The 144,179-nt window shown below is 43.3% G+C and overlaps 1 protein-coding gene across 5 annotated transcripts; it reads left to right on the forward strand.

Moving 5' to 3' along the window:
- Window positions 1–4,759: 4,759 nt before the first annotated feature.
- ZFYVE27 (zinc finger FYVE-type containing 27) lies at window positions 4,760–121,279 on the forward strand. 5 transcript variants are annotated; one of them, XM_056529759.1, is made up of 13 exons: window positions 4,760–4,902; window positions 21,782–21,994; window positions 28,771–28,841; window positions 34,283–34,469; window positions 36,453–36,548; window positions 37,971–38,083; window positions 58,889–59,028; window positions 66,426–66,497; window positions 68,626–68,742; window positions 71,466–71,607; window positions 112,880–112,926; window positions 118,046–118,127; window positions 119,709–121,279. In XM_056529759.1, the coding sequence occupies exons 2-13, from the start codon at window positions 21,783–21,785 to the stop codon at window positions 119,771–119,773; spliced, it is 1,344 nt and encodes a 447-aa protein (XP_056385734.1). In that variant the 5' UTR covers window positions 4,760–4,902; window position 21,782; the 3' UTR covers window positions 119,774–121,279. The 5 variants fall into 5 exon arrangements, with proteins under 5 accessions (XP_056385734.1, XP_056385733.1, XP_056385736.1 ...); XM_056529758.1 differs by having other exon boundaries at window positions 4,761–4,897; XM_056529761.1 differs by lacking the exon at window positions 4,760–4,902 and adding an exon at window positions 21,093–21,120.
- The last annotated feature ends 22,900 nt before the right edge of the window (window positions 121,280–144,179 follow it).

The following is a 144,179-nucleotide window of genomic DNA, read 5'->3' on the forward strand; positions in this document are numbered from 1 at the left end:
ACACTGATCAATGCTATGCCATGGCATTGCATTGATCAGTGTTATCGGTGCTGGATCTCAGGCATGGAGCAGCAGAGTGACGATCGGACGGCTTGAGACAAGGTAAGAAGACTCCTGCTGTCCTCTCAGCTGTTCGGGACGCCGCGATTTCACCGCGGCGGTCCCGAACAGCCCACTGAGCTAACCGGCAATGCTTTTCTCCCATTTTGGACGCCGCGGTCCACTTTGATCGTGGCATCTAAAGGGTTAATACCGGACATCAGCCCGATGTCCGGTATTAGCCACAGGTCTTGGCTGCTGATAGCAACTGGGACCTGCCGGGTATGAAGCGTGCTCAGCTCCTGAGCGCGCTTCACACAATAGGAGCCGGCCACGAGCGTAAGTATACGCTCGTGGTCGTTAAAATGTACCCCTATGTAAGTATCAAATCTCGGGGGGTCCGACTGCTGGAACCCCGTGATCTCCTACATGGCTCCTTGGCTCTCCTGCACAGAGCTGTGTCAACCATGCCACCTCCATTCACCTCTATGGGAGATCCGGAGATACCCCAGTACAGCGCTTTGGTTCTCCCATAGAGGTGAATGGATGGAGGCTACGTGACCTTGGAGAGCAGGGTGCCGGTAGGAGATCACGTGAGGTGCCAGTAGGAGATCACACGAGGTGCCGGTAGGAGATCACATGAGGTGCCGATAGGAGATTACGTGGGGTTCCAGTTCTGACATTTATCCCCTGGAGCAAATCTCCATAGCAAGCCTCTCCTTCTCTGGACAGTTCCTGACACTGACAGAAGTGGCAGCAGAGAGCACTGTGGACAGACTGGAAAGAACTACACAACTTCCTCTGGAGCATACAGCAGCTGATAAGTACTGGAAGGATTATGATTTTTATATAGAAGTAATTTACAAATCACAAACTTTCTGGCACCAGTTCACTTGATGTCCTAGAATGCCAGGGTTACTATTACCATAAGGGCACATGGGCAAGTGACGGTCCTGTGGGGAGACCTTTGTTGCGTTTCTCTCTGATGTATAGGCAGCGCAGAAACTTCCATTGACTTCTATACCGTGAAATTTTTTTCCACGCTCCCATTAAAGTCAAAGGAACTAGTTTTTTTTTTTCTTAAATCAGTGCGTCTTTTGCCCATGTGAACATACCCAGACCCCTTTTACAATCCAAGATCAGTGGTCTTCAAACCTTGAACCTTCAGCTGTTGCAAAACTACAACTCCTAGCATGCCCGGACAGCCGTTGGCTGTCCAGGCATGCTGGTAGTTGTAGTTTTGCAACAGCTGAAGGTGCACAGTTTGGAGACTACTGTCTTAAAAAGAACATCAAGTGTCATCCTCTATCCTGTGGGGACCAAAACTACAACTCCCAGCATCCTGGGTGTCATAGTTTTGCAACAGCTGGAGCGCCGCAGGCTCTCACAACACTACTCAGTAAGGCTGGGATCACACTACGTTTTGTACTTACAGTTCCCGTATACGGCTGGGAGGAGGGGGGGAGATGCTTAATCGCAGCGCCCGCACTCAGCCGTATAGGGGAACCGTATTTAATGCATGTCTATGAGCCGACCGGAGTGAACCGCAGCCTCCGGTCGGCTGCGTTTGCGGCCATATGCGGTTTCCAGACCGCAGGCAAAAACGTGGTCGACCGCGTTTTTGCCTTCGGTCGGGAAACCGCATACGGCCGAAAACGCAGCCGACCGGAGGCTGCGGTTCACTCCGGTCGGCTCATAGACATGCATTAAATACGGTTCCCCTATACGGCTGAGTGCGGGCGCCGCTATTAAGCGGCCGTATACAGGAACCGTAAGTACAAAACGTAGTGTGAACCCAGCCTACTGTAGTGTTAGGGCATGGTGGCGGCACTCAGCAATAATATGGAGGCAACTAGGAAGAGAAAAACAACACAAATCACATAGGGGGAGATTTATCAAAACCAGTGCAGAGGAAAACTTGCCCAGTTGCCCATAGCAACCAATCAGATTGCTTCTTTCATTTCTCACAGGCCTTCATGAAAATGAAAGAAGCAAACTGATTGGTTGCTATGGGCAACTGGGCAAGTTTTCCTCTGCACTGGTTTTGATAAATCTCCCCCATAGTAAGGATGTGTTCACACCAAGATTTTGCTATGCGGTTTCATAAAAAAAAACGGAAAAAAAACAACGCATGCAACCGTACAGAAAACCGTGCCCATAGACTTCCCATTCAAAACTATATGCACCATAATGTATACGGTTGTCTCTGTTTTTCAAACCATACGGTTTTTTACTTTTTTTCCCAGACAGAAAACCGTGGCCTACCACGGTTTTTGGTCCGGCTGAAAAACTGTATTAAACCGTTTACATTTTTTTTTTTAACATGGGAGTCAATGGGAATCGTACAGAAGCGTATGTGCGTACAGTTACATCTGGTTTTCACCATACGTTTTTTTACTTTGCACAGTTTTTTTTTTTTTTCTTGGAATTTCAATCAAACAAATGAAACTTTATTCTTAATATACTTAATGGAGTGAAAAGTTAAAAATGTACAGTGGTCCCTCAAGTTACAATATTAATTGGTTCCAGGACGACCATTGTATGTTGAAACCATCGTATGTTGAGACCATAACTCTATGGAAACCTGGTAATTGGTTCTGAAGGCACCAAAATGTCATCCAGAAATAGAAAAAAGTGAGGATTAAAGATAAATAAGTATATAACTAATATAGATAAAGCAAATCCTTACATATAAAAGTAAGAAAGATCTGCTGGGAGCTGTAATCGCTGTCTATTTCAGTGTTTCCCAACCAGGGTGCCTCCAGCTGTTGCAAAACTACAACTCCCAGCATGCCCGGACAGCCAAAGGCTGTCCGGGCATGCTGGGAGTTGTAGTTTTGCAACAGCTGGAGGCACTCTCTTTGGGAAACACTGGTCTATGTAGAGGACAGAAGCTTCTTCAGGGTCCTGTACAGTACACAGTGTCCTAAAAAAAAGAAAATGGAGCCGCCCTCACCTGGTGTCCAAAGGAGAAGCTAACCCTGGTACAGGTGAAGAGTACAGAACATGTAATACCTCCCGGTACTGTAGGGGGCGCTACCAGACACCAGTCAGTGCATGCACAGGGGTTTTACCAGTGAAATATACATTCTGATTGGTTGGTTCTTCCAGCCATTGACACGTTTTGCAGATTCCAAAGCATTGTATGTTGAGTCTGGTTTCAAGTTACAATGGTCCAGAAAAGACCATTGTATGTTGAAACTATTGTATGTTGAGGCCATTGTAAGTTGAGGGATCACTGTATACAGTTTTTTTTTTTTTTTTAAACGGATGTAACCGGACATCACTTATCAAACCGTATACAGATAAAAAATTGTACACACGTTTTGATACAGTTTAGGCTGCGTTCACACCACGTTTTTTGCAATACAGTTCCCGTAAACGTTTTCAATGTGAAAACCGTATGGAACTGTATTGAGAACCGTATGCATTGACTCTCCAATGAAAACCGCATGCCAAAAGATGCATCAGGTTGTGTCCGTTTTGCATCCTGTACAGTTTTGTCCGTTTTTTTTCCCCGTACCCAAAACCGGAGCCTACCACGGTTTTCGGTCCGAATGAAAAACTGTATTAAACCGTATATATTTTTTTTATACATGGGAGTCAATGGGAATCGTACAGAACTGTATGTGCGTACAGTTCCATCCGGTTTTCTCCATACGGTTTTTGACTTTGCACAGTTTTTTTTTCTTGGAATTTCAATCAAACAAGTGAAACTTTATTCATAATGGGGTGAAAAGTTAAAAATGTATATATTTTTTTTCTTAAAAAATGGATGCAACCAGACATCATTTTTCAAACCGTATACGGGTTAACATTTGTACACACATTTTGATACAGTTTAGTCAGGTTTTGAGGAATCCGTTTTTTTTTTTTTTTTTTTTTTAATCAAAAACCTGATACAGGAACTGTATTGCAAAAACGTGGTGTTAAAGGGGTACTCCGGTAGAATTATTATTTTTTTTTTAAATCAACTGTTGCCATAAAGTTAAACAGATTTGTAAACTGCTTCTATTAAAAAAATCTTAATCCTTCGAGTACTTATTAGCTGCTGAATACTACAGAGGAGATTCATTTCTTTTTGCAACACAGAGCTCTCTGCTGACATCATGACCACAGTTCTCTCTGCTGACATCTCCGTCCATTTTAGGAACTTTCCAGAGCAGCATATGTTTGCTATGGGGATTTTGTCCTACTCTGAACAGTCCCTAAAATGGACAGAGATGTCAGCAGAGAGCACTGTGGTCATGATATCAGCAGAGAGCTCTGTGTTCCAAAAAGAAAATCATTTCTTCTGTAGTATTCAGCAGCTAATAAGTAGTGGAAGGATTAAGATTTTTTACTAGAAGTAATTTACAAATCTGTTTAACTTTCTGGCACCACTTGATTTAAAAAATAAATGTTTTCCACCGGAGTACCCCTTTAACCCAGCCTAATACATATGACTATGTCTTGATGCGTTTTTTTTTATTGCCATCAAATTGCAACAAAACCACAGAACATGGTAAAACGCATCCAGATCCCAAACAAATAGCACTATACTTGTCATAGCAGAGCTGAATGTGCCACAGGGAGAGCTCTTAGATAATACACAACATGCAGAGGTAAGTGACCGGTCACATGACTAACTCAGCTCTGCTACATCTGTTGTAGTGCAGCCTTAAGTCCACCCCTAGACTGTGTTATGTACACGTGTATTATTAGCCGCCTCTAGGATCAGCCTCCTATGACGTCACAGCCAGTGACACGGGCGAAACCTCCCTCCGTGACGTCACAATGACTCCAAACAGGAAGTGCTGGAGAATCTGAGACAACATAGGAAGTAGAGGAGTGAGAGTAATGTGCCTGTGAGAGGAAGGTAAGGTGTGTGTGCTGCCATACTGTGCAAGCTATACACTGCATACAGTGTGTCATCTCACAGTCATTACACTGTATATACATGTATACACACACAGCTGGTACATTGTGTATTCACAGACATACAGAGCAGTTACATAAAACACACACACACACATCACTGTTACATTGTGTATTCACAGACATACAGGGCTGTTACATAACACACACACACATACATATGTATACACACACAGCTGGTACATTGTGTATTCACAGACATACAGGGCTGTTACATAACACACACACACACACACACACACACACACACACACACAGCTGGTACATTGTGTATTTACATACATACTGTTGTTACACAGGGTTACACTGTATCTCCCGCTTACAGAGCTGTTACATTGTGTCATCACACACTTACAGTTGTTAAATTGTATCATGCATACAGCTATTATAACGTATCACACACATATTCAGAGCTATTTATTACATTGTGACTTCACAGACACACACATGCACACTGTTGTTACATTGTCACATATACATACACACAGGTTCTATTTACACCTGGAGATGTTACATTTTGTATACACACACCTGTTACTTTATAATATCGCACAGTTATATTCATTATGCACCACATGCACACACTGTTACACTGTATCATCACATAGACATTGTTACGCTGTATCAGCTCACACACACACACACACACACACACACACACATTGTTACGCTGTGTCATCAGACACACACATTGTTACGCTGTATCATCACACACACTGTTACGCTGTATCATCTCGCACACACACAGTTACGCTGTATCATCTCGCGCACACACACTGTTACGCTGTATCATCTCGCGCACACACACTGTTACGCTGTATCATCACACACACATTGTTACGCTGTATCAGCTCACACACACACACACACAGTTACGCTGTGTCATCAGACACACACATTGTTACGCTGTATCATCACACACACACATTGTTAAGCTGTATCATCACACACACACACTGTTACGCTGTATCATCTCTCACACACAAACACTGTTACGCTGTATCATCTCACACACATACACATTGTAACGCTGTATCATCTCACACACATACACATTGTTACGCTGTATCACCTCACACACATACACATTGTTACGCTGTATCACCTCACACACATACACATTGTTACGCTGTATCATCTCACACACATACACATTGTTACGCTGTATCATCTCACACACACACACTGTTACGCTGTATCATCTCGCACACACACTGTTACGCTGTATCATATTGCGCACACAAACATTGTTACGCTGTATCATCTCACACACACACTGTTACACTGTATCATCTCACACACACATATTGTTACGCTCTCATCTCGCGCACACACACACTGTTACGCTGTATGATCTCGCACACAACACATTGTTACACTGTATCATATGACACACACACACTGTTACGCTGTATCATCTCACACACACACACACACACACACATTGTTACGCTCTATCATCTCACACACACACTGTTACGCTGTATCATCACACACACACACACTGTTACGCTGTATCATATCACACACACACACACTGTTACGCTATATCATCTCGCGCGCGCACACACACACACTGTTACGCTGTATCATCTCGCACACAACACATTGTTACACTGTATCATCTCTCACACACATTGTTACGCTGTATCATCTCACACACACACACACACATTGTTACGCTCTATCATCTCTCACACACACACACACACACACACATTGTTACGCTGTATCATCTCACACACACACACATTGTTACGCTCTATCATCTCACACACACACACACACACACACACACTGTTACGCTGTATCATCTCACACACACACACTGTTACGCTGTATCATCTCACACATTGTTGCGCTGTATCATCTCACACACACACACACAAATTGTTACGCTCTATCATCTCACACACCCGCTGTTACGCTCTATCATCTCTCACACACACACTGTTACTAGGGATCGACCGATAATTGTATCGGCCGATATTCACGATTTTCTAAGTTATCGGTAATTACCTTGCCGATAATGCGGGCACTTTATATCAATGAACTGCAGCGGCTTTTGCGGGGCCAGAGACCGCCGCCTGCTTCTCTCCCCCTGCCTGTCCTGGGGTCCTGAGTCCAACCACCGCTGCTTCCCTATTGCCTCCCCCTGCCTATCCTCTGGCCAGAGACCGCCTGCGCAGCTGCCCCATTGCCTCCCCCATCCCCAGTTTTATAATGACCTGTTCCCAGGTTCTGCGCTACTTCTGGCTCCTACGAGTGACGTCCTCAACGCGATGTCGCTGTCAGTGGCCCCCGGTTCACAGTGACAGTGCAGGACGCCGCCGGAGCCAGAAGTAGTGCGGACCCTGGGAACAGGTAATTATAAAACCGGGGATGGGGGAGGCAATGGGCCAGAGGCGGTGGTTGGACTCAGGACAGGTAGAGGGAGAGAAGCGGGTGGTGGCGGCGGTCTCTGGCTCCTCAAAAGCCGCTGCAGTTCATTGATTTAAAGCGCCCGCTTTAAATCATTGATCTGCAGCGGCTTCTGCGGGGCCAGAAACAGTTTCAGGCTATACCCGCACACGCACCCTCATTTTACCAAGGATATTTGGGGGGGGGGGGGGAATTAAAATGCATGAAATATCGGTATAAGTTATCGGCCTGAAAGTTCACAGGTTATTGGTATCGGCTCTAAAAAAATCAATATCGGTCGATCCCTAATTGTTACTCTGTATCATCTCACACACAACACATTGTTACGCTGTATCATCTCGCGCAAACAATACATTGTTACGCTGTATCATCTCGCGCAAACAATACATTGTTACGCTGTATCATCTCGCGCACAACACATTGTTACGCTGTATCATCTCGCGCACACAACACATTGTTACGCTGTATCATCTCGCGCACACAACACATTGTTACGCTGTATCATCTCGCACACAACACATTGTTACGCTGTATCATCTCGCACACAACACATTGTTACGCTGTATCATCTCGCACACAACACATTGTTACGCTGTATCATCTCACACACAACACATTGTTACGCTGTATCATCTCGCGCACACAACACATTGTTACGCTGTATCATCTCGCGCACACAACACATTGTTACGCTGTATCATCTCGCACACAACACATTGTTACGCTGTATCATCTCGCACACAACACATTGTTACGCTGTATCATCTCGCACACAACACATTGTTACGCTGTATCATCTCGCACACAACACATTGTTACGCTGTATCATCTCGCACACAACACATTGTTACGCTGTATCATCTCGCACACAACACATTGTTACGCTGTATCATCTCACACACAACACATTGTTACGCTGTATCATCTCACACACAACACATTGTTACGCTGTATCATCTCACACACAACACATTGTTACGCTGTATCATCTCGCACACAACACATTGTTACGCTGTATCATCTCACACACAACACACACATTGTTACGCTGTATCATCTCACACACAACACACACATTGTTGCACTGTATCATCTCGCACACACAACACATTGTTACGCTGTATCATCTCGCACACAACACATTGTTACGCTGTATCATGTCGCACACAACACATTGTTACGCTGTATCATGTCGCACACAACACATTGTTACGCTGTATCATGTCGCACACAACACATTGTTACGCTGTATCATCTCGCACAAACACACACATTGTTACACTGTATCATCTCGCACACAAAACACATTGTTACACTGTATCATCTCGCGCACACAACACATTGTTACGCTGTATCATCTCGCGCACACAACACATTGTTACGCTGTATCATCTCACACACACACACATTGTTACACTGTATCATCTCGCACACAAAACACATTGTTACGCTGTATCATCTCGCACACAACACATTGTTACGCTGTATCATCTTGCACACAAAACACATTGTTACGCTGTATCATCTCGCACACAAAACACATTGTTACGCTGTATCATCTCACACACACAAAACACATTGTTACCGCTGTATCATCTCGCACACACACACATTGTTACACTGTATGATCTCGCGCACACACACATTGTTACACTGTATCTTTGTATCTTCACAATAATATACAAACATACACACAGTGGTTACATTGTATTATCAGACACAGCTGTTATTGTGTCATCACACACACGCAGTAATTATATTGTATAATCACACACAGATGTTACATTGTATCATCAAACACACACACAAGTTGCTATAATTTTTGTTGCCACAGATCTATGCGATTTCTAATTTTTAATACACACTTTTTATGCCCGTGGTGTTCTTTTTAATACGCAGCATGCTCTATAATGTTGTGGTACGGATCACATGTACACATTTGTTTCATGTTTACATCTTTATTTCAGCAACTTTACCAGATCAGAATGCACATAGTTTTTTGTTTTTACAGATGAAAAAAAACTGACAACTTATAACAAAATACAGAATAAATTGCAAAAAAACAAACAAAAAAAAAAAAAATTACAATAATAATAATTGTAGTAATATTAAATATTCATAGTTTATCCATATTTTGTAATACAGAAGTGCGAGTGAGCCGTTATATTGTGTGGTCATTGTCATCACACACCGTTGTTATCATGGTCCTCACTAGAGATGAGCGAACTTACAGTAAATTCGATTCGTCACGAACTTCTCGGCTCGGCAGTTGATGACTTTTCCTGCATAATTTAGTTCAGCCTTCAGGTGCTCCGATGGGCTGGAAAAGGTGGATACAGTCCTAGGAAAGAGTCTCCTAGGACTGTATCCACCTTTCCCAGCCCACCGAAGCACCTGAAAGCTGAACTAATTTATGCAGGAAAAGTTATCAACTGCCGAGCCGAGAAGTTAGTGACGAATCAAATTTACTGTAAGTTCGCTCATCTCTAGTCCTCACACGTACTGTCAGGTTGTGTCATTGCACTGTATTGTCTTTATGCAAACACACATTGTATCATTGTCATCACACGTACTGTTAGATTGTATTGTCTTTAGGCAAACACACTTACATTGTATACACAGCACACGCTCATTGTTTTACCTTCTTGTTCCAATATATCCTTACCTACAGGCAGACATTAGGTCAGTGTTTCACAACCAGGGTGCCTCCAGCTGTTGCAAAACTACAACTCCCAGCATGCCCGGACAGCCAACGGCTGTCCGGGCATGCTGGGAGTTGTAGTTTTGCAATAGCTGGAGGCACTCTAGTTGGGAAACACTGCATTAGGTTATCTACACAGCATATAGGGCATTCAGAAAGTTTTCATACCCTTTAACTTTTTTCACATTTGTAATCTTACGGCCTTGAAAAAAAATCATACATTTTTGCAGTAAGATCCTGAGTAGAGATGAGCGAACTTACAGTAAATTTGATTCGTCACGAACTTCTCGGCTCGGCAGTTGATGACTTTTCCTGCGCAAATTAGTTCAGCTTTCAGGTGGGCTGGAAAAGGTGGATACAGTCCTAGGAAAGAGTCTCCTAGGACTGTATCCACCTTTTCCAGCCCACCGGAGCACCGGAAAGCTGAACTAATTTATGCAGTAAAAGTCATCAACTGCCGAGCCGAGAAGTTTGTGACGAATCGAATTTACTGTAAGTTCGCTCATCTCTAATCCTGAGCAAAGGGTCTGAATACTTATGTCACTGCAAAATTTTAGTTTTTCCTTGTCAATATATTCCTAAAGATTTTTAAAATTCTGTTTTCACTTTATTAGGCTATGTTCATACGGCGGAAATGTTGCTATTCCGCTCAAATTCCGCTTTGCTGCGGTATTTTTGCAGTTATGCGAAATTCAAGCAGAGTTACGGCAGAATTTGACCCTGAAGAGTTCCGCCGAATTTTACTGCCCATAGACTTTAATGGGATTGCACTGTCCCGTTCACACAGCAGAATTGCCTGCGCGACAATTCGGCCACAGGAATTCTGCATTCTGCAAATTTAAAGGGGTGTCAGAAAGTTAAACAGATTTGTAAATTAAAGGGGTTATCCAGGAAAAAACTTTTTTTTTAAATATATATATATATATATATATATATATATATATATATATATATCAACTGGATCCAGAAAGTTAAACAGATTTGTAATTTACTTCTATTAAAAAATCTTAATCCTTTCAGTACTTATGAGCTTCTGAAGTTAAGTTTGTTCTTTTCTGTCTAAATCCTCTCTGATGACACCTGTCTCGGGAAACGCCCAGTTTAGAAGCAAATCCCCATAAACTGGGCGTTTCCTGAGACAGGTGTCATCAGAGAGGATTTAGACAGAAAAGAACAACCTTAACTTCAGAAGCTCATAAGTACTGAAAGGATTAAGATTTTTTAATAGAAATAATTTACAAATCTGTTTAACTTTCTGGCACCAGTTGATTTAAAAAAAATAAATAAATAAATAAACAAATTACACTGGAGTACCCCCTTAAAGACCCGTCTTGAGAACAAATAATTCTGCTGCAATCCTGCTGGAATTCTGCAATTCCATTCCGCAACCTTTGCAGAAATGGAATTTGTGCAAAATTGCGGAAATTCTGCCCTCTGAACATGGCCTTTCAGCGTAATTTCTGTGCACTCAAAACCCAGAATTCTGCCGAAAGCCCCATTGAGTTCCAAAAGATTCCCGCCTAAAATTCTGCAAAATTTTAAGACCGGTTCAACATCTTTGTTGAATTTGAAAAGCTGAATCTCTGCAGAGGAAATTCTGCCGTGTAAATGGAGAGGCGGAATCCCCATTCAAGTCACTTGGGGGATATTCAAAAACGACTGTAATTTCTGTTCCAGAGATATTAAAGGGGTATTCCGGGCAAAAACATCTTATTCCGTATCCAAAGGATAGAGGATAAGATGTCTGATCGTGGGCCCCCCCCCCCCCCGCGATCTCCCTGCAGGAGCTGCATCTCCAGTTTCAGAAACCTCCGGGTTTCCGGGACTGGGGATGTGACGTGACGTGGCATGTCTATGGGAGGGGGCGTGATGGCCCTCACGCCCCCTCCCATAGACATGAATGGAGGGGGCGTGGCGTGACGTCACGTCCTTAGTCCTGGAAACCCGGAGGTTTCCGAAACTGGAGACGCAGCTCCTGCATAGAATGTGGGCGCAGCAGGGAGATCGCGGGGGGTCCAAGCGGCGGGCCCCCCACGATCAGACATCTTATCTCCTATCCTTTGGATAGGGGATAAGATGTCTTTGCCCAGAATACCCCTTTAATGACACTTTTTCTTATTTTTATTTATTTATAAAAAAAAATTTCTTCTCACATTTTCAAAGGTCTCTTGTGCCGTTTGCAAATATGTGAGTTCATTTTTGGGCCACTTTTGCTTTTTTCCCCCCCCCCCACAATTGTAAATTTTAGCACCAAAATTTTACATCACGGAAAATTCTGTTCATAGCATCTCACCTAATATTCCATGATTACTAGTGCCCAGACAAGCGATAACTGTATAAATAAAACATTTTAAAGGGGTACTCCGCTGCTTAGCATTTGGAACAAGCAGTTTCGAACGATGGAGCCGGTGCCGGTAGCTCGTGACTTCATAGCCCTGCCCCCATCATGATGTCATGCCTCGCCCCCTCAATGCAAGTCTATGGGAGGGGGCGTGACAGCTGTCACGCCCCCTCCCATAGACTTGCATTGAGGGGGCGGGGCATGACATCTTGAGGGGGCAGGGCTATGAACAGTTTGTTCCAAATGCTGAGCAGCGGAGGACCCCCAGTGTGCAGTAAATTTTGCGGATTTCCGAACAGAAATTCCGCTGCGTGAATATAACCTTATCAGGTAAAAGTAATTTTTAATTTTTATACAAAATCCACAACGTAACGAAATTGTGAAAGGGTCTGAAGACTGTTTGTGCATATTGAGCCATCTTCCTATCCTAACAGTAGTTTCTATATTGTAACATCCACATCCTAAAGCTGTTTCTCAATCTACAGTCCAGTATTTCACCCCAAACCACCATTTCTGTCTTTTTCTAAGATCCATTCCTGTTGCTGGCACAGAATCTACTGGTGTGAACTGCGCCAATACCTTGGCTGTGTGCCGCCATGTTGGTTCTGATCCCATGAGGGGATGTTTCTGTATTGTTTGCTGTTCCCTGATCATGTGATCACCTCTAAGGCCGGGTTCACACCACGTTTTTGCAATACAGTTCCCATATACGTTTTCAATTTGAAAACCGTACAGAACCGTAGTGAAAACCGTATGCATTGACTCTCCATTGAAAACTGTATGCCAAACGATGCGTCCGGTTGCATCCATTTTGCGTCTTGTACGGTTTAGTGCGTTTTTTTTCCCTCACCCAAAACTGTAGCCTACCACAGTTTTTGGTCTGGGTGAAAAACTGTATTGAAACCGTATGAATTTTTTTTAAACATGGGAGTCAATGGGAATTGTACAGAACTGTCTGTGCGTACGGCTCCATCCGGTTTGCACTAGGGATTGACCGATATTGATTTTTTAGAGCCGATACCCTGTGAACTTTCAGGTCGATAGCCGATAACTTATACCGATATTCCGTGCATTTTAATCCCCCCCCCCCCCCCAAATATCCTTGGTAAAATGATGGTGCGTTTGCGGGTATACCCTGATAAACTGTTTCTGGCCCAGCAGACGCCACTGCAGATCAATGATGTAAAGCAGGCGCTTTAAATCAATGAACTGCTGCGGCTTTTGCGGGGTCAGAGACCGCCGCTGCCACCCTCTTCTCTCCCCCTGCCTGTCCTGAGTCCAACCACCGCCGCTGCCTGATTGCCTCCCCCTGCCTATCCTCTGGCCAGAGACCGCCGCTGCCCCATTGCCTCTACCCCCCCCCAGCCCCCCCACCCCCAATCCCCGGTTTTATAATTCCCTGTTCCGGGGGTCCGCGCCCCATCCCCGATTTTATAATTACCTGTTCCAGGGGTCCGCGCTAATTCTGACTCCGGCGGGTCCTGACCTGTCACTGTGCAACGGGCCACTGACGGTGACGTCACGTAGAGGATGTCACTCGTCATTGTGCAGCGCACAGCAACAGCGCAGGAGCCAGAAGTAGCGCGGACCCCGGTAACAGGTAATTATAAAACCGGGAATGGTGGAGGCAATGGGGCAGCGGCGGTCTCTGGCCAGAGGATAGGCAGAGGGAGGCAATCGGGCAGCGGCGGTCGGACTCAGGACCCCAGGAAAGGCAGAGGGAGAGAAGCGGGTGGCGGCGGCGGCGGCGGTCTCTCGCCCCACAAAAGCCACTGCAGTTCATTGATTTAAAGCGCCCGCAGTATTGGCATTATCAGCAAGGTAATTGCAGATACCGATAACTTAGAAAACCGTAAATATCGGCCGATAATCGGTCGATCCCTAGTTTGCATCATGCGGTTTTTGACTTTGCACAGTTTTTTTTTCTTGGAATTTCAATCAAACAAGTGAAACTTTATTCATAATGGAGTGAAGAGTTAAAAACGTATGTTTTTTTTTCTTAAAAAACAAATGCAACCGGACATCATTTTTCAAACCGTATACGGGTTAAAATTTGTGCAGACGTTTTGATTCAATTTAGTCTGGTTTTGAGGAATCAGTTTTTCATTAAAAACCTGATACGGGAACTGTATTGCAAAAACGTGGTGTGAATGCAGCCTTACAATGGTACCTCGCAGTTGGATTGTTACCTATTGTCTCCCTATACTCAATTGGGAGAGATTTATGAAAACCTGTGCAGAGGAAAAAGTTTCTGAGTTACCCATAGCAACCAATCAGATCGCTTCTTTCATTTTTTGAAAGGCCTATGGAAAATGAAAGTAGCGATCTGATTGGTTGCCATGGGCAACTCAGCAACTTTTCCTCTGGACAGGTTTTGATAAATCTCCCCCTATGAGCTGTGATCTCTATCTGACCTGATATGTAGCAGAGCTGTTACAGTCACACTATAGCAGTGCAGCCCCCCCCCCCCCCCTGCACACAGTAAATATTTGTATAGTCTCATCCCAAACACGAGGGTCCGAAATCTAATGTTTGTCCTGGTTGAGAATGTCAGGAATCCATGTGACACAATGTGACAACCCCGCAGCTGATCGAACCCTTTCACTTCCCTCACAGATGTGTGTCTGCGTGACAATGCAATTTATTAGTGTCTCAAGTGGATTTAAAGGGGTACTCCACTGGAAAACATTTTTTTTTTTTTAAATCGACTGGTGCCAGAAAGTTAAACAGATTTCTAAATTATCTCTATTTAAAAATCTTTACCCTTACAGTACTTATCAGCTGCTGTATGTTCCAGAGGAAGTTCTTTTCTTTTTGAATCTCCTTTCTGTCTGACAACAGTGCTCTCTGCTGACTCCTCTGTCCAATTTTAGGAACTGTCCAGAACAGGAGATAATCCCCATAGAAAACCTATCCTGCTCTGGAAAATTCATAAAATGGAGGTGTCAGCAGAGAGCACTGTGGTCAGACAGAAAATAAATTAAAAAAGAAACAGAACTTCCTCTGGAGCATACAGCAGCTGATAAATCCTGGAAGGATTAAGATTTTTAACCCCTTAAGGACCGAGGGTTTTCCGTTTTTGCATTTTCGTTTTTTCCTCCTTGCCTTTAAAAAAACATAACTCTTTCAATTTTGCACCTAACAATCCATATGATGGCTTATTTTTTGCGCCACCAATTCTACTTTGTAATGACATCAGTCATTTTGCCCAAAAATCTACAGCGAAACGGAAAAAAAAATCATTGTGAGACAAAATTGTAACTTTTGAGGGCTTCCGTTTCTACACAGTACATTTTTCGCTAAACATGACACCTTATCTTTATTCTGTAGGTCCATACGATTAAAATGATCCCCTACTTATATAGGTTGGATTTTGTCGGACTTCTGGAAAAAATCATAACTACATGCAGGAAAAGGTATACGTTTAAAATTGTCATCTTCTGACCCCTATAACTTTTTTATATTTCCATGTATGGGGCAGTATGAGGGCTCATTGTTTGCACCGTGAGCTGAAGTTTTTATTGGTACCATTTTTGCATTGATAGGACTTATCAATCGCTTTTTATAAATTTTTTTCATGATATAAAAATTTACCAAAAATGCACTATTTTGGACTTTGGAATTTTTTTGCGCGCACGCCTTTGACCGTGCGGTTTAATTAACGATATATTTTTATAATTCGGACATTTCGGACACGGCGATACCATATATGTTTATTTTTATTTACACTGTTGTTTTTTTTTTTTTTTTATGGGGAAAGGGGGGTGATTCAAACTTTTATTAGGGAAGGGGCTAAATGATATTTATTCACTTTTTTTTCTACTTTTTTTTGCAGTGTTATAGCTCCCATAGGGACCTATAACACTGTACACACTGATCATTGTTATCCCATAGGGACCTATAACACTGCACACACTGATCATTGTTATCCCATAGAGACCTATAACACTTCACACACTGATCTTTCACATTGATCAATGGTTTCTCATAGGAAACCAGTGATCGATGATTCTGCCGCTTGACTGCTCATGCCTGGATCTCAGGCACTGAGCAGTCATTCGGCGATCGGACAGCGAGGAGGCAGGTAGGGGCCCTCCCGCTGTCCTGTAAGCTGTTCGGGATGCCGCGATTTCGCCGCGGCTATCCCGAACAGCGCCCAGAGCTAACCGGCATGGTTTCACTTTCACTTTAGATGCGCGTTCAACTTTGAACGCCGCGTCTAAAGGGTTAATAGCACGCGGCACCACGATCAATGCCGCGTGCTATTAGCCACGGGTCCCGCCCGTTGTTAGAGGCCGGGCCCGACCCACTATGACGTACCAGTACATCATGGGTCCTTAAGGAGTTAAATAGAAGTAATTTACAAATCTGTTTAAAGGGGTACTCCGGTGGAAAACTTATTTATTTTTTAATCAACTGGTGCCAGAAAGTTAAACAGATTTGTAAAAGACTTCTATTAAAAAATCTTAATCCTTCCAGTACTTATTAGCTAATGAATACTGCAGAGGAAATTATTTTCTTTTTGGAACACAGAGCTCTCTGCTGAATCACAAGCACAGTGCTCTCAGCTGACATCTCTGTCCATTTTAAGAACTGTCCAGAGCAGCATATGTTTGCCATGGGGATTATCTCCTACTCTGGACAGTTCTTAAAATGGACAGAGATGTCAGCAGAGAGCACTGTGCTCGTGATTCAGCAGAGAGCTCTGTGTTCCAAAAGGTAATTAATTTCCTCTGTAGTATTCAGCAGCTAATAAGTACTGGAAGGATTAAGATTTTTTTAATAGAAGTAATTTTCAAATCTGTTTGACTTTCTGGCACCAGTTGATTAAAAAGAAATGTTTTCCAGGTGAGTACCTCTTTAAGGCAGTGTTTTCCAAACAGTGCTCCTGCAGCTGCTGCAAAACTACAACTCCCAGCTTGTTGTAGTTCTGGTCCCTACAGGATAAGGGATGACTTTTGATGTCAGGACAACCCTTTTTAATAGCTCTCTCTTCATCCAGGACAGTGGTCTCCAAACTGTGGACCTCCAGCCGTTGGCTGTCCGGGCATGCTGGGAGTTGTAGTTTTGCAACAGCTGAAGGCACACTGTTTGGAAAACACATCTTTAAAGGGTATTTCAGCTGAATACAGTAAAATCCTATTAAAGGGGTATTCCAGGAAAAAACTTTTTTTATATATATCAGCTGGCTCCAGAAAGGTAAACAGATTTGTAAATTACTTCTATTAAAAAATCTTAATCCTTTCACTACTTATGAGCTTCTGAAATTAAGGTTGTTCTTTTCTGTCCAAGTGCTCTCTGATGACACCTGTCTCGGGAACCGCCCAGTTTAGAAGCAAATCCCCATAGCAAACCTCTTCTAAACTGGGCGGTTCTCGAGACACGTGTCATCAGAGAGCACTTAGACAGAAAAGAACAACCTTAACTTCAGAAGCTCATAAGTACTGAAAGGATTAAGATTTTTTAATAGAAGTAATTTACAAATCTGTTTAACTTTCTGGAGCCAGTTGATATATATAAAAAAAGTTTTATCCTGGATAACCCCTTTAATCCGACATCCGTAAGAATAGGTAGGTGAAGGACTACTAGAAGTTTTGGTCCCCATAGGATAAGGGGTGACTTTTGATGTCAGGACAACCCTTTTTTAATAGCTCTCTCTTTATCTAGGACAGTGGTCTCCAAACTGTGGACCTCCAGCTGTTGCAAAACTACAAATCCCAGCATGCCCGGACAGCCAACGGCTGTCTGGGCATGCTTGGAGTTGTAGTTTTGCAACAGCTGGAGGCACCCTGTTTGGAAAACACTGCTTTATGAGGTATTTCAGCCAAATCCTCATCCGTAAGCATGGGCAGGTGCCAGAATATCAAATTTTATGGAAGATCGTACTACCGCACTAATGTATGTACGTCTTGCAAACATAAATGGGGTAAGACGAATGGAAACCGCACGCGATCGAAAGGCGTTATTAAATTATAAACTATGCCTAGATCAATAGCACTAGCAAACACATGAAACTTTGCAATATATCTTATTAGATGAAAATGCTTCTTTCCCCTGTTCACAAGCTTCTTCCTTCTTTGCTGCAGTTTTTGCCACAATTTTGGAAATGACCCCCAGTGTGTGAATTGGAATGGGGCGAGGCTTTATTCAATGCTGTTCTGGATCCAGTTAGATCAGAAAATTGGTCCAGTAATCTTCTACTTTCTTGATTTTGCGTCGAAAATTTCCATATTTATGGCCACAATAGGAACTAGGCGACCAAAAAATCGCTACATTGCTCTGTGTGGATCGGGCTTCTTCAGGGCTAAAGTAATTGAAGGGAGTCACAGTAACTAGAGATGAGCGAACTTACAGTAAATTTGATTCGTCACGAACTTCACGGCTCGGCGGTTGCTGACTTTTCCTGCATAAATTAGTTAAGCTTTTAGGTGCTCCGGTGGGCTGGAAAAGTTGGATACAGTCCTAGGAAAGAGTCTCCTAGGACTGTATCCCCTTTTTCCAGCCCACGGGAGCACCTGAAAGCTGAACTAAGTTATGCAGGAAAAGTCATCAACTGCCGAGCCGAGAAGTTCGTGACGAATCAAATTTACTGTAAGTTCGCTCATCTCTAACAGTAACCCCCGACCCAACCAAAATCCTCCATAAATACTTTGCTAGTTTAAAGAGGCACTCTGGGAATTATTATTATTATTATTTTTTTTTCTTTCTTTGGTTATTTAGTGCAGCATGGGCTATTATTAAAGAATAATGTAGAGGTTCTTGTGTATGTCATGTGCTTACCTGTTTTCGCTGATGTAGCAGGCATGAGATTGGCTCCATGTTGGTTTACAATTCCATTGCTGAAGAGAATCTCTAATGCAGCCTACATTTCCAATGAATCCTCTGGCTGAGGGTGTAGCGTTTGATCACTGATCCTGGTCCTGGCTGCTGGTGCTGGAGTTTACCCAGTTGACCTCATTAGACCTATAAGTGGGTTGGGGTCAGTTCACATTATGTGCAGCTTCGATGTGTTCTCTTTTTCAAAGTGCATTTTTTTTTTTTTTTTTTTTTAAGAAAGGAGGCAAAAGTGATTTGACCTATAATCACAGTTGAGGTGTTTTTGTGAAGATTTTACATCTTTAGGCTGTGTTCACATGTTGGATTTACACATTTTACTGCATTTTGGTTGTTTCTGCTGCAATTTTTTAAAATTGTGATAATGCCCTAATTTGCAGTGTTGCTGTGAAATACCACCACAATGCTTAGAAAATCACAGCAAAAATACAGTTAAAGATGCAAAAAGTTTCTCTGCCTCAGGAGAGGTGTAAAACTGCCACATATCCTGATCCCATAGAGATGGCAGCAGTATTCATATCTGGGAGGGGAGGTGTATAACTTCTATATATCCTAATCCTATTGAGATAGCAGCAGCAGCAGCAGTATACAGATAGAGCTGGGAGGGGAAGTGTAAAATTACTACATATATTGATCCCATGGAGATAACAGCAGTATACAGACAGAACTGGAGGGGATGTGTATAACTACTATACATCCTGATCCTATTGAGATAGCAGCAGTATACAGACAGAGCTGGGTGGGGAGGTGTGTGCCTACTATATATCCTTATCCCATAGAAATAACAGCAGCAGTAAACAGAGCTGGGGGGGGGGGGGTAGGTGTATAACTACTATATATTCTAATCCCATAGAGATAGCAGCAGCAGCAGCAGTAGTAGTATATAGATAGAGCTGGGAGGGGAGGTATAAAACTACTAAATATCTTGATCTCATAGAAATAGCAGCAGCAGTATACAGATAGAGCTGGGAGAGGAGGTGAAAAACTACTACATATCTTGATCCCATAGAGATAGCAGCAGTATACAGATAACTGGAGGAAAGGTGTATAACTACTATATATCCTGATCCCATGGAGATAGCAGCAGCATACAGATCAGGGAGGGGAGGTTTATAACTACTATATATCCTGATCCCATAGAAATAACAGCAGCAGTAAACAGATAGAGCTTGGGGGGGATAGGTGTATAACTACTATATATTCTAATCCCATAGAGATAGCAGCAGCAGCAGCAGCAGCAGCAGCAGTAGTAGTAGTAGTAGTATATAGATAGAGCTGGGAGGGGAGGTATAAAACTACTAAATATCCTGATCCCATGGAAATGGCATCAGTATACAGATAGAGCTGGGAGGGTAGGTGTATAACTACCATATATTTCGATCCTATAGATATAGCAGCATTATACAGATCTGTGAGGGGAGGGGCATAACTACTATATATCCTGGTCCCATAGCACGAGAGCGAGCGAGCTGGAGAGTAGATGTATAACACTTTCATATACTGATCCTATGGAGATAGCAGCAGCAGTATACAGATCTGAGAGGGCAGGTATATAGCTACTATATACTCTGATCTCATGAAGATAGCAGCAGTATACAGATCTAGGAGGGGAGCGGTCTGAGGGCTAGTAGCAAGAGGTCTGGTAGGTGATGATGTTAACAAAAAGTCAGAACCCAGAACTGACCTCCCGCTCTGACACATCGCCGAAAGGTTGGATAGTGAGACTAGTGATCACATGACCCAGTTACTGTAATAAAACATCCAGCTGGAATAAAACAACTGGCTGATGACGGTGAGTGTATATGATATGGGGGGGAGGAGTGTAGACTATTTCACCACTGACAGCAGAGATGTTGACATTTTAAAGGTATATGAAAGCTCATGACGTCAGCAAGATCAGATAAGTATGTGACCCCCCCCCCCCCCACTTACCCTGACATATCAGACGCCATCCCTATAGAGCATTGTTTCCCAACCAGGGTGCCTCCAGCTGTTGCAAAACTACAACTCCCAGCATGCCCGGACAGCCTTTGGCTGTCCGGGCATGCTGGGAGTTGTAGTTTTGCAACAGCTGGAGGCACCCTGGTTGGGAAACAATGCCATAGAGGACAGGTTGCGGGAGGTGACAGCTGGGACGTTGCAGTAGTCAGGCTGCCGTGACACAGAAGTAATTACCCTCCGGCCCGTCCCACACGCACGCTGCTGCGGGATCACAGGGAACCTGTTTATCTGGTGCCTCATATCACATTCTCTTCAGTTGTTTTTTTTTTTTTTCTATGACCTTTGACCAATTTTCCTGATATTAGAAGTTGACTTCCTGGTGTTCGATGCCAGTTCCTTCAGGTCGCCCTGGCATCGAGCTCCGCCATGCACTGGAGGCTCCCGAGACGCCTGGCAGGGAAGAAGAGGTCTGAGCTCCTCATACAATTCAAGCAATTTCCTCCGCTCTGCCTTTGCCAGGAAGTTTTTTTTTTTTTTCTTGTTCTCCCTTTTGCTGCTGAGTAATACGGTAACTTTTCTTGTTGCAGCATGCAGGCGACCGAGAGAGATGCCGCCTCTGCCGGGGACACGGGCTGGTCGGAGGGCATGCCAACCATGACGGAGTCTCGGCCGGGATCTCCTCAAGTCGCCAGCAAGTCGCAAGCCTTTGATCTCTTCAACCTGGTCGTCTCCTACAAGAGGATCGAGGTCTACCTGGAGCCGGTCAGAGACGCCTGGGATACGGTCAAGTACCTGCTGAGGTAACGTTCTGTCCATGTAGCAGAGTTGGATTTGTCATTTAACCAGGATAGCATCTTTTTTTTAATACATACAATGACTGATTAAGGCAGTGTTTACCAACCAGTGTGCCTCCAGCTGTTGCAAAACTACAACCCCAAGCGTGCCCGGACAGCCGAAGGCTGTGCGGGCACGCTGGGAGTTGTAGTTTTGCAACAGCTGGAGGCACACTGAAGATGTCAGAGCTGAAGATGCGTGGCAATAGGGAAGTGTTTCCCAACCATTGTGCCTCCAGCTGTTGCAAAACTACAACCCCCATAATGGCCAGACAGCCTTTGGCTTGTAGGAGTTGTAGATTTGCAACAGCTGGAGGCACACTGAAGATGTATGAAGATGTCAGAGCTGAAGATGCATGGCAATAGGGAAGTGTTTCCCAACCAGTGTGCCTCCGGCTGTTGCAAAACTAAAACCCCCATAATGCCCGGACAGCCTTTTGGCTTGTAGGAGTTGTAGTTTTGCAACAGCTGGAGGCACACTGGTTGGGAAACAATAGTCTCAGGCAGTGTCTCATCTATTGCAAATCTTCGCCATGCCCAGACAGCAGGAGGAGTTGTCATTTTGCAACAGCAGGAGGCACACTGGTTGGGAAACACTGGTAAAGTAACATTACTGTCTATTAAAGCATTTCTTATTAATGTAGCAGAGTTTAATTTTTCACTTTTTGAGGTTGTACCTTTTTTTTTTTTTTTTTTTTTTAAATCCTCGTGACAACTTTCTAAGGTAGTATTTCCCAGCCAAGGTGCCTCCAACTGTTGAAAAGCTCATGGCTGTCCGGGAATGCTGGGAGTTGTAGTTTTGCAACAGCTGGAGACTCCCTGCTTGAGAAACACTACCTTAGACAGTAACATTACTGTATGTTTAACACGTCTCTACTTGATGTAGCAGAGTTTATTTTTGTCATTTAATTCTTTAGGGATAGATATATATATATATTTTTTTTTTTTTTTATAATAATAATAATTATTTTTTATATCCATGTGACAACGGTCTACGGTAGTGTTTCCAAACCAGCGTGCCTCCAGCTGATGCCATACTACAACTCTTAGCATGCTGGCTGTTTGAGCATGCTGGGAGTTGTAGTTTTGCAACATCTGAAGGCACAATGGTTGGAAGCACTGTTCTAAGTCAGTATTCTCCAACCTGAGCCTCTTCATCTATTGCAAAACTACAACTCTCATTATGCCCGCAGAGCAGGAGTTGTAATTTTGCAACAGCTGGAGGCACACTGCTTGGGAAACATTGGTAAGGTATGTATGTTAAGCGCGTCTCTTCTTGACAGAGTTGAATTTGTCATTTAACTCTTTGGGGTGGAGAAATATATAATTTTTTATTTTCTCATCCATGCGACAACTGTCTAAGGTAGTGTTTCCTAACCAGGGTGCCTTTTGTAGGACTACAACTCCCAGCATTCTCAAACATCCTGAGGAGTTGTAGGTTTGCTCCTGGTTAGGGAACTCCTGTAAAAGGTGTTAATTGTTGTGTAATAAAGTTCTGCAACTTTATCCTGTAATTGACATTTAACCTTCTCACTCTTCTCAGGATCTCTGCTTGCAGTCAATGAATAGTAACCTTCTACCGCTTTAGAGAAGGACCCTTATATTTCTCATAGCACAGAGATTTCTACAGTATAGTCATTTGGACCCCTGTACTGATACAATGTAACAAAAAGAACAGTCGCGCTGCTGATGTATATAGCCCAGATTGTCTAGGCTGGACCATTGTAGCAACCATGCACCTTTTGGACTGGGCTAATTCTGAACAGGGTGTTGCCTCTTGATAAATGTTTCGCAAACAGGGTGCCTCCAGTTGTTGCAAAACTACAACCCCCAGCATGCCTGGACAGCCTTTGCTGGAAGAGTAAGTTTTGCAACAGCTGGAGGCACATTGGCTGGGAAACCCTGCTGTAGATGTTAACAATATTTTAGTTCACTGACGGCAAGAACAGATTTTAAAAATGGTGAGAACTTTAAAGAGGTTATTCAGGATTTTTTTTTTTTATATATATATCAACTCGCTCCAGAAAGTTAAACAGACTTGTAATTTACTTCTATTAAAAAATCTTAATCATTTCAGTACTTATGAGCTGCTGAAGTTGAGATGTTCTTTTTCTGTCTAAGTGCTCTCTGATGACACCTGTCTTGGGAACTGTCCAGAGTAGAAGCAAATCCCCAAAGCAAACCTCTTCTACTCTGTGCAGTTCCCGAGACAAGCAGAGATGTCAGCAGAGAGCACTGTTCCCAGACAGAAAACAACAACTCAACTTCAGCAGCTGATAATTATTGGAAGGATTAAGATTTTTTATTAGAAGTAATTTACAAATCTGCTTAACTTTCTGGAGCCAGTTGATTTAAAAAAAATAAGTTTTTCCTGGAATACCCCTTTAAGGCTACATTCACACTATGGAATTCCGGTCCCATTCCTGTCAATGGAATTTGGTTGCATATTCCACACGAAATAATTTTCTAATATTGCCAGAAAAAAATGATCTGTCATTCTTTAGATGGAATCTGCGCGGGAGACATTACTGTCCATGGGGATGGCAATGTCTGCACGGTCCTAGCGCCGGCTGATTCGGTCGCCAACAGGCGCGTTTAGAATCTCCAGAGGGAATTTGGCAAACCCACCTCTTTAAAAGTCAACGGGTATGTCTGACATCATTGTTTTGAACAGTCGGGATCTCAGGGCTGAGACCCCCACCTATCGGGGTGTTTGGGAGTCTATGGGGTCATCCAGGGAATGTATATTTATGGTGTATTCCTAATTTTAGCAATTTTCATTTTTCTTCTGGAATTAGTGGTGAGGGGGGGGGGGGTCTGACTGCCGCAGTCCCATCCGATGGCCTGAGTGGGAAACCCAAATATTTGGTTCCGTCCAGGCCGCAAGGTCGCGATCAGAAGAAGGATGGATGGATTGGTGATCAAGCATCTACCAAAGATTATGATACTGATGGATGTAGCAAAGCCCAGTCCCATAATCTGGTGTTTTCCAAACAGCGTGCCTCCAGCTGTTGCAAAACTACAACTCCCAGCAGGCCCGGACAGCCGAAGGCTGTCCGGGCCTGCTGGGAGTTGTAGTTTTGCAAAAGCTGGGGACACACTGTTTGGAAAACACTGCCATAGACTTTGAATGGAGCTCCAGGACCCATTCTAGACTCCATTTACAAGCCTCCTAGTCGTGGACTTGTAGCCAGGGAGAAATGGTTGATCGGGGTCCCCTATTTTTGGCCGTCCCCGCAGTCAGACCCACAACAATCCACACACAACATATCGGAGGAGATTTATCCAAACTGGCGCCTTAGGAGAAGTAGTTGTTGCCCATAGCAACCAAGCAAAGTGTGGTCTGACTGGTTGCTATGGGCAACCACCCTACTTTGCACCAGTTTAAAGGGGTACTCCACTGGAAAACATTTTCTTTTAAATCAACTGGTGCCAGAAAGTTAAACAGATTTGTAAATTACTTCTAATAAAGAAAATCTTAATCCTTCCAGTACTTCTCAGCTGCTGTATACTACACAGGAAGTTATTTTCTTTTTGAATTTCCTTTCTGCCTGACCACAGTGCTCTCTGCTGACACCTCTGTCCATGTCAGGAACTGTCCAGAGCAGGAGCAAATCCCCATAGCAAACCTCTTTTTTGCTCAGACAGTTCCTGACATGGACAGAGGTGTCAGCAGAGAGCACTGTGGTCAGAAAATAACTCCCTGTGTATTATACAGCAGCTGATAAGTGCTGGAAGGATTTGGATTTTTTTAATAGAAGTAATTTACAAATCTGTTTAACTTTCTGGCACCAGTTGATTTAAAGGGTACCTCTCATCAAATAAACTTTTGATATATTTTAGATTAATGAATGTTGAATAACTTTCCAATAGCATGTTAATGAAAAATATGCTTCTTTCTATTGTATTTTTCCCGATCAGTCCTGTCAGCAAGCATTTCTGACTCATGCTGGAGTCCTAAACACTCAGAGCTGCCAGCCTGCTTTGTTCACAGCCAAACAGGCTGTGGACAAAGCAGGCTGGCAGCTCTGAGCGTTCTCCTTTGTGAACAAAGCAGACTGGCAGCTCGTAGTGTTTAGGACTCCAGCATGAGTCTGAAATGCTTGCTGCCAGGACTGGTAGGGAGACCCCTAGTGGTCATTTCTTCAAAGTGGAAAATTAAATAGAAAGAAGCATTTTTTTTAATAGCAAATAGCATGCAATTGTAATGTTATTCTGCATACATTAATCTATAATATATCAAAAGTTTTTTTGATGAGAGGTACCCTTTAAAAGAAAATGTTTTCCAGTGGAGTACCCCTTTAAGTCTCCATTGTTGTACAGTGTCAAAAGCGACATACTATAGCCATAGCCTGATGCTGATCACGTGACGTCTGTCATTGTGGACTCTCTCGTCTGCTTTCTTCGGCTTGTGGCGCCGCATACAGCCGAGTCATGTGATCTTGGCACGGTTTCCTTTCGTGAGTTGCTGCGGGCGTCAGACACTTGCATCGAGGTGTATTGTGTGGGCGTCTAAACATGTCTGTTATCTGTGGGATCTATACGTTGTAAAGATAATTTTCTATAGTGTCTATCTCTTGTAAACTGTAAAGAATACAGACCTACAGCGCCCCCCCATTGGCAGTGTCTGTTGTTGTAGATAACCTAACCCCTAGGCCGAAGCCCGGGGTCAAAAAACCCTTATTGCTCAACCCTTAGGCTAGGTTCACACTGTGGAATTTCTGGGCCTAATTTCTTCCGGAGATCGAGTTGGCAGCACTAGGACCGCGTGGACTACATTGCCGTCCCCATAGATGGCAATGCATTTCTGAGCAGATCTCCCAAAAGATCCACCCAGAAGTGCATTGCAGTCTATGGGGGAAGCAATGCAGTGTGCTCGGTCCTAGCGCCGCCTGCTCATTCTCCGGCAGAAATTCTGCAGTGTGAACCCAGCCTTAAAAAGTAACTTTTATTTGTCTCCTTAAAATATTCCCCTGTGTGAAGCTTAAAATAACTACTGACAAGATAATACAATCAATAACGAGGAATATCTCCCTTTCAGTGCTCGTTGTGGTGCTGCAGACACTCGCACTATACTTGTCAGTAGACAGATTAAAAACTGTACCAATTGCCACCCCTACATGTTTCTCAAGAGGTATATTTGGCAAATGTGGCCCAAAATGGCGGGGGAGGGTATTTATAACCTTTCTACCTCAGTGTCATCATTGGTACGGTTTTTAATCTGTCTACTGACAAGTATAGTGCGAGTGTCTGCAGCACCACACCGAGCACTGAAAGGGAGATATTCCTCGTTATTGATTGTATTATCTTGTCAGTAGTTATTTTAAGCTTCACACAGGGGAATATTTTAAGGAGACAAATAAAAGTAACTTTTTAAGGGTTGAGCAATAAGGGGTTTTTCACCCCGAGCTTCGGCCTAGGGGTTAGGTTATTGTTAGTTTGACCCCCAACCAACCTGGTCATTGTGTTGGTTTTGTTGTTGTAGACCCCCCTCTGTGGGCTATAAACAGACTTATGGGTCTATTCTTGTCCATAGGCGGTATCTGGTATTGCAGCTCAACACCTGCAGGGTATAAAATGATCTACAGCGCCATTCTTGTCCATAGGCAGTGTCTGGTATTGCAGCTCAACACCTGCAGGGTATAAAATGATCTACAGCGCCATTCTTGTCCATAGGCAGTGTCTGGTATTGCAGCTCAACACCTGCAGGGTATAAAATGATCTACAGCGCCATTCTTGTCCATAGGCAGTGTCTGGTATTGCAGCTCAACACCTGCAGGGTATAAAATGATCTACAGCGCTATTTTTGTCCATAGACGGTATCTGGTATTGCAGCTCACCCCCTGTATGATAACAGATATGGAGCGCCATTTTTATCCACAGGCTGTGTCTTGTATTGTAGCTCAGCCCTATGGACTGTAAACAGACCTGCAGCGCCGCTGTTATCCATAGGCCATGTCTGGTATTGCAGCTTAGCTCCTGTAATAAGATCTATGGTGCCATGTTTGTCCACAGGCTGTGTATGGTTTTGAAGCTTAGCCCCCATGGGCTGTATACAGATTTACAGTGCAGTTTTTGTCCAAAGGCTGTCCTGGTAGTGCAGTTCATCTCCTATGGGCTCTATATGGATCTACAGTGCCACTTTTGTTCACAGGACATTTCTAGTATTGCATCTCAGCCCCTATTGGTTGTAAACAGACTTGCAGCGCCACTTTTGTCCATAGGCTGCTTCTAAAATTATAGATATAAACAGATCTACAGCACCTCTCCTGTCCATAGGTTGTGAATGGTATTGCAGCTATGTCCCTATTGGGCTGTAAACAGATTTACAGTGCCCCTATGGGGCTGAGCTGCAATACCAGACCCAACCTATGACCAGAGTGGTGCTGTTTACAGAAGACCCTTGGGGTTCATTGCTTTGTTCTACCTAAGAGTTAAAAATCGGAAGATATAATGCACTCCTTTTCTTGCATAAAGGGGGTTGTAGTCTGTCCCTGATCTGATCGCGGGGACATTTTGCTGTGCTCCCTGCATCTTATAGTTTATCGAGGATACACGTATCGTATGGTGACTGTTACAGTGAAATTCCTTTATTCTGAAATTATAAGGGAGTGATTAAAAAATAAATAAATAAAATCTATCAGTTCCCATTGATTCGGAATTAAAGTATTTTTGCGCTTCGCAGCCATAATCTTTAGTATTGTGTTATTATTTGTCTAATTTTTCTTTTTTTCCTCCCCTAGATGGCAAACGCCAATTGTTTCCCTTCTCACCTGTTTTCTGGTGAATATTTTGCTGCTCACGTTAAATGAAGGTAAGTGATCATAATTCTGCTCATGTGCCCGTCATGTCTGAGTGAGCAATGAGCTATTATTACTTTGTTGGCACCGTATTGTATTATATATATGGCACAGATCCTGGCCGATAATTGTACTAGATGTTTCTATACAGACTCCCACAAGTCACTTTCAGGAAATGTTCTTTAATAGGGCGTCCTGTCCTTTAAAAGGGGTTGTCCAGAAAAAAACTTTTTTTTTTATATATCAACTGGCTCCAGAAAGTTAAACAGATTTGTAAATAGCTTCTATTAAAAAATCTTAATCCTTTCAGTACTTATGAGCTGCTGAAGTTGAGTTGTTCTTTTCTGTCTAAGTGCTCTCTGATGACACCTGTCTTGGGAACTGTCCAGAGTAGAAGCAAATCCCAATAGCAAACCTATTATCCTCTGTGCAGTTCCCGAGACAAGCAGAGATGTCAGCAGAGAGCACTGTTGCCAGACAGAAAAGAACAACTCAACTTCACAGCTAATAATTATTGGAAGGATTAAGAGTTTTTAATAGAAGTTATTTACAAATCCGTTTAACTTTCTGGAGCCAGTTGATATATAAAAAAAAAAGTTTTTTTCCTGGAATACCCCGTTTAATGTCAAATTTCTAAAATTGTAATGGGATCCGTTCAGGAAAAAGTTTAGGACCAGGATTAGGGAACTCTGGGCGTGTGCGACCATCTGAAGTTAGAGAGCCCATTGCTATAAGGAAAAACATGCTGTGCACCTAGATGGATGAGACAAGCATGGCTGCCTTTACTGGCTCTGCAGGGGAGTTCTATTCAATTCCTGAATGGACCTACCTATTATGTAGTGATAAATGCCTTGCTCCTGGTATTAGTGTGGTAGCTATAGTGGTTGCTGTTACCTCTGGGTCTAGAAGATAAGGGCCCAAGGCAAACCTGGCACCATGTCTGTCAGCAGAGTTATTGTAGTAAATGTTGGACCTGTGAAGGACCTGACCTGGAAGTAATGAGTAGCAATAAATCTTGAGGTCTCATAATGGGGTCTGAATTAGTTTGGGCATCTGGTCTGGGGTCTGAATTAGTTTGGGCATCTGGTCTGGGGTCTGAATTAGTTTGGGCATCTGGTCTGGGGTCTGAATTAGTTTGGGCATCTGGTCTGGGGTCTGAATTAGTTTGGGCATCTGGTCTGGGGTCTGAATTAGTTTGGGCATCTGGTCTGGGGTCTGAATTAGTTTGGGCATCTGGTCTGGTGATCTGAATTTGTTTTGCTATTTTGTCTGGGGTCTGAATTCATTTTGGCCTCTGGTCTGGGGTTTGAATTTGTTTTGGCCTCTGGTCCCGGGTCTGGATTAGTTTTGGCATCTCCGTTGGGGTCTGAATTAGCTTTGGGGTCTGAATTAGCTTTGGCATCTGCTCTGGGATCCAAATTAGTTTTGGCTACTACTCTGGGGTCTGAAAGAGTTTTGGCATCTTGTCTTGGGCCTGAATGAATTTTGCATCTGTCTTTGGGTCTGAATCAGTTTTGGCATCTGGCCTGGGGTCTGAATTTATTTTGGCCTTTGGTCTGGGGTCTGACATAATGTAGTTTTGGCATTTGCCCTGGGGTTTGAAATAGTTTTTGCCCCTAGTTTAGGGTCTGAATTAGTTTTGGGTTTCAATATATAGGTCTGGGGTCTGAATTAGTTTTGGGGTCTGGAGTTATTTTTGAGTCTGGTGTGTAAAAAACTTGGGTTCTGGAATTTTTACGAAAACAGGGTTCATTTGTATGGCATGTTGGCAGAGCTGTGCCAGCCTTCTAATCTCCTAAAATATTATCTGTGATATGGCTTGCTATGGGGCTGCCACATTGTATACTTTTAGCATTTGTATATCTTTGTATGCCTCCGTATGAAAGCTGAATCATAATGGAACACTTTTATAGTTGTACAGAGTCTTAATATGTCTGTGTACCCATATATTTTGTATAGTGACATGTTAGTTTTGTCATATGCAGTGCGGACGGGGGGGGGGGGGGGGCAAAATCAAGTAGAGATGAGCGAACTTACAGTAAATTCGATTCGGCACGAACTTCTCGGCTCGGCAGTTGATGTCTTATCCTGCATAAATTAGTTCAGCTTTCCGGTGCTCCGGTGGGCTGGAAAAGGTGGATACAGTCTTAGGAAAGAGTCTCCTAGGACTGTATCCACCTTTTCCAGCCCACAGGAGCACCTGAAAGCTGAACTCATTTATGCAGGTTAAGTCATCAACTGCCGAGCCGAGAAGTTAGTGACGAATCGAATTTACTGTAAGTTTGCTCTTCTCTAAAATCAAGCTTAACTTTTCACCAAGGCCCATAAACCTTTAGCTACACTTCTGCCTTTATAACTGGGAAGACTTCCCGGAATGGCCGACCATCTGCCATTTATAGTACATTTTTGATTTCCCCGCTATTATTTACTTTTTAGGTGTCACTCTTTTTAGTATGAAATAATATTCTTGGATACACACGCCGAGCCTTACATACAAGCCCTCTTTGTTACAGCCAGTACAGTATGACGTGGGGCGCGGTGTGTTTACTTAGGTTGATCTGCACAGATAATAGTACAAAGGACGGGTCATAATCTCCCGGGCTTGTTAGAAAAAAAAGAGTTGTGTCGCAGGTGACAGGTTGGGATGAGATGTTTTGTTCCGATGTGACAGACAGGTGCGCCGTTACGGTAACCACAGGCGCTAACCTGTGCCGCTCCGTGTAATACACGTGAAGTCGATTAAGACTTGATGATACACTCAGGTGGAAACGTCGGCTCCAGGTCTTCTGTTCAATGTGATGTCGGCTTTTTTTTTTTTAAGTGCTGACAACTTGTGGACAACTAATGTCTATAGGCAGGCTGCCTGTGTTTTCAGGGACGTTCCGCAAATATCCTGCCTAAATCTAGCACACAATAAAACAAATATATATAAGTTTACTATAGGCTCTGAAGGTGTCGACATTACTTTTAAAGAAGTACTCTGGTGGGAAAACAGTTTTTTTCATATCACCTGGCTCCAGAAAGTTAAACAGATTTTGTAAATTAGCACAATAGACGAATGTAACCAGCACATAAAATCCCGAGTTTATTGACATCTCATTAAAAGTTCCATAGAAAGGCAGGTAGGGGAGTACACATTAGGCACTATCACGTACGGTTACCAGCTTGGAGATGTGTCCCTTCACGCCAACGCGTTTCGCGTTTGCATGAAAGAAAGGCAGGTAGGGGAGTACATATCGGGCAATATCATGTACAGTTACCAGCTTGGAGATGGGTCCCTTCACGCCAACGCGTTTCGCGTTGGCATGAAAGAAAGGCAGGTAGGGGAGTACATATGGGGCAATATCACGTACAGTTACCAGCTTGGAGATGGGTCCCTTCATGCCAACGCGTTTCGCGTTGGCGTGAAAGAAAGGCAGGTAGGGGAGTACATATCAGGCAATATCACGTACAGTTACCAGCTTGGAGATGGGTCCCTTCACGCCAACGCGTTTCGCGTTGGCATGAAAGAAAGGCAGGTAGGGGAGTACATATCGGGCAATATCATGTACAGTTACCAGCTTGGAGATGGGTCCCTTCACGCCAGCGCGTTTCGCGTTGGCATGAAAGAAAGGCAGGTAGGGGAGTACATATCGGGCATTATCACGTACAGTTACCAGCTTGGAGATGGGTCCCTTCACGCCAACGCGTTTCGCATTGGCGTGAAACAAAGGCAGGTAGGGGAGTACTTATCTGGCAATATCACGTACAGTTACCAGCTTGGAGATGGGTCCCTTCTCGCCAACGCGTTTCGCGTTGGCGTGAAAGAAAGGCAGGTAGGGGAGTACATATCAGGCAATATCACGTACAGTTACCAGCTTGGAGATGGGTCCCTTCACGGCAACGCGTTTCGCGTTGGCGTGAAAGAAAGGCAGGTAGGGGAGTACATATCAGGCAATATCACGTACAGTTACCAGCTTGGAGATGGGTCCCTTCACGCCAACGCGTTTTGCGTTGGCGTGAAACAAAGGCAGGTAGGGGAGTACTTATCTCGCAATATCACGTACAGTTACCAGCTTGGAGATGGGTCCCTTCTCGCCAACGCGTTTCGCGTTGGCGTGAAAGAAAGGCAGGTAGGGGAGTACATATCAGGCAATATCACGTACAGTTACCAGCTTGGAGATGGGTCCCTTCACGCCAACGCGTTTCGCGTTGGCGTGAAGGGACCCATCTCCAAGCTGGTAACTGTACGTGATATTGCCTGATGTGTACTCCCCTACCTGCCTTTCTATGGAACTTTTAATGAGATATCAATAAACTCCGGATTTTATGTGCTGGCTACATTCGTCTATTGTGCTGCTTGTCTTGAGGATTGCCGTGCACTGGGGGGGGGTCTCAGGTGAGCTTATCAACTCCTTTTCTACTAGATTTGTAAATTACTTCTATTTTAAAAATCTTAATCCCTCCTGTACTTATCAGCTGCTGTATGCTCTACAGGAAGTTGTGTAGTTCTTTACTGTCTGACCACAGTGCTCTCTGCTGACGCCTCTGTCCATTTCAGGAACTGTCCAGAGCAGGAGTAAATCCCCCATAGCAAACCTTTCCTGCTTCGGACAGTTCCTGACACAGACAAAGGTGGCAGCAGAGAGTACTGTGGTTAGACTGGAAAAGAACTACACAAACTTCTCTGGAGCATACAGCAGCCCATAAGTACAGGACGTATTAAGATTTCTTTTAATAGAAGAAATTTACAAATCTGTTTATCTTTCTGGCACCAGTTGATAAGAAAAAAATGTTTTCCCTCCGGAGTACCCCTTTTTAAACCGGGTGGGCCCTCAGAATAATTAGGAATTGTGGACCGTCGCTGGGCTCTTTCAACAGGGTTCATACCATTAAAGGGGCACTCCGGCCCCAAGACATCTTATCCCCTATCTAAAGGATAGGGGATAAGATGTCTGATTGCGGGGGGTCCCGCTGCTGGGGACCCCCGCCATATAGCACGCAGCACTCACCTGTACCTGCTTCTGGAAGCGTTGGAGGCTCTCAGCCTAATGCCTCCCGACCACGAGAACGGAAGATCGTGACCTCACGACTCCGCCCCCGTGTGACGTCACGCCCCCTCCCATAGACTTGCATTGAGGGGGCGTGGCGTGACATCACATAGGGGGCGTCACGATCTTCCGTCCCCGTTGGTCGGGAGGCATTAGTCTGAGAGCCTCCAGGTACAGGTGGGTGCTGCGTTCTATAATGCGGGGGTCCCCAGCGGCGGGACTCCCGCGATCAGACATCTTATCCCCTATCCTTTGGATAGGGGATAAGATGTCTTGGGGCCGGAGTACCCCTTTAAGACACTCTGATCAGCTGATTACATGTATACGATTGGCCAGGTATCATGTCTTATACACAGTGTATGCAGAGATCCTTTGTTCTTACATTATACACTGATAATGTTTTTTATGTTTCATTACTATCCCAGTCGCCTGGTTCTCGGTGGGCGCTCTAGTGGTCTCCATCCCGGCCCTTATTGGTTACCTGCAGGAGTTGTCGCACACCAGTATCCCCGAGCCAGAGCTGGCCAGAAGGAAATACTACAGTGTGCGTCGCGAGGAACTGAAGAAAGTGAAGCTCACCCGCCAAGAAGCAGTGGCAGAGTTCAAGAGCTTGTGAGTACTTCCTCATTCCTGGAATTCTTACGCCTGTCCATGAATACATTTCACATCCTCCAAACACTGACAATGGTACAATGAAAGCAGAAATGGGACAAAAGTCTATTTTCACTTATTTTCTTTTAAACAACAAGAAGTCTCAAAAAGCAGGAGGTGCTCAACCCAAAATGCGTTGGGAGGAGCAGATCCTGCGGTTGTGGTCCGTTGCTAAGGGCGATCACCAGCATAAAATGCATATAATGGAGGATGCCAGCAGCGGACTACAAGTGCCACAATGGCATCCTACACCATATGAAAGGTGTGGATGTGTAACATGTAGAGTAATACATAAATGTAGGTGCACTACTGTGGTAGATGTAGACAGTGACCTATGACTAACCTTCGAAATGAGGATGAAAAAATGTAGACATTAGTCAGTATATCCTTATATGAAGGACATACCTGAGCCCACACACCAACGCCAGTTTGAAGGAGACCTGACGAAGCAAGGGGATGCATGCGAAACGCGTTGTCTCTGGCATTTTACCAGTGTTTGTATTTTAAACCAATAAACCTGCTTGGTTTTACTCCCGGTGCCTCTGTGCAAGCGCCGCTGTGCGATCCTCAACAGGGAAAGGTGTATACCTCTCCACTACATGAAGGTTAGCCATATGTCACTGTTTACATCTACCACAGTAGTGCACCTAAATTTATGTACAGTGGTCCCTCAAGTTACAATATTAATTGGTTCCAGGACGACCATTGTATGTTGAAACCATTGTATGTTGAGACCAGAACTCTATGGAAACCTGGTAATTGGTTCTGAAGCCCCCAAAATGTCATCCAAAAATAGGAAAAAGTGAGAATTAAAGAAAAATAAGTAGATAACTAATATAGATATAGCAAATCCTTACATATAAAAGTAATAAAGATCTGCTGGGAGCTGTAAATCACTGTCTATGTCAGTGTTTCCCAAGCAGGGAGCCTCCAGCTGTTGCAAAACTACAACTCCCAGCATGCCCGGACAGCCAAAGGCTGTCCGGGCATGCTGGGAGTTGTAGTTTTGCAACAGCTGGGGGCACCCTGCTTGGGAAACACTGGTCTAGGTAGAGGACAGGAGCTTCTTCGGGGTCCTGTACAGTACACACAATGTCCTAAAAAAGTAACATGGAGTCGCCCTCACCTGGCGTCCAAAGTAGCAGCTAACCCTGGTACAGGTAAAGAGTAGTACAGAACATGTAATACCTCCCTGTACTGTAGGGGGCTCTACCAGACACCAGTCAGTGCATACACTTCAGTAATACAGGGGTTTTACCAGTGAATGCCCATTCTGATTGGTCGGTTCTTCCAGCCATTGACACATTTCACAGATCTGGACTGTCCGTAGCATTGTATGTTGAGTCTGGTTTCAAGTTACGATGGTCCAGAAAAGACCATTGTATGTTGAAACTATTGTATGTTGAGGCCATTGTAAGTTGAGGGATCACTGTATTACGTTTTATTTTTTTGTCCTGAAGTCTTATTTAAGGCTATCGGATTATTAAAAAAAAAAATAATAATAATTGGAGTGTACCTCCAATGATATAAAGAAATGATTATAGTGCTGAAAGGTGCACACTAATTATTTTTTAAACGTTTTTAAAATAATAAATAAAAATAATTAAAAAAAAAAATAATTAATTAAAAAACTAAAAAATAGTGTGGGTCAAGGTCTGTTCTGTGGATAGTTTATATCTATGCACTGGAAAGCACTTAGACCAGTGTGCCTCCAGCTGTTGCAAAACTACAACTCCTAGCATGCCCGGACAGCCAAAGGCTTGTCCGGGCATGCTGAGAGTTGTAATTTTGCAGCAGCTAAAGGAAACGCTGACGGATCAGTACACTAGTGCTGCCCCCTAGTGCGTAGATATGAGCAGCCTGCACGATCTGTGTTGCCATATACAGAATCGGATATGTAAAAAAAAAAATTATTTTGACTAAATGGCGTCTTGTATATTCCAGCCTTATTCATCTGGAGGCTATCCTCAATCTGATCTGTGGCACTTGTGAGAAAGTCTATCAGGTCGTGTACTGGCAGAATCCTTCCGCCTCAATTCAGTAAGTAGTTCAGCTGAGATTTGCTTTATCGGTTCTTTAGTCTCTGACTTCCTAGCTGTTGCAAAACGATCACTCCCAGCATGGCCTGACAGGCTGGGAGTTGTAGTTTTTGCTACAGCTGGTAATACCATAGCTGCCGAGACCATTTTCTAGTAGTATTTACTGCAAATGAATGTTAGATTTTTTTTTTTAAAGCGGTACTCCATCGCTAGACATGTTATTCCCTATCCAAAGCATAGGGGATAACCTGTCTGATCGCAGGGGTCTGGCAGCGATCTCTGCCGCAGCCCCCCAGCTGTCATCTCTACTCCGTGCTGGATGACTGGCGATCACAGCCTCCACGCCCCCTCCCATAGACTTGAATGGAGGGGGCATGGAGTGATGTCACGATCACGGAAGCCCCAGGGTTCCATGACCATAATGCCGCAGCGCGGGCCCGGAGATCGCGGAGGTCCCAGTAGCCCGACCCACCGTGATCAGACTGTTATCCCCTATACTTTTGGAGTACCCCTTTAATACCTAGAACTGCCTGCTGCTGACCATGGCCTGTGTCTAGTATTCTCCTGATTGAGCCGCAATACCAGGCACAGCCTACAGGAATGCCACTATTTCTGGGGAGGGGGGGGGGGGGGGGAGAATCAACCCTTTTTTATTTTTTTTTTCAAATCTTGCGCTACCTCTTTAATATAATTTTTACACAGTAAGGCTATGTTCATACAGCAGAATTTCCGCATTGAAATCCGCATGGAAAGTCTGCATGTTGTTTAAAGCTTATTCACTTCAATAGGATTCCAAATTCCCATTCACACAGCAGAATTCCCGCAGCTAAAATTTTGCATTCCGCGTTCCCCAAAAATATAAGTCATGTCTTATATTTTTGCGGAATTCTGCTGCGGATGCGGTTTTTGTGTGAATTTCGTGCAATTTTGTGCAAATTCCACGCAAAATTTTACTTTAGCAATGAATGAAGGCACTTTTTTAACATGCTTTGTGGGTTCATGCGGAAAATTCTGCAGAAATTGCGCACATGAATGAAAGATGCGGAATTCCGGGCAAATGAATGCGGCTGTGGAATTCAAGAATCTATGTGGAATTTCTGCCATGTAAACATAGCCTGAGACTTCTTTCTGCCATAAAAAGCACCACACCTGTCCTCAGGTTAAATGTGGTATTGCAGCTCCGTTCCATTGATGTGAATGCCACACACAACCTGAGGACAGGGGTGGTGCTATTTTTTAAAGAAATTAGCTCTGTTTTAATAATCCTGGATAATCCCTTTTAGTGAAGCAGATCTGCAGTGCCTCAAATGACATGTGGGCAGGCGTGGCGCTGCTTAGAACGGAAAGCTTTTCTAGCCCTATGATTGGAGGATATTCTTGGCCTTTTGGTGTAGAAATGACATTGTTTCCTGTATTTTATTAGGTTTTATGGATTATTACTGGGCTCGGTTTGCATTCTTTATCTCCTGCCCTTGTGTTGGGTTTTGGTGATTGTAAACAGTGCTGTGTTCTTGAGGAACTCCGACTTCTACAGAGGTAAGTCTATATGGCTTTTCACCTCTTTAAAGGTTAATCCTCTCTTTGCAACCATTTTGACTAATTTGAAAGGAATAATTAAGCAACTTCACCATAAGTCTTCATTAAAAAGCTGCTGACGCGTCCCCATGGTTACAGACTACAAACAAACCCTGTAATCTCATCCTGCCGGCCTATATCCTGCTATCTGTCTTCCATCCTCTGGAAAAACACAACTTATTATTTTTTTTCCCAGGTGTTTGTCTGGAAATAGAAATTATACATATATATATATATATATATATATATATATATATATATATATATATATGATTGTTTTTCCTTGGTTGTGGTGCATGTATATGGTCTGCGGTGCTGCATTTTATGGTGGCCATATAAATCTGTTTTTTGCTGGCTCCACCTAGTGGCAGACATTATCGGTAATGATCAATGAAGCTGAGGCATGAAATGCTGTTTCTCACTGTTTTACTGGTGTCAAGATGGGGGGCACTGGTAGTCACTGGTGGTTTTTATTTATTTATTTTTATTTCCTTCATAATATCCTATTGTTATTCTGAACATTACTGGTGACCACATACATAGAGGTCTCCACCAAACATCTTCCACACCTGCCATCTCTCCTGGACTGCCCAGTCTTGGACTCCGAGAAGAGCGGGCAAATGTCCTGGGAGCGTCATCATCTTTAGCATATACCCACCTTTCCTGATCCTGCACAAGTCTTCGATCCTGGGCACCATTACGGAGAGTATCATGCTGCCGGTGTAGTAAAGAGAATGCCGCAGGGCACTGTTTTCTTCACTACACGACATTGTCTGCATCGGTGTCCAGGAGAAAAAGGTCTTCCATCTGGTCTAAGCTCTATATAAATTGTAGGGTATTTTGGGGTCTGTATGAATGGGGGTATAGCCTTTTGTCTGTATAAAGGGGGTAGTCTTGTCTAAGGTCCATATAAGTGGCAAGGAGGGATTCTGGGGTCAGTATAAATGATGGTCTAGTCTGAGGTCTGTATACATAGGATGATTTGGCGGTCTGTATAAATGGGGATCTGGTCTTCTGTCTGTATGAATGGGGGTCTGATCTTAGTTCTGTTTGAATGGGGGTCTGGTCCTTGGTCTGTATACATGAGGGTCTGATCTTAGTTCTGTATGAATGGGGGTTTGATCTTAGTTCTGTATGAATGGGGGTCTGATCTTGTTCTGTATGAGGACCTGATCATAGGTCTATATATATATGAGGGTCTGGTCCTAGATCTATATACGTGAGGGTCTGATCTTAGGTCTATATACACGAGGATCTGGCCCTAGGTCTATATACATGAGGGTCTGATCTTAGTTCTATATACATGAGGATCTGGTCCTAGGTCTATAGACATGAGGGTCTGATCTTAGGTCTATATACATGAGGGTCTGATCTTAGGTCTATATACATGAGGGTCTGATCTTAGGTCTATATACATGAGGGTCTGGTCTTAGGTCTATATACATGAGGGTATGGTCTTAGGTCTATATACATGAGGGTCTGATCTTAGGTCTATATACATGACGGTCTGGTCTTAGGTCTATATACATGAGGGTCTGGTCTTAGGTCTATATACATGAGGGTCTTATCTTAGGTCTATATACATGGGGGTCTGATCATTGGTCTATATACATGAGTGTCTGATCATAGGTCTATATACATGAGGGTCTGATCATTGGTCTATATACATGGGGGTCTGGTCTTAGCTCTATATACATGGGGGTCTGGTCTTTGCTCTATATACATGAGGATCTGATCATTGGTCTATATACATGAGGGTCTGGTCTTAGGTCTATATACATGGGGATCTGATCATTGGTCTATATACATGGGGGTCTGATCATTGGTCTATATACATGGGGGTCTGATCATTGGTCTATATACATGAGGGTCTGATCATTGGTCTATATACATGAGGGTCTGATCATTGGTCTATATACATGGGGGTCTGGTCTTAGCTCTATATACATGGGGGTCTGGTCTTAGCTCTATATACATGGGGGTCTGGTCTTAGCTCTATATACATGAGGATCTGATCATTGGTCTATATACATGAGGGTCTGGTCTTAGGTCTATATACATGAGGGTCTGGTCTTAGGTCTATATACATGGGGATCTGATCATAGGTCTATATACATTGGGGTCTGGTCTTAGCTCTATATACATGAGGATCTGATCATTGGTCTATATACATGAGGGTCTGGTCTTAGGTCTATATACATGAGGGTCTGGTCTTAGCTCTATATACATGAGGGTCTGGTCTTAGGTCTATATACATGAGGGTCTGGTCTTAGCTCTATATACATGAGGGTCTGATCATAGGTCTTTATACATGAGGGTCTGGTCTTAGGTCTATATACATGGGGATCTGATCATAGGTCTATATACATTGGGGTCTGGTCTTAGCTCTATATACATGAGGATCTGATCATTGGTCTATATACATGAGGGTCTGGTCTTAGCTCTATATACATGAGGGTCTGGTCTTAGCTCTATATACATGAGGGTCTGATCATAGGTCTATATACATGAGGGTCTGGTCTTAGGTCTATATACATAAAGATCTGATCATAGGTCTATATACATTGGGGTCTGGTCTTAGCTCTATATACATGAGGATCTGATCATTGGTCTATATACATGAGGGTCTGGTCTTAGGTCTATATACATGAGGGTCTGGTCTTAGCGCTGTATACATGAGGGTCTGATCATAGGTCTTTATACATGAGGGTCTGGTCTTAGGTCTATATACATGAGGATCTGGTCCTAGGTCTATATACATGAGGATCTGATCATAGGTCTATATACATGAGGGTCTGGTCTTAGCTCTATATACATGAGGATCTGATCATTGGTCTATATACATGAGGCTCTGGTCCTAGGTCTATATACATGAGGATCTGATCATAGGTCTATATACATGAGGGTCTGGTCTTAGGTCTATATACATGAGGATCTGATCATAGGTCTATATACATGAGGATCTGATCATAGGTCTATATACATGAGGATCTGATCATAGGTCTATATACATGAGGATCTGATCATAGGTCTATATACATGAGGATCTGATCATAGGTCTATATACATGAGGATCTGATCATAGGTCTATATACATGAGGATCTGATCATAGGTCTATATACATGAGGATCTGATCATAGGTCTATATACATGAGGATCTGATCATAGGTCTATATACATGAGGGTCTGGTCTTAGGTCTATATAAATGGGGGTCTGATCTTAGGTCTATATACATGGGGGTCTGATCTTAGGTCTGTATACATGAGGGTCTGATCATAGGTCTGTATACATGAGGGTCTGGTCCTAGGTCTATATACATGAGGATCTGATCATAGGTCTATAGACATGAGGGTCTGGTCCTAGGTCTATATACAGGAGGGTCTGGTCTTAGGTCTATATACATGAGGGTCTGGTCCTAGGTCTATATACATGGGGGTCTGATCATAGGTCTATATACATGAGGGTCTGGTCCTAGGTCTATATACATGAGGATCTGATCATAGGTCTATATACATGGGGTCCTTATTATGTAATTTATGTATTATTCTATATGTCACACATCCACACCTTTCATCTGGTGTAGGATGCCATTGTGGCACTTGTAGTCTGCTGGTCTTTGCAGGTCGGAACTTTTGTCTGTATAAATGGGATGGTCTGGGGCCTGTTAAGTGTGTGTGTGGGGGGGGGGGGGGGTTCGCATGTCTCAGATCTGTTTAAATTGTAAGGTTCACTGCTGGCAGTCTGTATTAATAGGAGGAGTCTTGTCTCAGATATGTAAAAATTGGAAGGTGGGGATGGTCGTCCTGGTCGGCGGCCTTAATAAATAGGAAAAGTCTAGTCTGGGAGTTGTAGTTTAGCAACAGATGGAGGCACATGGGTTGGGAAACAGTGATTTGGGGGGGGGGGGGCTATATTATTTATTTAATTAATTAAATTAATTAATTTTTTGATTTGATGCCACTACAAAGTTCTGCAAATTTTTACTTTTATTTATGTTTCAAAATGTTATGTTTTCTACCCGGCCCTTCAGGACATCGCCTGCTTAAATCAGAAGCAGCAATGTGTATTACTTTCATTGGACACTAGAGGCCAGTATACATCATAGGTTCCACAGCCTGCTTTATAGATCCCTGCACAGACATATAAACGTTTCATATTGTATTATATATTTTGAAGGCAATAAGTAAGATGGATGGGAGTATTTCTCCCCAGTATCTGGATGTAGAACTCCTCAATCAATATTAAGTAATCGGCGCTGTTATATTTCATTTCGTCCTCACTATGTTCATTACGTTTCTTTTTACTTATATCATTAGCGGTCGCATGTTTCAACTAACTTTTAATTATCTTGTATCCATCGGTTTACAGCAAAATGAATTACAGTGTCACAATAGATACGCTAGGCGAGCAGCCAAAGTGATTCTTTTTAACCCTTAGATTGTACAGTTTCTGTTTTCTGAAGTCTTGATCTACCCAGGTGAACTTTAGGTGCGCTGTCACTTTAAGAATAGTCTACTTCCTGGCTCACCTTTTTAGTTTGTGTTTAACCCACGATATAATATCTAATATAGAACCATAAGCAGTGTACTGAAATCGTCATGTGGTACAATGGAAGGAAATATTAGGCCAATATCCATAAGTATACTGCCTCCTATGCTCCTCCCCTGCGGAGCTACTGTCACCTTCTTGCTCCCTGTATCCAATGGGGATGAGGGGGGCATTTTATTTTGCAAATGCACCCCAAAAACCTGGCTTACATGACGTTGCATTCCATTTATTATATTTTAGAAACTTTTTGGAAACTTTTTTTTTTAATATTGGAAAAGGGTGGTTTGAGATGTGATCTTGAGTGCCCATAAATGCAATGAGGTTTTGGTGCTAATTTTTTTTACACAATTTCAGCCAAACCATTGGTGATTTCATTGGTGATTTAAAGTTAGACAAGTGTCTACATAAGACTGTTCAGGATAGTGGTCTCCAAACTGTGGAACTACAGCTGTTGCAAAAGTACAACTCCCAGCATGTTGTGTTGTGTAATCCATAGTCGTGCCACATCCTCCAACCTCCATTGACAGCGCAGTTACTCTGGACACTCTCCGATGCAGGTACACAGTCTCTTTCTCTCCTGAACAGAGCACATGCTAAGCCCCACCTACCACTTCCTGTGCTGCTTTACTTCGGCTATTTCTAGAGACATATTTTGCCTAAAAGGCAGTAGACAGAAGGGATGGGAGACACTTAGTGGGCACAACTTTAGAGCAGTTTTTCTGGAGTAAGGGATCATTTTTGGTAAATGAAAGGTTCAAAAATGTTACTGATCACATGGAGGGAAGTTGTATAAAACAACACTGACTATATTTCAAGCCCACCCCTCATATCACAGAAAAAAAAAAGTCTATATATGTTACTCTCTTGGTCATGCAGATTCTTTACATGTCTTTTTTTTTTTTTTTATGTGTTTAGCACAAATCCCTCTGTTCTGCTGGCTTACTCATTCTGACATCCACTGCTTAGGAAGACACTTGTACGCGGCAAGCACTGAGCCCGCCCTCACTTACCATGCATTCACTTCCTCCCTAAGTCTGCTGTGCTGTGCTGGATCTCTACATCCAATCAGTGTAAGGCTTCTCTGTAACCCCCTCTGCAGTCTGATAGGACAGGAGTGAGCACAGAAGAGTGCTAGTCCCTGCCCTTTCTTCCTGGACTTTGTCTCCCATCCTGTGCTTCAGCTGTGACAAAGATGCTGCTGCAGCCAGACAGGATTAGTGGTCTTTTTTAAAAATTTTTATTATAAACCATGATTTCTATAGAAAGGAGATTACATTTTCTTATAAGGTATACTAGAAAGGTTAATGTTTTTCCAAGATGAACAACCTATAAAAAGTTTTTGAATTCGACAGTGCCCATTTATCTATTTCCGATCACCAATGAAACCAATGAGAACTGTGGTGAAATTATAGCCTAGTATAAGCTTTAGAGAAGACAGCATAATTCAGGGATGTGGAATTCCTATCGCCCGACGCCCGGGACATTCAGTTTCGGGCGCCGGGCAGGTGAATTTTTCCGGCCCTTTGCCTGGCTTCGGGCAAGCAGGGCCGGACCTGACAAGCGCTGTGGAGCTCTGCAGTCTGTATGGGGCGGGCTCCCGACTCATGCCCGCTCCATACTCTGCAGCTTCCCACTGTGGAAACTTGCGTCCTCCGAAGCAGAGCAGGGGAGAGGAGAAGCTGTCTCTCCCCTGCTCTGCCTTAGACGTGCGAGGGGGAGATGAGGCGGCGTGGCTTCTTTCTCCCCGTGCAGACCTGCGTCCTCTGCCTTCACTCCCCCCCAGCTCTAGCTTCGCAGAGCTGAGGGGAGGAGCAGTCGCACGTCTGCACGGGGCTCAAGTTTCACACTGACGATAATAACTAGCATGCAGCGCTCAGCAGTCTGTATGGAGCAGCCTCCGGACTCCTGCCCGCTCCATACTCTGCTGCCCCCGGCTGTTCTCAGTAGCCGGGGGCCGCCGCTAATAGCCAGCATGCGGCGATCGCCGTGGCTGGCTATTAACCCTTTAGATCACCGCTGTCAAAGCTGACAGCGGCGTCTAAAGGGACATGTGTATGCTCCCTGGTGGGCTAGTGGGGTGGATCGCCCCCCCCCCCCCCCCATCCACTATGGAGGTAGTTGCAGAACTTACCTCTGTTCCCTGCTATCCCTTGGCTCTGTCATTGATAGATCCTGGCTGGACCAGGCTCTATCAATGGATCACAGAGCACACTGATCAATTGAGTTCAATAGAACTCTATTCATCTGTATGAGGAATCTAATGATTCCTCCTATAAGTCTAGTAAAGTATATATAAAAAAAGTTTTAATAAAAATAAAAAAAACACACACATTAATCCCTTCCATGTTAAAAGTTCAAATCACCCTTTTTCCTATATAAAAACGTGCAAACATAATAAAAATAAACATTTGTTATTGCTTCATGCGTAATTGTACGAACTGTTAAAATATAACATTATGTATCCTGTACGGTAAATGTAAAAAAAATATACCAAACCACAGAATTGCTATTTTTATAATATATCAGAAAAAAAGTTAAAAAGTGATTAAAAAGTCAGATCAATACCAAAATGGTACCGATACAAAAAACAGATTATGGCACAAAAAATGAGTCCTCATACAGACTGGTATGCGGGGGGGGGGGGGGGGAATAAAGCTACAGGGGTCAGAAAATGGCAATTAAAAAAAATTCAAAAAAGTTCGGAATTTTTTTAAAATTTATAAAACATAACGTAAACTATACAAATCTAGTATCGCTGTAATCAGGCGACCTAAAGTATCAAAACAACATGTTATCTCAACCACAAGGTAAATGGCGTAGAAAAGAAAACCACCAAATCTGCTAAATTATCTTTTACTATTTCAATTTCACCACCTATTTTTTGGTTCAGAGAATATGTTATTGACAAATTAAAAGGTATCATTATAGTAGGTAGTTATGGCTATTATAGGGTGAGGAGGAAAAAAAGAGCGTAAAAGCAAAAATTGTCCCGGACAAGTAGATTTTGCTCCATTTTAGTCCAGTGGACAAGTAGTTTTTTATTAAATTTCCACACCCCTGTGTTAAGCTAAGTATAATGCACTTTCACAGGCGGCACACCCTCCAAGACTGGCACTAGCATGGTAGAGTAAAAGGAAGCTTGTAATACAAAAAAGTCACCACTAGATGGCAGGGTTTTCACTCTAAACATAGATTTTTCTTTTTTTCTTGTTATAATGTTTTATTTTTTGTGAATGTTCCAGTTAACTGTGATCAAGACCGCCTCAGCATAATTGAGTGCCGGCATCCAGCCTGGGTTGCGTGTGAGCAGCGAACTTGTACAGGGAGCGGCCCTTTGTATCCCCCGTGTCAGAGCAGCAAGTCACTGATTGCTCTTGAAATGTAAAAGATGAGAAAAGGTCGTAGAGCAGAGCCATAGAATTCTCCAGAGTGTGCATGCTCCAGCCTTTAAGGGAACACGCTCCACCATTCTGTTATACTGGACCATAATAGTATTCTAAGGACCATCTGCCTGGTGCTCTGTAATGCATGTAAATGACGTGTGCAAATTCATATGGGTGCAGCACTATGCTAAAGGGTCATGTGTTCTGGTCCCTAAACACGCCCCCACCAGCTTGATTGACATCCCATATGTCATTGTAAGTCAGATGTAGCACAGCTTGTGGGATGTCATTGGTGTCTAGGGACCGCTCCTTCATTGTACTATATACCCAGGTGACTGTGTACCATTCATTTATATACTGCTCATGCTACATTACACGCTGACATGTTCAGAATGCTATTACGGTCCAATATACTGGCATATTGGTGGTTTAGAAAATAGTGGCAGGTTTACTTAAAAAAAAAAAAAAAAATTTAAATAAAAAACAAAGAACAACTAATACATTTTTTAGCTGTTTTTTAAATTTTTTTTTTTTTTTTTTAATAAATCCATATCACATTTGTTAATGGTAATTCCTGCAATTTATTAAGACATTTTATGCTTTTGCTGAAAAAAAAAAAAATACAACACAAGTGACATTGATCTCATGGGTTACGCTTTTACAGCACAACGTAAAGTGAGATGCTCTCCTGCAGTGTAGCCTGTTTCCTAATCATTTAATGGCCAATATAAACACTGCATTATTATTTTATAAGGCACCCATAGTTACGCTTTATTAGCTCATTTTACTCTACAGGAATAAGGCACACAGTAATGTCACAGTACAGGGATAATACACACAGTGATGTCACAGTACAGGGATAATACACACAGTGATGTCACAGTACAGAGACAATATAAACAGTGATGTCATAGTACAGGGATAATACACACAGTGATGTCGTAGTACAGGGATAATACACACAGTGATGTCACAATACAGACATAATAAACACAGTGATGTCACAGTACAGAGATAATAAACACAGTGATGTCACAGTGCAGAGATAATAAACACAGTGATGTCACAGTACAGGGATAATACACACAGTGATGTCGCAGTACAGGAATAATATACACAGTGATGTCACAGTACAGGGATAATACACACAGTGATGTCACAGTACAGGGATAATACACACAGTGATGTCACAGTACAGGGATAATACACACAGTGATGTCACAGTACAGGGATAATATACACAGTGATGTCACAGTACAGGGATAATATACACAGTGATGTCACAGTACAGGGATAATACACACAGTGATGTCACAGTACAGGGATAATATACAGTGATGTCACAGTACAGGGATAATACACACAGTGATTTTGCAGTACAGGGATAATACACACAGTGATTTTGCAGTACAGGGATAATACACACAGTGATGTCGCAGTACAGGGATAATACACACAGTGATGTCACAGTACAGGGATAATACACACAGTGATGTCACAGTACAGGGATAATATACACAGTGATGTCACAGTACAGAGATAACACACACAGTGATGTCACAGTACAGGGATAATATACACAGTGATGTCTCAGTACAGGGATAATATACACAGTGATGTCACAGGACAGGGATAATACACAGTGATGTCACAGGACAGGGATAATATACACAGTGATGTCACAGCACAGGGATAATATACACAGTGATGTCACAGTATAGGGATAATACCCAGTGATGTCACAGGACAGGGATAATACACACAGTGATGTCACAGGACAGTGATAATACACACAGTAATGTCACAGTACAGGGATAATACATAGTGATGTCACAGTACAGGGATAATACACAAAAGTGATGTCACAGTACAGGAATAATACACACAGTGATGTCACAGTACATGTATAATACACACAGTGACGTCACAATACAGGGATAATACACACAGTGACGTCACAATACAGGGATAATACACAGTGACGTCACAATACAGGGATAATACACACAGTGACGTCACAATACAGGGATAATACACACAGTGACGTCACAGTACAGGGATAATACACACAGTGATGTCACAGTACAGGGATAATATACACAGTGATGTCACAGTACAGGGATAATACACACAGTGATGTCACCGTGCAGGGATAATACACACAGTGATGTCACAGTACAGGGATAATACACACAGTGATGTCACAGTGCAGGGATAATATACAGTGATGTCACAGTACAGGGATAATACACAGTGATGTCACAGTACAGGGATAATATACACAGTGATGTCACAGCACAGGGATAATATACACAGTGATGTCACAGCATAGGCATAATACCCAGTGATGTCACAGGACAGGGATAATACACACAGTGATGTCACAGGACAGTGATAATACACACAGTGATGTCACAGTACAGGGATAATACATAGTGATGTCACAGTACAGGGATAATACACAAAAGTGATGTCACAGTACAGGAATAATACACACAGTGACGTCACAATACAGGGATAATACACACAGTGATGTCACAGTACAGGGATCATACACACAGTGATGTCTTAGTACAGGGATAATACACACAGTGATGTCAAAGTACAGGGATAATACACACAGTGATGTCAAAGTACAGGGATAATACACACAGTGATGTTACAGTAAAGGGATAATACACAGTGATGTCACAGTACAGGGATAATATACAGTGATGTCACAGTACAGGGATAATACACAGTGATTTCACAGTACAGGGATAATATACAGTGATTTCACAGTACAGAGATAATACACACACTGATGTCACAGTACAGGGATAATACACACAGTGATGTCACAGTACTGGGATAATACACACAGTGATGTCACAGTACTGGGATAATACACACAGTGATGTCACAGTACAGGGATAATACACACAGTGATGTCACAGTACAGGGATAATACACAAAGTGATGTCACAGTACAGGAATAATATACACAGTGATGTCACAGTACAGGTATAATACACAGTGACGTCACAATACAGGGATAATACACACAGTGATGTCTTAGTACAGGGATAATACACACAGTGATGTCTTAGTACAGGGATAATACACACAGTGATGTCTTAGTACAGGGATAATACACACAGTGATGTCACAGTAAAGGGATAATACACAGTGATGTCACAGTACAGGGATAACATACAGTGATGTCACAGTACAGGGATAATACACAGTGATGTCACAGTACAGGGATAATATACACAGTGATGTCACAGTGCAGGGATAATATACACAGTGATGTCACAGTACAGGGATAATACACACAGTGATGTCACAGTACAGGGATAATACACACAGTGATGTCACAGTACAGGGATAATACACACAGTGATGTCTTAGTACAGGGATAATACACACAGTGATGTCTTAGTACAGGGATAATACACACAGTGATGTCTTAGTACAGGGATAATACACACAGTAATGTCACAGTACAGGGATAATACACACAGTGATGTCACAGTACAGGGATAATACATACAGTGATGTCACAGTACAGGGATAATACACAGTGATTTCACAGTACAGGGATAATATACAGTGATGTCACAGTACAGGGATAATGCACACAGTGATGTCACAGTACAGGGATAATACACACAGTGATGTCACAGTACAGGGATAATACACACAGTGATGTCACAGTACAGGGATAATACACACAGTGATGTCACAGTACAGGGATAATATACACAGTGATGTCACAGTACAGGGATAATACACACAGTGATGTCACAGTACAGGGATAATACACACAGCACAGTCAGAGTAGACTGCTGTCAGTTCGGGTCACCACCTGTGGTTATACCAGAACTTGCACAGATGCAAAAAAAATTATTCCTATTACTTTAGGGTGAACCAGTTCTACTAGAAGGGAGTCCCTTATATATCTTCAGTATACTTTGTGCTATACTTGCTTTTTTATAGGTCTAGTACACCATTCCATACCTTTATTGTTTGTGGTATACTGATACGCCCTGTAGGACACACTATTGACCTCCATCATGTGAATGGGGCCCTATAAATGCCCTTATCCTGTACATCAGAGCCTTTCCAGAGTACATGCTAAGCTTACATAACAAACATGATGGGAACATAGCCGCATACATTCCATAGTTCTTTACTTCCAGGCATGAAGGACAGACAGATGTTTTCATTTGGAATACTGGACTCCTATTATCTCTGACCATTCCCGACACCCTGGTATCCCTGGGCCTGACACGCTCCTCTGGGGGTCTGAATAGGAGGGTGTGCGCCCCCTGCTGAGATGCTGGAGCCGTCCGGTGTTGGATGGAGTTGTGGTTGGGCGGTGATGGCGGTGTTCCTCTGTGCCGGTGATCACAGGCTTTGGGCACAATCCATCTGGCTGGAGCGTCAGGGCTTGATGGGGCCTTGTGTCACTTTAATGTGGGCGAGATGGTGAAGGAGAGACGGGAGCGCGGGCGCTGATGGTTACTGCCAATATTTATGTGTTTTACTAAATGTCCTGATCTAGATCTGGGGGGACAGCAGATGTGCGATGGCTGCGGCTCACATGGCGGGGGAGCAGGATTGTGTGTCTACAGACGGACTCTGTCTCTCCCCATCTGGTCAGTTTGAGACGGCTGCAATTTTTTTAATTTGTAACAAATATTGAATTGGCCCGAAGTGAAGACGCAGCAATATTAACATAATAGTTGGTTTATAAATGGATAATACAACAAGTCACCGAAAATACACAAAAATCAAACATTTTTTTTTTTTTAAATCAACCGGTGCCAGAAAGTTAAACAGATTTGTAAATTACTTCAATTTAAAAATCTTAACCCTTCCAATACTTACCAGCTGCTGTATGCGCCACAGGAAGTTTTTTTTTTCCTTTTTTAATTTCTTTTCTGTTTGACCACACTGCTCTCTGCTGACACCTGTGTCCATGTCAGGAACTGTCCAGAGTAGGAGAAAATCCCTATAGCAAACCTCTCCTGCGCTGGACAGTTCCTGACATGGACAGAGGTGTCAGACAGAAAGGAAATTCAAAAAGAAAAGAACTTCCTGTGGAGTATACAGCAGCTGATAAGTACTGCAAGGATTTTATTTTTTATTTTTTTAAATAAAGAAGTAATTTACAAATCAGTTTAACTTTCTGGCACCAGTTAATTAAAAAAAATATATATATATTTTCCACCTGAGTACCCCTTTAAAGGGGTACTCCACTGCTAGACATCTTATCCCCTATCCAAAGGGTCTGATCGCAGGGTTCCCGCTGATGGGGGGGGGGGGGGCGCCCTCGTGATCTCCTGCAGCACCTGACATTCTAAACAAACGCTGGGTTGCTGCGGCAGTAGTCGTGACTAGGGATGAGCGAACTTACAGTAAATTTGATTCGTCACAAACTTCTCGGCTCGGCAGTTGATGACTTAACCTGCATAAATTAGTTCAGCTTTCCGGTGCTCCGGTGGGCTGGAAAAGGTGGATACAGTCCTAGGAAAGAGTCTCCTAGGACTGTATCCACCTTTTCCAGCCCACCGGAGCACCTGAAAGCTGAACTAATTTATGCAGGAAAAGTCATCAACTGCCGAGCCGAGAAGTTCGTGACGAATCGAATTTACTGTAAGTTCGCTCATCTCTAGTCGTGACGTCACGGCCACGCCAGCTCGTGAGTTCACGCCACACCCCCCTCCATTCATACTTATGGGAGGGGGCATGTCAGCCAAAAATTCTAATGTAAGCGGTAAGAAATGTGTGTGTATATGTGTGTATGTATATATATGTGTCTATATATATATATATATATTATATTATATTATATATTATATTTTATATATTATATTTTATATATTATATTTTATATATTATATTTTATATATTATATTATATTAATTTTATATTTTTTTTTATTATTCGTATTCCAGTTGTGGTTTCCGCTATCCTACCTGATTCTCATAAGCTGTAAGCTAGTGGTCTTCAACCTGCGGACCTCCAAATGTTGCAAAACTACAACTCCCAGCATGCCCGGACAGCCGTTGGCTGTCCGGGCATGCTGGGAATTGTAGTTTTGCAACATCTGGAGGTCCGCAGGTTGAAGACCACTGCTATAGGCCCTCCTCCACTGATCTGTAGGCACACCTACTTTTCACATCTCCACCCATATATTAATTTGTCCTTCAAAATGGAGGGGGATCCGAAGGTGACTTTCCTCCCGAATACATACGGGGAGATTTATCAAAACCTGTGCAGAGGAAAAGTTGCCCAGTTGCCCATAGCAACCAATCAGATCGCTTCTTTCACTTTTCACAGGCCTTCCTAAAAATGAAAGAAGCGATCTGATTGGTTGCTATGGGCAACTCAGCAACTTTTCCTCTGGACAGGTTTTGATAAATCTCCCCCAAACTCTAAGCGGTTTCTTACTTACTGCCATCTTTTTCTCACTCCTTTCCCCCGACTCCTATTTTCATGAAAATTATAAGGAATATGTCAATAATTCCAGTTGGTAAAAGATCCTATATCCCTGTGCTGTTTACCTGTATGGCTGCTGTAGCCCACCCCCCTTATTCTCTTCCATAGGAGACCATGGCACACTTACTTGGCATAAACGGGTGGCATTGGAGACCAGACTGCCCGACTCCTGGTATCGTCCATGCCCAGATGCAATCTGCTTTCAAAATACAATTGTTACCAACTTTGCTGCCTGTTGACTAACATACAGGGGCATGTCTGGCAGCAGTGTCGGGTACTGTAATAATGCCCCTTGGTGGCAGTTTAGGGGGGTAAAACCAGGGGACACGTTCCAGGAAAAAAAAAAGTGTAAGATCTCTTCCACTCAAGGACTGGTCCTGCAGGACTCCTGATAATGGGAACGGTGTTCTTGCTGTGAAAAAAAAAAAAGTGCAGGAACGCTGTTCCCACTCGTTCCTGCAGAACTTGAGCCCTGGGTAAAACGACCCCACCGGTAGCCTTTAAAAGCAAACGTTTACAAGTAAATCTCATGATCTTTTCCATTACTGTAGTATGTCACTACAGGATGACATCATCAGGATGACATCATCACCTACCAGATCCTTCCTACTAGCTCTTAGACCTCTCTCCTCCCAGCTCCTTCTGCTATCTCTATAAGATCTGGATATATAGTAGTTATACCCCTCCCCCCCAGCTCTATCTGTATACTGCTGCTGCTATCTTTATGTGATCAGGATTTATAGTTGTTATACACCTCCCCTCAGGTCTATCTGTATACTGCTGTCACTATTGGATTGGAATCTATAGTAGTAATACACCACCCCTCCCCTCCAGCTCTATCTGTATACTGCTGCTCTTATCTTTATGTGATCAGGATTTATAGTTGTTATACACCTCCCCTCAGCTCTATATGTATACTGCTGCTATCACTATGGGATTGGAATCTATAATAGTAATACACCACCCCTTCCCTCCAGCTCTATCTGTATACTGCTGCTCGTATCTTTATGTGATCAGGCTTTATAGTTATACACCTCCCCTCAAGTCTATCTGCGGTCACTATGGGATTGGAATATATAGTAGTAATACACCTCCCCTCCAGCTCTATCTGTATACTGCTGCTCTTATCTTTATGTGATCAGGATTTATAGTTGTTATACACATCCCCTCAGCTCTATATGTATACTGCTGCTATCACTATGGGATTGTAATATATAGTAGTAATATACCACCCCTCCCCACCCAGCTCTATCTGTATACTGCTTCTGCGATCTCTATGGGATTAGTGTATATCCAAAAATTTTCCACTTAGCTTAACCCACCTCTGATGGCCAGTGTCATATTCTATTGCAGTTGGCCTGTTTCCCTGCAGTGCTGTGATCCTGGGGTCAAATTCTGTCAAGGGCAACATCTGCAAAGAGTTTGTATGTTCTCTCGTGTTTGTGTGGGTTTCCTCTGGGTATTCTGGTTTCTTCCCACACATACTGATAGGGGGGTTTAAATTGTGAGCCTCAATAGGGACAGGGGCTGATTTGAGTGTTTTTATCTGTGTGTGTGTGATTAAAAATAAGGAATTATTATTACTAGGGATTGACCGATTATCGGTATGGCCGATATTATCGGCCGATAATCACGATTTTGGGCATTATCGGTATCTGCAATTACCTTGCCGATAATGCCCTGCCCCCCGCACCGCCCCCACCACACCGCGACCGCCCCCCGTAGTGCTGGGCGGTATACCGGTATGGATTTTTGCCCATACCGCTATACCGGTCGGGCCCCTCCCCCACCCTCGGAGTCAATAAAAAAAATTAAACTTACCTGTAATGGGGGTGGTCCGGGCCATCCATCCTGTAGTGTTCGGCGGCATTCCGGGTGGAGGGTGAACCGGTCCGGGCTGTCCTTCTTCTCCGGGGGTCCTCTTCTCCACTCCGGGCAGGCTCCGGCCTAGTACGCTGCATAGACGCCGCTACGCCGTGACGTCAGGTGCATCGCTGCGCACGGGCGTCGCTGCGCAGCGGCGTCTATGCAGCGTACTAGGCCGGAGCCTGCCCGTAGTGGAGAAGAGGACCCCTGGGGAAGGACAGCCCGGACCGGTTCACCCTCCACCCGGAATGCCGCCGGACACTACAGGAAGGAAGGATGGATGGCCCGGACCACCCTGACAGGTAGGGGGAGAGAAGCGGGTGGCGGCGGCGGCCTATGGCACCGCAAAAGCCACCGCAGTGCATTGATTTAAAGTGCCCGCTTTAAATCAATGCTCTGCAGCGGTGTCGTGGGGGGATAAATAGCCGATAACTTATACCGGAATATCGGTATAAGTTATCGGCTATTGGCCCTAACCTCCACCGATTATCAGTATTGGCCCCTAAAAAAACGATATCGGTCGATCCCTAATTATTGCTACTACAATGATTTTTATTATTTTATTACTACTACCTTTTTTTAATTATATTTGGTTTTTTGTAACACATTTGACAATTATTTATCAGCCAGAATGGGAGGAAAGTCCTCGTGTCTTTTTGTCCCTCACAGCAGCCTTTAGTATAAGATGAGAAGCAAAGTTTCACGGACTTGTTGGGAGGGGGGGGGGTGTGATGTCTTAAAGGGGTACTCCGGTGGAATTGTTTTTTTTTTTTTTAAGTGAACTGGTGCCAGAAAGTTAAACAGATTTGTAAATGACTTCTATTAAAAAAATCTTAATCCTTCCAGTACTTATCAGCTGCTGTATTATCCACAGGAAGTTCTTTTCTTTTTGAATTTCCTTCCTGTCTGACCACAGTGCTCTCTGCTGACACCTCTGTCCATTTTAGGAACTGTCCAGTGTAGGAGCAAATTCCCATCGAAAACCTCTCCTGCTCCGTACAGTTCCTAAAATGGACCAAGGTGTCATAAGAGAGCACAGACAGAAAGGAAATTCAAAAAGAAAAGAACTTCCTGTGGATCATAACAGCAGCCGATAAGTACGGGAAGGATTAAGATTTTTTAATAGAAGTCATTTACAAATCTGTTTAACTTTCTGGCATCAGTTGATTTAAAAAAAATATGTTTCCCAATGGAGTACCCCTTTAATTTTCTTTTATAATAGGCCTCAATCTTTCTTGTTCACCATGAGGGGAAATGAACCGACACAAGGTGGGCCTTCAACTTGGAGTACGACATCCTAATCTAATCAGGTCAAATAGAAAGAATTCTAAATGGGAGTCATCTTTTGGGTTTCTACAAATGTAGAGGAGCGATAAGGATCCTAAAGAATGTTATAGAGAGTATCGCCTGCCAGGATCTTTTTAATGGCTGTTGGCAGAGCTGCGCATTTTGGATATAGATCAGTTGTACAGTACGAAATAATAAAAAGGTGTTTTTTTTTTTTTTTTTAAATGGGGCTTTATCTCAAGCATTTTCGCTAAAATATTTTCATGGCCGTGAAACTCGATAGCAGTGTAGGGAGTGCTTCCCAAGCAGGGTGCAAAACTACAGTGTCCAGCATGGCCACTTTAAAGGGGTTATCCAGGAAAAAACTTTTTTTTTATATATATATATATATCAACTGGCTCCAGAAAGTTAAACAGATTTGTAAATTACTTCTATTAAAAAATCTTAATCCTTTCAGTACTTAGGAGCTTCTGAAGTTTAGGTTGTTCTTTTCTGTCTAAGTGCTCTCTGATGACACGTGTCTCGGGAAACGCCCAGTTTAGAAGAGGTTTGCTATGGGGATTTGCTTCTAAACTGGGCGTTTCCCGAGACAGGTGTCATCAGAGAGGACTTAGACAGAAGAGAACAACCGTAACTTCAGAAGCTCATAAGTACTGAAAGGATTAAGATTTTTTAATAGAAGTAATTTACAAATCTGTTTAACTTTCTGGAACCAGTTGATATATTAAAAAAAAAAAAAAAAAAGTTTTTTCCTGGAATACCCCTTTAAAGTGTACCTTCAATGATATGAAGGAATGATTATAGTGCTGGAAAGTGCCCAATAATTTTAAAAAATGAAAAAAATCTGTATAGCTTCTTATATCTAGGCATTAGGAAGCCCCTAGACCAGTGGTCTTTAACCTGCGGACCTCCAGATGTTGCAAAACTACAACTCCCAGCATGCCCGGACAGCCTGCGGACCTCCAGATGTTGCAAAACTACAACTCCCAGCATGCCCGGACAGCCGTTGGCTGTCCGGGCATGCTGGGAGTTGTAGTTTTGCAACATCTGGAGGTCCACAGGTTGAAGACCACTGCCCTAGACCTTTGTTTCCCAACTAGTATGGCATGCCCAACTGTCTGGACATGCTGGGAGTTGTAGTTGTGCAACACCCTGGTTGGGAAACACTGGACCAGTTCCTAGAACTGAATGTGTGAGTCTAAGGCTAGGTTCACACTGTGGAATTTCTGGGCAGAGTTTCTGCCAGAGATCGAGCCGACGGCTCTAGGACCAAGCAGACTGCATTACTGCCCCCATAGACTTCAATGCATTTCTGGGTGGATCTTTTGGGAGACCTGCTCAGAAAGGCATTGCCATCTATGGGGACGGCAATGTAGTCCGCGCGGTCCTAGTGCTGCCAGCTTTATCTCCGGCAGAAATTCTGCCCAGAAATTCCACAGTGTGAACCTAGCCTAAGGATCATTTGCACCGCCCAGGTCATGCTAGCTAGAAAACTGGACAAAAGCTTTAGCCTTTAAAGGGGAACTCCAGTGGAAAACAAGTATAAAAAAATAAATAAAAAAAACATGTTTTCAAATCAACTGGTGCCAGAAAGTTATACCGATTTTGGAAATTACTTCTATTAAAAAAATCGAAATCCTTCCAGTTACTTATCAGCTGCTGTATGCTCCAGAGGAATTTATGTAGTTCTTTCCACTCTGGCCTGTCGGGTGTCAGGAACTGTCCAGAGCAGGAGAGGTTTGCTATGGGGATTTGCTCCTACTCTGGACAGTTCCTGACATGGACAGAGGTGTCAGCAGAGAGAACTGTGGTCAGACTGGAAATAACTACACAACGTTCTCTGGATCTTACAGCAGCTGAAAATTACTGGAAGGATTAAGATTTTTAGAAGTAATTTACAAATCTGTTTAACTTTTTTTGGCTCCAGTTGATTTAAAAAAAAAATAGTTTTACACCGGAATACGCTTTTAAAGATAAAGCCATCGTTAAGTGACTTACCAGCATGTCTATTTATCTAATCATTACTGTTAGAGATGAGCGAACTTACAGTAAATTAGATTCGTCACGAAATTCTCAGCTCGGCAGTTGATGACTTTTCCTGCGTAAATTAGTTCAGCCTTCAGGTGCTCCGGTGGGCTGGAAAAGGTGGATACATTCCGAGGAAAGAGTCTCCTAGGACTGTATCCACCTTTTCCAGCCCACGGGAGCATCTGTAAGCTGAACTCATTTATGCAGGAAAAGTCATCAACTGCCGAGCCGAGAAGTTCGTGACGAATCGAATTTACTGTAAGTTCGCTCATCTCTAATTACTGTCCAACATTAAAGTTATCTAACTTTTGTAATGTACAGGTGTAGTCTTTGCTGACCACATACCCTGTTTTTCTCAGCTTTTCCTCCAGGCAGGAAGTCCATAGTTCTTATCACACATGATTACTGTCTGGCACCAGTTTGCCGGGCAAAGTAATGACACCTTACTTTTTAAACTTACACTCCCTTCTCCTCAGAGTGTGATTGTCCCTGATTGGCTGAGGCACACACACCTCCCTCATCTATAGTCAGTGCTTTTTCTTACCATGTGACCTGCTCAGCTCTCTCATGGCAGCTCACACAGGAAACAAGCGTAGGGGCTGAGGGTTTGTGTAGGCTTTAGCAGCATTCAGGCTCTATGGGAGCTATGGGGGTCCGATTGTAAAACAAATCAGCTGGGATGCCTTGTGGAGTCATCATAATGAGCGTATTATACATAACTTAAATATTTTTATTTTAACCACTTTTTGCTGGATATCTCCTTTTGAATTAAGTTTATCTAACGTAATGTAATTCCCAAAAAAAACTTGCGTAATGTAACTGGAAAAAAAGTTATTCGTTTATAGGAAAGCTTGTGCAGAAGATGAAAGATGGTATCTGTACATAGTGATTCCGGGTTATCAACAGACGTTGGCTGCCCAGACATGGTGGGAGTTGAACTTTTGCCACAAATGGAGGGCCACAGTTTGAGACCACTGCTCTATGGAGACCCGTTGTCTGGGTTGCATAACATTTCTAGGTTACATTTTAGCATGGTCCCTTCCATGTTGCCTATCCTGGAAGGAACAATAGCTGAGTTGTAGTATGCAATCTGTTTAGTGGGTGTTTTTAGGTCCGGTTTAGTGCCTATATCTGTCTTGTAACGTTTATTTCTTTATATTTAGTTGTTGCAGAATGTAAAGCATCTTTGCAGCAGAAAGGCGTCAGCGAGACTGCTTCATTAGAACCAGCGCAAGCATCACAAGAGGTCGAAAATGTAACGGTTGTGGATCGGACCCCTACCCCGGTACTAACAAATTTGGAGGTGAGTAATGACCAAACAATTAAATGCACATTTAAAGAAAAGAGCTTATTGACTTTCTTGTGAGTCTTATACATTTTGTAGGTGTTCAGGTAGCCCCAGCCCTAAATCTGTAGCACCTGCTGAATTCATTCCCTGTATGCTCCTCTGCTTGTGGCATTGTTCAGCACAAGTCAGGATAGTATAAACACATTTTACTTTTCCCTCAATGTCTCAATAAAGATAGATAGATATACGTGTGTGTGTGTGTGTATAGGGAGATTGGAATGTAGACTGTAGGGGCTGGTCGGAGGTAATGACATCACTCAAGGGGAGGGGCTAGAGCTCTGAGATAAGATCCAGCTACGCCTCCTGAGACAACAGAGCATAATCTGTTGTCCCAGAAGAGAGGTAGGAGCCACACCTATAATGTGTCCATGCCGAGGAACAGCGATCTTTCCAGTCTCCATCAGTAACCCCTTAAGTGCCGTGCAATGACAGTGTTCCTAACCGATTGGTGTCCCCGCAACATGTATGCGGGAGTCCGATCAGTTTACAGCCCCACAAGAGGTCCTCTCACTTGCTCCATGAGGGTCCTGGCTCCGATCTGCTGATAGAGTCTGGCTCAGCAGGGTCTATCAGCAGATCACTGATAACACTGAGTAATGCTATGTAATAGTATAGCATTATTTCGTTTTCTGAATCTGAACAATGAATGTTTTTTAAAAACACACATAAGCCTCTCCCCTAATAAAAATGAAAAACATGCCTATTTGGTATCGCCGCGTGCGGAAATGTCTGAGCTATTAACTCTTAGAGGACGTGCGACGTACACGTACGTCTCTGTGCCCTTGTACTTAAAGGGGTACTCCGCTGCTCAGAATTTGGAACAAAACTGGCGCCGGGAGCTCGTGACATGATAGCCCTGCCCCCTCATGTCACACTCCACCCTCTCAATGCAAGTTTGTGGGAGGGGGCGTGACATCCGTCACGCCTGCTCCAATAGACTTGCATTGAGGGGGAGGGGCTATGATGTTACAAGCTCCCGACTCTAAGCATTCGGAACATTTTGTTCCAAATGCTGAGCAGTGGAGTACTCCTTTAACTGGTGGTCAGAACCAGCCGGCTTCTGTTATCAGCAGCTGGGATCTCATCGATAATGGCGGACATCAGCCATCTAGCTGATGTCCTCCATAACCCTTAATAAGTGGGAACTTATTGGACTGCCCACAGTGCCATTGCAGTGGTCCGATTAGTGAAGAGTAGTTTTGCAACCACTGGAGACTCACTGGTTGGGAAACACTGCACTATACAATAGGGCATTGGGCTTTTGTTCCCTGTTATCAGCCATTGCACATTTACATAGTTCCCGCATACCTTTCCTTGTGATGTGAGCAACTCAGGCAATGTGTCTTTCATTACGGGGGAAGGAAAAAAACAACTTATCAAGACATTAATCTCCCTTTGATCGTTCCCGTTCTCCATAATTCATCTTGTGCTCGGTACAAATGATTTTCCCTCATCTGATGGCCATTAGGATATTCTTCACACAACAGTTACATGATTCCTCACATTCCTTCAGTCCTCCACGGACAACGCAAGAAACACATTTGTCCTGTGAAGAAATCAGTTGACTACCCATCTGGTTTCTTGGCCAGCGATCCCGGGATCCCACAGAGTTGTATTCCTGTTCCGACACTGGATGGAACGTCCTAAATCAGTCCTAGCCTGGCAGAGCCTGTGCGCTCCGTCCCAGCTTGGCCCTGCGCCCGACCTTCCTTCGTGGGCCCAGATTCAGCTTTTGTTTGTTTCTATGATGAATGTGTTTTCAGAAAAAGTATTCCCTTCTGACATAATTTAATTTCTCCAATTTCGGTTGCTATTCTGTATGACTTTTTGCACTGGCCGGGGAGGGGGGCTGACAACTATTTCCTTGTGTGGAAAAGCTGGGTGATGACTATTCACAACACTGCAAGGTGGGCACCCATCTTTTTTCTGTAGTCTGTAAAGCTAGAAGTATAGTACCTATATTAGTTATCACCCATCTTTCCTAGGAAATGTAGACGTTTTAAAGCGAATAAAAAACAAAAAACATAGCTGCTTTTTTCCAGAAATAGCGCCACTTTTGTCCTCAGGTTGTGTGGTATTGCATCTCTGTTCCCTTAAAGGGGTACTCCGGCGCTAAGACATCTTATCCCCTATCCAAAGGTAGGGGATAAGATGCCTGATCGTGGGTGTCCCGCCGCTGGGGACCCCCGTGATCTTCCACACTGCACACTGTTAGAATCGCAATCACTGGGACAGAGCATAGTGACGTCACGGCTCCGCCCCATGTGACGTCATGCTCCGCCCCCTTCAATGCAAACCTGTGGAGGGGGCCTGACAGCGCCGTCCCCGTCACCATTTACCATCCCTGTGATCGCCAGTAATCAGACCCGGAGCGAGCACGCTCCGGGGGGCTGATTCTGACGGGGTGCGGCGTGGAAGATCGCGGGGGTTCCGCCGCTGGGATAGGGGGATAAGATGTCTTAGCGCCAGAGTAACCCTTTAAAATGAATGAAGCCAAATTATAATGCCACACACAGACAGGAGTGGAGCTGTTTTTGGATGAAAGCAGCCAATTTTTTTAGATCCTGGATAACCATTAGAAGGGGAACTGCAGCCAAAATTAGCTTATTCCATATCCACAGGATAGGGGATAAGTAGCTGATCGTGGGTCCGACCACTGGGACCCCCCACGATCTCAGCAACGGGACCCCATCTTAAAATCATAGCAGAAACGCTGACTCGTTTCGGACTATATAGTCCTTAATCATGCCATGATTAAGGACTATATAGTCCGAAACGCGTCTGCGTTTCTGCTATGATTTTATTCCCCCTCTTTTGTTCACTTACCTTTTAATGGCTTGAATAAAAATTTTGGATTTTATTCGTTTTCCTTGGGAGCTGGACCCTGCTCTTTACCTTCATTCAAAGTCTTCACTCCAAGCATGCGGTTGGATGTTGTCCGTGCTTCCTACTTACACTTGAAGTCCTCCTCCTCCTAAGAACTTACATGGTGGTGAGCTGGTTTTCCTCTTTCATAGACTCCGCTGCTCAGCGTTTGGAACAAACTGTTCAGAACGCTAGAGCCGGGAGCTTTACAGATTTGTAAATTACTTCTATTAAAAAATCTTAATCCTTCCAGTACTTATTAGCTGCTGAATACTACAGCGGAAATTCTTTTCTTTTTGAAACACAGAGCTGTCTGCTGACATCATGAGCACAGTGCTCTCTGCTGACATCTCTGTCCATTTTAGGAACTGCGCAGAACGGCATATATTTGCTATGAGGATTTCCTTTTATGCTGGTAGCTCCTAAAATGGACAGAGATGTCAGCAGAGAGCACTGTGCTCATGATGTCAGCAGAGAGCTCCGTGTTTCAAACGGAAAAGAATTTCCACTGTAGTATTCAGCAGCTAATAAGTACAGGAAGGATTAAGATTTTTTATTTTCCTATGCTATATATGTAATATTGTGGGGCTACAATGACCCATCCCGTGACCATTCTTGGTGAAGATATTGTATGTTTGTTCTTCTGTTTCCATATCTCATATAGAGTATAATGGGAATAGAGGACCAGGTCCCTCCATTCCCACACACAAATGTCTGTATTGTAGCCCATAATACGAGTGCACAGATCCCAAATATATCTGGGCCCATGTGAGGGGCCCCATTGTTGGACCCCAAGTTGACACACATAGATTATTGCCTTAGTATGCTGTTTGCTGGCTGCATTGAATATCATCTCTCCTCGTGCTGGAAACTTGATCAATTTAATTTCTTCCTGGAAACTGAAAATCTGCACCGATCTGGCGTCAACAATTTACATGGGCAGGAAGGGAGAAGGGTCACGGTGGGGGGTATAAATGAGTTTTACACTGTTGCACACCATATGTTCTCAGTTTGCAGTATTAAATACATGGTTAGTAACCTGCTGCGACATTCTTGTCTTAATGAGTCTTGGATATGTACTGAAAACATACTGTGCCCCGCTCCCGATACAGCAGGAGAGCCCAATATTGGACCTGTCACTATGCATCGCACATGAGTAGGCCGCATAGCAAAGAGGTTACTAAAAACTGCTAAATTCCTTTTCTCCCGTCTGGAGTGTCACTTCCATCATGCCTCGGGATATAGTACAGTTTTCACATGTATTTGTTGTTTTTTTTTTTACCCCAGGATTTTTCTCCCATGCTTCCTCCTTTTGTGTATCGTTTGGCATGAAGAGTAGGGGAATGGCAAATGACAACTACTCTGAGCATGTTTCTGGCTCATAGAAGTCGTCCCTTTCCATACCCCCATGCAAGGACGTATGTACCATACGTGGCAGACCATGCAGCTGCTATGGGGCCCTTACCAATAGGAAAGAATGGGATCAACCAGAACGGGGCCCCCTCTGGCCCTGTTCTGGTTGATCCCATTCTTTCCTATTGGTAAGAAACTCCTCTCTCCAGGAAACTGCACTGTCAGTAAATTAATGGAGGGCAGCATTGACTAATAGGTTTTGGAAATCAATGGGAAATAAACACCAGACCCTTTTGTCCCGTAGCTTGCAGCTTCTGGGCCCCGATGCAAAATCTAGAACAGGGCCCCATATGCCAGTTATATTACCTGTCTCTAATGGGGCAGGTGTGCTTTGGGGCCCCCTTAAGCACCAGGGCCCCAGTGTGACTGCTACCTCTATAGCTGTGCCCCTGCCTGTAGGGCAAAATAAGAAGCCGTAAAAGGAGGTCCATTTTAATACTTTCTAAGGGGCCCCCTTTCTTCCATGTACATCACTTCACCCAAATAACTAATAATGCAGAGATCACGTCACTATAGTAGCTGATACAGTGCCATCCATGTATATGTGGCTGTTTCTGGTATTGCAGCTCAGCCCTATTCAAGAGAGATATGCATGGACGAGGATACTGCTGCTATGTTTGGTTCCAGTCCTTAATTTGGTAAATTAGCCACATTGTTGGCCTTTCTGTTACTAAGGCAGTGTTTCCCTACCAGGGTGCCTCCAGCTGTTGCAAACTACAACTCCCAGCATGCCCGGACAGCCGAAGGCTGTCCGGGCATGCTGGGGGGTTGTAGCTTTGCAACAGCTGGAGGCACCCTGGTTGGGAAACACTGTACTAAGGAATCAAGTCCCTAATGGGTGATGGGTGTCTAAGTCTCCCTCTAAACCCCCTTAACATTTCCTTCAGTGTCCGGCAATCTTCTCTTACAGAACTAGTTGGATCTTCGCAGCCAAGTTTTTTCATTTTGCTGATGCTGTAAATGTGAACAGATTAGATGAAGATTAGACTTTATAATGATGTCCAAGCTCTGGTATTTTTTCTTCATGAATGATGAGTTTGAGCTTCTTTGTGACTTTATTAAAGTGATCACCTGAAGCACCTAATATCCCTCCCATCACCGGAGCTGTCTTCTTGTCTCAAGTGTTAAGTGTCCACTTCTATGGGAAGACAAAGAGATACAACAGAGATTGTCCGGAATTAGAAATCCCACAAGACCTGCCATTCTGGAGATCTGACCCAGTCACTAGAGATGAGCGAACTTACAGTAAATTCGATTTGTCACGAACTTCTCGGCTCGGCAGTTGATGACTTTTCCTGCATAAATTAGTTCAGCTTTTAGGTGCTCCCGTGGGCTGGAAAAGGTGGATACAGTCCTAGAAGACTCTTTCCTAGGACTGTATCCACCTTTTCCAGCCCACCGGAGCACCGGAAAGCTGAACTAATTTATGCAGGAAAAGTCAGCAACCGCCGAGCCGAGAAGTTCGTGACGAATCGAATTTACTGTAAGTTCGCTCATCTCTACCAGTCACCATCACAATTCGGCCAATGTCTGAATCGTTCAGACCCTTGCACTTTTCCTGCTTTAAGACATAACTGTTTACTTGTTGCCCAGTATATCCCCATCCTGACCTGTGCCATTGGTAAAGCGTACCTCCCATATTACAGAAAAAAATATGGTTATATATATTTTACTAGGTCATGCAGATGCTTTTCATGTCTTTTTTTTTATGGTCTAGCTTCTGTATGTGACTCACAAATCCCTCAGGAAGGGGTGTGTCCGAGGCAAGCACTGAGCCTGCCCTCACTCACCATGCATTCACTTCCCCCCCGAGTCTGTAACCCTCCTCCTATCTATTTTCATGCTGCAGTCTGATGGGACAGGAGTGAGCACAGAGGAGTGCTAGTCCTGTCCTCACTTACTAGAGTTTAAGATTAAAAGAATTACATTTGTTTAGTCTTGAGGAGAAACATTTAAGGGGGGGGGGAGGGATATGGTCAACGTATATAATTATATAAATGGCCCATACAAAAAATATGGGGAAAAACTGTTCTGGGTTAAACCCCCTTGAAGGACAAGGAGGCACTCCCTCTGTCTGGAGAAGAAAAGGTTTAGTCTCAAGGGGTGACACGCCTTCTTTACCATAAGAATTGTGAATTTATGGAACAGTCTACCTCAGGAACTGATCACAGCAGAAACAGATGAAAGCTTTAAAACGGGGTTAGGTACATTCCTAGAACAAAATACCATTAAGGCTTATGCAGAAATATAATCACATCCCTTCCTCTTGATCCCACCATACCCATTCCCTTCAATTCCTTGGTTGAGATTGATGGACGTATGTCTTTTTTTAACTATACTTACTATGTAACTTTTGTCCCAGCCTGTACCTAAGCTGGGACAAAGATAATTCTCTCCGGTTGCAGCATCATGTTCTGGATGGTAGGGGACCCCTAGTGGTCTTTTTTATAAAGATTCCTATAAAAATGAGATATAAAATTTGTATGAAGTATTTTTGAATGGTTAATGTTTTGCCAAGATGTACAACCAGGGCTCAGGTCCCGCAGGAACGCATGGGAACGTAGGTCCTGTACTTTTTCCACAGCAGAAAGACTGTTCCTATTGGCAGGAGTCCTGCAGGACCAGGCCTTGAGGGTAATCTTGGAAAACTTGACCCCTGTGTACATCATATCAAAGGTAGGTGTGTGTGTGTGTGTGTGTATATATATATATATATATATATATATGTGTATATACCCACAGATTGTTGTAGGCAGCACTACCCAAGATAGAGAGATGCAAAGAGGGTGCTGGCGGAACAGACTCTGTCACAGTCTGCCCAGACAATGCATAAACAGAAAATCCGCGGCACTCCAGGGATAGTTCAAAGGTGATTTATTATCCCATGCAACAAAAAATTACACAACGTTTCACCGGTCTCTCACCGACTTGAGAAAACCGGTGAGAGACCGGTGAAACGTTGTATAATTTTTTGTTGCATGGGATAATAAATCACCTTTGAACTATCCCTGGAGTGCCGCGGATCTTTTAAATTAAATTATTAAGGAAATTACAAATTGTTTGTTGTGTCGCAGGATCTCTCTCCAGGGAGTGTCGAAGAAGCTGAAGAAGCAGAACCTGATGAGGAATTTAAAGATGCAATAGAGGTGGGTGGAAGAGTCAATGTGAAGAACTTGAAGTCAAAAATCATAATTTTTTTTTTTTTTTTTTTTAATGCGGGGATGAATATGAATGAAATTATGAATACGTTCAATGCATTTGATGTTTTGTAGAACCTGTAAAATATTTAGATTTGATGACCAGGGCATAGACCAATCCAGTGACCAGACAATTGAGATAAAAGTTGTCCCAACCTGCTAATATCCATGGGATTGATCAAAAGTTTCATTTGCTTTTGGGGTTCAACTAATTGTCTCCAGCGGTAGATGTTAGGGCATGTTGAAATCTTGTGTTGCCACCATTTATTTTCCCTTCTTCGTTGAAACAAATATGCACACTTGACTGAGAACGCAAGTATGTTATGGCATAATAGCTGACCAATGTCTCAAGTGTCCAAAAATTAGAAACAGTAGATGGCACTCACCCGGAATATGTGCAAAATTATCTTCACTTATTAAAGTGCAACAAACGACATCCCAGGCAGCTGGCAGGTAGCTTACACTGGCATATTTACAGGATAATTAGTGACAGCTGTTTCACGCTATACGTTTTGGGAAACCCCCAGAAAATTGTTAAATATAAAAAGAGGTTTTCGGGGTCTAGAACATTGATGACCTATACTTAGGAAATGTCATTAATATCAGATCCTGACGTTCCAGTTCCCGGCAACCTGTCTACCAGCCGATTGAAGGGGCCATGTTCTCTTCAGTGTTTTTCAGGCACAGTTTCATACTTTTTTTTTATAGTGGCTGTCCCTGGTATTATAGCTCATTTCCATTCACTTGACCTCTCAGAAGACCTAGCTCATTGGAGAAACCAGAAACATACTGTTGAGAAATATGAAGTACCAAGTCAATGCCAAGAATTCTGGAAACTCTTTTTGGGGAGGACTTCAGGAGTCCCAACAAACTTGATGGAACCAAATAACATGTTAGAATGTTTAACTACGGCTTCACTGCTTATTTCATCCTGGTGGCCATAGGTTGATCATCAAAGTGCACTTTTCTGCTACAGGGTGTCATATAAAGCAGGTTCACGATTGTTGCTGACGTAAACCGCTGTATCTGTAGACATACGGTTGACGTTTGGCATGCATATCTTTTATATTTTGACACAAAGGGCAAAAAGGTTACCTAAAAATAACGGGATATTCACAGATGCTTGTGCTTCGAAGGTATTATTTTTGCTTGCGGAAATCCAGTCGGTAGGGAGTCTTTAGGACACTGCTCCCTGGGAAAAGATATGCAAATTAGTTCTCACTAAGAAGGAAACGGTTTCTCTAGTGCCACCTATAGGTGACTACCTGGCAAGTCCATTCTCAATCCTTTTAAGAGCCTCGAACGAGGATTATCAGCAAACTCAGGAGAAAACCAAAAGGATCTGTGGATGGCACTGTTTTGGTGTTGATTTGCTCCATGCCGGTATGGAGTTTGGTTCTGGTTGGCTGTGTGAGATGCCATAAACACCGATATCAAAGAAAAACTGTGGCAGACATGAATAGCAAAAAAATGGTAACAAACTTTGTTTAAAAACACATATTAAAATGCATGACTAAAGAAGAGGAATGGCAGCTAGTAGCTGCCATTCCTCTTCTTTAGTCATGCATTTTAATGTGTTTTTAAACAATAAAGTTTACCATTTTTTGCTATTCATGTCTGCCAGTTTTTCTTTGATATCAGTGTTTATAGTTTATTGCTGTCTTAGCAGACGTTACATGGTCCATTCACGTATACCCTGGGAGTACATAGGGGTGATATGATCCCACCGCCTAGAAGTAGGGTTTTGTTATCTGGGTCATTGGTATTTTTTTTTTTTGGAAAGTCGGACAGGGTAGCTACCTATAGGTAACACTAGAGAGAGAGAGTTTCTTCCTTCCAGAGAAGATAAGTTCAGATGTTCCATAGACAACATTACACTAAAAACTTCCTACCAACTGGAGAATAAATACCTTCCGATATGTTGCTGTTAGATGTTGGTGCAAATGTCTTACTCTTTATTTGCACCTGGATAAAGGAATACCCAATAAATGCTAAATCGGGATTTCTCCAGTAAGTTTTCTCTCCAGAAGGTTTGGTTCTTAATTGTCTTCTCTTTTGTCCATGCTGCCTGAGAAAGGAGCAACATCTGATGACCATGGTGAGTGGTGGACGTGTAATGCAGAGAGATCTTACGGACTCCGCTGATCTGTTACATGGCCTCCTCCCCAAAGATTTCTCTCATTCTCTCCCTCAGGTGATTTCTCTATCAGACCTGATGCATGTTGTGCAGGTGCTTTTCTTCTGGGGAGAATGGCAAATATGCCATCATGTTGCTGCTTAATTGGCATGAATTGGGCAAGTCTTATTGTAAACATCTTTGAATATGGATTCTATATTTTTGCTTTGAATCTTTCTGCAAAATCGGATCAAAACCTGAAAGAGTGTCTGTGCCGGGAAATCTAATCGTAGCCAAACAGTCCCCCACCCATTCTTACAGCTTCCTGTAATAAGGGGAGTCAAGTGATAGCCTCCAAATAGGCTCACTAATGTCTATGCATGATATATATATATAATTTTATTTTCTTGTTTTTCTTATATTTTACTACTAAAAATACTTTGCATGTTTGCTTGTTTTGATCTTTAGTTTTTATTGGTCACATTTTGGGGTTAGTAGAGTTTTTGTTCCTTTTTATTCTATTGGTTATTTTTGTGCTTTGTCCCATGCTGGATCTATAATATTTTCTGTTCCAGAAGAGAGGGTGATTTAAATTTTTATTACTTTTTATTTTATTTCCCTTTTTCTCCACACTTTTTCAGTCCCACTAGGGGACTTACACAAGTGATCGTTCAATTGCTTGTGCAGAATGTTACAACACTTGTGTTGCAGTGTAGGTATATTTCTACCTACAACCATGGCAATTGTCGTGAGGAGGCAGAAAGAGACTTGAAGGCCACACAGGACCGCCACCTTCCATCTAGCCGCCTAGATGCCATGGTTACGGACCACAGCATCTAGGGGGTTTAATGGACATGACTGGCTGGTTACGTCATCAGTTGTATGATGCAAGCTGTTGGGGTCCCGTCTCAGCTAGTGATTGACTGAGCAAGCTGACACTCCTGCGCATCTCTGAAGGGGGGGGGGGGGGCTGGAGTTCTCGGAGGTGAAGCTGCTGAATGGTAAGTTTAGCGGCCATAACCGGGCCACATACAGGAAGACTGCAGATAGGGGGTTACGATTATGTTTCCCCCCCCCCTGGATAACCCCTTTAAGTACATGGGCATTGTTCATTGTGTTGGACAATACACTAATAATGCATATTGCCATATTAATTGATTATAAAGCTACCAGACATATAGGCTCACATAGCCTCCAGGCAGATAGTATTACACAGCATTGACATTTAGTGCAGTGAAGAATATAGTCTGTATCCCTGGTGGTCTAGGGCAGTAAAGTGATTATTTCCGACATCCCTGGTGGTCTATGGCTGTAAATGTGATCTAGGGCAGAGAGGTGGTCTATGGTGGTCTATGGCTTTAAAAGCATTAATGTCAATCTTCTTGGTTTATCTCAGTATTCCTAGTGGTCCAAGCCAGTTAGTGGGTTAATGCCAGTATCAAAGGTTGTGTAGGGTAGAAAAGGGGTTAATGTAAGGATCTCTGGTGGTCTGGGGCAGTCAAATGGTTCATTTTAAGATCCCTGGTAAAGGGTTGCGTAATAGTTAATGCTGCATACCTGAAGTCCAGTTGGTTATGGGTTATAATCTATCAATAGGATAAGGGATAACTAGCTGATTAGTGGGGGTCCAACCATTGGGATCCCCAACGATCACTAGAGCGTAGATTAATTGTCCTTGATGGAATTGAGTGACTGCGTACATGCTTGACCGCCGAGTCATTCACTGTCTATTGCTTTTTGAACCTAGTACAGTAAATAAAGTAAGCCCTCTCCATGTTCCAGCGTTGTCCTGGCTGTAACAGGAAGCTGAACACTCATGATTCTGCTTCCTGTTTCCTCTCTGCACTGATCATAGTCAGAGAGGTCGTAGAGAGAACTGTGTAGTTGAAATTGAATGGTCCTACACGTCTCTGTATGATTGGGCAGAGAGATGAAGAGTCTTTCTACCCAATCATAAAGGGTAAAGAGCAGAGAGTCTGTGCAGGATCAGACTTACACTGAGGTGCCCAGCTTAGAGGAATGTTTCCCAAACTGTGTGCCTCCAGTTGGTGCAAAACTACAACTCCCGGCATGCCCAGACATCCTTCGGCTGTCTGGGCATGCCGGGAGTTGTAGTTTTGCATTAGCTGGAGGCATACAGGTTGGGAAACACTGTCTTGGGCTGGGTTCACATCACATTTTTGCCATACTGTTTTCATTCAGTTTTTCTAAAGAAAACTGTATGGCAAAAAAACGTATGGAACCAAGTGGAAAAAAGTTAACTGTATGCATTTTTAAACCGTATACTGTTTTAAAATATTATGTCCGGTTGCATCTGTTTTTTTAAGAAAAAAAAGTATACATTTTTAACTTTTCACTCCATTTATGAATAAAGTTTCACTTGTTTGATTTGAAATTTCACGAAAAAAAACTGTGCAAGGTCAAAAACCGTATGGTGAAAACCGTATTGAACCGTACGCAGATACGGTTCTGTACGGTTCCCATTGAAAAAAAAAATAAACTTATACGTTGCAATACAGTTTTTAACCCATACCAAAAACCTCGGTAGGCTACGGTTTTGGGTACGGGAACAAAACGGACAAAACCGTACAGCGTGCAAAACGGACACAACCGGATGCATCGTTTGGCATACGGTTTTCAATACGGTTCCGTACGGTTTTCACATTGAAAACGTATACGGGAACTGTGTTGCAAAAACGTGGTGTGAACCCGGCCTTAGAGGTAGCAGTGCTGAAGACAGTGTATCACCATAATAATTCCTTATATTGACAATGGATTCCCTGTCCCTTGACTTTTATCAGGAGGATGATGATGTGTCCCAGTGCCCGTCCGAGTATGAACTGAACATGCAGGACAACGGTTTCCTTAGCAGAAATGATGTCAAAAGTAAAGTATCCAAACTGACCGAGAGGCTACGCAAGAGATATCCTGCTAATAATCTGGGTATGTAATTGTCTTCATTCTCCTGTAGATCACTGCTAAACCTTTTTAAAGTTGATCGTCGTTTGCACCTTGATTTTAAGGGACTCAAGTATCAGTCTCCAGTGACCTTACTGCGCCAACTCTGTCCTAACTTTTACCGTTCCTCTAAAACTGGACCAAGAGTTATCTCAAGATAATAATACAGTGGTCCCTCAAGTTACAATGGTCATCCTGGTACCGATTAAAATTGTATGTTGAGACCATAACTTTATAAAAACCTGGTAATTGGTTCTAAAGCTTCAATATGTCATCCAAAAATAGGGGGGAAAAAAAGGAGGATTAAAGAAAAATAAGTAGATAACTAATATAGATAAAGCAAATCCTTACATATAAAAGTAAGAAAGATCTGCTGGGAGCTGTAATCACTGTCTATGTAGAGGACAGGAGCTTCTTCAGGGTCCTGTACAGTACACAGGGTCCTAAAAAAGTAACATGGAGCCGCCCCCACCTGGTGTCCAAAAGAGCAGCTAACCCTGGCACAGGTAAAGAGTACAGAACATGTAATACCTCCCTGTACTGTATGGGGCGCTACCAGACAGCCAGTCAGTACAGTACTTCAGTAATACAGGGGTTTTACCAGTGAATGTCCATTCTGATTGGTCGGTTCTTCCAGCCATTGACAAGTTTCTCAGATTTGGACTGTCTGTAGTATTGTATGTTGAGTCTAGTTTCAAGTTACAATGATCCAGAAAAGACCATTGTATGTTGAAAATATTGAATGTTAAGGCCATTGTAAGTTGAGAGATCACTGTATATGACACCTATCCTTAGGATGGGTAATAAGTATTTGATCTGTTAGAGTCCTGCCCCTGGACCCCGCACTGATCACTAAAACAGAGGTGAGTGGAGCGGCATCCCACATGCTCTTCTGCAACTCATTTCACTCTTTATGGGACTGACATAGCATACAAGATAGCCGTGTATAGTGACCAGTATTCAGGCTTCCAGAGTTACCATATTCAGAAGGACAGCCCCATATTTGGGGTAAATTCTTATTGTCCTATTCCTAAAGGGGGGGGGGGGGAAATGTGCAATGTCTCCCATCCATTCCTAACTGGAAGAACCTCAGGACTCAGAAAACTCTTTTAGGGTGTGATCACATGTACAGGATCTGCTTCATATTTTGTGCAGCTGATTTTGCTACCAATTAACTTCAATGGGTAGCAAAATCAGATGCATAACTTCCCCACATGTGTTTGACGTGGTCACGTGAACAGGGGGCTGTTAAGTTTCAGCTATTCTGTGATGTGAAGACTGTGTCACTGGAGACTGTAGGTGCGGTTTAGGGCAAAGTATGGCACTATTTTCACGACACAAAGTATTGTGTAGACAAAGTATTGCACCCTGGGTTTTGTGTGGTATTGTGGGTCACTTTGTGAGCAAATAATGGCTTCATGTGGCACTGGGTACTGGACATTATTTTAGATGTACTGCTTGGATTTATGTGAAAATTGTCACTATTTTTACTAGGATGTCCTGTTACCAGGTATGAGTAACAATCCTCTTTTTCAAGTACTCCCCGATACCAATTACCAATACTTTTTTTTATAATGTCATGTGACAGCAGAGGTGGTTCTGGACTTTGTGACGCCTTAGGCGAAAGTCAAACATGAGGCCCTCACTGACACTCATAGTTAAAGGGGTACTCCAGTGGCAAACAAACTTTTTAAAATCAACTGGTGCCAGAAAATAAAATCCAGAAAATAAATATCCCCCCCCCCCCCCCCAATTAGGTAGAAGCTCCCCAATAGGCAAGGATTCCCCTATTAGTTAGAAGCCCCTAGCAGGTAGGTAAGGAAGATTATTATCCTTAGGTAAAAGATAAGTAAATAGGGAAATCCTCCATATAGGTTGAAGTTTACAGTAGGTAGGTAATCACTCCTATAAGGTAAAAGCCTCTAGCACAGTGTTTCTCCAGCGCGGTCCTCAAGACCCCTCAACAGGTCATGTTTTTAGGATTTCTTTAGTCTTTCACTGGTGATATAATTGTGGTCAGGGAACCAGGCATCACCACACTTATATCACCTGTGAAAGACTAAGGAAATCCAGAAAACATGGCCTGTTGGGGGGGGGGGGGGGGGGTCTTGAGGACCACGCTTGAGAAACACTGCTCTATCAGATAGGTAGGTAATCCCCCAATTAGGTAAAAGCCCCTAGAAGATTGAAAGGTAAATCCCCCAAATTAGGTAGAAGCCCCCCAGAAGATAGGTAGGTAATCCCTCCCCCTCCCCCCAATTAGGTAGGAGCCTCCAGAAGATAGCTAGGAAGGGAATCTTTCTATTAGGTAGAAGCCCCCAGTAGGTAGGTAGGAAGGGAACTCCCCTGTTTGGTAGAAGCCACCAGTACGTACATGTTACCCGCAACCCCCCCCCCCCCTCCCCATTAGGTAGAAGCCTTCACTAGGTAGGGACATCCCCTATTAGGTAGAAGCCCCCAGTAGTTAGGGAATCCCCCTATTAGGTAGAAGCCTCAACTAGGAAGCTCCCAGAAGATAGGTTAATAGGGGATTCTCCTTATTAAATTTCCTCTCGCCTTCCCTCCAAAGGTAAGGCGAGAGGGATTTTTATTTTATTTTATAATAGAGGAGAACTATTGGAGTAAACTGCGTCTCTCTGCCCATTGATCCTATAGCATCCGTACAATCTTCAGGTATACAGGACATTCGCACGAATACACTCTGCACCGATACCAATACCAGTATCAGTATTGAGACATCCCTAACATTTTACCATTTATTGAACTATCAATGTTTCCCAACCAGTGGGCTTCCGACTGTTGCAAAACTACAACTCCCAGCATGCCCGGACAGCCAACGGCTGTCCGGGCATGCTGGAAGTTGTAGTTTTGCAACAGCTGGAGGCACCCCGGTTGGGAAACATATCTAGTATTTTAGAGTACACGTCTGGGCAGTGTACATGGATTATAGAACCTATTCGAATAGCAATTCCATTGGTTGCTATGGGCAACCGCACCATTGTTCATCCGCACAGGTTTTGATAAATCTTCGGCCATGATGATGCGCGACCCTCTGATTTGTCGGAGGATGGCGAGGAATCTCTGATATTTTTGGGGGGGAAGTTTTTAAAACAATCTCAGCTTTTCGTTAACCGTAATGGAGCGGAACAAATCTCCCTCCGGCTAAGCAAGTAATAAAACACGCTACATGGGACGCACATACTTGCCGTCTCCCGAGATATGTAACGTTACACCGCCAGGCCACGCATGTAAGATAACTCAATAGCAGACAAACATTCTTTTCACCGGGGCTGATGGCGGATTAAGAGTTTAGTTTGAGCTGAGCCCTGCTAGCTGGAAACCTGAGCCGACTGCTGCGCATTGCCATGTTGGATGGGGAAAAGAATGTAAAATAAACATGGAGTAAGCCCAGTACAGAGATAGGGAATAATTGGTAGCAGCATACCTACCGGATTAACCCCTTGTGGCTATCAAATCTGCTAACGGTGCAGTTGTATACAGGCTGAGACACTATTTGTAATTGGTAATAAATATAGGAATCAAAGGATGGGGGGGGGGGGGAAAGAAGAAAAAAAAACTTTAAAGGGAAAGTGTCATCTAGATTTTTTTATTTTAAATTGTATTTATTTGTTGTTATTTTCTGATTGTAATTAATTAAAGGGGTACTCCGGTGGAAAAACTGCTCAGGAAAATTAGCTGCACCCATAATAGTGTAGAAAAAAATGTAGTAATTTTAATTTTTTTTATTAAAGTAGTACTCCGGTGGAAAACAATAATTTTTTTTTTTTTTTTTAAATCAACTGGTGCCAGAAAGTTGAACAGATTTGTAAATTACTCCTATTTAAAAATCTTAATTGTTAGGATTCGGCTGGCAGGAGGTGGATCCTCTGTGTCAGAGAGGGATTGGCGTGGACCGTGTCGGTGGACCGGTTCTAAGTTGCTACTGGTATTCACCAGAGCCCGCCGCAAAGCGGGATGGTCTTGCAGCGGCGGTAGCAACCAGGTCGTATCCACCGGCAATGGCTCAACCTCTCTGACTGCTGAGAGGGATAAGGCAAGAGCAAGGTCGGACGTAGCAGAAGGTCAGGGCAGGCAGCAAGGATCGTAGTCAGGGGCAACGGCAGGAGGTCTGGAACACAAGCTAGGAACACACAAGGGAACGCTTTCACTGGCACAATGGCAACAAGATCCGGCAAGGAAGTGCAGGGGAAGTGAGGTCATATAGCCAGGGAGCAGGTGGAAGCTAATTAGGCTGATTGGGCCAGGCACCAATCATTGGTGCACTGGCCCTTTAAATCTAGAGAGCTGGCGCGCGCCCTAAGGAGCGGAGCCGCGCGCGCCAGGACGTGACAGCCGGGGACCGGGACAGGTGAGTGACTTGGGATGCGGTTCGCGAGCGGGCGCGTCCCGCTATGCGAATCGCATCCCTGCCGGCAGAGTCAGTGCAGCGCTCCCGGTCAGCGGGTCTGACCGAGGCGCTGCAGAAAGAGGAACACCGCGAGCGCTCCGGGGAGGAGCAGGGACCCGGAGCGCTCGGCGTAACATTAATCCTTCCAGTATTTATCAGCTTCTGTATACTAAAGAGGAAGTTAATTTCTTTTTGAATTTCCTTTCTGTCTGACCACAGTGCTCTCTGCTGACACCTCTGTCCATGTCAGGAACTGTGTCCAGAGTAGGAGAAAATCCCCATAGCAAACCTATCCTGCTCTGGACAGTTCCTGACATGGACAGAGGTGTCAGCAGAGAGCACTGTGGTCAGACAGAAAGGAAATTCAAAAAGAAATGAACTTCCTCTGTATTATACAGCAGCTGATAAGTACTGGAAGGAGAAAGATTTTTTAATAGAAGTAATTTACAAATCTGTTTAACTTTCTGGCATCAGTTGATTTAAAATAAATAAATAAATAAATAAAATAATTCCACCGGAGTACCCCTTTAATTAATTTTTATATATTTTTTTTTTGGTACATTATTATGGGTGCAGCTATTTTTTCCTGAGCAGTTTTTAACACCATTGAAAGGGGTATTCCGGGGAACTGAAACTTAGCCCTTAGCCCCCCCGTGATCACACACTTATCGCCGATCTCCTAAAGCAGTTCTTTAAAGGGGTACTTTGGGAAACTGAAACTTATCCCCTATCCACAGGATAGGTGGGGGGCCGGAGACCACTGAGGATGGGTAAGTAGTCGAGCCTGGTACAGGAGATCACTGGGGCCGAGAAGTGTGTGCTAAGCATGTGCTCTCCCAACTCTAAACATGACCGAGAACAGCTGGAGGCACACTATGGATCGGGTCGTCGGCGGATCCGTGGGGTAACATATGCTGCGGATCCGTTACGTGTGACCCTACCCTCATGATTCCCATTGGAAAATGATGTTTTGAATTATCTAAGAAAGAAAAATAATAATGATGACACAACTCCTTCAACTATTTACCTAACAGACATGGATAGGGGATAAGTAAATTTTTGCTGGAGTACTCCTTTAAAAGGGTACTCCACTGGAAAACATTTTGTTTTAAATCAACTGGTGCCAGAAAGTTGAACAGATTTGTAAATTACTTCTATTAAAAATCTGAATCCTTCCAGTACTTATCAGCTGCTGCATGGTCCACAGGAAGTTATTCTTTTGGAATTTCTTTCTGTCTGACCACAGTGCTCTCTGCTGACACCTCTGTCCATGTCAGGAACTGTCCAGAGCAGGAGACGTTTGCTATGGGGATTTGCTCCTACTCTAGGCAATTCCTGACATGGACAGAGGTGTCAGAAGAGAGCACTGTGGTCAGACAGAAAAGAAATTCAAAAAGAAAAGCACTTCCTGTGGATCATACAGCAGCTGATAAGTACTGGAAGGATTAAGATTTTTTTTATTTTTTTATAGAAGTTATTTACAAATCTATTTAACTTTCTGGCAAAAGAACATTTTTCCAGTGGAGTACCCCTTTATGAACAGTGCTTTCCAAACTGTCTACCTCCAGCTGTTGCAAAACTACAACTCCCAGCATGCCCGGACAGCCGTTGGCTGTCCGGGCATGCTGGGAGTTGTAGTTTTGCAACAGCTGGAGGTCAACAGTTTGGAGACCACTGGTTTAGAACATTGTTTATCTCATTTCATACATAATTCCTCACATTACGGGAATGATATTTGACGTTCTGCTCTTTTACGAGCAGCTGATGTAAGGGCTAATAGACGCCATGTTAGCAAATAGACGTCCGGCCCCATGTGGCTGGCTTAGAGGGGTAATGATTTTCACGTTGACACGTATTAGGACCCATCACTCATTTTCCGGTGGGACGGTGGTTTTCCGATGGCGATAATTGTCCATCTCTTCTAATTCGAGCCGAATGAGTTCCCTGACCCGGGGAGGAAATCACCGTCATTTCGGAGCTGAATACACAGTGATACCATCTGGAAAAGCTCCCTCCTAATGGCAGAGGGATAAATTATACGTCCTCCCTCCATGTCGTGTGCTGCTCTATAGCTTTAGCGTTTTTTTTTTATTCTTTTAAGTTCCAGTCGAATGCTTGCCCAGACTATGCAGGAGTCCTCCTTGGGCGCGGGAACGGCAGCCGCCTGTACAAATACCCTGATGCCTCTGAAGCCAGAGATGACGACAGAGAATGAATCATGAAATCGCCCCCCTCCCTGGTATCTCCTGTGCCCACTTGGAACTTGGTTATGTGCCAGGGATGCGCAACCGCGAATCTGCTTCCGTAGAGAAGAATGGCGTTGATTTGGTTGTACGTGTGCTTCATTCTGTAATACGAATAAATGTATTTGGATCACGACGATGTAATGTTTCACCCGTTTCATAGACTTAAAGGGGTACGTCATTGGAACACAATTTATTTTTCTTTTTTTAATCAACTGGTGCCAGGAATAGAGATGAGCGAACTTACAGTAAATTCGATTCGTCACGAACTTCTCGGCTCGGCAGTTGATGGCTTTATCCTGCATAAATTAGTTCAGCTTTCCGGTGCTCCGGTGGGCTGGAAAAGGTGGATTCAGTCCTAGGAGACTCTTTCCTAGGAATGTATCCACCTTTTCCAGCCGACCGGAGCACCGGAAAGCTGAACTAATTTACGCAAGATAAGTCATCAACTGCCGAGCCGAGAAGTTTGTGACGAATTGAATTTACTGTAAGTTCGCTCATCTCTAGCCAGGAAGTTACACAGATTTGTAAATTACTCCTATATAAAAAAAAAATCTTAATCCTTCCAGTACTTATCAGATGCTTTATGCTCCACAGGAAGTTGTGTAGTTCTTTCCAGTCTGACCACAGTGCTCTCTGCTGACACCTCTGTCCATGTCAGGAACTGTCCGGAGCAGGAGAGGTTTGCTATGGGGCTTTGCTTCTACTCTGGACAGTTCCTGACATTGACCAAAGCCCCATAGCAAACCTATCCTGCTCGGGACAGTTCCTGACACGGACAGAGGTGTCAGCAGAGAGTACTGTGGTCAGACTAAAAAGAACTGCACAACTTCCTGTGGAGCATACAGCAGCTGCTAAGTACTGGAAGGATTAAGATTTTTTTAATAGAAGTCATTTACAAATCTGTATAACTTTCTGGCACTAGTTGATTTGAATAAATAGTTTTTCACCCGAGTACCCCTTTAAATGGTTGTGGCAGCTCTATACCACAATGTTATTTAGGCAACTACATGGGAGTGTTATTTGTCCAATGTATGGCACTGTTATTGGGGTAGTCTATTGCATAATTACCAACATTTGGCACATTTACTCCCATACCAAAATAGCCCAGGAATTCCCCCAAAACACCTGGAAAAATACATTTTTTTTTTTTAGGCAAGACTTACATAAACTTTTTTTTTTTCTCTTTGCTATTCTGTTTGCAGCATTGTTCCAGCAACACTGGGACTGTTGGCTGCTGTATAACACCTATACTTGGGTACTGTCTGGTATGGTTATTTGTACACTGTGTGACCATATGATGAGAGGGTTTACCAACAGAACATACAGCACAAGGCACCATTCTACTTAAAGGGGTATTCCAGGGAAAAAAAACTTTTTTTTATTTTTTTTATATCAACTGGCTCCAGAAAGTTAAACAGATTTGTAAATGACTTCTATTAAAAAAAATCTTAATCCTTTCAATAATTATCAGCTGCTGAAGTTGAGTTGTTGTTTTCTGTCTAGCAACAGTGCTCTCTGCTGACATCTCTGCTTGTCTCTGGAATTGCACAGAGTAGAAGAGGTTTGCTATGGGGATTTGCTTCTAAACTGGGCGGTTCCCGAGACACGTGTCATCAGAGAGCACTTAGACAGAAAAGAAAAACGCAACTTCAGAAGCTCATAAGTACTGAAAGGATTAAGCTTTTTTAATAGAAGTAATTTGCAAATCTGAAAATATATATCACCCGCGCTGGAGGAAACAGTGGGCTATATCCTTGCTGCGCAACGCAGAATTGTAAATTACTCCAATGCGAGCAACTCCTGTACGCTTCCCTGTAAGGCGTACAACTAATGAATAATAAAAAATTAGAAAAAATAGGAGTACGCGCTAGGAAAAATAGCAATAGTAAGGTGGAAATGTGGACTGAATGGAACAGTGTCCTGCCTTGCAATAAGTAGTATGGTACTGGACTGGAGCAGTGGTCCTCTGGAATATGAACACAACAGAGATGTTTTGATAAGTGAACGAGTGGTTATGATAAATAATGAAATGTGTAATAGCCGTTCAAGTATCTATAATAGAATATGTTGTATATTACTGGAGAATGTAATTGTATTGCGGCACTTTCTAGGAGTACAAGATAAGTCTTTCCTCAGTGGGCCCGTTTAGAGGGGTGCTCCAGCGCTGCAAAATGTAATAAAAGAGAGGTTCCTAGTTGCCTCCGGCTCAGGTAAAATAAGAGCGTCCTGATAGAAATAGGTACCTGATGTCCGTTGCTGGTCGGGGACGTCGCTTTTTCGGGGTGATGGTCCTCAAATAGGGATAGCGGGAGAACGCTCCGGCCGGTAGCGTCTCAACCTGCTTCCATCCTCGTGGTAAGTAGCTCGATGTTGTGAGTAACTGATAGTGACGTCACTATGGGGGCAGGGAGAGCCCACAAAACTATTGACGCGTTTCGGAAACTTTCGAATTTCCTTTGTCGGGATACGTGATTGTGGATGAAATGGCCTATACTTCTAGGAGGACGTGGATCTGATGTTTAACCCTATGTTTACTCCCCTGGATAGCCAAGTCCTTTGATTTGTATATGGTTCAGCGCTGGAGTTTCATGTTAAAAATGTGGGTACTACGATATTTGTTATTGCAATCTTTTTTTTAGGATAAAAAGCCGAACAGTTCCATTTCTTCATTATGTCCAAATGGGGCCATGGAGTTTAAGTTAAAAATCCATTTGCTTTCTAATTGACATAATTGTGCAGGGGAAACTTTATTGCACAATTATCCAGATCAGAAAGCAAGTGGATTTTTAACTTAAACTCCATGGCCCCATTTGGACTTAATGAAGAAATGGAACTGTTCGGCTTTTTATCCTAAAAAAACATTGCAATAACAAATATCGTAGTTCCCACATTTTTAACATGAAACTCCAGCGCTGAACCATATACAAATCAAAGGACTTGGATATCCAGGGGAGTAAACATAGGGTTAAACATCAGATCCACGTCCTCCTAGAAGTATAGGCCATTTCATTCACATCACGTATCCCTACGAAGGAAATTCGAAAGTTTCCGAAACGCGTCGATAGTTTTGTGGACTCTCCCTGCCCCCATAGTGACGTCACTATCAGTTACTCACAACATCGAGCTACTTACCACGAGGACGGAAGCAGGTTGAGACGCTACCGGCCGGAGCGTTCTCCCGCTATCCCTATTTGAGGACCATCACCCCGAAAAAGCGACGTCCCCGACCAGCAACGGACATCAGGTACCTATTTCTATCAGGACGCTCTTATTTTACCTGAGCTGGAGGCCACTAGGAACCTCTCTTTTATTACATTTTGCAGCGCTGGAGCACCCTCTAAACGGGCCCACTGAGGAAAGACTTATCTTGTACTCCTAGAAAGTGCCGCAATACAATTACATTCTCCAGTAATATACAACATATTCTATTATAGATACTTGAACGGCTATTACACATTTCATTATTTATCATAACCACTCGTTCACTTATTAAAACATCTCTGTTGTGTTCATATTCCAGAGGACCACTGCTCCAGTCCAGTACCATACTACTTATTGCAAGGCAGGACACTGTTCCATTCAGTCCACATTTCCACCTTACTATTGCTATTTTTCCTAGCGCGTACTCCTATTTTTTTTTCTAATTTACAAATCTGTTTAACTTTCTGGAGCCAGTTGATATATAAAAAAAAGTTTTTTCCTGGATAACCACTTTTAAAGGGGTACTCCGCCCCTGGCATCTTATCCCCTATCCAAAGTAGATGTCAGATCGCCGGGCTCCCGCTGCTGGGGACCCCGGGGATCGCCGCTGCGGCACCCCGCCATCATTACTGCACAGAGCGAGTTCGCTCTGTGCGTAATGACGGGCGATACAGGGGCCGGAGCAGCGTGATGTCATGGCTCCGCCCCTCATGACATCACGGCCCGTCCCCTTTAATGCAAGTCTATGGCAGGGGGCGTGACAGCCGCCACACCCCCTCCCACAGACTTGTATTGACGGGGGCGGGCCATGATGTCACGAGGGGCGGAGCCGTGACGTAACGATGCTCCGGCCCCTGTATTGCCCGTCATTACGTGCAGAGCGATCTCGCTCTGCGCAGTAATGATAGCGGGGTGCTGCAGCAGTGATCCCCGGGGTCCCCAGCAGCGGGACCCCGGCGATCTGACATCTTATCCCCTATCCTTTGGATAGGAGATAAGATGTCTACGGGCGGAGTACCCCTTTAAGTGTAGTAACCACAGGGATGCTGAGCGTAATTTTGCAGGTCAGCTGGGAGTAGTAGTACTAAGGCGGTATTATGTCACATGGCAGGGTGGTAGCTAACCTAAGTTGTTCTCGTAGTGCAAAGTACATGAACGAGACCTTAGGACACTATCATTCTGTGAAACAACTTTATTTAAACCCCTTGTGCAAATCAAATATAATGCCGTCTCTTTATCGTTATTTATGTAGGATGTTACAGCCTTTGAGCCGGCTGAATAGATTTTTCACTGTCCAATTAGCTTATTCTCTACAGACCTTCAGACATTCGCTGACTGGAGTAATATGTAGACTTTTACTTACAAAACTCTGGTTTGCGGTACGATACCCGGAGCAATATACACTGGAAAACTTTAAAGGGGTACTCCCGTGGAAAACTTTTTTTTTTAAATCAACTGGTGCCAGAAAGTTAAACAGATTTGTAAATAACGTCAATTAAAATTAAAAAAATCTTAATCCTTCCAGTACTTTTTAGGGGCTGTATACTAAAGAGAAATCCAAAAAAGAAATGCATTTCCTCTGATATCATGACCACAGTGCTCTCTGCTGACCTCTGCTGTCCATTTTAGGAACTGTCCAGAGCAGGAGAAAATTCCCATAGCAAACATATGCTGCTCTGGACAGCAGAGGTCAGCAGAGAGCACTGTGGTCATGACATCAGAGGAAATGCATTTAGTTTTTGGATTTCTCTTTAGTATACAGCACCTCAAAATTACTGGAAAGATTAAGATTTTTTTTTTATATAAGTGATTTACAAATCTGTTTAACTTTCTGGCACCAGTTGATTTAAAAAAAAAAAAAAAGGTTTCCACAGGAGTACCCCTTTAACCACCGAAGAGATTAGTGTATTACAGAGGAACCCCTGTTCAGCCTTGTTATTCTCCTCTGATTAAGGCAAAAACCTCATTCTTGGGGATGAAGTTCTGTGACCCTTTATCCTCACAGCGTGGACAGGAACAAGACAGTAACTTGAATGTAGGATGTCACCTCGAAATGACTCTTTGGCCTAGGTGTGAATATGCCTAGCAAGAACAGGGCTAGGAGATATACGCACTCTACTGGCCTAGGCCAGACTACCCTAACAGGTCTGGGTCCACCCCCTTCTCTGGGGAGAGGAGGCTGGACTAGGGACTTCTACTGCAACCATTGGCTTAGGGGGATCACGTGACCAAGGCACCATTAATCTGATACAGTAATAAACCCTTGCACTTTCACCTCAACGCATGCTACCAATGTAGTGCAATGCACATAAATACCTTGAAGCAAATAAACCTACTGCACCCCATACACATTTATACAGTGTGCCGAAAGTGTCTGTCTCAGCCACACAACAACGTTTCATAGATTGCAGCTGGAACACTACTAAGTCCAGCCCTGGTCTGAATACCCCTTTAAAACTCTATATGTGAAACTCTAGCAGCTATAGCAATCAACTGATACCTGCAAGATGAAGAGAAACATTAGGAATTAAGCGGGGGGGAAAAAAATATAAAAATAAATAAATAAATATATATATATATATATATATATATATATATATATATATATATATATATGAAGATTTTTTGTGTGAGATCTGTTGTGGCGTGTACATTCTTGCACATGTGTAAGTTGCATGGATTCCATTCATTTCATCGTACAGGGTGGTAACACTGTTTATTTCATTGACTTCCAATAGTCTCTGCAACAACATACATTTCTCATGTGTGGGGCTTAAAATGTTTTTGAATTTATAGATTTTCTTAAGAATGACTGTTTTCATTACGTCTTACTGTTAAAACAAAAGAGAAATCTGTCGCCTCCCTGCCTCCATTTTGCACAGACTTTTCCAGGCCGACACACTATGTATTTGCATATGCATAGATTTTGATTATTTTCTATGCTGTACAGACCTACCGCAGAGAGAAAACGTAACACGACATACTAAATGATGGAAATTGTCTTGATATCTGGATTCTCTATTAAAGGGGTTCTCCACCATAAGGTGATTTTAGTAGGTACCTGGCAGACAGTAATGGACATGCTTAGGAAGGATCTGCGCTTGTCTTGGGGATAAATGGCTATGTTGTGAGATTACCATAACACTGTAGCTAGCTTTTAGTGAACTTGTATTTCCTGTTTGACTTTTTTTTTTTTTTTTTTTTACTACAAATCCCACAATGCCATTTTCGTCCCTCCCACACATCAGCCACCCCACCCATTGAAACATAAATGAGCTGTATCCATTCAAAAGACCTGTGGTTTTCAATCAGGGTGCCTACAGCTGTTGCATTAGTTGCAGATTGATCTCTCTCTCACCAAGCGATCCCTCCACCCATTGAAGCAGACAGGCTCCCTGTCATCAGCTGACTAGTGAGTCAGGTCTCGGCCGCATTGCAAGCTGGGAAAAATCTGAGACAACAGTCATTTTGTATGCTGGTAAAAATAAATATTGGAGTGAAAATCACTGAAGAATTGTGAGAAAACCGTCACACACAGCTACAGACACTATATTAGGAACTACACTAACTTTACAGCCCCTGTAGCATCGTCAAATAAAAAAAAATCCTGGAATACCCCTTTAAAGGCAAAAAATTATGGATGGCCAATCCATATGAGAAGCCAGCAATAGTTGATCAACTGGTTGCTAACACCCGGCACCCCCACCAATGCCACCAATCAGCTATTCGGCACAGTAGTAGGGCTGGATTTTACTTGGAAATTTCACCATGTGAATGGGGCCTTAAAGGGGTACTCCGCCGAAAAACATCTTATCCTTGATCCGTGCCGAATGACTGGCGAATACAGCCGCCATGCCCCCTCCATTCATGTCTATTGGAGGAGGTGTGACGGCTACATACTAGCTGTCAAGCCCCTTCCCATAGACCTGAATTAAGGGGGTGTGGCGTGACGTCCTGAACTTGGAAGCTCCAAGCTTCCGTGTTCCGAATGCTGCTGCTGCTGCCGATCCGGAGATCGCAGGGGTCCCCAGCGGCCAGACCCCTGCGATCAGACATGTTATCCCCTATCCTTTGAAATAGGCTTCAACGGAACCCGGCTCAGCGGCGCTGATCGACCACAATAGATGTAAGGATAAAAAGGGATTTATTGACCAGAATGCAACGCGTTTCGCTGCGCATGCGCAGCTTCTTCAGGCATCAATTTTATTGATAAGAAAAACTTTTTTGCATACCCAGTGGGACTATCTGGCGCCAGCGATGCAGAGGGAGCCAAGCCAGGTAACTTCAATGCTATTGGAGGGCATTAGGCATAGGCCATTCCAGTTACTTTATAGGATAGTTTGCATGCCAATTAAATGTAGTGGCACTATGATTGGGTCATCAGTACTACTTAAGGCAGGAGATGGTGCTGGATAGCCACACCCCCTGAGGAAGCATTATAGAAAGCGAAACGATCCTTGGGGTTGGTAGGTATGGTCTGGCATCCTTAATACACTCTGGGCAGTTTTTTGTACTGCATTCTTGTTTATACTTATTTAGTTCTGCTTAGCAGTTTACTGTTCTGTGGTCCCCCTTGTGTATGTTCAGACACTGCTAGTGATAACTATATGTTATCCTTCTTTTGCTATTTTCAGTGTATCCATTGATCCATACCTATCTATAGTATTCCAGTGTCTTATAGTGATGTCTGTGTATCCATTATGTTCTATGTTTGTTTTTTAACTTGATACCTAATAAAGTACAATCATGTTTTATTATCATTTCTTCTTGGTTCTTGTGCACTAATTTATACAAATTTTCTGTGTGGGTCCTGCAAATGCGGAATTTCCCACGGCAACTCACAATGTGGGTCAGTGATGAAAACACAGGGTTAATTCCTCCTCCTGTTGCCTCTGTCAATGGAATGGTTAATTCTTACCTATATAAACTTGCTGCCATGCCTGAAGAAGCTGCGCATGCGCAGCAAAACGTGTTGCATTCTGGTCAATAAATCCCTTTTTATCCTTACACCTGTTGTGGTCGATCAGTGCTTGCTCAGAAATTCCAACATGTGAATAGGGCCTTAAAAGCCCAAATTTTTTGTTGACCTATCCATAGGAGAGGCCACAAATAGTTGATCAACTGGGTGCGGACACCCGACACCCTCCTCCACCACCACCAATCAACAGAATTCTCGACTTTGTACATTGTTTGTAGTGGTGACACCAGTGTTACCGCGCGACTCTTATTCCGAATCAGGTGATCGGCAGGGGTGCCTGGTGTCTATTATGTATACGTGTTGGGTACGTGTTGAGCGCGCTGGATGCGCTGTTATATTTTCATTATGACCGTTCTTTAGGCAGCGGCTCTTCCCTTTACAGGAATACAAACTGACTTCTATTCAGTTCCACAAGGTGTAATTACTTGTTAAATCTCTCCAGCTATCTCCGAGAAGGTGATATAAAGATTGTATTTGTTGATATAACACATCACATTATGTATTCTCACAAGCGGATATTGCAGTGCGCCATTCCTTGTTTATGTAACAGAATGTGTAATAATCTCTCAAGGCGGCTCGGATACATTTAAAACAAACTTCTTACAGTATCTGAATTATGGATAATTTGCCTTGCACAATGCACCTTTGCAATAGACATTGCTTAAAATATTCTGTTTTGTGGCTACAGCTCCTATGCAAATCATTGTGTCTCCTTGGGAACAGACTACAAACACACCGTACGTAGTCTGATGCTGCAGTCATACTTTGTCCTGTCTGTACTTTCCTGTAATGGATAATTATTATTACGGCAATCAGATGAACTCTACCATCCCCAACGTGCTCCTGACCTCCGCCCACTGCCTGAAAGCACTGCCAGAATCACTCTTTACCCACAATCCACTGTCACGCCGACACACACTCTGATGTTAGATGGTCTGTGCTGAGAGTACTGAATAGTTACTGCTCCCCCCACACCTGCCCCTCACTGCTGATGGCTTCTGGGCACCATATTAGGAGGGCATGGGTTACCACCCTCAGCATGGGCACTGCCAGAAATTGCTTTGTGGTTTATAAAGAGTATGTGTCATGATCATGTTAACTGTTATAATCCTCCCAGGTCACTGCCCTCATCATAATAAACCACCCCCTGCCTTTATTTTTTATAATTTTTTAGTTTTCTACCTTGATATTGCTCTGTATTTTCTGCTCAGTTTCAGTCAGATTCACAGACTGGGAAGGGGCGTTCTCCAGCAGGCGTGACATCATCTGAAGCCATAAAGGGGAGAACTTCCTCCCTCACTCAGTGTGAGATGAAGCATTATTGGCTCAGGCTGCACACACTCCCCTCAGCATTCCAGATTGCATTTCCTCATTTTGGACTTCTGCCAGGCCAGCAGGAGTCCAAAGTCTGTGCAAGAGATGGGGGCGGGGGATGCGATCTGGACAGGTAGGGAGACACCTAGTGGCAGCTTTTTTAAACACAAATAAAACATAGAAAACTTAATTTTTTTTTAAACAAAGTACATTAGTACATAGATTTTTTTTAAATTTACCATAAGGAGTGCAATAGCTAAAATTTCCTTCCTCGGCAGCTGCATGTCACGCCAACATGCTGTCATCAGATCTACTCAACTTAGGGGTATTCCAGGAAAAAACTTTTTTTATATATATATTTATTTTTTATATATATATTTTTATCAACTGGCTCCAGAAAGTAGAACAGATTTGTAAATTACTTCTATTAAAAAATCTTAATCCTTTCAATAATTATCAGCTGCTGAAGTTGAGTTGTTGTTTTCTGTCTGGCAACAGTACTCTCTGCTGACACCTCTGCTTGTCTCGGGAACTGCACAGAGTAGAAGAGGTTTGCTATGGGGATTTGCTTCTACTCTGGACAGTTCCCAAGACACGTGTCATCAGAGAGCACTTAGACAGAAAAAAAAACAACTCAACTTCAGCAGCTCATAAGTACTGAAAGGATTAAGCTTTTTTAATAGAAGTAATTTACAAATCTGTTTAACTTTCTGGAGCCAGTTGATATATTAAAAAAAAGTTTTTTCCTGGATAACCCTTTTTAAATTTTGAGTCAGCTTCATTTCTGCCTTAGTATCATGGAACACATAAGGCACGGGTTCAAGAACGGTCTTCGCCGAATTTTGTAGTGTGAACAGCTTTCATAATGGTAGCAGAATTCTGACTTTTTCCGACGTCAGATTGCTGTACGGCATGAATAGAATCCAAGCATGCAAATCAGTGGTTTTCTGTTTAGGAGCCAGCAGAACTGTAAATCACAGGATCACTACTATATAAGGGTGCGTTCACACGGGCGGATTACCTGGGGAAAATCCGCAGCGGATTTTACTACCATTGACTTCAATGGATCCGAAGAAAAATCTGCAAATCTGCCTCTATTGCGGATTTTCTGATGACCCATTGAAGTCAATGGCAGCAGAATCCGCTGCGGATTTTCCACTACAAACACGCTGCGGAAATTCCACAGGTAATCCGCCCGTGTGAATGTATCCTAAGGGTCTGTTCACACAGCGGAATTCCGCCTCAAATCAAAGCCCAATACGCTTCTATGGGATTCCGCACTCCCGTTGGGAGTGCGGAATCCCATAGAAGAGTATTGGGCTTTGATTTGAGGCAGAATTCCGCTGGCGGAAATTCCACCATGTGAATAGACCCTTAGTGTTTCTCAACCAGGGTGTGTCCAGATTGGGGGCAGAAACTTCTGCAATTGTTGCTTGCATATGATTGGGGGCAGAAACTTCTGCAATTGTTGCTTGCATATGATTGGGGGCAGAAACTTAATAAAGCTGCACGTGAATATCCTCTAAAAGTTAGTGGTGAGGGAATACTCGTTTTCCCACTGTCCATATGTATTCATTGTAAGCTGATTCCTATGGTTGTGAGCCAACCTACCCCCGGCGACCACCTCGGATCAGGGCCGAAGGAATTCAGGCCGGGAGCAGCTGTGGGAGAACAATTCCTTGTTTCTTTCTCTGTGTTACTTCATAAATATTATGACACCCGTGTATCCTGTCCATTCATTGTTCTGTTGTCCAGGGAAATCATACACAGATATTGGCCCAATTGTGGTGCGGGGAAAAAAAAGAAATATATATATATATATATATATATACGGTATATGTAATGGATAAAGGCAGCACACCACGATAATGTAATCCAAAAACTGTGAATTTATTCCATGATGTAGAAAACAAAGTTTCGGCGATCTCTCACCGCCATTTTCAACGGTATATATATACGGTGTATATATATATACATAGATATATATATATGTGTGTGTGTGTGTGTGTGTATATATATATATATATATATATATATATATATATATATATATATATATAGTGTGTGTATGTATATATATATATATATATATATATATATATATATAGGTATATACGGTATATACACATATATACTACAGGGAAATGCATTTTACCTTATTAATGTTATCCAATCCACTTATAAAATTTTGTGCCCTGTTTTTTGTGGGGGTTTTTTTCACCCTGTAATTAATAGTTATAAGTGGGTAGTTGAATAAATGAAAACCACTTGATTATTTAAAGGGGTACTCCGGTGGAAAAAAAAACACCTTTTTTTTTTTTTCTTTTCTTCAATCAACTGGTGCCAGAAAGTTAAACAGATTTGTAAATTACTTCTATTAAAAAAAATATTTATCCTTCCAGTACTTATTAGCGGCTGTATGTTACAGATAAAGTTCCTTTCTCCTTGGATGTCTTTATTTATTTATTTTCTGTCCACAGCGCTCTCTGCTGACACCTCTGTCCCGATCAGGAACTGTCCAGAGCATCATATGTTTGCTATGAAGATTTACACCTGCTCTGGACAGTTCCTAATACGGACAGAGCTCTGTGGACAAAGAAAAAAAAAAAAAGAGATCCGAAAAGGAAAGAACTTTGTCTGTAGTATATAGCAGCTAAGAAGTACTGGAAGTATAAAGATGTTTTAATAGAAGTAATTTACAAATCTGTTTAACTTTCTGGAGCCAGTTGATTAAAAAAAAAAATTTTCCCAACCAGAGTACCCCTTTAAGTGCACTTTGGTTTATGCAGCAGAAGTTCCTGACATCTGAAAATCAAGTTTAAGAATATAAGAGAAAATACAAATTAATATGAACATTTAAAACAAAAGAACCCAAAGTGAGTTATGGATAAATAAGGTTTGTTAGGTTTATACCTCCTCTTATAGCTGGGGTAGATAAAAAGGGCATCACCTGGAGACTGGAAGATCAAATAGGGCTCAATTACACTCCGAAATTTCCAGACGTAATTCTGCTCTGATCTTCCAGTACAGAAGTCTACCAGTGTTGTCATCAGGATTCTGCTGCATTGTACACACCGTGCGCCCGCATGATCACAGTGCAGCCGACTTTTTGGTGGCGCCTGATGCTCACAAAATCTCCACCCTGAATGGGCCCTTTAGGATATGTTAACAAAATGTAAATTCCACTTGCAGCCGTATCCTCCAGAATCAACACTCAAAGGGGGGTACTCCTCTGCTAGACATCTTATCCCCTATCCAAAGGTCCCGCTGCTGGGGTCCCCCGTGATCTCCCGCAGCACCCGGCGTTCTAAACTAACTCCGGGTTCCTGCAGCAGGGGGTGTGACTCCACGGCCACACCCCCTCCATTCATGTCTATGGGAGGGGGTGTGTCAGCTGACATGCCTCCTGCCATAGACATAAAGGGAGGGGGCATGGCCGTGACGTCATGATCGGGGCCTCCAGCTCCGAGCATTCTAAACATGTTCAGGATGCTTGTGCACCGGAGTACCCCATTAAAGGGGTTATCCAGGAATAGAAAAACAGAGCTAATATCTTTAAAAAGAAAAATGCTCCCCGCCTGTCTCCAGGTTGGCTGTGGTTCTGCTGCTCAGTTCCATTGAAGTGAATGGAGCCAAGTTGTAATACCACACACAACCTGGGGACAGATGTGGAGCTGTTTTTGAAAGAAACTAGCACTGTTATTCTGTTCCTGGATAACCCCTTTAATGTCCGTGCAGACATGAGCACAGTCCTGTGACTTCTCCAGTGGATTCTGCAGCGGAATCAAATTCCTCGTTGGGATTTCGGCTATAGAACTTCTGACTTCCTATAGTGTGAACGGGGCCTTATTCTTACTGCAGAAAATACGCTGCCAGCTTGGCAGAACAGAATCTGGGCAGAAACTCTGACACGCGAACATAAGTACAACACACAAACATATAAAGGGGGCACAAGCGAGCAAAACAATCTCCATTATAGAGTGAATGACGGTAGTGTGAATAGGTTTATATAGCCTTACTATAGACTCCTATGCACACGTACAACACAAAAGAAATAATGGGGCTACTACACAGTGAGTTTTATAAAATCTAGCAACTTTATTAGAACATTAATGTCACCTAATAAAAACACGTGGTAGCTCCGGTTTTTCTTTTGTGTTTTGCTGAGTAAACATGGCCTTACAGTTGTCCGGTTTGCCTTATTTATTTATGTTTTTTAAATAGAAAGAAATCGATGGACAACGCCTTAAAGGGGTACTCTGGTGGGGAAAAAAAATTTTTAATCAATCGGGGCCAAAAAGTTAAACAGATTTGTAAATTACTTCTATTAATTTTTTTTTTAATCCTTCCATTACTTATCAGCTGCTGTATACTACACACGTTCTTTTCTTTTTGAATATCTTTTCTGTCTGACCTGACACCTCTGTCCATGTCAGAAACTGTCCGGAGCAGAAGCAAATCCCCATACAGGGGGTGTGGAAATTTTTTAAAAAACTGCTTGTCCAAGGGACTAAAACGGAGCAGAATCTACTGGTCCCTCACAACAATTCACTTGTCCTGGTACAAAATAATTGTAACCCAAACAGTATGTAATTAAGGTCTTTTCTTAATAAAACCTTGATAGGCTGACCAGTATGTCACCCCATTAGGTGGAGAGGGTCCCTGATAAGTAAGTCTGCCCATTAATGGAATACTGCAGTGCAAAATAACTGATCCTGACCGCCGGGAAACCCCTCCCCCGATCTCTGGTAAGGGGCCCCGGCAGGAATGGGGGCTTGTCCGCATGACGCAGCGGCCGACAGGCCCCCCCCCCCCCTCATGTATCCCATAGATACATGGAGGGGGCATTTCAGCAGCCGTGTTATGCAGGGAAGGAACATTCCCTTCATACCGTCTGCTGGGGCCTCATACAAGTGATGGGGGGTTGTCCCAGCGGTCAGACCCCCACAATCTATCACTTATGGGGATAAGTTATTTTGCACTACAGTATTCCTATAAGTAGGTAGTCCCCCTTCAGGAAGGTATGTCCCTTTATCAGGTAGGGATCAAGTAGGCCCCCTGCGCCATTATGTTACCCCCCCCCCCCCCCCCGATGCCCCCTGCTCCATTATATTTCACCCCTCTGATGCCCCCTGTGTCATTATAATCCCCCCCCCTCTGATGCCCTGTGTCATTATATTTCCCCCCCCCCCCTGATGCCCCCAGGGTCATTATATTCCCCCCCCCCTCTGATGCCCCCTGTGTAATTATATCCCCCCCCTCTGATGCCCCCTGTGTCATTATATCCCCCCCCTCTGATGCCCCCTGTGTCATTATGTTCCCCTCCCTTCTGATGCCCCCTGTGTCATTGTATCCCCCCCCCCCGATGCCCCCAGGGTCATTATATCCCCCCCCCGATGCCCCCTGTGTCATTATATTCCCCCCCCCTCTGATGCCCCCTGTGTCATTATATCCCCCCTCTGATGCCCCCTGTGTCATTATATTCCCCCCCCTCTGATGCCCCCTGTGTCATTATATCCCCCCCTCTGATGCCCCCTGTGTCATTATATCCCCCCCCTCTGATGCCCCCTGTGTCATTATATCCCCCCCTCTGATGCCCCCTGTGTCATTATATCCCCCCCCCTCTGATGCCCCCTGTGTCTTTAATCCCCCCCCCTCTGATGCCCCCTGTGTCATTATATTCCCCCCCCTCTGATGCCCCCTGTGTCATTATATTCCCCCCCCTCTGTTGCCCCCTGTGTCATTATATCCCCCCTCCCTTCTGATGCCCCCTGTGTCATTATACCCCCCCTCCCTTCTGATGCCCCCTGTGTCATTATATTCCCCCCCTCTGATGCCCCCACTGTCATTATGTTCCCCTCCCTTCTGATGCCCCCTGAGTCATTATACCCCCCCTCCCTTCTGATGCCCCTCGTGTCATTATATTTCAGCCCAACCCCCCTCTCCTCTCCCACTTTATTTACCAAACCTCCCCTCCTGATCCCTTCTACCTGTACTCCTGCCCCATGTGTGCTCCGGCAGGTTCAGGGGCTCGGCGGCCACTTTTGTTACTGGGCCGTTAAGAATATAGTTTTTCCCCTGGTGATCAGGCAGGCCCTCATATTAGGCAAGTTTATCTCACTCACTCAGAATTCACACAGGTCCGCTCACACTGTTCCTGTACTTACATCTCCCTGCAGCAGTCTATAACGAGACTTCCTTGTGGGGATGCGCGCGAAAGGTGACGTCATCACAGGCGCCGCACGCGACGTCAGCGGCTGCGAATGTGATGACGTCACCAGTCGCGCGCATCCCCGCAAGGAAGTCTCGTTATAGACTGCTGCAGGGAGATGTAAGTACAGGAACAGTGTGAGCGGACCTGTGTGACTTCTTCCTGCATTTAACGCTGCTTGCCGGAAGCAGGGCTAAATGCCTGAAGAAATCACCTGCCCGGCGTCTGGAACTGCATGTCCTGGGCGTCGGGCGATAGGAATTCCACATCCCTGCCATAGAAAACCACTCCTGCTCTGGACAGTTCCTGACACGGATAGCACTGTGGACAAGACAAAAAAGAAATTCAAAAAGAAAAGAATTTCCTCTGTAGCATACAGCTGCTAAAAAGTACTGGAAGGATAAATATTTTTTAATAGAAGTAATTTACAAATCTGTTTAACTTTTTGGCACCAGTTGATAAAAAAAAATTAAAAAAATTGTTTTTCACAGAAGTACCCCTTAAAGCTGGAGCCTACAAAATTCGCCGAACCCTCTGTAGCAATTCCTCTACTTTCTTACAATAAGGGACTGAAAGCCGATTCCCCGCACGCATCAGATTGCGTAGAGTGCGGCCTATAAACTATAGTCAATAAAAACGGAAATAAAAAAACAAAGTAAAAAATACTTCCCCATAAACGTGCTTTATCACATATAAGGAAGGTTTATGCTCCTGCTAGATGTTACATTCGCAGGCGGCAGTAAACTTTGCTCCGGCACCCTATAAACCTCCGCCATGCCGTTCGTTGCATTAAAGCCCATCCCTACGATGGGACCAAAAAACATCTTGATTAAGTCCCTTGCCGATGGCGTTACAGAAAGCATCTATCTCTGTTAGCATCGCGCAGAGGCAATCACGGCTTTATTATGCGCGCGATAAACGTATTCTGCCGGTAATGGCCGCCGTTGCTTTACTATCTGTGTTAGCATCTTGTGGAGGAATCAATGCATCGGGGGAAGGCTAGAGCGCCACGTTTGGCGCGGCATCCCCAAGGAGACACGGGATGAGGAATTTACTGTCTGTATGTAAAGCAGCTGTGCATCGAGTGGGGAGTACGTGGACATAAATCCTCCGCTGACGTGCCCCTTGCTTTTCTCATTATACTAACAGACCGCAGATATTTATTTTATTTTATTTTTTATTTTTTTTTTCTCTTTGTACTCTACAGGCAATATTTTAGATGAGACATATCTAATAGAAACAACTTTATTTTTATTTTTTTTTTAAATAGTGTAATCTGTGCCTCTCCTATAAGCGACGTTTAAACTCTCGATAGGCAATTAAAAAGCAATTAAACCGCAAAAAGAAATTTTGCGCAGCTGGGCAGGTTTCGCGCAGCCACTAAGTGAATGACGGTAAAACTGTACAGATTGGCAGAAACATGACCGGTTCTTCTGTCCTCTTACTATATGTAAGTAAGTAGATCAGTATTTTCCAACCAGGGTGCCTCCAGCTGTTGCAAAACTACAACTCCCAGCATGCCCGGACAGCCGTTGGCTGTCCGGGCATGCTGGGAGTTGTAGTTTTGCAACATCTGGAGGCACCCTGGTTGGGAAACACTGCAGTAGTCACTGATGTTCTAACATTCTATTCTTGAGTTGATTAAAGGGGTTATCCAGGAAAAAACTTTTTTTTATATATATATCAACTGGCTCCAGAAAGTTAAACAGATTTGTAAATTACTTCTATTAAAAAATCTTAATCCTTTCAGTACTTATGAGCTTTTGAAGTTAAAGGGGTAGTCCAGTGGTGAAAAACTTATCCCCTATCCTAAGGATAGGGGATAAGTTTGAGATCGCGGGGGGTCCGACCGCTGGGGCCCCCTGCGATCCCTCTGTACGGGGGCCAGGCTCTCCGGCCAGATAGCGGGTGACGACCACCGCACGAAGCGGCGGCCGACACGCCCCCTCAATACATCTCTATGGCAGAGCCGGATATTGCCGAAGGCAGCGCTTCGGCTCTGCCATAGAGTTGTATTGAGGGGGCGTGTCGGCCGCCGCTTCGTGCGGAGGTCGACACGCCCCCTTCCCGCGGGCTGTCGGGGCTCTGTACAGGAGATCGCGGGGGGCCCCAGCAGTCGGACCCCCCCCCGATCTCAAACTTATCCCCTATCCTTAGGATAGGGGATAAGTTGTTCACCACTGGGTTCACCACTGGACTACTCCTTTAAGGTTGTTCTTTTCTGTCTAAGTGCTCTCTGATGACACCTGTCTCGGGAAATGCCCAGTTTAGAAGAGGTTTGCTATGGGGATTTGCCTCTCAACTGGGCGTTTCCCGAGACAGGTGTCATCAGAGAGCACTTAAACAGAAAAGAACAACCTTAACTTCAGAAGCTCATAAGTACTGAAAGGATTAAGATTTTTTTAATAGAAGTAATTTACAAATCTGTTTAACTTTCTGGAGTCAGTTGATATATATAAAAAAAAGTTTTTTCCTGGAATACCCCTTTAACATAGGCTGAGGATTCATTTAGACCAGTCTTGATAAATCCCTCTCCCCCAATATCATTCTACTTCTCATGCCTTTTTTTTTTGTTCTTTTTTCTATCTAAGGCTGCATTCACACAGCCGTCTAGGCCCGTCCCGTTCTTCTCCCGTCAAAATTAAAAACGGACTTGAAAAAATGGACAATAACGGATGCAAATGGATGTTATGTGTTTGTATCCATTTGGATCCGTTTTTGTTCAGTTAATAAACCAAAAAATATATATATATATATTTTTTGTTCTGAGCATGCTGAAAAGTAAAAACGGATCAAAAAACAGACTGAAAAAATGGATGCAAACGGATGACATTAAAGGCTCATCCGTTTTCCATAGACTTCAATGTTAAATTTACTGTATCCGTTTTTTCTCCCGTTTTTTGGACGGAAGAAAAAATACTGCATGTGCCGTTTTTTCTGCCGTCAAAAAAAAAAAAACTGAAATGAGTGCAGACGGGTGCAAATGAACTGTAAAAAAAATCCCATTGACGTGAATGGGAAACCGTTTTGAATCAGTTTACAGCCTGCAAGAACAGAACCGAAACGGGGATAAAAAAAAACGGGGACAGACAGCCGTGTGAACGCACCCTAAGGCCGAGTTCACATTATTGTTGAGCTCCGTGCAAAGGTGCTCTGCCAGCCGAGTCTATTGAAATTACGGTAGTTGAGTGGGGGGGGGGACTTTTTTTTTTGTCCACTTAACTGGTGTGGAACAATGGACCCCATTCAAAGTCAATGGGGTCCATCAGTGTCCGTTCAGGGTAAAAAAAAAAATGGCAGCAGTGTGAACTTACTTTCATTCTTTCCTTTTTCCTTCCTTTTTTTTCTTCTTTCTTTTTCTTGCCTTATTCCTAACTCACTCTCTGTTTTTTCTCTTTCCCTATTTTTCACCCTCTCTTTCTTTCCTTCCTTTTTGTCCCTTTTCATATGCATACATATACATGTATGTGTGTATGTATATATATATATATGTGTATTTAAATATATATGTGGTGACCCACGTGTGTATGGTGGGACCACGGGTGTAGCAGTGTGAGTGGTAGGATCAGAGGGTATTAACCCCGGGGGCAAGATGTTGTTAACCCCTAGTGTTCGTGACGCCAGTGTGATTTTAGGGTTCCGGAACACCACACGCCCGGTTTTGATGAGAGTCCACAACCAGTTATGGTCAAACGGAGGCTTTACTGAGTATAAGACAGATGGAATTATCTTCACAGCTAAGGCCAGAATCCCAGAGAAGTGGCCAGGACCCAGAAGCACCTCGCAGCTTGCTGGACCAATATACTTGTAATTAACTTGACTCGATATTGGACTTGACTATATGCAGGACTTGACTAATTTCAGTGACAGCAGACATAGACTTGAGACTTACTGGAATGACTGTAGCTTTTGGGCTCTTCCAGATGCTGATCACTTGCACTGAGATCTCTCTTGGTTGCTGTCTAAGTCAAGAGTGATGGTACAAGAGAGTGAATTGTAATGGCCGCCCCTTTATATTGTGGGGGGGCTGGACTGAAGCCCATTGGTCAAGCTGCGGGTCATAAATTAAGCTCGTGCTCTCTGGGAGAACATGTGGCAATAAATCATGTGACTGCATAACATATGACAGACTTACACAGGTCCTTTATGCTACCTATACATAAGGATGCTGTCTAGGCATTAAAGTGATACACACAACATTCTGGAAACAACAGGGGGAGACCTTGCAGTGGAGCCCCCAGGTCACTGAGGGTCTCGACCTGACAGTGCCTAAGGGTAGTACAGGACCATGTCCTGTACTGGGACATCACATATATGTGTGTGTGTATGTATATATATATTTTTTTTTTTTTCCATAAAATGTACTGTATATGTGTGTATATATATGCATATATGATGTATATATATTTTTTTGTTTCCCCTCTATCCCAGTTGTCTCCAACTGTGGCCCTTCAGGTCTTGCAAAACTACGAACATGTCTGGGAGATGTAGTTTTGCAACTTATGGAGGGCCACAGTTTGGAGATCATTGTTAGGGGTAGAGTGTCATGGGGTGCGCATCTGCAGCCTATTTTACAATGTGGATGTGCCGATGGAAGTCAGAAGAGCGAGCTCCCTGCTGCGGCTGGGTAGCTCTGTGTGTGACTGACAGCGGGAAATTTGCCGCCACAAGCGGACACATCTGGCTGCAGTAGGAAGCTCACTTTGCTGTCACTCTGGGACTGCTGTTGGCGCATGCGCAACGTGAAATATGCTGTGGATGTGCTCAGTGTGTCACAGTATGCTTTGTGCCACAGACAGAGGATTATCTGCCAAATGTGGTCTATCAAGGGGATGGTCATCTTATCTTTTTCATATATGGATGTTCATCGCCATTGAAGGAAACTGCCAGAATGTTGGATCGTCAATGTTGTGCTGACCGCCATGATTGCCAGATCTAACACTGTGTGACTTCTTTATGTGAGGGCTACATCAAGTACTCTGCTCCCCCGGCCAACTGGTCTGACCGTACTTTGTTGATCACGTCTGGACAGAACTAGGCTACCACCATCTCCTATATCCCCATTAGAAAAAATTTTGACAATTTGTGGTGTATAGAGTTTCTTTTTTCACATTTGTTACATTCTCTTGGGAGTTGTAGTTTTGCAACATCTGGAGGACCCCAGTTTGGAGACCAATGGTCTATCCATTTGTGATTACATGTGCGGGTATAAAAGCCTCCGTCACCACCCAGTGTGCACCTTCCCTTGCTATTTATCTCGGAGCTGGCGCTGTATTTCTAGCCGAGCTGTAAAGGTGACACCGTCTGAGCATTTCAATAAACAGACTTAACAGAATTATGTGATCCAAATGTGTTTGTGTCGTAAAGAGAATACCCCAGGAGGCCGCAGCGCTGAACCTTGCCCTGGGGCTGCGGAGTGATCTCCAATGACCCGCACTCTGCTCTGCAGAACGCGGTGGTGACAGAAATTCACTGCATTTGTATTAATGACCCAGGGAATTGTGACTTCTACACCAGTAGTCGCCCATATTATAAAAGTCTGCGGAGGGAGGGAAGGAAAGGCTTTGAAGCCGCCAGATAAAACTGTGCATATTACCAGCCCTATAACTCCAGCCGAATGCTTTATGTCTGTGGACAAGGGAGATTACAATTCTTTAATAACCCTGTGCATACAACGGAAAATGGATGGAGACAGAAAAGGACATAAAAAATGATGGCTTCACGGTTTATATTCAGAATCTGGGACTTGAGGCCAACGTGCTAGCCATGAAGTCTTTCTGTGTGGTGCTCAACAGGGGGCAGTCATGGTGCACCTTGTCTAGCAGTATAACTTGCCTTGCTTCCCATAGAAAAGTGAGCGCTGCATTGTGATAGGCTGGTAATTCCTGTTTTTTTTTTTTGTATTGTATTGTGTAAAAGCCCCAGCAATCAATTGGCTCATCGCTGGGATTGTGTGGCCCTAAAAATGATTCTTAGTCAGCAATCCATATCCCTGTGTAAACAGGGGATGCGCAACCAATAGTGATGTAAATGGAGGGCCGCCCGAACTGCACTGACAATACTTAAACCATGTAAAAGGCTTCTTCTTACAAGCGTCGATCTGCTAGATTGGCGCTATTATCCGACTGCGGTCTGCCTCCTTAAAGGGGTACTCCGGTGGAATTTTTTTTTTTTAAGTCATCTGGTGCCAGAAAGTTAAACAGATTTGTAAATTACTTCTATAAAAAAAAAAATTAAAATCTTAATCCTTCCAGTACTTATTAGCTGCTGAATACTACAGAGTTTTTTGGAACACAGTGCTCTCTGCTGACTCTCTGCTGACATCATGAGCACAGTGCTCTCTGCTGACATCTCTGTTCATTTTAGGAACTGTACAGAGCAGCATATGTTTTCTATGGGGATTTTCTCCTACTCTGGACAGTTCTTAAAATGGACAGAGATGTCAGCAGAGAGCACTGTGGTCATGATTTCAGCAGAGAGCTCTGTGTTCCAAAAAGAAAAGAATTTCCTCTGTAGTATTCAGCAGCTAATAAGTACTGGAAGGATTAAGACTTTTTAATAGAAGTAATTTACAAATCTGTTTAACTTTCTGGCACCAGTTGATTAAATGGGCACTGTCATGAAAACAAAAAATTGATATGTTGTAGTACTTAAGTACTACAACATATCTCTAATATAGTTTAATTTAAAAAAAAGTGATTTTAAAACAGTTTAAAATCACTTTTAAATTTGGCCACTAGGGGTCGCCCGCGGGGAGTGGTATGTGCTCCGGTGTTCACCTATACAGGGTGCCTCCGGTTGTTTCCCCACTACAACTCCCAGCATGCCCTGACAGCCAATAGATGGGGAAACAGCTGGATTCACCCTGTATAGGTGAACTACGGGCGGAAGTGCCGGCCCCAGCAGGCATCAGTGACGTGGTGCCTGCTGGGGAAGTCTGCCTGATAGTGAGCACGCTACCAGGCAGACAAAAAAGCATTTTTAATATGTAAAAAAAAAAAATTAAAGTCAGGGAGGGGGTTAGGGATAGATGGGTAATAGGCAGGGACAGAAAAAAAAAAAGTGATGGTGGGAGCTACCCTTTAAAAAAATATATATTCTTCCATCGAGTACCCCTTTTAAAGGATACTTGCAAGATAAATCATCTTCAAAAAGAAACTTTCGAGACACTTTCCTTCCTTCTTGGAGTGAAGTTATTTGCATAGATTACTTTCTGTTCTTTGGAGTTTCCGTACCTTAAGATCTGTAGGATATGCCATCACTTTGTAATCAGCGAGATTTGACCTCTGGGACCCCCTCTGACCCTGAGAATGAAGGAAGCACAGAGAGCTCAGTCGCCTTCACCAGCTATCCCTGTGTAGTGGTTCTCTGCTGAAAACTTTGAAAGTGACACGGCACTGAACCAGTTCTGAGCTCCCTTCATACTCTGTGATCGGTGGGGGTCATAGAGGAGCTTCTATAGCAGTGGTCTTCAACCTGTGGACCTCCAGATGTTGCAAAACTACAACTCCCAGCATGCCCGGACAGCCAACGGCTGTCCGGGCATGCTGGGAGTTGTAGTTTTGCAACATCTGGAGGTCCGCAAGTTGAAGACCACTGTTCTATAGCCTTAGCTTTTCTATTTGTGGTGTATTGACAGACACCTGTGGTGTCCCAGTACAGGTACATTGTGTCAAGGTATTTTAGGCCCTGTCAGATTGAGACCTCCAGTGTCCTGGGGGCTCCCCTGCAGGGACTCAACCATTTCTAATGTGTTTTTGCACTGTTATAACTTAATAATCTGTTATTAGGTATCTGTAGCTTTAAGTATGTTACCTAGCAACCTCATGCCTAGTCAGGGTATGTGAGAGTGGAGGACTGAGGGCTAGACTAAACTTTTGTGTAAGGTGTTATATTATGTTATTATTTGTATGTAACTTTATTGTAAATCCTAAAGGGGCTACAGACAACTCTATGATCCACAGCTGCCTGGCCAATGGGCTTTAGTTTAGCCTTCCCTTATAAGGGGTGGCATTTCCTGTGTAGTGCAGTTCAGGAGTTCAGAGGTGGAGTACAGAAGGGTTCAGAGTTCAGGTGTGGAGAGAAGCTGAGTAGAGTGAGGAAACAGCAACTCATTTCAGTTCAGAGTACAGAGTGGAGAAATATCAAGTCTTTACTTCGGCCTTGATCAGAGAATTCCTAAGGGACAATTCAATATCTTCCGGCAAAAAGCCACAAATCTACCGACACTTCAGTAAGTGACTTTAATCTCAAGCCTAATATAGCGCAGACCTAACACTCCTAGTCTGGCCGTAAGAGCCAAGCATATATGCAATATCAAGTCCAGGCACTGCAAGCTGTGTGGTCCTCTAGAGACTGTCTGTTAACCCTTTGGGAGACTTTGGTTGAGCGCTGTGGAGATTGTACCACCTATCTTCACGTTAGTAAAGCCTCCGTTAAACTGCAACCTAGTGTGGAGTCAATTCTTTCCTTGCTAGCCTGTGGGGAGACGGAGTTCCCCGGACCTGTAGTACCCCAAGGGTTACCAAGACTACAGTGGCGTCACGTGACATTAAGGGTTAATACCATCCGACCCTGGTTTCATAACCCCCCCCAAGAACCAAGTAGCTAACCCCAGCGTAGCGGTGGCTGCGGACCTCACCCGTGGCCACCACACACCTATTCACACAGACACAGTCCTCCCAATATACAAAATACATCTCTGCAACTAAGGCTGGGTTCACACTACGTTTTTGCCAGACTGTTTTCAATCCGTTTTTTCTAAAGAAAATCGTATGGCAAAAAGTAAACCATATGCGTTTTTAAACAGTATACTGTTTTTAAAAGTGCATACAGTTCCGTCAGTTTTTATAGAAAAAAAAAACATACGTTTTTGAAAATGTTGTCCATTTTTTATGGTAGGGGTCTTGGGTGGGGACTTTAGGATTCAAATGCGCATGTGCAAAGTAAAAACGTATACGTTTTTCCTGTATGGAACCATATACATGTACGTTTCCCGTTGACGTCCATGTTAAAAAAAACTTATGCGGTTGCAGTACGGTTTTTAAACCGGAGACAAAATCGTTGGCTGTTCCTTGTGGTAGTACATTTGGTAAGGAGTTTGGGGGGGGTTCCTGTGATGGTGTGTGTAACTGAAATAGCCCAGACACACAGGTAACTTGCCAAAGTTTACTGATGTCCCCTGTGCACAATCCAGACAATATATTCTCCTCAGAGCTCAGGGTTGCAAAGTTACAGTACTTTAGGACAGTGGTTCCCTTGACAGCCCATTCCCCAAAAATTGTACCCCCATATTCAAGCCAGTCGCTACAGGACAGGCAAACCAAGCTGGCCCCGAGCAGAGCCAGTGCTTGTTCTGCCGGGCCGTCCTCCTGCCCCTATCCCGGTTCAGCAGCTCGCCTTGTTGGCCAGCAGTGCGAGAGCCTGAAGCGGAATGGGAGGCAGAGACTAAAGCTACCCGGCCTCCAGCCAGTGGCGTATCCAGGGGGTGAGGGGGGCAATTGCCAGATTGTTGCCCCTACTGTCCTATAGCATGGTGGAGCGGGAGCTGTCAGCTGTCCCGCTCCACCATTCCCTCACCTTTCTCACCCGCTGCTCCGTTCATGCAGTGTGAGCCACGGCGGGCCAGTGTGATGATGTCACTCCATCGCACCGGTGCCCGGAGATCACGTCCCCGCGGTTCACACTGCAAGAATGGAGCAGCGTGCGAGAAAGATGACAGCTGGAGAGAGCTGCTCAGGAGCTATGGTGCAGGGGAATTACTAAAACGGGGGGCATGCTCCATTTCTATTTTGCTTGGGGCCCCCAAATTCCTTCAAATGGCCCTGCCCATATTAGAGACATTTTGTAATGATTATAGTATAATTCATATGCTTTACTTTCCTCTATACCAGGCCCCCTGTTCCTCCCCCTATCTCCCCAGTCCCCTGATTTACAGGTGATGTCTTCTCTAACCGGAGTTGTTTACTTTTCTTTTCTTCACTATTTGGCTTAGACCGCCATTAACCCCTTAAGGACCAGGCCATTTTACACCTTCGGACCAGAGCATTTTTTGAACATCTGACCACTGTCACTTTAAACATTAATAACTCTGGAATGCTTTTAGTTATCATTCTGATTCTGAGATTGTTTTTTCGTGACATATTCTACTTTATTTTGGTGGTAAATTTTCGGCGTTACTTGCATCCTTTTTTGATGAAAAATCCCCAAATTTCATGAAAATGTAGCATATTTCTAAATTTGAAGCTCTCTACTTGTAAGGAAAATGGATATTCCCAATAAATTTTATTTTTATTCACAAATTCAATATGTCCACTTTATGTTGGCATCATAAAATGGACATATTTTTGCTTTTTGAACAAATTTGAGGGCTTCAAAGTACGGCAGCAATTTTCAAAAGTTGCTAAATCTGAAGGGACAGATGTTACAGAACTACAACTCCCAGCATGCCTGGGCAGTCTAGGCATGCTGAGAGTTGTAGTTTGGCAACATCTGGAGAGCTACCATTTGGGCACCACTGTAACAGTGGTCTCCAAACTGTGACCCTCCAGATGTTGCAAAACTACAACTCCCAGTATGCCCAGACAGCCTTTGGCTGTCTGGGCATGCTGGGAGTTGCAGTTTGGCCTTCCTAGTGGTTGCCACAGTAAAGATCACTTTACTTTCACTTTCAATTCCCCCCCTCCCCCACAGTAGTTTCCCTACCTGAGCCAGGATACAGCAGTCTCCAGCTACGATCGGGGTCCCCAGGCATCTTCTCCTGCAGGTACCGACCTCCATCTTCTTCCCACGATCCCCTCGACATCCAGGGGTGGGCAAAACGGGAGATTGCCATGGCAACCCACTGTCCTGCTCTGCCATTGGTCAGAATAAATTCTGACCAATGGCAGGGGATAGGAGAAAATCACAGCATTGCGACTTCACTCCTACCCTTCAGGATGATCTGGACTGTCACTGACAGGTCAGATCATCACTATTTTCTGGGTGATCAGGTCACCAGAGACCCGATCAGCCCGGAATAGGAGAAAATCGCATGTCTGAATTGACATGCGATTTTCTGCGATCGCCGACATTGGGGGGGGGGGGGGCGGGACCCACCTCGGCATTTGCACGGCATGCCTGCTGAAGGATTTCAGCAGGAATGCCGTTCCGATCTCTGCCCGGCGCGCGGCAGAGACCGGAGAAACACCAGGACGTTCTGGAAGCCCAGGGTGCGGGGACGTTCTAGAACGTCCTTTGCCCTTAAGAGGTTAGTATTTCTCCCATACAAGACAGAACCAGCCAAACAAACATTTAAGGCTTCTTTCTGCAGTACAATACCCAACTATTTATAAACTCCTCATGTTTAATGTCACACACAGTAATAGTTCCCGCTTTGCGTCGCCATAAAGTTGTTAGGCCCCTTCTGTGCCCCCAAATATAGCTGTAGGTCCCCAAACTGCCCCCATATATAGTTGTAGGCCACCATACTGTTCCGCTTTGGTGTTCCACTGCTCCTCTGGTCTGGGGACCTATTGTTATGGCTCATAGCAGTAGGTGCCTGGTCTGCAGGGGCAGTGGAGCAACAAAGTTGATGGTAGTTACTGCCCATATCAGCCCAGTGCCCGCGCTTCCCCTTTGCTGTCCTCCTGCTCCTCGGTGCAGTGACGTCAGCCGACCATTTCTTTCAAAGTTGTCCAGACCAGTGACCAGTGGCTGTGGCTGCCATTAGTGATATGTTTTCAAGTACCCCCTGGAGAACTGCTAAGTACCACTGGGGGTACTTGTACCCCAGGTTGAGAACCATTGCTTTAGGATGAATGCGTAGAAATTGGGCACGGTTTCCTTTAAGTTGTTTGTTAGCAGTAATAATGACAAAGAAAGTCTCTAGATATGCTTCATGCACTTTAGTATTGCTAATGGTGATGTATGTTGTCCAAAACAGAAGATAATTCTTTACTTAGAAGGGCCTACACAGATTGGCTAACTCTGGTGAAGGTACTTGAGAAGACTTGTACCCAAGGCTACGGGAGTTACGGTTTGGCAGTGCTATGGCAGTGCTTAAGATGCAGATGACTGAGGCATGTAAGCCACACAACACTCTGGCTGGAAGCCCTAATAAAGTTAAAGGGGTATTCCAGGCAAAACCTTTTTTGTAAATTACTTCTTTTAAAAAATCTTAATCCTTCCAATAGTTATTAGCTTCTGAAGTTTTCTGTCTAACTGCTCAATGATGATGTCACGTCCCGGGAGCTGTGCATGATGGGAGAATATCCCCATAGGAACTGCACAGCTCCCGGGACGTGAGTCATCAGAGAGCAGTTAGACAGAAAACAACTCAACTTCAGAAGCTAATAACTATTGGAAGTATTAAGATTTTTTTATAGAAATAATTTACAAATCTGTTTAACTTTCCGGAGCCAGTTGATATATAAAAAAAAAAGTTTTGGCCTGGAATACCCCTTTAAGTGTTTGCAGAAGAGTACTTGCTTAGCTTTTCCCTCATCTGTCTAGATGATTCTCTCGGAGCAGTAGAGAGATATTTGAAATGAATGTCCTCTCAACATGGACTGGAGACAGCTGTGGGTAAAACCTGCCGTGATCACCATGACCGATACACAGCTGACTCACTGCCAACTCACTGCCAGGGAGAGACTAGTAGGTTTCATCCTCCTTTTCACGTGACCTAGCAGGAGGAAGGCAGATATGGCTGCATGATACTCTAGGGAGAGAGTTGGACTTAGGAGACTCATCCTACAGACCTTTTAGCAGTCATGCGACCAAAGCTTCCTTACAAACACAATCCACCAGTGGTGGCAGCAGAGAGCAAAATGTTTAATTACTCAATTAATCGGAAAAGGGCTAGTGCACGGCACTTGCTGGGCGTCGTATGGTTGTTAAATGACACTTAAATGTCAATAAACTTCAAATGAATGGCTCATCTTGCACAATGTCATTCAGGAGATCTCTGTTTTTCAGATGGGGGTGATCTTAAATTTGGGTTCCCACTTATCAGCCGATGGATAATACACACAATTGGTATAGAACTCGATGCTCCAGATGCTCTGATTTTTGTATGTGTGGCTCTGTCCATTTCTTTCTACACTGCTCAAAAAAATAAAGGCAACACTAAGATAACACATCCTAGATTTGAATGAATGAACTAATCGTATGAAATACTTTCATCTTTACATAGTTGAATGTGCTGACAACAAAATCACACAAAAATTATCAATGGAAATCAAATTTATCAACCCATAGAGGTCTGGATATGGAGTCACACTCAAAATCAAAATGGAAAACCACACTACAGGCTGATCCAACTTTATGTAATGTCCTTAAAATAAGTCACAATGAGGCTCAGTAGTGTGTGCGGCCTCCATGTGCCCGTATGACCTCCCTACAACGCCTGTGCAAGCTCCTGATGAGGTGGAGGATGGTCTCCTGGGGGATGTCCTCCCAGACCTGGACTAAAGCATCCGCCAACTCCTGGACAGTCTGTGGTGCAACGTGGTGGATGGAGCGAGACATGATGTCCCAGATGTGCTCAATTGAATTCAGGTCTGGGGAACGGGCGGGACAGTCCAGATCATAAATGCCTTCCTCTTGCAGGAACTGCTGACACACTCCAGCCATATGAAGTCTAGCATTGTCTTGCATTAGGAAGAACCCAACTGCACCAGCATATGGTCTCACAAGGGGTCTGAGAATCTCATCTCGGTACCTAATGGCAGTCAGGCTACCTCTGGCAAGCACACAGAGGGCTGTGCAGCCCCCCAAAGAAATAACACCCCACACCATTACTGACCCACTGCCAAACCGGTCATGCTGGAGGATGTTGCAGGCAGCAGAACGTTCTCCAAGGCGTCTCCAGACTCTGTCATGTCTGTCACGTGTGCTCAATGTGAACCTGCTTCATCTGTGAAGAGCACAGGGCGCCGGTGGCGAATTTGCCAATCTTGGTGTTCTCTGGCAAATGCCAAACGTCCTGCAAGGCATTGGGCTGTAAGCACAACTGTGGACGTTGGTCCCTCATACCACCCTTATGGAGTCTGTTTATGACCGTTTGAGTGGACACATGCACATTTGTGGCCTGCTGGAGGTCATTTTGCAGGGCTCTGGCAGTGCTGCTCCTACTCATCCTTGCACAAAGGAGGAGGTAGCGGTCCTGCTGCTGGGTTGTTGCCATCCTACGGCCTCCTCCACGTCTCCTGATGTACCAGCCTGTCTCCTGGTAGTGCCTCCATGCTCTGTACACAGCAAACCTTCTTGCCACAGCTTACATTGATGTGCCATCCTGGATGAGCTGCACTACCTGAGCCACTTGTGTGGGTTGTAGACTCCGTCTCATGCTACCACTAGAGGGAAAGCACCGCCAGCATTCAAAAGTGACCAAAACATCAGCCAGGAAGCTTAGGGACTGAGAAGTGGTCTGTGGTCACCACCTGCAGAACCACTCCTTTATTGGGGGTGCCTTGCTAATTGCCTATAATTTCCACCTGTTGTCTGTTCCATTTGCACAACAGCATGTGAAATTGATTATCAATCAGTGTTGCTTCCTGAGTGGACAGTGTGATTTCACAGAAGTGTCATTGACTTGGAGTTACATTGTGTTGTTTAAGTGTTCCCTTTATGTTTTTGTGCAGTGTATACGTTGTACAGCTCTGGGGAAGCTTTTATTTACAGCGCCTGAGAGATAGGATCGCAGCCTTATTCCAAATGAAGAAAGTTTGCAACTTTTGATTTCCAAGGCAAATGCAAAAAGCCATAAAATGACCACCCGCAGGTCTCCATCCAGAGATTTAATTTGCTATTTCGGCCTCATGCACTCAGCTCGCAGCAGAACAGTAAATCAGAATAATACCATAAAAGTGAAACATGACAACTTATAGTTGTAACAAATTTACAATGTAGCAATTGCTGGGGGTGCGGTAGAATTCAGGTATGAGCAATATTTACAGGCCAGAGCTGTCGATTCCTCTACCCACTCACAGGGTATAATGGAAAAAAGATGTTCTTTGGGTATTTTCTGTCTTATAAACTTATTTTCTGGTCTCCTGTCCTGCTGCATCATGGGAAGGGATGTAATGATCCAGGCCGAACGTCAAAGGGAATTTATAACTCAATTTCAAACATAAAACTAGAGTGAGATTACAGAGAGACACCTATAAAGAGAACTTATACCTGCAGATTTAAACCGTAGACTTGTTTATTACGTACACTAAATGCCACTTAGAGACCCCTACTGCGTTGGACCTCCTTTGGCCTCCAAAACTGCGGCAATTGGAAGAGAGATGCTTTATAGGATTAAGATCTGGGGACTGTAAAGATCAGGGAAGCAAGAAAAACTCATGGAACCAATCCATGACTATACGACCCTTGTGGATGGTGCAACTGTCTTGCTGACAGTCTTCTGTTATAGGGAACCAGCCACCATGAAGGGATTGACTTGAATATTCGATAAGACATAATGTCTAAATGTTCATTCACAGGTGTCAGAGGACCCAGGGAGTGCAAAGGAAAACATTCTTCACTCCATTGCGCCATCTCCACCAGCCTGAACTGTTCACACCTGGCAGGAAGGGTTTATCAATTCATGCTGCTTGTGCCAAATTCAAACCCTACTATCAGCATGGTGCCACCAAGATCTGGGTCCATCTGACCAGACAATGTTTCTTCACTGCTCAGTGACAAATATTTTTTCAGTCCCAGCCAAAAGTCAGATACCGTCGGAAAATCATTGGAGAATGTAGTCACTAGGTGACTCAGTTTAGGTCACTGGATTGAATGGGGTCTGTGCAGATCCGAGCATGGATACGTCAGCAGCCGATTATAAGCTTCACCTGATGAATAAGTGCCATGGAGGCAAAAAGCGTGATGTGAATGCTTCGGAAAACATAACATTTATGATGAACAGTCATGAATGCAGCACATTGCTTTTTTGTAGTCTTTTGTCATGTCAATCTTCTGTGTAAGTTTGTGCGAAGAAAATGATACATTTTAGGAATTCATGTTCGTTGACCATACATCTCCCGGTGTAGGTCGGCATGTCAACAAATGATGGAAACAGAGGGCCACATTACCGATCTAGTGATCCTTTGTGCAGCCCTCCCCTTGTGATGGTTGAGGCGATTACATAACGGGGCCCTAACATGGCTATAGTATGGGGTTGCCGTCTGCCTTTGCAGTTATAAAAGCTTAAACTCTTCAGGGAAGACTTCCTACAAGATTTTGGAGTGTGTCTGTGGAGTTGTGCATATTCAGCCCAAAAGAGCATTTGTGAGGTGAAACACTGGACCAGTAGATCTGACTTGTCATTGTCTATTTCGTCTCAAAGATACTGGGTAGGGTTGAGGTCAGTGCTCTATGCAACTACTCGAGTTCCTCCACCAAAATTCATTCACTTATGTCTTTATGGAGCTTGCTGCCCGGGGGCGCAGTCCTGCTAGAAATGGCCATCACCAATCTGTTTCCATCAGTTATCTAACATATATTTTTTTGAGCCTAGCCCCAATACTTGAAAACAATACCATTATCTCTCCTCCAAATTTTACATTATTCACTATGCAATCCAACAAGATCTATTCTAAGGGGTGGGCTGTTCCAGATGTTGCATTGCAGCCCAATAGCTTCAAGATATGTAAAATATAAAACACCTGCCCACCTATGGAGTAATATTACCCTTAAAGGGGTTATCTGGCCAAAGACATCTTATCCCCTATCCAAAGGATAGGGAATAAGATGTCTGATCGTGGGGGTCCGCCACTGGGACCTTTCGTGTTCTCTGTGCTGCACCCGCATTCTCAAAGAACTCTTTCCTTTTCGGGACTGGAGATGTGATGTAACGCCAGGCCCCCTCCATTCATGTCTATGGGAGGGGGCGTGACGTCCGTCACGCCCCCTCCCATAGACATGAATGGATGGGGTGTGGCGTGACTTCACGAGGGGACATGGCACTACGTCATGTCTCCAGTCCTGGAAAACTGGGTCTTGCAGCCCTGCATAGAATATGGGTGCTGCACGGAGATCGTGGAGGGTCCCAGTGGCGGGCCCCCTACGATCAGACATTTTATTCCCTATCCTTTGGATAGGGAATAAGAGGTCTATGGCCGGATAACCCCTTTAAAATGTTTCCTGATTTGATAACATTGAAACCGAATAGTCTTATTCAGACCTGAATGTTGTCAGACATGTGCAATAACACAAGATGCTCTGGGCCGGAGGAATGTGCCTGCTTAACCCAGAGTGCACATGGACCTGTCATTGGTTTCCATCAACCTCGGCACCTTGCGTGTTTATGTAATGTAGGTTGTTTTGTGAGAGCGTTGAGTGTGTGTTACATTCTCATCGCCGGCAGAGGTGCGCTGGTCTCTCTTGTAAATTGCTGCTGTTCTGCAGAGAGGCCTGTGCAATATCTCTGCTTCAAGACATGGTCTGGGGTTGTCAACATACATATAATGCATAGGCTTGTCAAGCTGTCCACAGCGGTGAGGAATACCAGGAGGGATGATAGATTCCATAAATGACCCAGACTTCATTACATGGGTTATTTTCACACTTATTCAGAATTCTGTGACCTATGATAGGAATGTAGCTTGTGCTTTTTTAGCTGTCGGAGCCGGGCCATGAATTAATGGAGTTCTATGCACGGTAATGGTTTTTAGGTCTCTCGTGATCTACATCCCAACCCATGCTATCTGGATTATGTTTCATTATAAAGAACTCTTCTACCTATTAAGGGTGCATTCACATCACGATTTTACCATCCTACTTCTTCTCACGATTTTTAACTTTGAAATTGCACAAATCTGCACACCAAGTCGTATCCATTGACTTCCATTCATTAATGATAGACAACAAAAGCATCAATTTTGATCCGCATCCGATTTTTTACGATTTAAGATTGGAGGTAAAATCGTGGTTGACCACGATTTTTCGTCCAGATTCAAAATCGGATCAAAATCGTGTCCGATTTTTTTTATTGTTGATGTCTATGTAATTCGCATGGAATCGTGTGACTCGTGTTAATCGCACGCAATTTTTTTGTACACATGCGCAGTAGACTTCAAAACACATACACTTCAAATATATAAAACTTTATTGCCATTGGTATACATATTCATTTTAAAAACAGGTTCAGATTTTTATTGAAAATCGAATGGAATTTTCATCTGTACGATTGTTGTATACGAATTTAAATCGGATGGCAAAGAAATTTTTACATAAGATTGCATACGATTTTTTGCAATCCGATTTTGTCTGATTTTATGGTCCGATAATTGGATGGTTAAATAGCGATGTGAACCTAGCCTAACACTGGTCGTTCAGATCATGTAGTAGGATCCAAGTCTGCATTGCCATGTTTCTTCTGTGTTATGGAAAAAAGGCTGATTCCAGGCAAATGTGATATGTGCATATTTTTTGCATCTGTATTACATCCAGAAATCGTTGCCCAACAATGAGTCTGAGGACCCAAACTGGAAGCATCATACAGTATATGATGCTTTTGGTTTGGATCATTACACCCCGCGGTCTGACCAGGACTTGTGTGGCCCCCACGGTCTGACCAGGACTTGTGTGGCCATGATGCACTCATCTGAAACTGGCCTTTAGCTTATGAAACGCGTTGAAAAATAGCAAAATGCTTAATATGACTATATATGGAAACACTATAAAATTCAATAAATATTTTACAGCCCAGGCTCCCAGATCACAGATATCCACTGTAGTAAAAGTGGTATTCCCCTTTAATGTAGACACTGCTGGTTAACCCGAAGCTAAAAGATCCCTAGTCCATGAGCCCTGTCTATATTACATAGAGATACTGTTATGGTGCAGGACACTAGTCACGATACTGAGCAGAGATATGTTGTCCTCATTCAATACCTTTTATTCCTTTATTTTCTGTTTCTGTTTTACAGGTACATGTACTGGATGCAATGCAAATTTTTCAGTACTGAAGAAGAGGGTATGTGTCATAATTTATATAATAAAATATACATTTTATGGATATAAAAAATGTGAAGAATATAACTACTATAATACTGCTCCTATGTACAAGAATATAACTACTATAATACTGCTCCTATGTACAAGAATATAACTACTATAATACTGCTCCTATGTACAAGAATATAACTACTATAATACTGCTCCTATATACAAGAATATAACTACTATAATACTGCTCCTATATACAAGAATATAACTACTATAATACTACTCCATATGTACAAGACTTTAACTACTATAATACTGCTCCTATGTACAAGAATATAACTACTATAATACTGCTCCTATGTACAAGAATATAACTACTATAATACTGCTCCTATGTACAAGAATATAACTACTATAATACTGCTCCTATATACAAGAATATAACTACTATAATACTGCTCCTATATACAAGAATATAACTACTATAATACTACTCCATATGTACAAGACTTTAACTACTATAATACTGCTCCTATGTACAAGAATATAACTACTATAATCCTGCCTCCTATATACAAGAATATAACTACTATAATACTATCCCCTATATACAGGAATATAATACTGCTCCTATGTACAAGAATATAACTACTATAATACTATCCCCTATATACAGGAATATAACTACTATAATACTGCTCCTATATACAAGAATATAACTACTATAATTCTGCTCCCGTGTACAAGAGTATAACTACTATAATACTGTTCCTATGTACAAGAATATAACTACTATATTACTGCTCCTATATACAAGAATATAACTACTATAATACTGCTCCCGTGTACAAGAATATAACTACTATAATACTGCTCCTATGTACAAGAATGTAACTACTATAATACTGCTCGTATATACAAGAATATAACTACTATAATACTGCTCCTATATACAAGAATATAACTATTATAATACTGCTCCTATATACAAGAATATAACTACTAAAATACTGCTCCTATATACAAGAATATAACTACTATAATACTGCCCCCTACATACAAGAATATAACTATTATAATACTGCCTCCTATATACAAGAATATAACTATTATAATACTGCTCCTATATACAAGAATATAACTATTATAATACTACTCCTATATACAAGAATATAACTACTATAATACTGCCTCCATATATACAAGAATATATCTACTATAATACTGCTCCTATGTACAAGAATATAACTACTATAATACTGACCCTATATACAAGAATATATCCACTATAATACTGCTCCTATATACAAGAATATAACTCCTATAATACTGCTCCTATATACAAGAATATAACTACTATAATACTTCTCCCTATATACAAGAATATCACTACTATAATACTGCTCCTATATACAAGAATATAACTGCTATAATACTGCCCCTATATACAAGAATATAACTACTATAATACTGCTCCTATATACAAGAATATAACTCCTATAATACTGCTCCTATATACAAGAATATAACTACTATCATACTGCTCCTATGTACAAGAATATAACTATTATAATACTGCTCCTATATACAAGAATATAACTACTATAATACTGCTCCTATATACAAGAATATAACTCCTATAATACTGCTCCTATATACAAGAATATAACTACTATAATACTGCTCCTATATACAAGAATATAACTACTATAATACTGCTCCTATATACAAGAATATAACTACTATAATACTGCTCCTATATACAAGAATATAACTACTATAATACTTCTCCCTATATACAAGAATATAACTACTATAATACTGTGCCTTAAGTATAAGAATATACAATTTTCTTCCTCCGCTCTTTGCCCAGTCACCCAAAGTGGCACAGGACTTCTCCTGTAGGTTGCGCACAATGAACTAACAATTGTGCCACCCACAGAAGAACCTCTACGCCACAGTACAGTCCAGGAGAAGGGAGTCCAGACAGGACTGAAGTCCCTGCTCTTGTAAGTATATTATGTAGCGTGCCATGGAATGTACATACAGGAGCAGGAACTCCTGTTTACCGACTGACTTTCTGCTCCTGTATAATAGTAATTGGTGATACATACACTTTATGCATTGACATTTACTTGCTCCTAGGGCGACCCCTCCCCCCCCCATCAGTGTCCCCCTTTATGCTGTGCCATGGATTCTACGTACAGAAGTATAATAGCTCAGATAAAATCTAATATTTATGGTCTAGCACTGCAGATTTATGCTGTCTGCCCAATCTATAGAATGTAAAAAACTAAATATACATAGTATATAGCAGATTGGTATAGATGAAGATGAAGTGGGTGAGATGAGGGGTGTCTAGAACCCTATGACCTAAGATATATCATTTATATACTCCAGTCAGTGCTGATGGTTAATGGCCGGCGGCCCATCTGTTCCTGACTATTCTGTGTTCATTGATCACTGCCACAACGCTCCGTCTATACCAGCAGCACAAAACCGCAGCCAGAATTGGTATTATAGCGTGGGGCGATGCTATGAAATAATGACACGTAATGAAGTACAATGGAGTTTTGTTTAGGGAAAGTTAGGAAGAATGGTTATGCTTTATATGTACCATGATGAACTTTTTGGGACAGGGGACATGGGGCCCCATACCGACATAAAGACCATTACATTTTCCATCACTTTTGCTATTCTGATGGCTATAATACCTGCCCCCTATGTACAAGAATCCTATTTTTGTTGGGTTAAAGAATTATTATTCTGTACATTAAAGGGGCTCTCCACCTTGGTCAATCTCATTTGCGTTGGTTCCCAATTATCTGTGGGGGGGACCAAGTAGTAAATAGTAAATCTTTCTACAGGCACCACCTCTGGTGGAATGCAGCATTACACAGGTACATTTGAAATTAAAGTGGTTGTTAATTTTTTTTTATCAACTGGTGCCAGAAAGAAAGAAAGATGTGTGAATAACTTGTATAAAAAAATTAAAAATAATCTTAATCCTTCCAGTACTTATTAGCGGCTGTATACCACTGAGGAAATGCTTTTCTTTTTGGATTTCTCTTCTGTCACGACCACAGTGCTCTCTGCTGACCTCTGCTGTCCATTTTAGGAACTGTCCAGAGTGGGAGAAAATCCCCATAGCAAACATATGCTGCTCTGGACAGTTCCTAAAATGGACAACAGAGATCAGCAGAGAGCACTGCAGTCGTGACAGAAGAGAAATCCAAAAAGAAAAGCATTTCCTCTGTACTGTGATCCCTCGACCTACGATGGCCCCGACATACAATAATTTCAACATGCGATGGCCTCCAGAGGCCATCGCATGTTGAAGGCAGCATCAACATACAATGCTTTTGTATGTCGGGGCCATTGCATAAACGGCTCCCCTGGGATCCCCTGCATCGCCGTCGCTCTCCATCGTCGTCATCACGTCGCCTCGCACGCCGTCCCGTCATCCAATAGGAGCGGGGTGCGTAGTGACGTAATGGCGGCGATGAGGAACGACTAACCCAGGCAACAGAGGCGTTCCGGAGCAGCGGGGACACCCCGGGGACGCGGCGATATCGATGGAAGGCGACATCCAGGGCAGCGGTGACAGCGGGGACAGGTGAGTATAACGTCCTATATTTAACATTGCACGGAGCCTTCAACATACGATGGTTTCAACAAACGATGGTTCATTTGGAACGGATTACCATGGTATGTTGAGGGACCACTGTAGTATAAAGTCGCTAATAAGTACTGGAAGGATTAAGATTTTTTTAATAGAAGTAATTTACAAATCTGTTTAACTTTCTGGCACTGTTTAACTTTCTCCACCGGAGTACCCCTTTAATAACTAGCTGATCATGACAATGGAGGTCTGTTGTCCTTAAAGTGAATGGAGACCTATTGGGCCACCACCCTCTTTACTTTCTATGGAACTCGGCAATGTTCAGAAGCCTCATAGATCATGAATGGAGCGGTGGCTGAACATGCTCCATTGGCAGATGATTCATCTGCTTTCTCGTGATTGGAGGAAAAGTAGGTGACAGGTGGGCGGTCTGACTACTAGGATGTCCATTGATCATAACAGGGATCCCTCCTTCTCCAAGTGAATGGAGCAGCAGCAGCAGCAGCATGCTCCACCACCGCTCCATTCGTTCACTATAGGCCTTTGGAGTATTGCCGAGCACTAAACTCCTCTACATTCAGAAGTCCAGTAGAGAGTGAATACAGCAGCGCTCAAGTATTCCCACTGCTGCGCCATTTTCCTAGGGAACGACTGACCCGCATTCTCTTGATCGGTGGGTGTCCAAGCAGTCAGACCTACACCGATCAGACAGTAATCTTTAAAATTGGAATAACTACTTTATGGCCAAAATTTTCCAGTTCTTAAGGCAGTGTTTCCCAACCAGGTTGCCTACAGCTGTTGCAAAACTACAACTCCCAGCATGCCCGGACAGCCTTTGGCTGTCCGGGCATGCTGGGAGTTGTAGTTTTGCAACAGCTGGCTTCACCCTGGTTGGAAAACACTGTATTAAAGGGGTACTCCGGTGAAAACCCTTTTTTCTTTTAAATCAACTGGTGGCAGAAAGTTAAACATATTTGTAAATTACTTCTATTAAAAAATCTTAATCCTTCCTGTACTTATTAGCTGCTGAATGCTACAGAGGAAATTCTTTTCTTTTTGGAATTCTCTCTGATGACATCACGACCACAGTTCTCTCTGCTGACGTTATTATAATAATAATAATAACGCTTTATTTATTGTTGTCCTTAGTGGGATTTGAACCTAAGGCCCCAGCACTGCAAGGCAGCAGTGCTAACCACTGAGCCACCATGCTGCCCTTAGCATGCATCTGCTATGCTAAAATGCTAGAATGGACAGAGATGTCAGCAGAGAGCACTGTGTTCGTGATGTCATCAGTGTTCCAAAAAGAAAGTAATTTTCTCTGTAGCATTCAGCAGCTAATAAGTACTGGAAGGATTAAGATTTTTTAATAGAAGTAATTTACAAATATGTTTCACTTTCTGCCACCAGTTGATTTAAAAGAAAAAAGGTTTTCACCGGAGTACCCCTTTAAGGGTTACATAGCAGTCTTGAAGTTTGAGGTTTAGACTCGCATTATAAGCAACATCCTATTTTTGTCTTACAGAGAAGCTGCAGTAACTGTGGCAATAGCTTCTGTTCGCGGTGCTGTTCCTTCAAAGTCCCAAAATCTGTGATGGGGGCTACAGGTAAGTCCTTACATTGTTATTGTGCAGACATAAAGAATGTGTCCCCTATGTTCAGGATAGGTGATAATTGTCTGATCACAGGGGTGGGGAGGGGGGGTGCCGACTGCTGGGACCCCCTGCAATCTCCCGTACGGGACCTTGGCTCACCTCCTGTATGTGACGTTTCGCACCCAGCACGTCAGCTGCTTGAAACACGTCCCCTCCCTTCATCTCTATGGAAGAGGCGGAGACCCAGTCTCCGCCTCTTACATAGAGATGAACGGAGGGGACGTGTTTTGACCAGCTGACATGCTGTGTATGAAAAGCACATTAACAGAGCAGAGCCGGGGCCATTTATTAAAAAATCTTAATCCTTCCAATACTTATCAGCTGCTGAAGTTGAGTTGTTCTTTTCAGTCCGTCCACAGTGCTCTCTGCTGACACCTCTGTCCATGTCAGGAACTGTCCAGAGCGGGAGCAAATCCCCATAGTAAACCTCTCCTGTTCCGAACAGCTCCTGACATGGACAGAGGTGTCAGCAGAGAGCACTGTGGTCAGACTGGAAAGAACTACACAACTTCCTCTGTGGTATACAGCAGCTGATAAGTACTAGAAGGATTAGGATTTTTTAAATAAAAGTAATAAAAAAAATGTGTATAATTTTCTGCTACCAGGCGATTTAATTTTTTCCCCCTCCGGTGGGGAGTACAACAAACTTGTACATATCATGCCAGCTTCTGCCATAAGGGAATAGATGGTGCCTATAGATCACACCTCATTGCTGTATAATCATCATTATAGTACAGTGGTCCCTCAATATACGATGGTAATCTGTTCCAAACGGACCATCATTTGTTGAAACCATCGTATGTTGAGGGATCCGTGCAATGTAAAGTACAGGACAGTGGTCTACAACCTGCGGACCTCCAGATGTTGCAAAACTACAACACCCAGCATGCCCGGACAGCCAACGGCTGTCCGGGCATGTTGGGAGTTGTAGTTTTAAAACATCTGGAGGTCCGCAGGTTGAAGACCACTGGTATTGGAGGTTATACTCACGTGTCCCCGCCGCTCCAGACCGTCACCGCTCATCACCGCTGCCCTGGATGTCGCCGTCCATCGCTGTCGCCGCGTCCCCGAGGTGTCCCCGACGCTCCGGCAAGGCCTCTGCTTCCCCAGCATCCTCGCTCTCCATCGCCGCCATCACGTCGCTAGGTACGCCGCTCCTATTGGATGACGGGACGGCGTGCGCAGCGACGTGATGACGGCGATGGAGAGCGCCGACGATGCAGAGGATCCTGAAGAGGACACGCTGGAGCCCCGAGGACAGGTAAGTGATCGTCAGCGGACCACACGGGGCACCGTAAACGGCTATCCGGTGGCAGCTGAAGCAGTCTGCGCTGCAGGATAGCCGTTTATGCGATGGCCCCGACATGCAAAAGCATTGTATGTTGATGCTGCCTTCAACATGCGATGTCCTCTGAGAGGCCATCGCATGTTGAAATTATCGTATGTCGGGGCCATCATAGGTCGGGGGGTCACTGTATAGTGATGCTGTAGACATATAAGCACTATACCTTATACCTTTTTCTGTCATTTCAGCTCCGGATGCACAAAGAGAAACTGTATTTGTTTGTTCCCTTTGCTACCAAGCATTATGTAAATAGGATTTGACTCTTCCCTATGGACAAGAATGGGAAGGTCCTCTACATCTGAAGAGGATACAGGACATATCCATACAGATGCCAACTCCGAGTGGTGTCACCATGGCCTCCCCGTGTTCGGTAGCTGTGGCATCATATGTCCTGTACATGGCCTCTATAACTATGTAAATGTCTATTGGGTCTACGCAGAAGCCATAACAGTGGCTCAGAAATCAACTACTAGCTATATATACACCCAAACCTTTGCATGGGCGAACATATCATAGAGGCGTCCCCATTCATAATGGCTCCACATTCCTTCATCATGGACAGTATTAATCTCCTGGGGATGCCCTCAACAAAAAAAAAAGGAAGACTAATTCAAGGACTATCCAGCATGGGATATACAGTAGACGGCCTTGACTCCATATGCCACCATGGTTTTCTCGGGTGTGGTTAATACACTTGGTTTGCCATGATTGGCGCTATTTGTTCACTGCTACTGCAAATCCTTTAAGTCTCTGTTCACATTTGCATTATAGCTTCTGTTCATAGTGAAGACCATGACGCGCTGCTGGATCCTAACGGACCCCATAGACACATAAGGTGGTCTGTCAGGTTTCTGTCATCTTAAAGGTTGTACAATGAAAAATAACTTATCCACAGGATAGGGGAGATAAGCATCTGATGGCGGGCCCATGGTGATCTCCAGAACGGGGCCCCGCTGCAGACAGAACAAGCTCCATTGACTTCTATGGGAGTGTTGAAAATACCGGAGTGCAGCACTTGGGCATCTCTGGTGCTCCCATAGAAATCTGCATAATTGGGGATAAGTTTTAGATCCCGGGGATTGGTGGACCAACCGTTGGGGCTCCCTGTGATCTCCTGTACGGAGGCCCAGCTCTCCGCGTCACGACCCCCTGCCCGAAGCGAGGGTTGCCATGCCTCCTCCATATATCTCTATGGGAGAGCCGAAGATTGCCGAATAGCTCCCTCATATGGAGGGGACATGGCGGCCCCAGCTTCTGGCAGGGGTCGTGATGAGCTGCTCTGGGGGATAGCCAGGGCCCCGTACAGGAAAATGTCGGAGGCCCCAGCGGTTGGACCCGCGTAATCTAAAAATGTATCCATTAAAGGAGAAGTCTTATGCCTGAAATGGCAGAAAAACGTATCCGCCATCCGCAGGATAGGGGATACGTTTTTCTGTAATTTCAGGCATGAGACTTCTCCTTTAATGGACCATATGCCATGTGGTTGGACCCCTCGTGATCAGATACATTTCCCTTACCCTATGCAAGAAAAATGAATAAACTAGCCATACACAGTAATTAAAGCCATTCTGGACCATGGGACCATTGCCTTACGGGAGAAGGGAAGTAACAATGTCTATACACATTTTGATGATCATAACGTGTATTATCACTTTAGGGTTCTTAGGGAAATGTGAGCTTTTTATTGCTAAAATGTATTTAAAGGGGTACTCCGCTACTCAGCCGGTGCCGAGAGCTTGCAACGTCTTAGTCCCGTCCCCTCATGACATCCCGCCCCACCCCCTCAATGCAAGTCTATGGGAGGGGGCGTGACGGATGTCACGCCCCCTCCCATAGACTTGCATTGAAGGGGTGGAACGTGACATCACGATGGGGCGGGGCTATGATGTCACGAGCTCCCAGCATTCGGAACTGTTTATTCCTAATGCTGAGCAGCGGAGTACCCCTTTAAAATACAAAATGTATCAAGTGTGCAGAGTCTTGAAATTAAAAATAATAAATAAAAAATGATATCCTACCGTATGCAGACCGATGTGTCTATTAACCGGTAGGACTGCAGGATCAGACTATGAATGGTTTGCTTGCAGTCTGCAGCTATATAGATCTTTTTTTAATTTTATTTATTTTTATTTTATCAAGACTGTGCACACTTTTTCACTTTAGATACATTGCTGTAAAGTTTTTTTTTTTTATAACTTTTTTTTTTTTTTAGATATTTAGATACCAAAAATTTTAATATTCGGAATTCAGTTAAATGAAAACATAATTTTACTTTTTTACGCTCTAAGGCCGGGTTTACACTACATAATTTTCGCCCTGAAATATTACGGGTGGAGACTTCAAGGACGGCCTGCGGTGACTGAATTAGTCCGCGTTAGGACCACGTAGATATTGCTGTCCCCCGCAGGCGGCAATTTATTCTGTGCAGTATTCCGCTGAAAGGATGAAAAAGTTAATTCTATCGGCGGAAAGCTCCGCCACTGAAATTCTGTAGTGTGCACTGTGCAGCCGAATCCCTTTGACAACAATGGGATTCTGCTGCTTCCGAATTTTTAAAGGGGTACTCCCGTGCCCCAAAATTTTGTTCAGAACACTTGGCAGCCATGATTGTGATGTCACTGCCACGCCCTCGTGATGTCACGCCTCGCCCCCTCCATTCGTGTGTATGGGAGGGGGCATGTCAGCTGCCACGCCCCCTCCCATAGACATGAATAGAGGCGGCGTGGCGTGACATCACGGTTTTGTGACCGTGATGTCACATCTAATGTAGTCCAGCCCTTAAAGGGGTACTCCTCTGGAAAACTTTTTTTTTTTTTTTTTTTTATCAACTGGTGCCAGAAAGTTAAACAGATTTGTAAATTACTTCTATTTAAAAATCTTAATCCTTCCAGTACTTATCAGCTGCTGTATGCTCTACCGGAAGTTATTTTCTTTTTGAATTTCCTTTCTTTCTGACCACAGTGCTCTCTGCTGACACCTTTGCCCATGTCAGGAACTGTCCCGAGCAGGATAGGTTTGCTATGGGAATTTGCTCTTGCTTTGGACAGTTCCTTAAATGGACAGAGGTGTCAGCAGAGAGCACTGTGGGCAGACAGAAAGGAAATTCAAGAAGAAAAGAACTTCCTGTGGGGCATACAGCAGCTCATAAGTACTGGAAGGATTAAGATTTTTAAATAGAAGTCATTTACAAATCTAAGGTAGAAGTGCAGGGAGAGCACACATGGAGAACTTATATCACCTAATGACGTATACAGCAAGGTCCACGGCGACCTCCGATACCAGTCTCCTGCGGGGGTGCACGTACACAGATGTGAAGTATCAAGTAGAACAACAAAAAGAAACGTAGGTGCACTCACCGCAAAGTTGAGACTGTCACGTCTGGATGTCCGGTGCCGGGTAGCCGGGTCACGGCATTCGGCGCTGGTATCTTGTGGCGCTCAGAGATACCAGCGCCGAATGCCGTGACCCGGCTACCCGGCACCGGTCATCTAGACGTGACCGTCTCAACTTTGCGGTGAGTGCACCTACGTTTCTTTTTGTTGTTCTAATTTACAAATTTGTTTAACTTTCTGGCACCAGTTGATAAAAAAAAAAAAAATGTTTTCCAGTGGAGTACCCCTTTAAAAGTTTCCCTGACACCACTTCCAATGACTGCTATGTCTCCACTGAGAAGATCCCCTTATTCATAGGGCGCCAGCCGCCAACCCCCCCCCCCCCCTACTTATTCTACTTTTTAGGACCTGTTCTCCATAGGTCCTTATACTAAAATGGCCGAGATTCTTTTTTTAGGAACATTTTCTGGGCTATGTGCAATGGTTTCTGCGATGTGTCGATGCCCCATTATCTCATTGCCTTGTAATAGAGTTATTGGGAATATAATGCCATGCCACCCCTCTATGACTGGCGGTGTGCTGGTTATCTTGATGGAAATGACTGTGTTGCGTCTTGCCAGGCCAATGTTTACCAACCAGTGTGTCGCAGAACTACAACGCCCAGCATGCCCGGACAGCCAACGGCTAGAGGCACCCTGGTTGGGGAAACACTGATCTAGGCCGTCATTGTAGATTAATTTTAAATATAAAAATGTATTATAAACGCTACACTGGATTTGAATAGCTGCATAAAAAACCATAGTAAATACGTAAAACAAGCTTGGTAGGTGGAACAATTGTTATTTTGCCTTTGCACATGTATATACTGTACCTTTTGTTTGTATGGATACATTTCTATTCTATATACACGTAACACTATCGGTTACTATGGGGGAGATTTATCAAAACCTGTGCACAGGAAGAGTGGTGCAGTTGCCCATAGCAACCAATCAGCTCACTTCTTTCATTTTTAAAGAGGCCTGTGGAAAATGAAAGAGACGATCTGATTGGTTGCTATGGGCAACTGGAGAACTTTTGATAAATCTTCCCCTATATCTTTATTTATAAAGCGTTAAATGAACACTCCAGGTAAGTTGATACACTGGCCCTTATTTACGAAGAGTGTTGTGTAGGTTTCTTTGTGGGTTTTAATTCCCTACAATTTATTTTCCACAGTATTTACTAAGGTTTCCCTACATTTTGCACTTTTCCCTACACTTTGCTTTTTTTTTTTTACACATGTTCTGATCTGTCGGGTTTTTCCTCAGCTCAAATCCACCACATTTTCTGTGGAAACCTTCGTAAATATGTCGTTTTTTTGTGAAAATGTCAGGAACACGCCCCCTTTGTGTGACCACGCCCCCTTTCCTGTCAACCATGCCCCTTTTCCGGGTTTTCTTAGCAAAATGGAGAGTTAGTCAGGGTTTTTTCAATTCTGGCGCAGAGAAAATTTCTGGCGCACAACCTGACAAAACGTGTCGGGTTTGCAATAGTAAATGAGGGCCATTGTGTTTGACTGGAGTGTAAAGAATGGGCCGAGCACGACGCAGGGATACAAAGAACACCAATCAGTAAATTCTAATATAAGAAATGAACAACATCGTGCTGGGACTTGTAGTCCAATTGTGGCTGCCCAGCTCCCTGTGGTCCTGAGGTCTGCAGAAGGCGCTACTTTTATACTGTGTTGGGATAAATAAATCCTAGAGTCATGCTCTGCCCTCCCTTAAAGGGGTACTCCGGTGAAAAACTATTTTTTTTTTTTTTTAAATCAACTGCTGCCAGAACGTTAAACAGATTTGTAAATCACTTCTATTAAAAAATCTTAATCCTTCCAGTACTTATGAGCTGCTGTATGATCCACAGGAAGTTCTTTTCTTTTTAAATTTCTTTTTTTTGTCTGACCACAGTGCTCTCTGCTGACACCTGTCTGACTCAGGAACGGTCAAGAGCAGGAGCAAATTCCCATAGCTTCGGACAGTTCCTGACATGGGCAGAGGTGTCAGCGGAGAGCACTGTGGTCAGACAGAAAAAGAAGTCCAAAAATAAAAGAACTTCCTCTGTAGTATACAGCGGCTTATAAGTACTGAAAGGATTAAGATTTTTAAAATGAAGTAATTTACAAATCTTTTTAATGTTCTGGCACCAGTTGATTTAGAAAAAATTGTTTGTCAGCAGAGTACCCCTTTAAACCTCCTTGAACTGGGCACAGTTGCCACGGAGTGTTCCTTTAAATCCATGGTGCCCACTTTGCTGCCCCATAAACTGCTACATGGCCCTGCCGCCTAATCTGAACACTGCAAGCAGGACGGGCCTAAACCCCAAACCTGGACTTGGGGGCTGTACTGAGGATGTTTTTGGTACCAACTAGTCTAGTTTAACTTTTTAGGGGATACTTAAGGTACCACTATTTTAAGTCCACCTTTTCCTTGATGTGTACACTAAAAATTGATTCTTTATTTGGGATATAACTATATTTCTCTGCTTCGCATTTGCATAAGGTTGCATTCACATCACATTTGGGGCATAAGGCAGCCGGATCTGGCGGGAAAATTTGAAAACCGTCTCCTGCGATATCAATGCCTGACCTATCGTATTCCATTCATTATAATGAGCCGGTCTTAGTCAGCTATTGACTCCGCTCAGTCACTTTTTGGACAGTATCAGTTTTTGCTGCCGGACTGAAAACCGTGGTCTGGCTCTTTGAAATGAATGGAATACGGCGGCAGTAGAAAAATAAAATAAAGCTCTCTCTTCTGGGTTTGGTGACATGGCATCACATGCCCCCTCATTCAGTCAGGGGCCACAGAGATGTCCTGTCTCAGCTGCTGATTGGCTGAGCCGGTGTGTGATATCACGTCCCCAAACCTAAAGGCACAGCTGAGCTCTGTTATACCGGTGGCAGCGAGGGAGCGAGGATTGAAAAAAGTGTTCTTCATTTTTTACTAACCCCCTGACCAGATTTTACATTTTATTGCTTGATTACCCATTTAAGACCAGGCCAGGTTAATAAAGGAACAGTTTCAAAAATGTACCATGAATGCCAGTTTCCGGGGTACAAGACCCCACTATTGATCCCCCTGTAACTAATAATGGAAGTAAAAACACATCATGATATTGCAGCAAGTGGTGCCCAACAACAAACTCTGCTTTACTGTGTTTATTGTTAATTCTCATAATGTTTCTTCTTAAAGGGATCCTGCCAGCTCTATATCATGAGCTCAGGTGTCAAGGAGGTGGAGCTGAACCGCAGCATGCATGGCTTCTCCCTCCTCCTCTATACCCTGTAAGAGTCATGTACAAGGCTCAGCGTCCAGCACTGTACCCGACATGTGAATTTGTCAAGGGGGGGGGGGGGGTTGTGGAGAAAGTCCATGCTTTGACTCAGCACCGCCTCCTAAAAGGAGATCTGTAGTGCTCTGAACTTTATCCCCGATCCGAGGGATAGGGGATAAGTTTTAGATCACGGGGGGTCAGAGCGCTGCCCCCCCCCCCCCCCCCCGCGATCTCCTGTACAGGGCTGCGGCAATGTACAGGAAAGGGGGCGTTCCATCCCCGCATGACGCGGCAGCTGGCACGCCCCTCCATGAATCCCATAGAGATACACGGAGGGGCGTGCTGGCTGCTGCGTCATGTGGGGACGCAAAGTCCCCTTTCCTGTACATTGCCGCAGCACCGTACAGGAGATTACAGGGGGGCCCCAGTGCTCGGATCCCCTGTGATCTAAAACTTATCCCCTATCTTTCGGATAGGGGATAAAGTTCAGAGCACTACAGATCTCCTTTAACACTTGAGCTATGAGCATGATATAGAGCTGACAGATTCCCTTTAAGACCTGAATTGATTTGAAATTTAGGTTTGAGCACAGTATCGCTACACCAGATTTGAAATTGGAGATCCAACAAACTAAAATCAAAATGAGTAAATTCAGCAATTTCTGGGGAAACATGGGCCAAGATCTCTGCAAACAAGCTGAGAAGTTATAGTTAAATATTTATTGTATATTTGTAATGACTCTTCCTGGGGAAAGGGGGGGATACTTTATAGAGAAGAAATATGAGAGATCCGTGTACATGAGAGGAACGTGATGCATAGAGGAGGCGGATCGTGTTCCGCTAGGTTCTTGTTTTCGTGTACCATGCCTTTTTGTTGTGTTTTAGCTATGTATTGCTTTAAAGAGTCTTTGTTTCAAGTTTGATGTTTTATTTATTATATTTATTATTAGTTTTTTAGTTTAATTAACTATAGTAGCTATACAGTTTTTTCTGTCATATACTGTATGTTATTACTGATTATGCCATTGCATTGCTTCTCATTCCTTTTTGGGACTCGTATGCCTTTTTATCATAACAAACCCTTCTAGAAATGAAGCTAGCCAGGCGGCCACCACAGGTTTTTTGTGAATGGCTGCACATTTTGTCTGCACAGCCACTGTAGGGGATATGAAGTATTATATGGTGGTCAGTTTAAAGGGTATTCCCTGCTTGTTGTCCCCTATCTATAAAATATGGATAGGGGATAACACCACAGAGAAAGAATAGAGCGGTGACGGTGCCCTTTTAAATTAATGGCTGACCATGTAATTCATAGTTTGACTGGGTCTTGGGAATATGGGTTAAGGTTGTTAAACTGAAGCGACTACTTTTAATACAGCCATATTGCTCCGGAGAAGCCCCAGGGTCTACTGAAATTAGTTACTATACCCAAATGTCACTGTCATTTTCGAATAGGGGAATCGACTATGTAAAATGTTACCCTAAGCAGACAAGCCCCCAATAACATGGGCATTATAAACAAAGAATCCATATTTTCCATCAGCTTTTACTAATTCATTCCGGTGGGGGTGCAGGATATTACTCTACATATGTGGTGGCTCAGCTTCCTATTATAATGACTAGGAACAATTCATACTGTACAGTTGTATTATATATGAATAAAGAATTATTTTGGTCATTTCACCTTGTGTAATGATAAATATCTCACCCTTGTTTTAGTTTTGTGTTTATATCACGCTCCACCTTTGAGAAGAATACAGGTCTATATTTATAAAGTCTCAGAATTGTTTTATTCTTCACCGGGTTGAAGCGTCTGTCCCCGTTTTAACTTCTTTTAATAATTTACTATGTCTATTGTTGCCTTTTGTTCTCCATAAACTTTATTCCTGTCCCAGAATGAGAAGCTTTTTATGTAACAGCTGCTGTATGTTTTATATGTACGTTCGATTTTCTTCATTATTATATCCTGAAAAAATGTTTTGTTTGTTTTTGTTTTCATGTTGTTTATGTTCTGCTTTACAGGTGGATCAATAAAGATATCACTAGGTAAATTACTTGTGTGACTCTTATTCCACAGCTGAACTTCCCCATCTGGAATCAATAATGTACCAGAAAGGGCAAGAGATGGGGTTTCAGTATCCTATGAAAGTCTGGAATGATACTTATGGAAAGATTAAGTGTGGCATATTCAGTTATGCCACACTTACTAGTACCTGACCAGAGAATGGAAAATTTAGTGGGCACCAACATGACTGTTGGCGGGCTACATCTTGCAGAAAGAGTGAAAACATCGGCCCTTGACAGAAGTTTCCATAGCGCGCTACACTCTGCCTCTGGGACTCTCCATAACCCCCCACCCATATTACAGCAAGCCAATGTTGTGCTGGCTTACTGCTGACTGCCTTGGGGTTTCCGGGTAGAAGCGGAAAGTTTTCAGTGTACACTCTGCTTCCGCCCATGAAACCCTACGCGCCCGGCACTGGGCATCAACTGACAGTAAGGTATTGATGCATAAAGCATCCTTAGCTTTCTGTCCCTGCTGTGGCATGGATCCCTTGGGTCGGGCACTATGCAGTTTGCATGGAGCGGTGTAGTGTTCAGTGTGGCCTGTGTGAATATGATGCATTGGTGCGCTGCTTCTTCAGGGTATTGGCATTCTAAGAGTTGTAGTTTTGCAACACATAAAGGTCCGCAGTTTGGACACCACTGGTCTTCTGGAATTCTCAGCGATCATCTGTGGTAAACCCATCAGTAATTGTTCAGTTCACCTGCAGCACCACCACAGGAAGAATAAAGCATTACACCTTTCCTATCCAAGTAAAGCTTCAAGCATGATGTCCCTTTAATACTGCTCTTTGGTAATAATATATTGTTATATGTCTTATCCTTTTATGCAACATCCAAGCATTCATGTCATTTTTGCCTTTCTGCCAATTTCTACCTGTCTGTAGCCAAAAGAGAAAATGACTGCACAATTCTACTCTGCTATTAAGAAAACAAGATAATACAAATGCCGTGCCTCGGTGTCGGGAGGAGGTAGCAGCTATAAAGAATTTCAGATAGACTCTAATTATGTGATATTTAGGCTTGTCCTTCTGTTTATTGCACCTGTGTGGCTGAAGCAACAGCCAAGAGGAACAGCTGGACCCGAAATTTCTGAAAACGTTCATCTTTTTATAATTTGTTTAGAATAGCTTGTGGAGATGGGACCGAACACACATTATATGGCGCAATAAGCAGCCAGAAAAACCTATTGACAATCTAGAAGTAAAATAGTAATTGATGAAATATGTCATCCTGCTGTAGCTACCAAAGAAAGCAGAGAACTTTAAGCTCCTTGACCCCATTGCAAGATCTTTAAAAGGGCCCCCGCAACTATCATGCATTGGTTGGATTATTGTTTTTCTAATTTGGGGCAGAATTGCGTGTATTTTTTTTGTTTTTTTTTCTCAATTTTACCAAAAAATGCAATAATATACATTATATAGTAAAATAAATGGTGCTATTGAAAAGAGCAACTGGTCCTGTAAAAAAAAAACAAGCTCTCTCATGGCTTTGCCAACAGAAAAATAAAAAAATAATCGCGAGGAAGAAAGATTGAAAAAAAATAAAAATAAATGCATATTATTGCGGTAGGAAGGGGTTGGAGAATTACTGTTTGTGGGTATATTTTTATTGACATACATACTGAAAATTGTGCGTGTAATTAAAATACGCTCTTTAAGAGTTGGGATAAGGTGTACCCGTAATATCACAGGAAAGAAATAATAATGCTTCTATGTGTTACTCACTAGGTCATTTACGCTCTTTACATGTGATTTTATGGGTCTATATTCTGTATTTGGCTCACAAATCCCTCTCTTCTGCTGCTTACTCATTCTGACATTCACTGTTCAGGAAGGGGCATTTCCACGGCAAGCACTGAGCCCGCCCTCACCATGCGTTCACTTCCTCCCTGAGTCTGCTGTGCTGTGCCTCTCCATCCAATCACTTTTTTTTTTTTTTTTAGGGTACGCTTTGATGAGTGGATTTACAGCGTATTTTACGCTGTGGATCCGCCGCTGAAGGACCTCTGTATGCTGCCTTTACATGTTCCTGCTCGAAGCGGCAATACGCCGCTATGTGCAGACACACTGAAGCAATGTGCGAGTCACCGCGCATGTGCGGTGTACTCGCACACATTGCTGCCGCTCCCCCTGTTCTGTGAGCTAGGACGAGAACTGCCGTGATGTGCGAGTATACTGCACATGGGTGCGGCTCACACATCGTAGTGTGTCTGCTTGTAGCAGCGTATTGCCGCTCTGGGAGGGCACATGTAAAGGCAGCATATAGAGGTCCTTTCGCTTGTCTGAACGTACCCTAAGACCGGAATCTATTAGACAGGAGTAAGCACAGAGGAGTGCTAGTCCCACCCTCACTTCCTGGACTTTGTCCCAGCCTGTGCTTCAGCTGGGACAAAGATGATACTGCAGCTGGACAGGATCATGTTCTAGATGGTATGGGGACCCCTAGTGGTCTTTTTTTTTTATAAGCCATGATTTCTATAAAATAGAAATAACATTTTCTTATGAAGTATATTAAAAAGGTTAATGTTCTGCCAAGATGTACAACATATAAAAAGTTTTTTAATCTGCTTTTTTAATGACAGTGTGTTCCCCTGTGGGAACCATTAGTGACCAGTGGTGGTGAACCCAGCAGAAAGTTTCCTTTTTAAAGGGGTACTCCGCCCCTAGACATCTTATCCCCTATCCAAAGGATAGGGGATAAGATGTCAGATCGCCGGGGTCCCGCTGCTGGGGACTCCGGGGATCGCCGTTGCAGCACCCCGCTATCATTACTGCGCAGAGCGAGTTTGCTCTGCACGTAATGATGGGCAATACAGGGGCCGGAGCATCGTTACGTCACGGCTCCGCCCCTCGTGATCTCATGGCCCGCCCCCGTCAATACAAGTCTATGGGAGGGGGCGTGGCGGTCGTCACGCCCCCTGCCATAGACTTGCATTAAGGGGACAGGCCGTGATGTCATGAGGGGCGGAGCCATGACGTCACGCTGCTCCGGCCCCTGTATCGCCCGTCATTACGCACAGAGCGAACTCGCTCTGTGCAGTAATGATAGCGGGGTGCCGCAGCGGCGATCCCTGGGGTCCCCAGCAGCGGGACCGCGGCGATCTGACACTTATCCCCTATCCTTTGGATAGGGGATAAGATGCCAGGGACGGAGTACCCCTTTAAGTGTTTCCCATTGAAAGCAATTGGCTATCCATGTAATACTAGTCCTATTAGGGCCCTAATACTTCGGATGATTGTTAGTCCAACAGGCTGATATTTCCCTGTGAACAAATGCTCATTCATCGACTGATCGGTCTTCCTAAAAAATCATCGGCTCTAAGGGTATGTTCACATGGCGGAATGTCCATGTGAAATTACTCCGGAATATTCCACACAGATATTCTGCCTCAGCAGAGTCCCATTGATTTCGATGGGATTCTGCTGCACCGTGCACACTGTGGAATATCTGCCGCGGAAATCCCGATTTCTGTGTCCGCATTAAGAAAAAACTTGACTATTGCTTCTGCGGATTCTGCTCGGAAATGCATTGGCGTCTTTGAGACGGCGCATTTCCTAGCGCCCGCGGAACTTTCAAATGTGCCGAACGTCCGCCCATGTTTTCTGGGCAGACACTCGGCACATTTTACCACAGCGTGAACATGGCCGAAGAGTCGTTCTTCACTAGACAGAATTCCAGAAGAGACTATTTATAATAGAATTTGCAACCAGACAATATCTTATGTAAGAAGACGAAGTGCCGGGATTTGCTTTCGCCCCCCCCCACTCTTCCCCTCCATTCCCAAATATGTAGCCTATAAAATCCAGAGAGCGCAGGAGAACATCTGTAATCTAAACAGAGGAGCTTTTATGGGAACTTCTTAAAGGGCAGCCGCCTATCTCCACAGCTGATAACAGGATAATAGCTGGTATTGTAGATAACATACAATGTCAGACTTATCATCTACCTTCATGGTACAGAATGTTACAAGGCGCCTCTTTATAGGATCCCCCCCTCCCCCGTCTACAGTTCTCAGGAGATGTCAGGTCCATTCTGGGTTTTCTATTCCCCCCTCTAATAATAAACCAGTTCCAGGACAAATCGTGAGGAGTGGTCTCAAACCGAGGCCCTCCAGATGTTGCAAAACTTCAACTCCCAGCGTGCCTGGACAGCCGTTGGCTGTCCAGGCATGCTGGGAGTTGAAGTTTTGCAACATCTGGAGGGCCGCAGTTTGAGACCACTGATTAGTGAGGATCTTCTTTCATGGCTTAGGCTGCATTCACATCTCGTTTTTGCAATACGGTTCCCGTATCAGTTTTTTTTGTAAAAAAAAAAAAAAAAAAACGTATGTCTCAAAATTGGACCGAACCGCGTACAACCGTATAGACCGCTGTACGGTTTTAAACCGTATATACGGTTTAAAAACGGATGTCCGGTTGCATACGGTTTAATACGTTTTTTTGAAGAAAAAAAAAACGGATACGGTTTTATGTTTGTCCTTAATTAAATAAAGTTCTTCTTGTTCTATTTGTGGGAAGAGCTTTCGGCGTGCACTGCGCATGTGCAAACTGCAAAACCGTATTGTGCAAACCGGATGGAGCCGTAGGCACATACGGTTCAGTACGGTTCCCATAGACCACCATTTAAAAAAAAAAAAACGTATACGGGTTGTATCCGGCTTTTCGCCCGGACATAAAACTGTGGTAGACTACAGTTTTGTATACGGGGAAAAAAAAAACGGAAAAAAACGGAAATGATGCAAAACGTACACAACCGGATGCTACGGTTGGCATACGTTTTTCTATGAAATGTCTATACATACGATTTGCAATACGGTTCCATACGTTTTTTTCACTGAAACCGGATACGGGAACCGTATTGCAAAAAACAGATGTGAATGCAGCCTTAAAGGGGTACTCCTGTGAAAAATATATATTTTTTTAATCAACTGGTGCCAGAATGTGAAACAGATTTGTAAGTTACTTCTATTTTAAAATCTTAATCCTTCCAGTACTTACCAGTACGCTGTATGCTGTATGCTCCAGAGGAAGTTCTTTTCTTTTTGAATTTCCTTTATGTCTGACCACAGTGCTCTCTGCTGACACCTCTGTATGTGTCAGGAATTGTTCAGAGCAGGAGCAAATCCCCCATTCCAAACCTCTCCTGCTCTGGACAGTTCCTGAGACAGACAGTTGTGTCAGCAGAGAGCACTGTGGTCAGACTGGAAAGAACTACACAGCTTCCTGTGGAGCATACAGCAGCTGATAACTACTGGAAGGGTTAAGATTTTTAAATAGAAGTAATTTACAAATCTGTTTAACTTTCTTTTACCAGTTGATTAAATATTTTTTTTTCCCCACCGGAGTACCCCTTTAATGTCAATAAAATCAGAAACAAAATATTTTCTTAGGTGCCCAACCCTGCATTGGTGGAAGTAATAATAGGGGTTTGTTTATAGTCGTTGACTGTATGTTCTTAAATCCTTTCCGTTGATACATTTAGGGCCATTGAGCCGAAAAAATAAAAACAAAAGAGAGAACAGTAGATCATTGTCGCTTTTCAGATAAAGAACAAATCGGATTTATGAAAAAGTGAATGTAGCAGAGCTGAATTTGTTTTGCAGTGCTTAAAGGGGTACTCTGCTGCTCAGCATTTGGAACAAACTGTTCTGAATGTTGGAGCCAGCGACGGGAGCGGGAGCTCGTGACTTCATAGCCCCACCCCCTCATGAGTTCATGCCCCGCCCCCTCCCATAGACTTGCACTGAGGGGGTGGGGTCATGAGGGGGCGGGGCTATGACACCACGAGCTTCCAGCGCCGGCTCCAGCGTTCGGAACAGTTTGTTCCAAATGCTGAGCAGCAGAGTACCCCTTTAAATAATAAAGATATCACTTGATGTCATCCCTGCGCAGTGAGCGCTCCCTCTTTTTTCTTTCTCCGATTGCTTTGCATGAACTGCCTTTTTGGTAGAGGTTGAGCACGGGAAGATTTTTCTATAGTGGGTCCGTCACTGCGTCCTGCTGCTGTTTAGAGCTGTGAAGCAAATATACCTGTATCGAGAGCGGCAGGTGCCGATCTCTGTCTCTTCCAGTGTTGCCTGTTTTAGGGTTTAGGTTTTATCATGTTACATGTTATCTTTATTCTGCTGGTCAAAATGATGACTTTTTTTAAAGGCAACTTATGGCATTTAGAATATGGAGTTTTTTGTTATAACTTATTTTTTTGCCCAGTGTAATTGTCTATGTGCTGTTTATTCGTGACACGAGCTGTAGATCATTTTTTTTTGTTTTGTTCTTTGGTCCTAGCCACCTGTTCATCATTTATATTCCACCTTTTTGGAGGTAAGGTGATTAAAATCATCAATTTTGTAATAATCCCCCCCCCCCTCTAGAAAGAGAGCAATATGAGGGGTAATATAGAAAGAGATTAATATGAGGGGGTAATATAGAAAGAGAGCAATATGAGGGGGTAATATAGAAAGAGAGTAATATGAGGGGGTAATATAGAAAGAGAGTAATATGAGGGGGTAATATAGAAAGAGAGTAATATGAGGGGGTAATATAGAAAGAGAGTAATATGAGGGGGTAATATAGAAAGGGAAGTAATATGAGGGGGTAATATAGAAAGAGAGTAATATGAGGGGGTAATATAGAAAGAGAGTAATATGAGGGGGTAATATAGAAAGAGAGTAATATGAGGGGGTAATATAGAAAGGGAAGTAATATGAGGGGGTAATATAGAAAGGGAAGTAATATGAGGGGGTAATATAGAAAGAGAGTAATATGAGGGGTAATATAGAAAGGGAAGTAATATGAGGGGGTAATATAGAAAGAGAGTAATATGAGGGGGTAATATAGAAAGAGAGTAATATGAGGGGGTAATATAGAAAGAGAGTAATATGAGGGGGTAATATAGAAAGAGATTAATATGAGGGGGTAATATAGAAAGAGAGTAATATGAGGGGGTAATATAGAAAGAGATTAATATGAGGGGGTAATATAGAAAGAGAGTAATATGAGGGGGTAATATAGAAAGAGAGTAATATGAGGGGGTAATATAGAAAGAGAGTAATATGAGGGGGTAATATAGAAAGGGAAGTAATATGAGGGGGTAATATAGAAAGAGAGTAATATGAGGGGGTAATATAGAAAGAGAGTAATATGAGGGGGTAATATAGAAAGAGATTAATATGAGGGGGTAATATAGAAAGAGAGTAATATGAGGGGGTAATATAGAAAGAGAGTAATATGAGGGGGTAATATAGAAAGGGAAGTAATATGAGGGGGTAATATAGAAAGAGAGTAATATGAGGGGGTAATATAGAAAGAGAGTAATATGAGGGGGTAATATAGAAAGAGATTAATATGGGGGTAATATAGAAAGAGAGTAATATGAGGGGGTAATATAGAAAGAGAGTAATATAAGGGGTAATATAGAAAGAGAGTAATATGAGGGGTAATATAGAAAGGAAAGTAATATGAGGGGGTAATATAGAAAGAGAGTAATATGAGGGGGTAATATAGAAAGGGGAGAAATATGAGGGGGGGAAATAAAGAAACGGAACAAAATGAGGGGGGTAATATAAAATTGGGGGCAAAATGAGGAGCATAATATACTATGAGGTAATGTTTCTGGCATAATACCCTATGGGGGCAATATTTGGGCCTGCTAATCTATAGGGACAATGTTGGGAACTAATACTATACAGCTGCACAGAGGGACCTAATACTATCTGGGGCAGTGTAATACATATAGGGAGTTTGTATATAGGTGAGGTTTTTGCTGTAGCGAGAATCCTAAAATGTTTGTCTGGCAGATTCGGTGAAGACGAGTTGTGATTGGTAGAAATCTTCATGATGACCCAGGACAGATGGAGAAGAAAGAGAAAAGTGAACGACTCCGATCAGAGAAGACGTCCCTGTGAGTATATAACTATAATGACTTATATGGTCTGCAGACCCTGTGTACAGCTAACATCTACTTCTATATGTGGATTACTGATCTTTTGTATAGTGGTTTTTATTCAATAACAATATAGCGGTATTAGTCAGTGGTCATGGTGTGGCGGAATTCTATGTCCCTTGTATTGTGGTGTTGTTAGTGATACTGATCTGCGTATAGTGGCTTTTATTTCCTTACAGTATGGTGGTATTATTTAGTCACTCTTGAACTAATATGGAGTGGCGATATTATTTTATGTTTCTAAGTCCGATACCAAGATAAAATTTAGTGTGTGCACAGTGAGGGGAGGGGGGGGGGACAGGTGGGAGGGGGGCAGTCTACAAGCTGTGTAAAATTTCTGATGGCAGCCCTGTCTCCGTATACAGTGTTTAATCTAAAACTCCATATTGTGACATCAGGATGAGATGTGCTAAGTGACAACCTCAGCTCTGCTCCATCTATATGTAAAGCATCTACAAAGGCTGATTCCTAATAAAAACTCCTGATGTCACCTTAATAGCACAGAGTAGATGCCGACAGCTACCAAATTAGGCCTGTCCCTTGCATGGGACCTGACAGGCGAACCCTTGATGTGTTGACAGCCCGGACAATGTTCAGCCTTGTTTTCCCTCATTCCCTTCCCTGCATACAAGGTCTGAATACTGGAAACATCTGGGGCTCCGAATGTCAGACACGTGTTAGTGATTATCGGGATCCAAAATGGAGCAACATTCTTCTGGAAAAGACAATTTTCAAGTCTGGCTCAGGTGGGATTTCAGTCACGGCCAAAAACAACATGTGCTGTAAGCTCGCCACCGCTACACCGCCGCATCTGAGGCAAATGTGACCTCATATTTGTTCTTGGGTGATCTGGTGTTTGTGTGGCCATGATGTTCCTCCAGGTGAGCGGCCATCTATGTATTAGGGTCGGTTCACGCCACGTTTTTGCAATACAGTTTTGTATCAGGTTTTTGATTTAAAAAAAAAAAAACGGATTCCTCAAAACCGGACTAAACTGTATCAAAACGTGTGTAAAAATTGTGAATTTTTTTTTTTATCTGTATGCGGTTGAAAAATGATGTCCGTTTGCATCCGTTTTTTAAGAAAAAAAACGTATACGTTTTTTTACTTTTCACTCCATTATGAATAAAGTTTCACTTGTTTGATTGAAATTCCAAGAAAAAAAAACTGAGCAAAGCCAAAAACCGTATGGTGACAGACAACCGGATGGAACCGTACGCACTTACGGTTCTGTACGGTTCCCATTGACTCCCATGTTAAAAAAATATATATATACGGTTTAATACAGTTTTTCACCCGGACAAAAAACCGGTGGTAGCCCGAGGTTTTCTGTCCAGAAAATAAAAAGTAAAAAACCGTATGGTTTGAAAAACGGAGACAACCGTATACATTATGGTGCTAACGGTTTTGAATGGGAAGTCTATGGGCACGTTTTTCTGTACGGTTGCATACGTTTTTTTAATGAAACCGTATGCCGAAACCGTATAGTAAAATCGTGGTGTGAACGCATCCTTACAGTGGTCTCCAACCTGTGGACCTCCGGATGTTGCAAAACTACAACTCCCAGCATGCCCGGACAGCCGTTGGCTGTCCGGGCATGCTGGGGGTTGTAGTTTTGCAACATCTGGAGGTCCACAGGTTGGAGACCACTGATGTATTACATCATGTGTTCTTCCCCGTTCACATCCAAAGCTCCGGTCATAGGGGGAGATTTATCAAAACCTGTCCAGAGGAAAAGTTACTGAGTTGCCCATAGCAACCAATGAGATCGCTTCTTTCATTTTTGAAAGGCCTCTAGAAAATGAAAGAAGCGATCTGATTGGTTGCTATGGGCAACTTAGCAGCTTTTCCTCTGGACAGGTTTTGATAAATCTCCCCCATAGTTCTTCGTAATACCAGAGAACAGTGAACTATGGAAGCTCAGAGCATCGTAGACAAAGAGAACTCTGCTCAGGGGTACTCCGGTGGAAAACTTTTTTTTTTTTTTTAATTAACTGGTGCCAGAAAGTTAAACAGATTTGTAAAATGACTTCTATAAAAAAAAAAAATCTTAATCCTTCCAGTACTTATTAGCTGCTGAATACTACAAAGGAAATTATTTTCTTTTTGAAACACAGAGCTGTCTGCTGACATCATGAGCACAGTGCTCTCTGCTGACATCTCTGTCCATTTTAGGAACTGACCAGAGCAGCATATGTTTGCTATGGGGATTTTCTCCTGCTCTGGACAGTTCTTAAAATGGACAGAGATGTCAGCAGAGAGCAATGTGGTCATGATGATGTCAGCAGAGAGCTCTGTGTTCCAAAAAGAAAATAATTTCTTCTGTAGTATTCAGCAGCTAATAGGTACTTGAAGGATTAAGATAGTTTCACGTTAGAAGCGGCGGTCAGTTTTGACCGCCGCTTCTAAAGGGTTAATACCGCACATTGCCACGATCAGCGATGTCTTGTATTAGCCGCGGGTCCCGGCCGAGCTCCGGGACCGACGCGATGTGATGTGGGGTCGCAGCGCGACCCCACTTCATATCACGGGAGCCGGCACAGAACTTAAATATACGTCCTGCGTCGTTAAAGGGGTACTCCACTGGAAAATCTATTTTTTTTTTTTTAAATCAACTGGTGCCAGAAAGTTAAACAGAATTATAAATTGCTTCTATTTAAAAATCTTAATCCTTCCAGTAGTTATCAGCTGCTGTATGCTCCACAGGAAGTTATTTTCTTTTTGAATTTCCTTTCTGTTTGACCACAGTGCTCTCTGCTGACGTCTCTGTCCATTTTAGGAACTGTCCAGAGTAAGATCAAATCCCCATAGCAAACATAAGCTGCTCTGGACAGTTCCTGACATGGACAGAGGTGTCAGCAGAGAGCACTATTGTCAGACTGGAAAGAAATTCAAAAAGAAAATAACTTTCTTTGGAGCATACAGAAGCTGATAAGTGCTGGAAGGATTAAAATGCTTTAAATAGAAGTAATTTACAAATCTTTTTAACTTTTTGGCACCAGTTGATTTTTAAAAATGTTGTTTTCCACTGGAGTACCCCATTAATAAAGTGAGATATGGTCAGAATTGTGGGTTTGATGCCAGAAGGGAAAATAATGTGATTCCAAAATGGTAGCATGACAAAGGCTGGCTGGCCTCGAGGGAAAGTCAGTAAAGAGAGGTCTTCTTTCATTCCTAAGCTTGGTAGTGTGGTGATGTGGCCTCACCTGTTGGAGGGCAGTACAACTCGTCCTCGTCCTTGAGCAGTGGTCTCAAACTGTGACCCTCCAAAAACAGCCAATGGCAGGGCATGCTGGGAGTTGAAGTTTTGCAACATCTGGAGGGCCACAGTTTGAGACCACTGCCCTTGAGAGATGGGATCCACTTGAATCAGCCTGGACAAATTTAAAGGGGTACTCCTGTGGAAAACTTTTTTTTTTATTTTAAATCAACTGGTGCCAGAAAGTTAAACAGATTTGTAAATTACTTCTATTAAAAAAATCTTAATCCTTTCAGGACTTATTAGCTGCTGAATAAATACTACAGAGGAAATTCTTTTCTTTTTGGAACACAGAGCTCTCTGCTGACATCATGACCACAGTGCTCTCTGCTGACATCTCTGTCCATTTTAGGAACTGTTCAGAGCAGCATATGTTTGCTATGGGGATTTTCTCCTACTCTGGACAATTCTTAAAATGGACAGAGATGTCAGCAGAGAGCACTGTGCTCGTGATTCAGCAGACAGCTCTGTGTTCGAAAAAGAAAATAATTTCTTCTGTAGTATTCAGCAGCTAATAAGTACTGGAAGGATTAAGATTTTTTCTATAGAAGTCATTTACAAATCTGTTTAACTTTCTGGCACCAGTTGATTTAAAAAAAAAAAAAAGTTTTCCACCGGAGTACCCCTTTAACATGAGCCTGCAAGATGGCATCCAGTGGCCTCCATTCGGCCCCGGTCTAGTAGGACCAGCTCATAGTGTCTAATGGAAACTTGGTCACCACGTACTGAGCCAGGACAACACATCAATAAGAAATCAATCTTGGTATCAAATTTACAAACACAACCTCGTACAAGATGCCACATAAATATGTACGTGGCAAGTGAAGAGAGGAGAACGCGATTGTACACAGCCGGATACAATTCATCCATTGTAAACTCAACTTCATGATTTGGATGTTGATGTCCAGCATTGATTCTGTTACTATTGGACCCCCGGTTTATTATAAGCAATTGTTTACTATTATAAACACATTAGTATTTACACCCATACATTGTTTAATATCGATTACATGGAAAATAAACATCTTTTCCTCTTCTTCACGTGCCGACTGTTTACAAGACTTGGACGACCCACCGGGGTCAGGGAGGTGACACATTCTTAAAGAGCATTTGCCCCCAAAAAATCGAAAAGTTATTTGGTTGTTAGAACAAGTAAAGGCAAGAAGGCGACCATTATCAGGCTTACTCAAAGTTTTTTTGTTTTTTTCTTTCTAAATCATTTTTGCACTATTAGTTGCAGCAACCAAACAGTTAACTAATGGAGCTAAATGTCTCTAGAACAGTTTGAAAATAGTCCCTAAATGGAGGGGTAAAGAACAGTCTTATATTGGATGCGGTGCTGTTACCATAAAGCTACCAAGATCCATGCCTATTGGTGGACCATACACGCACGCACACTGGATGAGAGACAACTTACTTTAGTGGGCCCTGTCAGATATAAAACCTTTCGATATGTTATAAAGCATGCAAAAAACAATATATGTTTAGGAATTGCTTTCATCAGAAACTTTTCAGTATTTCATAGTGAAAAAGCCAGTCACAAGCAGGGATCTGTACACTGAGGACAAGCAGGTCTCTGTACACTGAGGACAAGCAGGGATCTGTACACTGAGGACAAGCAGGTCTCTGTACACTGAGGACAAGCAGGTCTCTGTACACTGAGGACAAGCAGGGTTCCGTACACTGAGGACAAGTAGGGCTCTGTACACTGAAGACAAGCAGAGCTCTGTACACTGAAGACAAGCAGGGCTCTGTACACTGAGGACAAGCAGGGCTCTGTACACTGAGGACAAGCAGGTCTCTGTACACTGAGGACAAGTAGGGCTCTGTACACTGAAGACAAGCAGGGCTCTGTACACTGAAGACAAGCAGGGCTCTGTACACTGAAGACAAGCAGGGCTGTGAGCACTGAGGACAAGCAGGGCTCTGTGCACTGAGGACAAGCAGGGTTCTGTACACTGAGGACAAGCAGGGATCTGTACACTGAGGACAAGCAGGGATCTGTACACTGAGGACAAGCAGGGATCTGTACACTAAGGACAAGCAGATCTCTGTACACTGAGGAGAAGCAGGGCTGTGAGCACTGAGGACAAGCAGGGCTCTGTACACTGAGGACAAGCAGGGAGCTGTACACTGAGGACAAGCAGGGATCTGTACTCTGAGGACAAGCAGGGCTCTGTACACTGAGGACAAGCAGGGCTGTTTACACTGAGGACAAGCAGGGCTCTGTACACTGAGGATAAGCAAGGCTCTGTACACTGAGGAAAAGCAGGGCTCTGTACACTGAGGACAAGCAAGGCTCTGTACACTGAGGACAAGCAGGGCTCTGTACACTGAAGACAATCAGGGCTCTGTACACTGAGGCTCTGTGACACACTGTGGACTCACACAGCAGAATGATTGACAAGCCAGGAGCCTACACAGAGCCCTGGTTGTCCCACTCTCACTTCCTGTATTTGGACTCCTCATAGAGACACACATGCAATAGCTGCAGGGACTGCATTTTTTCATCCAAAAATATAAAAATAGCAAGCCAACATGAGACCACACTCAGCTGTGACAGACTCTTGAATCGCAAATCTAGTACTAACATCAGCATCATTTCTTTTATGTTGCTCTGCTCCTTCATAATAGCAGAAAAAAATTTGAACAGCCACACTGAATCCGCTGCATGTCGGACATCAATGGTGCCTGACAGACGCCTTTGACTTTAGTAGGGTCCATTGATTGTCCACAACCGGAGATTCAGAAAACTGTAGAAAACTTTACTGCAGATTTTATGCAGAGGTAAAACAGGGACAATTGTAAGTCGCACGGATCTCCTCTCTCTGCTAGTCCAGAACCCAAGAGATGCTGCTTGCTTCGCAGCTGAGAAGCAAGAGCGCAAGAGAAGACACGAGGATTGGATGGCAGCTCCCTCATATGGGCAGGGGCTGGCCTTGAGCTGATTGGTTCATCCCAACTCTCAGTCCTTTACACAAAGGATTATGGTAAAACATGTGACTACTCATGTGACCTGGAAGTCCTTTAGCAATCCATAACAGTAGAAACATTAGTCATGTGACCTAAGGTCCTGCAGACACTATACAGATCAATACATTACACTAATTATATACATGTAACACATAAAATTAAAGAACGAAGAGGTGACTACGGGTTATCTCAGCAAGGGGACCCCAACGGTACCAAGGAACTCTGACTTTGGGGACCCAGCACACCAGGTACAGTATGAAATACAGTACCGGAACACCACAGAAGTGTAGATCATGATTCCTAAGGATAAAGGCTTTCATTATTCAGTAGACAACGCGTTTCAAGATAGGTTTGATAGGTGACCTGACAAAGAGATCTAAACCAATCTCGAAACACATTGCTTACTGAATAAAGAAGACCGTTCTCCTTACGAATTGTGATCTACTCTTCCTTAGTTGGCTTTTTTCTTACTGATTCAATCCTGGCTCCAGCGAGGATTGGTATACTGGTATACTATTACTGTTGGGTACTACTATATACTGCATTTTGCATCACGTTTTTTTGTCTATGGGGTTTGGCATTTTACTGGAAAAAATACCACAGCAGCTTTATTAGCCAGTATCTTTGATGCCTTTTTAATTGTTATGTCAGAGTCCTTTTCCAGACATAAGCACAATTTCAATGTCCCATAGGAGCAACATTGCTTATATGTGTGCCAGGATATGTTTAAATGCATGCCTTTATACACAGTCCCGATTAAGGACAGTTTTGTCCAAAATATGTTGGCCTTACGAAAATTACCAATAAAGCATGACATTGTAATCCATTATAGTGAAAAAGCCCTTTTTTTCTGTCTGCTTTATTTTTGATGGAACCTGTGATGGAGGCACTGAATAGAGCCTCCGACCTGTAAATGACGTAGACACAATTAATACCGTTTTTCTGCTTCTCCCTGTAAATTATATTGGCACAGAAAGTGTTATCTCCCTGTTTCTTCCTGTGAGTTATGTATGCAATGATAGCAGTTGCTTCCTGTATATCATTGAAATGATGTAAGCACTGATAGTACTGCCTTCTTGTATCTCACTGGAAATGATGAGCATGAATTGACCTTTCTCCCTGTTTCTCTGCAAATCATGTGGCCAGGGATAGTACTGCTTTCCTGAATCTTTCAGAAATTATGTTTTAAAATGATGTGGCCTTTCATTGGCATATAACTATGTACTCTGACCTTTGGTCCTGGACACGACCCTATTGTGAACCTCCCAGCTTAAAAATATACAACCAACACCAGCTGACCAAACCAATGTGAGGGGGGTGCTTAAAATATAACTTTTATTAAATCCTCTAAAAACACACAGAAAAGTAATGTGTTTCAATATTGTGCGGAGAATTATATCATGGAAAGAAAACCTAAGCCAATACTGCTAAAATGCCTCAAATTCTCTCAACCGGCGTGCAATTATGCACCACACAGATACCCCAAGCGTTTACTCATCATCATAGATCCTCCCAACGCATTTCTATTAACTGCGATGCCATCAGGGGAGCCCCCTTAGGTATACTAACAATGCTACTTTTAAATCACCATATTATTCTAGCGTTATAGCATATTGCATCATCACCATATCATTATAGCATCATCACCATATCATTATAGCGTTATAGCATCATGGCTATAGCCAACATTCAGCTGTTTGCATTAGCAGGTGGGGTAAGAATACCGGGATCTCAGTTCCAGGTCAATCATTGCCTTTCATTGGAAATGATGCAACC

Source organism: Hyla sarda, chromosome 7, assembly GCF_029499605.1.
Source record: "Hyla sarda isolate aHylSar1 chromosome 7, aHylSar1.hap1, whole genome shotgun sequence".
Taxonomy (NCBI): domain Eukaryota; kingdom Metazoa; phylum Chordata; class Amphibia; order Anura; family Hylidae; genus Hyla; species Hyla sarda.

Coding starts and splice junctions, on each gene's coding strand:
- ZFYVE27 (XM_056529757.1), top strand. CDS start 21,621: ATGCACTGGAGGCTCCCGAGACGCCTGGCAGGGAAGAAGAG. Junction 71,608..112,879: donor ATATCCTGCTAATAATCTGG/GTATGTAATTGT, acceptor TCTGTTTTACAG/GTACATGTACTGGATGCAAT. Junction 118,128..119,708: donor ATCTGTGATGGGGGCTACAG/GTAAGTCCTTAC, acceptor CTGTCATTTCAG/CTCCGGATGCACAAAGAGAA.